The sequence below is a fragment of the Aulonocara sp. 'chitande type north' Nkhata Bay genome, linkage group LG4, assembly GCF_057382095.1.
Source record: "Aulonocara sp. 'chitande type north' Nkhata Bay isolate Kocher_YH1m ecotype deep benthic linkage group LG4, A_spYH_male_GT1.1, whole genome shotgun sequence".
NCBI classification, from domain to species: Eukaryota; Metazoa; Chordata; class Actinopteri; order Cichliformes; family Cichlidae; genus Aulonocara; species Aulonocara sp. 'chitande type north' Nkhata Bay.
In genome coordinates this window covers 24,542,517-24,683,772 of record NC_141347.1, presented here as the reverse complement: position 1 = coordinate 24,683,772, position 141,256 = coordinate 24,542,517, and the positions used below count along the sequence as shown (strand labels likewise).

Genomic DNA, 141,256 nt, shown 5'->3' with positions numbered 1-141,256 from the left:
ATATAATTTGTAGATGCTATCCAGGATAAGCTACCTTAGCACCCCACCCTAATGATTAATTTAGGGCACTGCGACCGTGGCAAAATGCTACATAGAGTCTTCCAAAATCCAGTGTGATCACCGTAGGTTTTACTGTTTGTTTGGCGAATGCTGATTGGATAACAGATTAGCTGAAACAGGAAATTAACCAACAGTGGTATTGGGACAGATGCAAAAAAAAAGAGAAGTACAGATAGTATTTAACGCTCGGTTTCACTTTGTAGTCTTTAACTTTGCCGTTCATGGCTAGCTGATGGAGCAACAACAACTGCTAACACACTACCTTTGTGTAACCATAATTTTTCCATAGTATGGTAAGTTATGGCTCTGAAAAACATGGCAGTGGCTAAAACGCTGACACTGAAGCTTCAAAATGTGAAGTCCAGAAACCAACGGGTGACATCACGTGCAGCAATATATGGGTAAAAGTTAGGGAAGACCGTGAGCATTCGTGCCAGTAAAACATGAAATGCGCACCTGAAAAATAGGTGGCAGAGAGAAGATGTGCAGCGTCTTTGTGAAAGACTAATAAAAAGTCTGAAACTACTGCAACTCACAACGAAAGACATGAACATCAAAGTCAAATGACTGACTGTTTGATCTCAAGTTTTTCCTCCCTTTTTAACTTCACTGTGGCCTGTTTACACTCTGGTCTTCATTATCCTCATATGCCCTTAAAAATCATTTAAAATCTATCTGGGTCTGACATATGGTGTGATGGGTAATCACAGCTTTTCAGATATAGAATAAAAGAGAACTGTACAGAGTACAAAGCATTTAGCAGCCATCTCCCACCAAACTGGATATCTTATCTAAGGTACGGTGTCACTTTTAATAGAGCAGTTAGGTAGCTTCTCTGTTCTGTTCTCCGCCTCCAGGGACGTTTATGGCTTGTTTTTTGACAAACGGTCAGGAGGGAGATAAAATGCTTACACACAGACTCCATCCTCAAATAAACTAAATCAATAACTATAAAAAGGCAGCTATTAAAGTGTTGGACAGCATCGCATTGGGAATAAAACTAAGATGTTGGCTGCTGTGCAAAGTCAGAAACGGCCACACATATCACCAATAAATGAATGTTGGGTGCTATTGTGGTCAGAATGTATCAAACATGCTGTTAGGCCAATAAAAAATAAATATACAGCACTGGCAGCTGCGAGACAACTCAATCATAGCTTTCTGAGATTTGGCCAGGTTGGCTTCCTCTCGTGAAACATTTCCCTGCATTCAGTATTACTGAAATTTTATCTGGATATCTGCCTGACTTCATAGCTAGACCGGCTTCATGTTTGTTTATCTGTGCCGTTGTGTGTTTTTAGGCTGTAGGTACTTGTCAGATGTGCGTGTATATGAAGCCTCAAAGAGACAAGGCCACTTGTGCCCATGGCGTGCGGTAGAGCTCGTGACTGTGCCTGTTTAACTCCACTAACAGAGCACCATTCCACAAAGCCCATCACGCAACCCACAGATGTCCCACAGAACAGACAGGACTGTGCCGCAACCAACAAGAAGCAGTAATAACCCCCCCCCCCCCCCCCCACCTCCAATCGGAGCACACATACACACACAAGCATGCACACAAGCAAACAAACACATACTCCGAAACACGGGGGTCTACTGGGCTTTAAGTTTGGTAAAAAACAAAACAAAAACAAAAGCAGATAAGTAAAAGCATTTCTTTATAAAAATGTTGTGGTATTTATCTATAAGTACAGTTTGGTGTTCATAATAATAAGTCACTTTAATACAATAAAGGTGACTGAAACTTGAGTAGTATATGACACACCCCCATTACATCACGTAATCTGCAGAACAGGTTTTCACAGGGACTACCTCGTCTGCAGAAAGCAATTAAAACTGTCAAATATCAAGGGTGTGAATATCAACAGAAATGGGTAAAAGGAAATTAAGGAATTATTTATTTATTCAATAATAAATAAATATAACTAAATAAATGTTGAAGAGATCACTAAACAGTAATGTTGAAATTTGAAATAAAGGAGAATATCTCAAAGTTAAGCTAAAAACTGTCCTGAAACACCCTTCATTTCTTTACGAACCCGGAAACCTTGGAAGAAGTTTGCTTCCAAGGATGCAGACTTTCTTGTAATTGTTTTTAAAGTGAATTTGACCAACAGTCCTTCAAACCTGAAGGTCTTTCAAAGTTTTTTGCTGGACACTGACTAATTTTCCCCCACCTAACTCAAGGGATGTGTTGAAGAATAAAGGTGCTAATATGATCTATATTTTTGCCTTTTTGACTGTACATAGGATCTATTTAAATCCATTATATTTTGCTTTTCTGTATACTTTGAATAACAATCAGTTGTAACAAACCTACGAACATAAAACTGTGCTACATATAATACATAAAAACTTTAGTGACTTGCTCAGGCTAATTTATAGATTTAGTGTTCTCCCACCTTATGTTCTTTGGATTAAACACACATGTACCCATTATAAAAGCCAGATATGTGAGCTGTGAAATAAAGTCAGGCCTTTTTTTACTACGTAAGAGTAAATCACTTTAGAGATAGAGTTTTCGCATGGGTGGTTTTGGACAGAACGTTTGTCAGTGGTGTATCTCTATAAAGTTTGCCTTTTTATTTGATCCTTATGGGACATTTAGAGCAACACCTCTAAAATGAACAAATCTAGAATCTATATAACTTGATACTCTGAGGAAAGAAATACATGAATATAAAAAATTTTTGTGTTTGTGAAATCACTAAGTCCACCGAGTCAGAGGTTGAAATCAAGCTATTTTTTGTTTTCATTGCATGCATGTATAGGCTACTTTTCCGAGTTGCCCGGGGCTGACATGCAACTTGGGCCGTGACTTCAAAGCCTCCAAAGAAAATATATAAATACAAAACCATTAGCTGGCTTGTTTTCTTTAGTTAACATTTCAAACACACTGCGGAGTGGATCATGTTTTCAGTCCCCCTCCCAGTAACTTGAATGTTGATGTTGTTTTTGTGATGGTCCTAGGGCAAACTGCGGTGCCACAGCTGGAAAGTCCTCAGCATCCTTGAAAAATGGCTGCACAAACACCCGAGCTTCCCTGCCAGCTGCCCTCTAGGATACAATTTGCATTTGGCCCTCGGCACAGTAGAGCCACAAACATAGGGTTCAGTATCAGCAGCAGGTCAAACGCACATGCACGCGAACCCATCACCGAGGTACCATCACGGAGGAGAGAGAAAAGTCGATGCTGCTGAAACACATCACATCGTTTGACACACAATTCCTAAACATGGGCATAGTAGAAGCTGTTTTTATTAGAGATACAAAGGAGATTATAAACTGAGCCACTTGACACAGTGAACTTCACATTTGAGGGTGAACCTCTGTGTAGACAGATTACCACTTCATTAAACAAACGAAGACCTCAAAGAGTAACAAGCCCCTTGGACACGCATACCACAGAGAGAGAGAGAGCGAGAGAGAGCGCAACCCGGATCCTGTAGCCACATGAGACAGCAACAGGCTGTCTGTCCCAGAAGTTATTACAATTCCAAACATTTATTGGAAGGAAATCAAAAAATGTGTGTCTTTTTTGTCTTCCCTTCTTATTTCTGCCCACAAAATTACAATTGAGCAATAAAAATGTTAGGTACATAAATGCTTGGGAATAGGGCTTTTGGTGTATTTTTAAACCAGCTTGGAGCTGAAATAACATCATAAAAAAGACACATGAATCAGTAAAAATAATGCTCAGAAGGAAAATAAAAACCTTCCTCCTTTTCAAGTAGCTATTATAAAGGCGCAGACAGCTGTCAGGAGAACAATTTGAAATGTGCGACCACAGTGCAAGTTTGACCGGAATAGGCCATAAAAACATAATGAAGCACTGGCTAGAGCAGCATGAAGGCATGCATGACAAAAGTGAAGAAAGATACAACGATTATGGTCTGGTCAGTGACTTTGAAGAGGGGGCAGTTTTGTTAGTGCGAGGCTTCGGACGTCTTGGGCATAATTTAGCTGTACTCTCAGTTTAAAGAAGAGAAAGGAAGGGAAAGTATATATGATGGCTCCTTCTTCAAGTCTTTGGAAATGTAAGAGCAATGAATGAATTTATTAATTCAATTCAATTCAACTTTATTTAGAGAGCGTCAAATCACAACAACAGTCGCCTCAAGGCGCTTTATATTGTAAGGTAGACCCTACAATAAAAGACACCAATCATATGACCCCCTATGAGCAAGCACTTGGGAAGCAGTGGGAAGGAAAAACTCCCTTTTAATAGGAAGAAACCTACGGCAGAACCAGGCTCAGGGAGGGGGGGTGACTGGTTAGGGTGAGAGAAGGAAGACGGGATAAAGACATGCTGTGGAAGAGAGCCAGAGATTAATAACAGGTATGATTCAATGCACAGAGGTCTATTAACACATAGTGAGTGAGAAAGGTGACTGAAGAAGAAATACTCAAAGCATCATGGGAATCCAACATCCAACAATCCAATTATAACTTGAAGTGCCCACCAAACACTATTTCATAAAGTCCTCATCAGGGAATAGCTTACTGTTTTCCATTTTGTGGAAAATCATAATACAGTTTCTGTGTTTAAGGATTACAGTTTCTATCACCATTAACTAAACACACAAAGACTTGAGAATGTGCCCCTCTTCGGGTGAACAGTAACAAGATGTATTGAGTGCATTGTGGGAAATTTGGACCTTCAGTATAAAGACAAAGGGGATCGTTTTGAATTTTTCTCCTTGGCTCTGGGCAACAGCTGCGATGTCTTTGACACAGCCCAGTTACTCATCTGTGTGAGTAACAAAATAGTTTGAAATTACGCAGGACATAGCAGTAATACACTCAGTGAAAGGGCCTGTGACAGAGAGTGATTTGTTCATGGAGGTAAGTGCATGCTTTGATAGACTGGGGCTGAAATGGAACAGACTGGAATTGTTGATTAAATAGTGATAAAAATGTTAGTGTTTCTACAATGTCTGTTTCACTGTTTTAGTTCAGTTTATTTTTGCAACCTTCCACAACAGCCAGTTTCTCATATGCCCCCCCTGGGAAAATGAATTGCCTAGCCCTGCTCTAAAACCATTTTCACCACACACAGTCATTGAATCAGGAGTAGGGTTGTCAAAAAAAGGATACTCAGATACAAATCGGTGCTAAGAATTCATGTTGGATTAGATAACCATCTTCAAAAGTGTTGTCTTCACTTTCTCCAGCTGAGATACAACTTCACACAGCACAGCTGCACACAGGCAGCGCCCCCCCCCCACCCCCCCCTCTTAGTAGCAGCTGAAGTAGCTGACTTTCACAACACTGAAAAGAAGTTGGTAATAAACGGATGGACAGATTATTTATATAGCGCTGAATATCAACAACTGTTGTCTCAACATGCTTTATATTGTACGGTAAAGACGCTATAATAATAGAGAGGAAAAACAACAATCAAGTGACCTGCTTTGAACAAGCACTTGGCAACAGTGGGAAGGAAAAACCCCCTTTTAACAGGAATAAACCTCCATCAGAACCAGGCTCAGCGAGGGGCAGATATCTGCTGCGAACAGTTGGGGCTGAGGGAAGGAAGACGGAACAAAGACGACAGTAAAACTCTGTTCATTTATCATTTATTAATTCTTTCATCAACGATGGCACGCCCATTACTGTTAGCCGTTTAACGATTAGCAAGTACCCGAATGCCACATTAGCTGTTAAATTAGTGGCTAGCAGCTGTCGGTAAAGGCCATTACACACTGAGTGTATTTCTGGGTTTCATCCAGGAGTTGGTGCTGTATTACAAATGCTTTTGTGCATGCATTTCAGCATGTTGTGTGGGGCAGTTTGAGTTCTCGTTAGCGGAGATGCGACCACATTTGAGAAGTCTGAGAAATAATTTCACAGAGCCGACTGACCCAGGGCAGCCTCTAGCTGTGTCTCTGAAGTAAAACAGTGTAAGTTTACTATTTCTATATGCTGTAAAGGTGTGCATTATGAGCTACGATGTATTTGTTACCAAATCCCCTGGTCTGATTGGTCAGATCTGTTCATTCGCATCCAAAACATCTGAAAAATTCTTACTTGGTTCCAAAAAAAGAAATGCTGCAAATTCATCCAATGAACTGGATGAATTAAGTATCTTCTGAGTTTTAAATTCTAGTCTGGAGCAGCTTAACAGTCCTTTTAGATTATGTCATTAGGCAACAGGAGGTTAGCCAGTTAAAATATCTGATGCTCATGCTAAATTAGAAAACAACTCTAACATGAATATTCTATGCCAAAAAACAGGGAAGGTTTAAAGTCGACACATTTTTCACATATACAAGACAACTAGTGTTCAAAGCATTGCAAGCATTCAGAACAGAGACACTGTTACGTGAATACGTCTGTATGCACATAGATTTATTCATTAACTCTTCCTTTAAAGTTCCTCTAAGGATAAAATATACTTTACAGTAAGTGTCAAACATATCTCTTGTAATCTTCTTCTTGTCATCTGGGATAAGTCAACAGATTTGTTCAAACACCTGTTAGACAGAACTGCATTTTCAAGTGTAATTCTCCTGCTCTGCTGTAGACAAACCTGACCAGACATTTGGACACTGAAAGGGGATTCCATTTGATCCAATAACAGACAAGAACCAGGCAGGCAGTGACACCATTGCAGAGGAAAAACAGACCCATTCTCACTTCAAAGAGCTGGGGAAGGGGTGCTTTTAAAAATCACACCGGCAATAAATTACAACAGAAGTTCATCGCTTGTCCACAACATGAAAGGAGTTTTCAAAGTTATGTCTCCTCGAGCAGTCCCCTCTCTCTGACCCGATTCTACCCCTAAACTAAGTTCATATCAGCAAAGAGCTGGTGGCGCTGATGCTGTTAGCGTGGAGATGTTACCATGGGAGCGGTCCAATTATTTACAATTATTTATTTCAAAGGCATAGGATAACATCATATACTTTTAAAGGCAGTGCTTATAAATCACTAATCTTATTTCTTTGTTTGAAGGGTGTTCACACCCTTTACCTTAGATTCAAATGGCTACTTGATTGACTACTTGCAACAGTGACATGAGAGTAAATTATAATCCCAGAGACAGCAGCTGAAACCCCTCCCTCCTCACATGACTAATTGAAGTAATTACAGAAAGGAGATGAAAGAGCTGCCCTGCCCTGCCAAATAAACAAGCGCATTACATGAACTCTTCATTTACTCTTGACAGGATAAATATAATAACGAACACAATACCAGAGAGGGGTGAAATTACACGCAACGTGCACAGAACCAATATGAGGATGAAAATAAATGAAATAAAAAGAAGGTGAAAGGAAGTCACCATCCAAATCATCATCTGACTGTCAGCAGAGGAAATAGTGAACAGATGAGAAAACGGCACACTCACTGTCATGTCATCTTCAGTGAGAGCAGTAGTAGCCACACGACTCATTTACGTGTTTCTCATGTGTCATGAAGGGATAGGGTGCAGAAGCATGTAGTGGAGGTGAGGTGACAAAGTCTGCACTTGGTGGTTGCGACTGAAATTAGCAGAATCATGAGCAGTTGCAGCTCCCTCCTGAGGTAGATGCTTGAAACAGCATAAGCTTCTGGGGACACCTCAAATTGCTGAGGCTCATATGTAGTGCTGAGATCATATGAAAGACTGGGAAATTAGCACAAACTTTGAAAAAAGGGGGAGGGCTTGCAGAAGTGTTTATTGAGGCATTATTTTGTGTATTTTAGGATATGGAGAATTCCCAGACTTTGTTCCACATGCCTGATTTGCATCTTCCCGACACAAATTATTTCTTGAAGCGGACAATAAAAGTCTGTTTCAGTGATTTTTAGTTTACTTTTATATATATATATATATATATATATATATATATATATATATATATATATATATATATATATATATACACATTGGGAAGATGGCCCCAACTGACCGAGTGCTCAGTGAATACCTCAAGCAGCAGAAACCCAAGAAAGAGGAGGGAGACGAGGAACCATCATGGAAGGACAGGCCCCTTCACCGGCAGATAGAGGAGGTGGCTGATATCCAGAAATCCTACCAGTGGCTGGACAAAGCTGGACTGAAAGACAGCACAGAGGCACTAATCATGGCAGCACAAGAACAAGCTCTGAGTACAAGATCCATAGAGGCTGGGGTCTATCACACCAGGCAAGACCCCAGGTGCAGGCTGTGTAAAGATGCCCCAGAGACAATCCAGCACATGGTGCAAGATGCTAGCAGGCAAGGCATACATGGAACGCCATAACCAAGTGGCCGGCATAGTGTACAGGAACATCTGTGCCGAGTATAACCTGGAAGTCCCGAGGTCAAAATGGGAGATGCCCCCAAGGGTGGTGGAGAATGACCGAGCTAAGATCCTGTGGGACTTCCATATACAGACGGACAAAATGGTGGTGGCTAACCAACCGGACATAGTGGTGGTAGATAAACAGAAGAAGACGGCCGTAGTGATCGATGTAGCGGTTCCGAATGACAGCAATATCAGGAAGAACAATATACATATATATATATATATACATATATATATATATACATATATATATATATATATATATATATATATATATATATATATATATATATATCACCATATTATGGTGGTATGATTCCACCTAAGCATTATTAGGTACTTTTACTCTACATCTTTATTTTCTTTTAAAACTATTCTGATTTCCTTTTCCTACATCTTGTACTGCTCGTCTTATTTTGCCCTCTGTGAGAATGTTATTCCAAGATGTGAACTGAATATGATTTGGGTGTGAAATGACATATATAGTAACAACTGCTGTCCATCTTTTTGTTCCTTTTTATCCCGACGCATTCCACAGCTTCTTTTGATTCCCCGCGTCTCATATGTGGCATTCATTCTGCGCTAAAAAAAATAAAATAGAGGTAAAGATGACAAAAGCATTCTGCAAATTACAAGGTTTTGTCTTTACTATTTTCAGCTTGAACATGACATTTAGTCCAACAGCATGCTAGTCTTTCAGCTTTTTTCTTCTCTTCTGAACAACAACAAAAAAAAAAGAGTAGAAAAAAATACCACAGCCGACTAGAAGCACTAAGTGAAAAAAAAAGAAAGGCTATAATCATAGCTGAAGATGAAGAGCGAGTTAGTCCCCATCAGGAGCTCTCATCTGCTCATCTTCTATTGTCCCTCACATGAGAGTGCGGTTAACTCTGGTCTTGTTTAGCAGAACATGTCAACAGTCATTCCAGTAATGACTATATATGCCTTTGTATGAGTGTTGGGCTTAAAATGGCATTCTCTGAGTTAAACCCCCTCAATCAGGTTGATTTAAACAATACGTGATTATAAGAGCTTTGCAACACTATTCTGAAACGCAGCTACGACGGTGGGTTTGGCTGTTGCGGCACAGAATGTGAGAACGAATATTATCCTTGCATTTTTTTTCTTTTTTTTGTGGTTGTAACTTTTAGTCTGCCATCTGGACACAGATGAAAATGGACTGTCATTCTGACTAAATACTCATCTCAAACATAAAAGGACATCCTAGAGAAAAGGGGGTGTCTGCAGGAGGGGGGAAAAAACTGCAGAATACCAAGAAATTCTTTGTGCTCTAACAATTACTGATGGTGAGTGATGGTGGTTAAATTCTTCATTTGTATTCTTTCATGCATCACATGCTCTGTCAAATATTTCTGTATATGTGGTTCCTGCTAGAAAAGTAGTTAATAGCAGGAGCCACCATCAGATAATAGGAGGATTTCCTGACATCAGGATCAAAAATGAATAGAAGAAGACAAAACTCATTAATTCAGTTGCAAGAAAACATTCCTGATGGCAGGTCTGAATATTGATACCTCTCGCGTGTCTATGCTACAAATAGAACCCATCGTTTTTCCATGTTTTGGTGGAGAATTTGGAAATTGGTGCAGCAATTTATTAAAATGTGCATACATAAATGAAAATACAGTATAAAAGGCAAAAACAGAGTTTATACAGTCCTATCGAGCTTGAAAGTCAATATTTGATATGATCATCTTTATTATTCAACATAGCCTAAACTCTCTTAAGCAAGCTTTCTTGAAATTTCTTTAAGTAGTCTTCAGGAATAGTTCTCTAGGCTTCTTGAAGGACATTCTAAAAGGATGATTGGATTGGATGATTCACAGGTGGGTCAACAAAAAACAACAACAAAACATTCCTGTGAAAATAGTCAGGTATGAAGATTGGACTGGAAATGTCCAAAAAAAAATTTTTTAATTAGAAGAAAGTCTGCATCCTTGGAAGCAAACTTCTGGCTTATAACTTATGCACATTATATTGCGTATTCTTAAATTATCACCTAAGATTTGTACCACAGGAAGGCTTGGGTGCTACATTTTAGTCCCAGCTCTTCACAAAGCTTCTCTGATTCAGATTCAAAGAGCTTCAAATATCGTTGTGGTACAGCTTTGATCAGGACGTCATCCCCATGTTTTCTTGGCCTCTGCCATATGGTGCCTTGTCTGTCTATCTTTGTGAGCATGTGCACACACACATGCTAAGATGCCAGAGCATCATTGTGTTTCCCTTCAGGCTCAGCCTCCTGTTCTCAAGTAGATATCAAAGGAGTGCATTTACAGTTATCTCTGCTTGGCTGCGCCACGGAAGTAATCACTGCAGGTCAGGGGTCAGTGCTCTGGCCCAAGACAGAAACGCAACTTACTGACGCTGACTTCAAAGGAAAGTGATCCTCTGACAGACTGTTGTTTTAGCCGGGGACTCAGGATATCATAATCACAAGGGTGGAAAAGGACAGTAAGGAGAGAGAGAGAGAGCAGAAGAGTGTGTGGAGGGATGAGTGAGGGGGGACTCGGGTCTCTGAAGAGAAGTCGAAGAGAGAAAGGCTCCTTTTGAATACTCAGACCTAACAACATCAAAGTGCAGGTTCAAGTTTGGCCTGCTTAACCTTTGTAAAGCAGAAATGGAGCACAACAAAAAAGCGGAATTTTATTCTGTCCTGTTGTTATTCCTCTGGTTGGCGAAACCCAAAACCATGTTAAACATAATGGAAAATATTTGAGGTCTTCTTTTATTAACCAAGAATGGCTTTGATGTTTGACGTCTTTATTTGTTTTACAAGAAGAAAGGGAAGGGGCAATATGGCATGCAAGCGATCTTCTTTTGGAGGAACACACGAAAAGGAGGAAGAATGAATAATATGGGAGCAAACCAAGCTAGTTCATTCTACATAATCAATTAAACATCATTATCGGCCCTTTCAAGAGCACTGACATCAAAGACCATTAGGAAATGATCAAAGTGACAGCATTTTGTTTGAGCACTAACCCCTTCCTGCTGATGCTGCTTTGCTACAGTATTGATGATATGACAAAAGTCTGGTTTGCTGAAAGTGTGTGTTTAACATCTTATACCAGTGCTGCAAAGAAGATAGGCTTATATATGGCGCTGAACTTCCTGCACATAATCAGCATTGTGTTATTTCTTCAAAAACGATCAGGTTACAGGGGGTGCATAACAAAGCTAGGTTGTTGAGCTAGGTTGTTTGTCGCTTGTGCGTCTGTGAGTTCCTCAGCTCACTGCTGAGTATAGCCCATTCCAAAGTAATGCATTGCTGCAATCACATTACATTTTCACATTACTCTACTGAATTTAGTAATTACATTATAATTACAATTAGGTTATTACTTTTGTTACAAAGGTTCTTCAATAATCTGCATGACAGGAAGACAGAATGAAAAATAAAACATGAAACATGCTGTTTTCTTCCAGAGAACTTCTTGCCGTACAATCAGCTGATTACAGTTTGTGTGCAAGAGAGGAGAAAAATAGAAAAGCAGTCTACAGCTTTTGAGGAGTGTGGATATGGACGTTACCGTGTCCACTGCTAACATGACATCAGCACTTTGCAAGCATCTGCACAGACAACACGTTAGCACAAAGCTAGTAAATGGTGATGGGATCATAGAAAACCGGTTCGCAATGGTTCAGTTTCTTGCAATTGTTAGTACGCTTGCCTATCGAGGTGGTTTTTTGCACTTGTGCTGCAGTCAACTGGTTTTCAACTTTGCGTTGTGTTGTTGGCTTTGTGATTTTGCTAAAATACTAAGATAAAGATGGTATGTGTCTCCTCATTAGGATAGGGATTGCAGCAAGGGCAGCTCTCTCACACTACAGCACCGTGCACCACATATAAACACACTTCTACACATACACACACACTCATGGACTTGCTTTCAGTAACGATAGCAATAATAATAAAAAAAAAATACAAAAACCAAAAGACCATGAGTACAAATTACGTATGCTCTTCATGCCCACTGCAACACAAGTCACTGCAGAACATGTCTTTTGCACACACATTGCACAAGTGGTTCCTTTCTCTCCTTCTCTACTGCAGGTACAGTATGTCTGAATGAACTCAACATAAAAGTGCCCTCTGTCTGAATGACAAAATGCCATCACTTTAACACACTAATGAATTTTTTTTATGTGCGTCATGTGTGGAAAAAGGCTTGGGAACAGGAATTATCATGATGAAAATTGTCTCTGACAGTTCTGACAACAAATGGTTATTTGCAGTCATTTTAGAAAAATTAACAGTCAAAGGAAAAGATAAACAACCATATAAAGCAACTCTTATGTCTACTTGTCTGCAAAGCTGGAAAATAAATTGGCTTACGGTTGTTGCCTTTTCACACGTAACTGTGTAAGTATGTCCAAAACAGCATTCCAGTTATCAAAGGCGCAAACCACAGACCATCTTAAGTGTACGTTTTAAGCAAATCAACACTTGAAAGGCATAGCAGTGGCATGAAAAGCAGCCAGAAAACAGGTAGCAGGGGCAGGAGGGAGTCTTTCCTATACAGAGGGAAGGGAGAGGGTGGAGGAGCATTGGAGTGACCTTAAGAAAAGTCAGCAATTCAGGCTGGTCAGCCAAAGAGGTCAGGGAAATAGTGTTGGAACTAGTCCACAAAACCCACATCGTCCTTGTCTTATCACTGCATTCTTGGTGGCTTCAGTCTTCCTACCAGTTTTCCTAACAATTTTCATGACCAGTGTAAACCACTGTCATTTAGACTGTCATAGGTCCTCCCCCTCTCCTGCAGATTGGAGGTGAAAGAAGAACCCAACAACAACATCATTTGGCTTTTTTGTTCAACCAATAAACTACTATTGATCTAAATCACCTTCTTTGGTCTTCATCAGAAGATCTTAAGAACAAACGTTGGATAATATCCTTTTAGAGGACTATGAGGAGAAAGTGGTTTGGGCTAGCTGCCTTTTAACTGTGCTTTTGGAGAAGCTCAAGCTACACCCTTTTTCCACTGGGATGTATGTCCAAAAAGGATCGATCACAATGATAGCATGAAGGTGTTTGTAGAAATATTGTTGCCTAAAAAAATATAATCTCTGAAGTATTCTACACAGCAGAACTGAGTGATGCTTTATGGGAGCTGATAATATGGCAGCAAGTCAGATCAGATCGTCCGCTGCGTAAACCTGTCCAAATAACTTTGGTTGGACATGACTTTTCGCGGCCCCTGTGTAAAAGATCTTACACACTGCATTACCGGACCACAGAGGAGACATTTGATCTTAAACCCAAGTGGAGCAGTGTTTTGTTTGAGCAATTCGCACACATACACATTCACTGACACGCATGCACATACTGCTGAATCATGCCAAAAAGGCTATTTGATCAGCGTCGAGCCGTGAGCGGTGACGTCCACTGTGACAGTATTCACACGCTCCCCTCTCTTCAGCACAAAAGGGCAGAACAACAATATTATGGTGTCCACCGAGCGCCCACCCCCCAGTAAAAACAGTTCTATGAGAGGAGGCTTGACCTACCTCTTCTCTCGTACATAAACACAAAGCCGAGTGTATTCTGACAGCTGCTGCCCGGGTGCCCTGTGGAGAACAGAAGGAGAGCTTTGAAGATCTTGACCTTCTGAAACAATAAAACGGCATCATCAAACACTCTCCTGAGACAGGCTGCTGACCCACGGATCCAAATGTCTGCTTGAGGTAATTCATATTAAACTGTAGGGATCACTTTGTGTTTGATTCTTGCAGGGACACAGACATTGTTTATTTGAAGTGGTCCAATGCCCCTGACTGACAACATGTGGAGTTTACCACTGCTATTTGAATTATAATGCTTTCAATACTTTTATACTATGCTGATACGCTCTCAGACATGAATGGGTTACAGTGTATCCATCTGGACAAGAAGTTAGCTGGTCCTAAGTTGGAATTTCTCATTTTTGAATAATTAAAAACAAATCAGAAACAATACAAAATGTAATTTCATTTAAATAAAGGTCAGCTAAATAGCATCAGAAAACTTTAAAAAAGTCATATTAATCTACCTTATCAGCTGGTTATCCTCATCCTGTTTACAGGGAGCACCAGTGACTCTTAGGACCACTTCCAAAGGGGTGAGCACCCCACTATGGGTTAAATACTTGGACTCTCTGACATTTGTTTTAGAATTTAAGCCTCTTGGATGAGAGGCAAAGGTCTTCTCAAACAAAAAGGAATCCAGTTGTCTTCCTAGAGTGCTCAATTCCATCTCCATCATAATGTGTTTGTATGTAATCCCTTTAGCAACAGAAAAGACATTTTGAAAGACTTTAACTCAAGCCAGATACTTCTGCACACCGACAGGTGTATCTGCAGAGTATCTGGAGGATCAACAACCAATTTTCTAGCCAGTTCCATCCATCTGATCAGTTCCACCAGCACTGACTGTGACGCCAATGCTACATAACTAGATAGCTAACAGCAACTATAAACAGATATATCAAGAATCTGTAAAAAAGGCTTTATACTGGTGGTTTTAATCTCTCTGTAGGTTGAGTTCATGTGACTAATCGTGAAAAACCATCAATTACAAAACCATGTGAGCAGGAGTTGGCTGCATACGGTCCTTGTTGAGAACAAAAGAGCGACTGTGTTTGCTGAAATGTGGTCTCAAAACCAACTATCATCTGATGACACTTTACCTTTGACTGGCTTTTTTAAATTCATCTACATTTTTATTAAATGACTGGGACACAAAAATTGGAAGTCTTGAGCTGGACAACTAAATAAAGCCTTAAAAAGTATATCATTGCAACCACGGGATAAGTGAGTAAGCTAGCCAGTGAGTTCCCAGACTGCACAAGTTATTATATTATTTGGTGTTTATGCAAGTTAACCTGCAGTTTTAATGTAGAATATTTTAGTACAATGTGTGGGCAAAGTCTTGGCCAGTTATAGCCTAAATGTTTGCAAAATATGGCAGCCAGCAGTGACGATCACTGGCAATACTGTAACTCTGCTGAGCTGCACAGTTGTAAACCAACTTGCTACACTTTAAAGTGCAAAATCAATCAAGTTGATCCATGGAAGTGTTATAATGGATGTATACAATATGAAAAGTAATGACTATAAACTTAAATGTCAAATAATCCCTTTTGCACTGGAAACTAATTGGACAAATGCAATTAATAATGTGTTAATTAGTAAGGTGCTGATGAGGGGTATTTGGTTACGTGTGAAACAGACCAATCAAACTGTTCCCCTTTGGTTCCAGTTTTATTTGAGCTTGTTTAATACATTGCATTCATATGAACTGTCAATCTTCTCATTTGACTATTAGCAATAAAATGATAAGAGCTATTTCCCATAATCTAACATGTCTTTTACAGTTCATTAAATGAAGCAGAATCTTTTACAGATTAATATTTTGGTAACAGATTACTAAAAAATATGTTTTTATGATGATACTTGTGGTATCTGTACTGGTAGACAAATCAGATACCATAAAGGGAAATGTGACTTATCTTCAAGGTCAAGAGAAGACTTTTATTTCTCCATGATGGCATCAGAGGAAGTAAAGCTATTTACCACCTCAAGAGACAAGTCAGGTGGTGTTTTTGTAGCACAGCATGAGTCACAAGCTGAAATCATTGAAACACATCAGAAAAAAGATCTGTTTGTGATGAAAAACATCAAGAAATGCATTACTGATCCCAGCTCAAATGTTCCACACACTAATGTTGTAGTTTAATTCTTAAGTCTTACCAAAAAACAAGCCTTTGATCTCCTAACCCTACATTAGCATAACTGGCAAAAGGTGTTGCAGGGCAAAGATGCCAGCTGAGTCCCCTTGCTCATCGTGCGAAGGTCGGAAGGCCTTCTGTCTTTGACCACATGCTAATCTTTACAGGGCACTCAAGGAAGTGGTGTTGACAGGCTAGATTTGAGGTCAAGAGGGGGCCAAGGGTCAAGCACTTCCTGCTGACATGAAAGCACATCCAAGCACACCTTGCTCTCGGTATCTGTCGTCTGCCCCCTCACCATCTGTACCGACATAATCTGGGGCTCATCGTCCAAAACAAAAGCCATGTGTTAATTACCTTTGAAGGTGTAATGACTTCGGGGCCACAGCCGATCTTCATCTGGTTTCAAAGTGAGAGCCGGAGAACAGGTTACGCTTCAGACGCGTTGCAGTTGTCCTTTGCCTACCTGCCCTGCCGTGCTTTCATTTGCTATGGTTTCCCATATCAAATCCAGAGGTGCATAACTGCTTCACTCTCACTTTGGTGCGCTCTTAAATAAGTAAATTAAGGAGAAATTTCTGAAACACAAGAAACAGGACTACACCTGTCCTCCAGATGTGACGGCATTCGCTTTGATGGAAGTGCTCCTTGTTTTCCCGATGTTCGCACGCCGCACTTGAGGATTATTACTGTTTTTTATGTACTTCCATTATTTTCCAGGTCTGAAGACCTACAGTGAAGAAAAAGGCAACACTTTTAGAGGAATCACTGAAAGTCTTCACATTTACCGGCTTCCCAAATGTTTTTTTTCAGAGAGAGTCCATCTCCTAATTCCAGGAATTTGAATTATGAAAAGATCAAAAATGGACAGAGGCAGTGAATGGTGCTGGTAGCAATCTTCTCATTAGTCATCACGAAAACAACATGAGTTTTTGTGATGACTGCGTGAGTAGAGCTTGAGTAACACTTTCTTCTTCCCACAAATGACCAACTTGAGAGGGAAGTGGGTGTTGTCTATTCCTGAACAGATACATCACCACGTTCTGAATAAAGGAAGGTGATGTTTTTCTACTATCCAACCCCAGGTGACCTTGAGACCAGAGATGAAATCATTTTCGGGATGACACGCATGTTGCTTTTACAGGAAGTGGTTCTTGACCTCATTCAAATCGTACAATGATACTTACACCTACCAGAGTTTGTAAGAGGATACATGCTCCTGCATCTGAATACATCAAAGGGTAATGGGGACTTGGCAGCCTCATTAGTTATGTGCTGTCTGTGCCACTTCAGCCGCTTGAAGATATGCAGCCATTTTCTCCATTTTCTCTCTGCTGAGAATAAACAAACTCTCTCTCTTTCTAATCCTTTGAAATGCTTTCCCCCCCCTTTCCTTTTGAAAATCCTAAACTCTAGTTTCCAGTCTCAGGATGGTCAGAGGAGCTCACACACCTTGATCTTCATGACATCTACAGGAGAGTTCCTGTGATGTGGGGAGTAGAGCCAGTCTGCTCCACAGACCTACAGGTGAACACAGACAGTGGTCCTGTGAAGCTGACGCTGGGCAGAGAGGCAATGCTGCTGGTTTGCCGGTGGAGAAAGAGGGTATAAATATCCACCTCGTGCAGCAGTTTCCTCAGTTTCCTCCAAAAGCAAACACTTCAGATTCTACCTTGTAATTTATCACTGCTCTCTCTCACTCTCTCTGCCACTGAGGGAAAATCTCGGTCAGGAAAACGTTGACTTGAATGATCGCATTGTTTTTGTTTTTCACGTTTCATTTTGTCTCTTTGCGCCGTCTGCGTGTATAAACTGCACTGGTTTTGCGAGAATCACAAAGTAGTAGTACTACTTTACATCTTTTTTTTTCTGCCAGGTTGGGAAAAATCTTAAGGGAAGTGCCTCACAGTACAAACAGCGTACTGTTAGCTTGGATTATAAATACTCGATGTATGCCACACGCAGTAATGTGTGCCTCAGATGTGTGTTTCTTTCATTCTAAAAGTAAGGGTGTAAAGGCGGGGATGATGATTTCAGATTCCCGGGAGAACATTCCCAGGCCTGGAAGAGTCCATGGAAAGTAATCAAGTAACAGAGTGATGTCATTCTGATGAAAGGCAGCTTGTCAGACAGTTGGCGACTAGGGGTGCTCTTTGGCATCGGCCGCAACCCGCTTTACACCGAAATATGACATCAAAGCAGGTACCAGTCCAGGCCAAGAGGCTGGCACTGATCATTGTCTTCTTTGATTACAGTAGCCTCATCTTCGTGGCGAGAGGATAAAAGAAAACGGCTGCTTGGTGTTAAAAGAGTGTCGGAAATAATGAGCCACGTATCATGTGCAAATGGTGTCCCAGTGGTTCAGTGGATTGTGTAGTCAGAAGATGGGCTGATTGTCTCAGACACGAAAATCTAGTCCAAAATTACCCTTAAGACTTTTTTTTAATCATTGCCCTCCAAACTGGCATTACCGGTTTTTCACAAATCAGATTTATGTTGCATGTCAACAGCTCTTTCTCTTTGATATGTTTAATTCTTCATAAAACCAAGATTAAACAAATAATTATGGGGATTCTCAAGTCTTCCTGCCCGGCTGCTTTAAAGTCTGCATCTTAAAAAAAAAACAGCTACAAATGCAGCTCTCACATAACTGAATAACGACCATGTTTTACAACAGGGTGTGGACTTCAAAAGAATTTCCCCATAGAGAATACCAGGTTAAGGGACGGAAAGTGAATAATGTGTTGTGGCTTTACTGTCATGACCTGTAATAAGGGCTTTTCCATGTCCTTTGGCACAACTGTGGCATAAATAAACATTTCCGAGACTAAAGGGACTGATTCTCCTTCTGTCTCGCTCGAGAGGAGAATAGGCGCAGGGGCAGGAGGGCTGCCGCCTCTCTGATGATAATAATAGCAGGTCTCGAATGGTAATTGGTCTGTGTTCCCTCCTCCGTCACTACCAGGTAGAGGGCATTGAAAAGGGTGATTCAGGCACGAGGCATGAGTGGAAAACTCCAGGAGGAAGGCCGCACGCTCGCGCACCGGTGCCTCCGACACAACCTGGTCCACCTCAGTCATCCTCCAGCACACATTCCTACACACATGCAGACGCCGAGACGTGAAACACGCATGTGCACCCGCCCTGACAAACGCAAACATCCATCTTGCTTAGTACGAATGACGTGACAGAAATGTATAGAGGCAACAGCAGCTACTTTGTGACTGTCACTCAGATGAAAGATGAATAACAAGCAGCTGACCTGTCAGTTGAACTATTTGATTACCCCTCAGTGCCAGAGAGACCCCAAACGCAAGCTGTCCTATCTTGAAAGAGTTCATTTTTATCAAACAGGGCATCATCTGCAACCAATAGACCGCCTCCTCTTACAAAATGAGAGCCTGCTCGACAGATGTCTCCTGCCTCTCTTACTCTCTTACTCCCCATTTACATTCACATCTTAGATGGCACCTCTTGACTTAAGTCGAGATCAAGGTTGTTTACCGATTGTCTGGGTAATATCAGGAACATGTGGTGAGGGTACATGAAAGGAACTCCACGGTGTGTTAACACCCAAAAAACCTCTGTACATGTTTGTTTTGGGTTTTAAACAATAGCTTCAACATGAAATTAAGGGGGCCTGCTTCCGGAGGTTTGCCTCAAGGTGACACAGAACAGAAGCCGAGGCTGAAAGCGTTTTCGCAGGGGCGCAACGTCAAAGCCCTCTAGCGTTACAGTCATATCAACTTATAAGTGAAGTTGTCGTGAAATCTATATATTTGCATTAAAAAACATCCAATATTAGTCTTCTTTTTAAGTGCATGTCTCCTCAATGACAAGCACCTAAAGGAAATTTCCATATCTGGTGTTATATTACTGGCAGGATGAAAAATTAAGAGTCATTACTACAATATATACAGATCTGCTGAAGGGTCTGTCAGCTTTTCAGCTAATTCGTAACACATGAACAAATTTCTAGTTCTCCTTCTGTCATCTTTTATTAGCAGATTTCTGCACATAAACACTTTGTGGCTTAATAGCACTAAGACATAAGATTTGCTGTTGTGACCTTGGTGGAATTTAGTACTTTGGTTCAGTCCCACAATGCCCAACCTGCCATCATGTGTTTTATACTGGTGCTGTGTAGGTTGTGTGTGGGAATTTAAAGAAACTCTTCTATGAAATATAAAAGTTTTATAGATGGCGATCTCTCCTTTGTTCTCCTGATGAGGACCTCCACCTGTTTCTGATGATGTGAGCCAGAGCATGTCCCTTTCAAAAGGCTGATCCCTCCTGATCTCTTTGATGTAACCTGACCTAACAGTTCCAACTAGCGGGATTTGATGATCGCGGATGGATCCTCGACAACAGCATGTGCGAATCAAAACTACCCGGCAAGGCGAGATGGACGACGGGAATGTGTGAGCAGAACTGGCAGGCTGTGTAGACAGACGGGGCTATGATGTGTATAAACACTAGGCAGGCAATGGTCACATGATCAATGCTGCCAGCCCAGACTTAAGCAGTAAAACCTGTGGATCTGTGAGGGCACATGCAACTGATCGGAGATGAAAGACAAGCTTTGACTTTCACAGGAGGCCTGGGGTTGGGGTGGGGGCTACGGGGGCACTTCTGAGGGACTGCCATCAGAACAGCTGGGTCATTTTCAAATGACCTAATTCTAGGATTAATCCATTCAAAATTTGTGTCTATGCTACGCAAAGAGAATGGGAGGCAAGGAAAAGGGGAGAGAGAGAATTACAAGTGAAAGCCAGAAGAGCTTAATACTTGGAGTTCAAACAAGGTACTTAGCAGAGAACAAGCCACCATGCACCAACAGTAGCAGGACTGCCTGGTGTTTCAAAGTTTGTCTCCGGCACTTGAGTTGTTTTGTTCAAATTAAATGAGAAAGCCTTTACGTTCGCTCTTTGAATCTACAGATTTCTACCCTCAAAGTGAGAGCATCTGCAGCTCTCACTTCTTCAGTCAGACGATGCTTCACCACCAGGGCATCTCCTCACGTTAGAGAGTGTGTCAGGGGCCGACGTCCATCTGCGAGTGATTTAAGGGTTACATTTTTGAGAATGACGTGTGATAAAACAGGGCAGTATGGGTCAAAGTGACTGGCCTCAGTCTGTGACAGAGCCACTTCTCCTGGACCCTACCACATGTTTTAATCTATACAAGCCTCTGTTTGAAGTTCCCAATTAATACCATCCATCCTGGTGGTGACTTCATATCCATCTTACCTGGCTCAAAACAGTTTGACATTCTTTCGGCACGCTGATTAACCATGGGGCTACAGTGAGCGGGAGGCTCTCTCTGAGAGGATGTCAAGCTGTTTTAGACTGATGGTGTTCTGTGTTTTACGTCTACCTGATCCATCTAACTTGTCCACTTTATTTTAACTTTATTTCAGCAGTTTAATTTAATTGTTCAGAGAGTACTTTCTTACAAGTTACACAAATGAAACTATCTATTGCAAAGTCTATAATGTGAAAAAAGAACTATTTGGCTACGTGGAGGCTAAAGTGTGACCACAATTTGACCAGCCAGTTTCCAAGCAGTTGCAGCCCTCTCTCAGCAATGCGTCGTAATAAGTCTTGGAGTTCTGTTTTCTATTTCAGAGCTCTTGCCTTCGTGGATTGTTATGAAAATTGTGATGAGTTGGTATGAGGAGATTGTATTAAAAACACAGGCTTATCCTAATCCTGCTCCCACAAAGCTGATACAGCGCTAATCAATAAGCTATCTAAGGCTAGAGTTCACATCAGAACTCTTGTGGGCATGACAAAAAGTGGTGTAGCGTCACAAAAATACTATCTGTGAAAATAAATATAAAAGTGTGTGTAAGTGTTGTTAAAAATATTCGGTTGACTTTAGAAATCCCTGTAATGTCCTGTCCAATGAGCTCAAGTCAAAACGACAAACGTCACCAAAACACCATCATGAAGTCTCACTTTGATGAACGATCCCTTTTGCCCTGTGGGCTACACTTTAACTTAAATGTGTCCTTAAAATGAGAGGTTGTTCAAGGGAAGCCTACCTCAACTGTAACGAGGCATTCCTGTGTTAAAAAGCTGGCTTCCCATCAGGATGCTCTGCTCGACTTAAAATATACAGTAGAGCAGGAAAGTTTGGAAGAGACTGAAGTGGGAGGGAGGAGGTGAAAAGAGGGGGAGAAAGAGTGATGGTTGCTTTGATCTTGTGGAGGCCCCATCTGGATAAAAAAGGAGGGGTTGGGGGGGGGGGGGGGGGGGGGGCGGGCGGGGGGTGTCTAAGTCCCTTTTTCTAAACCTAAAGCAAAACGTGAGCAACTCAACTCGTCAGAACTGGAACTGATTTTTTATTTTTTTTTTATTTTTAAGAGGTCTGCACTTTTCTTTCCCAGGTGGGGCGTGGAGTAGCGATAACAGACGGTGCTCTGTGAAAAATGATCAACTTTTACTTTTAAGTTACATTTAAAAGTGTTGAAAAATAATTTTAAAAAATTATAATAGGTAAAGTCTTAAAAATAACCTGGCTAAATATTGATGCAACTCTGCCAGTTTATGTTTTGTTTTTTTTCAAGCAAGTGTGTAACAAGATGCATATTCTCACTTCATAAATTTGTGGTGGAATGGGAAATGGGCATTTCAAGGCCAATAAAAGCCACCACATCAAATAAAACATTGCGGATCAAAAGAACCAACGCATGGACATTTTTTTTCCCTCTATAAATTAAAAGGGGGGGGGAGGGAGTTAGTCTGCCAGACTTGATCATGCCCTGAGTCCTGCCCCGCTCCTGTGATTGGCTGGACGGTCACACAAGGGGGGAAAGTTTGAATAAAAAACAAGCGCATGGCACCAGTGTTGTCGTTCAAGCTTGTGTGCTTGGTCCAGAAGGGCTTGAGTTGTACCAGACAGATGAGGAAAGAGTTGTAGGCGCACTCGTGAAAGAAAACCAAAATTAAGCCTGAAAGTATTTCCAGTTATTTCAGCGGGTGGCTACAAGTGGTCTCAGAGGACTTTTGATTTTACCTGACATTTAATTTGTCTCTTTTGGAAGCTGACAAGTGTTTTTTGTTTGTTTTTGTTTTAAATGAGAATTTGGAGAAAGGACGTCACAAAGATGACACTGATCAGAGTGGTTTCTTCAGTGCTGCTGCTGGTACTGATGCAGTCCGGAGCTCTTTGCGCACGGAGGTTTCGGGGTGGCCGCAACCCACAACCGCGACGCTCACCGCCTCCTCCCACTTACCGGGCAGACCGGGGTGATACCACCGAGAGCTTCCCTCTGGATTTCACCGCGGTGGAGGAGAACATGGATAACTTCATGACACAAGTGAAGAACCTTGCGCAGTCCCTTTACCCCTGTTCGGCGCAAAAGCTTGACTACGACATGAGGCTGAACTTTTTGGAGAACACATCAGTCACCTGCAACGACGGCAGTCCTGCGGGGTACGTAACAACTGACCATAAACATGTATGAGGTTACTGTCAAGTCAAAAAGAGGCCAGCTGGGCTAGTAGGAGCTGTTATTTTGCCTTAAGAGTGCTTCAGCAGGACTCATCCGTCCTGCTGGCCATTAAAATAACCCACATGTATCTGGCCTGAGGAGAAAGTGCATCTCCGTTGATTTTCTCAGTATTTGGAGTGCTGAATCGCGTATTTTATTTTCATTTTCGATCAAGAACCATATAAATGTTTTTTTTAACATATTAAAAGAATATATACAAATAAAAGGAGAATAAATGATTAAAACAATGTCCTGATGCCTCAGTCAGAGTAAAAGATAGACAGCTGCTTTGCGTCAGTGAAGCGTGAAATTTGCGGAGAGCCGCATGGCCTATGCTTCATTTCCTTTGCTTCAAATTAGAATGCAGGTTTTGCGCTGCAGAGTTTCGATTTTACTTTTTAGACCCCCGCCCATCTCTGTCCGTCTTTCTCTGATGAGTACTCGGATGGTTGACCTGTTCGGCTTTCAGGGTGGATGCTGTAAAATATCCATAAAAATATAGTAGATTTTTAACTACATTTTTTATAGAAGGTTAGATTAGATTTTTTTTCAGTTGTTTTTATTGTTAATAATATTGTGAAGCAAAAACATTCATTGTGAACCCCCCCCCCCCCCCCCCCCCAACTCTACTAAAGAGGAATAAATCGTGCTGCTAAAACAGCAAACGCCAAATATAGTCCCTCCTTCTCTAAAATAGAAAAGGCATACGGACTCTTTTTTCAGTGTAGTTACAAGAAGACAAATTGTAGGTTAAAGGTCAGCGACACAGATCGGTGTATAGCTGTAGACGGTTTAATGTGTCATGTCTGTCCGCGCATTATGCTGCATCACAGGAGAATGCTGAAACGTTATACACAACTACACGCGTACTCATTATTCACTGCTGTAAAGCATGTTGTGTAGTCGTGAATACTTTGGTTGTCGTTCTGATTTGTTGATATATGTGACTGAGCAGAGTGAGCTGTGCATTACACGGCGGCTCCTGGCTGTGTAAAGCGTGGGGATGAGCGCACGCAGGGAACAGTTACAGGCACAAGGCCTTTCATTCACTGTGGCTGTTATCAGCTGGGATGCTAATCCATCAATTGTTATAGCTACACGGATATTCATAAGTATGTAATGTAAAAGGGAAAAAAGTTACTAGAGCAAGTTACTAGGAAGTGAGTGGGTTTTTCATCTGTTGGAAACTTGTTTAAATAGGTGGATTGACACAACACCTCCCCCTTTGTTTGTTCAGCTTGTCAATTCTGGCTTCAGTATGTTTGATGGAAATAAGAGTGAGCTGCCTACATCGCTGAATAATAATAGTTAAAACATTAAGCGCAGCCAAAGTGTGATTCAGTGTCTGAGTTAGCAGCTCAGAGCTTCAGCCAAGTCTGTTTGCCTTAAAGTCACTGAAATGTGTTTGCCAATCTTCTGAGTTGAGTCACTGGTAAAATAAAGCAGATATTCAGTGAAATGGGGGGGGGGGGGGGGGGGGGGGGGGGAACGCTTCAACATCACAGAAGCACATTCAGAAGCCTCTTGTTTCTGCAGCGAAAGCTACTTTACACACCCAAAATATTTAATTTTCCTTGTGTTTCTGTGTTTTTGTTGAATAAAAGATGAGGATGATTTGGTTAGGACTGCACCCTAAACCATGGGTGCATTGCCCTCTTCTGGACTGACCACAGACAGCACATATCTCCAATATTCCAAGATAGGTTTCCTACAATCTTAGAGCAGCTATAGCTCAGAGTCACGTTGTCTAAGTGCATTCTAAGGGCGTTAAATTGGGCTTATGCGGGTTTGTTGGCACCTACTGCACCTGAGCAAAAGAGTTTTACTTCCTATCATGCCATTACTTTGAATGGCAGCCTTGGTTTTATCCACATTTTATGACATTGTGTTCAGAGTGAAGAGATGATGGTATGTTGCTTATTATGGAAAAATACCATCTACTGGAATCTACAGTGGAACCAGGATATGGTAGAGGATGATGTTTATCTCCTTTTCGATCACTGTATCAGTGTTTGAAGTGCAGCGTGTACACACAGCATCATTGCTTTCATCCGTGGCACCTTTTTGAGATTAGCATCAAGTTCGTGGCATCCTTGTTTGTATTACTGATGATGCGATGTGTGTATTTTACGCTTGGGTGCAAGCACTGATGTAGAAACAATGGCCACATTATCTTTCAGTGTCTATTTCTTTCTCCATAAGAAAGTCTCAAACCTGTGGGCCAAGACGTTCATGCAGGCAGCGTAAAGCAAAACTTGAGGAATTTAGAATCATATACACATATTGTTTAAACTCAACCATGCCTATTATCGTGTGCTCACTTCATTCTTTGGTTCTTGTAGGTACTACCTAAAAGAATCTCGAGGCAGCAGGCGGTGGTTGATATTTTTAGAAGGTTGGTATTTTGGACTAAACTGATTCACCTCAACACATTTCTCATTTCATGTCCAGTTATACCAAAAAAATCACATGTGACATGATTGTTCCTATTTTTTGTTATTGGTATATCTGCCTGCAGGTGGCTGGTACTGCTTCAACAAGGAAAACTGTGACAGCCGATATGAGACAATGAGAAGGTTAATGAGCTCCTCCAAGTGGCCCCAGACTAAAACAGGTGAGCCTTTCCATCAGCCCCCCTGTTGCTCCACCCGGGGCTCCTGACCACAAGGTGAAAAACATACCTGCTTTTGCCTCAGCAATTAAAAGGATGGGATGCATCTGTGCTCATTTACAGTGTTATTGAAACTGACACCCGGTCATAATGTTGCTGCGGTGTAGGGCTACCTGGCGCCCACCACTAAAGGAAGAGAGACGCCTCTCTCTCTTGTTGCACTGTAATAACTGTAATCCACGTGGTAATGATGATGAGTAAGAAGAGGATGTGTCTCAGGGAGCCAGAATGGCTAATGATACACGTCGGTCTGTCTCTGCAGGCACAGGGATCCTGTCTCCACTCCCTGAGGAAAACCCTCACTGGTGGAACGCCAACATGGTGTAAGTTGCCTTTTGTGCTCGTTGATGCCCAATTTTTAATCACAAGTGGCATTTTAAATGTTACGTTTGTTGTGTAGGTTTGTGCCCTACTGCTCCAGTGATGTTTGGAGCGGTGCTACAGCCAAAACAGATCAAAGTAAGAGACACCACTAAAGTCTCAAAATCTTGACATGTATTTGCCCTGAAAGAAGAGTTGTTTAGTTCGTTTGTCTCTCTGTTGTACACAGGTGGTTATGCCTTCATGGGCTCACTCATTATTCAGGAGGTTGTGAAGGACCTGCTGAAAAAAGGTCTGGAAAATGCCAAAGTCCTCCTCTTAGCAGGAAGCAGGTGTGTTCACATGTAAAAATATTGCCCAGGGTTTTATATTGAAAGCTTCTGCACGTCATTCTTACTGATGTATGTGTACTGATGAAAATATATATTGTTTTTGTATGAAGTGCGGGAGGTACTGGCGTTCTTCTGAATGTTGACCGTGTGGCAGAGATGCTGGAGGGACTGGGCCACACTGCGATACAAGTGCGAGGCCTTTCTGATTCTGGCTGGTTCCTGGACAATAAGCAGTACCACTGCACTGACTGTGTGGACACTGCCAGCTGTGCCCCCACTGAGACCATCAAGAGAGGCATCAAGTATGGGATTTCTCTCAGTTTAGTTTTATTTATTTCATACCAATATTTATCTCAAGATACAGATTCCTATGAAATTATAGATAGAAGTCCCAACAATAAGACAATAATAGCAAGCACTGCTAGATGTGGCTGGCTGCTATGGCTGGCTGGGGAGAACAAACAAAACATGCGACAAAGCACAATCTCTTGGAAAGAGATGATGACATCCATTAGTCACATATAAAGGCACTGGGAGTGAAAAAGCACATCATGCACGAGCCCAAGCAGTCTGAGCCTCAAGCAGCCGAACTAAGGAATATTTCAGTGTCACCTCATGCATTTATCTACCAGCATTATTAAAAAGAAAAGCATTAAGTCTAGTCGTTAAACTGAGATCACCAGGTTGCTACTATACCCATCATATCCTATCTGTGTCTGTTTCTATTAGGTACTGGGGAGGGATGGTACCAGAACGGTGCAAACAAGCCCATGAAGGAGAAGAGTGGAACTGCTTTTTTGGATACAGAGTCTTCCCGTCTATAAAAAGTGGGTTTATGATCTATGTGGATACAAGTAAATGTGCATTGTGATGTGATCTACGAATACTCACATTGTCTGGCTGATATTTTTCATTTTCCCTGAGCAGGCCCTGTCTTTGTGGTCCAGTGGCTGTTTGATGAGGCTCAGTTGACAGTAGACAACATTCAGCTGACAGGTCAGCCTGTGCAGGAGGGCCAGTGGCGCTACATCCAAAACCTGGGCACTGAGCTGAGGAACACACTCAAAGATGTCCCGTAAGGCCATGCATCTGGATTTCAGGTGGAAAATTTACAAAGAATTATTGCAAAGACTTTTACTGATTACTGTTTTTTTCTGTTGTTTTTTCTTTAGGGCTATGTTTGCTCCAGCATGTTTATCGCATGAAGTTATCACCAGAAAGTGGGTATTATTCATTTTCAAAAGGCCTCTTCCCCGCTGTACGATTTTCTACCTGTGTGCTGACAGCGCCCTCTTGTGTTGTGTTCTAGCTATTGGATTGATGTGCAGGTTAAAGGCACCTCCTTGCCCAGAGCGCTGCACTGCTGGGACCGCAGCCTCAACGACAACAGGAACAACAAGGCCCCGCCTAAAGGCTGTCCTGTGCATCTGATTGACAGCTGCCCGTGGCCACACTGCAACCCCACCTGCCCCACCATCCGAGATCAGTTCACAGGGCAGGAGATGAATGTCATTCAGTTCCTCATGCACATGGGCTTTGATGTGCAGAAGATGGCCCAGCAGCAGGGAATGGACCCCAGCAAGCTACTGGGCATGCTCAGCAGTGGCAGCTAAAAGGACACAAACACACAGGCATTATCTCAACGTTAAACTAAGCAGAGTTGGCTGGCTGGTCTCTCTGGCCAGTCTCCCAAGCCTGATACCTCCAACTACCCCTCCATCTTCACAACCCATTCTACCTATAATGAATTTCCTCTGACCTCCTGTTTACTTTACTCCAAACCTCAGTCAGTGCAGGGACTTTGACCTTGTCCCACAATCCCTTTTCTCCCATCTGGTGACAAGTACTGTGGCAACATACCACAATGACAAGGCACAAATCTTTGCGACTCACCATTTAAATTATATTTTGTTTTGTAAAAGAAAATATCATGAATGTAATCCAGTTTTAAGGATGCTCACTGATGTTTTGTTTTTATGTTTGTCCTTCCATATAGTTTAAATTTAGTCATTGCCACAGTGGCATAGGGATGCTGTTTTTGTTAAGTAGCCAATATAAGACTGTTATCAGTGCAATTGGGCCCTAGCATTTTTCTGTAATTGGAACTCTCATTGCAAAAATAACTGACATCAAGGCAGATATAGGAAAATATCATAAGTGCGCTAAGTGCTGAATCAGAAAGGAGACATTTTATATTTACCTCTAAAAAAAAATAAAAGCATAAACAATAGCCAGAGAAAGACAACTGACACTGATGCTCTAATAAACTCATAGCAAAAGACTGTCAGTTAGAATTACCCTGTTTGAACTAAACAGGCACAAACCATGTGTTATTACCGCTAATGAAAGTAATGCAATAAGACACAATGTTCCTATAGCTGTAACTCCCTTGATAGCATCTAAACCAAATTGGTATATTTTAAGATGTCAGAATGTCCCCTTTAGTTGTTTTACAATGCTAACTGTGGTGCTAAAGTGGATCTGGTTTAATGTCTATACATAGTTATACAAAAACCACAGTGCCATCACATCTAAGCTATACCTCTTACGCACAGGCCGCATCATCATGACAAGACAGTTCAAAAACTCATGTTAGGTCACCTCAGTAGATCAGCAATCCTCAAATCAATGCAATGAACATTTAAAGGGAGACGAATATTGTGTATTGTATTTTTTGAGTATATGTATAGGCTCTATCAAGTGTTCACTATTGTAACTCCCTTCTTATTATTATCTCATAGAGATCACTTTTTAATATAATGACAATGTTGTATGTAATGATGTCTTTATAAATGATGTTTTTAAAGGGCCTCTATTTCGCATCACACCAGAAAAGGAAAAGTATTACTAATTGTAATTTTATTCTGTAACATATTTTTTAACAGGAAAAAAAAACTCAAGCTACATTGGTAATTTACATATTTATTTTGTTATGTAAATCATATTTATAAGTGCTATTTTCACAGAGAAGTGATTCTTTGTAAATTGTAAATACATTGCTGTTTTTCTCTTTGTGTTGACTGCATGTCTTTGTATCAGACCAGAAGAAAAGACACATAACATAATATACTACAAGATAAATATTTTTTGCAGTCTTGTGATTATTACTTCTATAAGGTCTACTAAAATGGTATTATTAATGTGTAGAAGATGTGGCATTACTATACTAAACTATACTTAAAGTCAGTGACTGATCACCTTCAAGAAATGTGGTTATCACCTAAAATAAGAGAAATATTTCAGAGTGAGTGAAGTGATCTGGTGGATAAACAAGAAAATTTCATTATAAGTTCTGCAGACCAAAAGGTACTACAAGCTAACTGAATAAAAGGTGTGCAAATGATGCAAAACTAAGCTGCCTTGCATAATAAACTCTGCACCATGTGGCTCTTATCTTGCTGTGTATTTGAGCCTAGTGCAGTGTGTTTATGCTACCTGCACTGCACACATCACAATTTAGCTTTTGTTCACACATACACTCACAGTGTGATGGTATCTACCACGCAAGGGCCTAAACATCAGGAGTAGTCTGGAGCCTTACTTACAGTTCAGCAGTTCATGGGCAGGACAACCTGGGCATCAAACCACTAATTCACTTTTGCTCCTGAGCCACAGCTATCTTTACACATGCTTATCAGCATCTAAATGTTCTCTCCAAATTATTTAAGCATAAAAACCTTGCTCAGAATAACTCCACCTTGTCCTCCCATGGCACGTCCATCACAGACAAAAAACTTATTTTGAGAAAAATAAATTCACACCCTACTGGAAGTAATTAAAGCTAGCAAACTTAGAAAGGCGTACTGCTTTGATCTTTCAGAATGAAGACCAACAGAAAACTTTGTATAACTCACATCCTAAATGGAAGAAAAATTTGACAATTAAATAATACGTTAAATAATATATTCACAAACACAGTAACACATGTAGGTTTTAAAGTAGATAGGTAAAAATGATCATTATTGTACAGGAATTAATATACACTATTGCAAAATACCAGTATAATACTGTACTTTAGAAAGTTTATTGATAAAAAAGCATAATAATGATGCTTTTTGTTTTACTGTTTTACATTACTGCTAAAAATTTGGTAGTTTTACCGTATTAATTGCTGCCAGTAAAGAACTTTAATTTGAAATGTGTGCTGATAACCCAGAGATGGGTTTGGGTTTTTTTGTTTTGGGCTAAGAAGTATTACTGTTCCCTGTGATTGATTGGTAACCCTCTTGCCTTATGATAGCGCAAACAGGCCCGACCCCCTGTCACCCTGAATTAGATAAGCAGATAAAATGGATAGATAGTACTGTTCTCTATATTACCTGTATAACAGCTCATTCCCTAACAGTGCAAGTGCTGCAAACTGCAAAACAAAGAAGATAAAGCCTCTTTAAAATTCCACACCAAATGACATATTCATTTTTAAAATGCAGTGTTTAAGGCAATTTTGAGTAACTTCCTCCAGAGCTGAAAAAATGCTGCTTTGAACTTGAAACTGAAAATAACTTATAAGTAGTTTGCAGTTATGTATGCAGTAAGCAGTTATGAATATTTAAGTTTGCTTTTGTTTTTTGCAATATTCTAATTAAAGAAATGCATATACATGCATGTACATTTCTAAAATTGTTTTAATAGTGATTTTATGTAAGAATATCCTTGCAATGTTTCAATTTTAAAAAACGAGGATACTTAAATAAGAAGGTTAAAATATTTTAAGTAATTGCCACTTCATTTCTACCTCCCTTTCATATGCATAGGTCAAATCTGCCATCGCGTGTGTATAATCATCCCTCTGAACCTGTGTGTAATTTATGCCTCTAATGGGAGTCTTAGCCCTCCTCCCTGTCATTACACAGTGTGTAAATGCCAGTTTCTGACTGTGGGAGCTCTGACTCAGCCACTCTGGGTGCTCCCTAGAAATAAGACTCCCAAACTGCCTGCCACATGCAGCCTCCCACCCCTCTGTGGAATATAGACCCCCTATTTATAGCGCTGGCAAGGCCTGTAACTCTGGGCTCGGCACAAACTTTCATTTAAACAACCACCCCTAGCAATCCACCGAGTGCACACTGACAGAGACAGGAGGAGCAGGGTGTGCTTGCGTGAATAAGAAAGAGTGGGAGATCAAGTCTGAGAGGCAAGAGAAGACAGAAAGCAGCGAGACAAAGAGCAAGAGACATAGCCGACAGTTTGAGTGATTCTGGTGGACAGTTTAGGGAAGAAAAAGAGAAAAGAGAAGAATTTATAAGGACTGAGTCCATGAGGAGTTGAAGTTGACTGACAGGACAACAAATTTGTCCACCTGTTTGGCACTGAGGGATTTTGCTGGAAGATTGATCTTTGGATATCAATTTTCAAAGAGGGCTGATTGGAGAAGACGTTACTTCACTTTGATATTTTGCTAAACTGGAAGAAGTAGTGAGGAAAGAAGCCAGCAAGCAAGGCAAGCAAGAGAAAACCAAGATTTCACTGCAGCTTTTGAGTAAGACTCGATCATATTATTATTACATGAAACACATTTTGAAATCATTAGAAATCAACTGTTATTATTCTGCACAGAAATTAGACTCTTTTTACAAACTTGTGCAACCAAGAAGAAAGAAACCTATCAAAAAGATAGCTTATTATCAAAGTTGACTGAAAGTCTTTTCTCATTTTAAGCTATTGAACAAACTTCTACATAACAATGTACGCATGTAACCTAAGCTTAAACACACTGCTGTAATTACAAAGCAAGGTCAGGAAAGAAATTACAGACATTTGTAATTAAGGACCATCTATAACAGGAAACCAAAAAAAGGGTGAGGTCTGCGCGAAAAAGACAGAGGAGGCCGCAAGGACACCAACACGGGCAACGGGACATTAAGAATCTCACCAGCAACAACAGCTGCTTTAGAGGGACAACAGGCACCATGGATTCTCAAGGAGGACATTACCTCAACAAAGAAGCTGTGCTGTCCCCTTTAGGAATAGCCCGAATGTTCCAGCTACTGTTTGGCTGCACCATAATGGCCCTTGTGTCCCACAGTGCAGGCTACAGTGCCAATTATGGAATCTTCTGTATGTTTGTGTGGTGCTTCTGCTTTGCTGTCACACTGGTTGTTTTCACCTTGGACATTACCCGGCTCCACACTTGTATGCCGATTTCCTGGGATAACTTCACTGTGGCCTTTGCCATGCTGGCAACACTCATGTACATCACTGCCTCTGTGGTCTACCCCGTTTACTTCCTCCAGACAGAGGTTCCCGATGAGGAGTGGGAAGTCCAAATATACCGAATTGCTGTTACAGTCTGCTCTGCAGTCTGTTGCTTCCCCTACGCAACTGAGGTGTTCTTAACACGAGCCAAACCAGGGGCTGTGGTTGGATACATGGCCACTGTGTCTGGTCTGCTCAAGGTGGTCCAAGGTTTTGTGGCCTGCATCATTTTTGGGGCCCTGGCTAATGACAGTGAGTACAACCAATACATTGCCACCCAGTACTGTGTGGTGGTGTACAGCCTGTGCTTCTCTGTCACTGTGATAGTGGTCGTACTGACGGTTTCTGGTAGGACCTCTGCCCTGCGGTTCCCATTTGATCGGTTTGTGGTCATCTACACCTTCTTTGCTGTGATCCTCTATCTCAGTACTACGCTGATCTGGCCCATCTTCAGCTTCGACAGGAAGTATGGCAACACTACTCGTCCCGAGGACTGCCCACGAGGAGAATGTCCGTGGGATAGCAAGTTGGTTGTGGCCGTCTTTACTAACGTCAACTTAGTGTTGTATTTTGTAGATCTTGTTTACTCCCAGAGGATTCGCTTTATCTCTAGTTCTGCTGTCTGAAACCACCACAAACAACCAAGTTCAAGGACATATCCAGTTTGTTCTCCATATCCAGGTCTATGTGAAAGACTCAATGGCTTAAATCCACCATTTCACAGTGTTATGTAGCCAGAGTATAACACTTTTTTTTAATTAGCAGTATTATCTAGTTTTTATGTTACAGTATTCATCTAGTCCTGAACTTCTTCCTACCATAGAGAACATGCACCATGGAGACAATCTCAGCAACTCTGTCCACAGACGACTCTGGGAAATATATCCATCTCTCTAATACAGGCATCCATCTTATCTGGGACCTAAAGAAGTATCAGACCAGTGTTATGTCATTCAACCTTTCAGAGGCTTGGCAATTTATTTAATACTATTTATATAACAATAAACAGGGTGGAAATATATAGATATGTTTAGTATCTGTTAGGTCAACAGTTTGCACTGAACATAGAATATGGTTTTGGCTTTCTAGCCACTTCGCTGTATTTTTTTTCCAGTTTAGATTATATTCCCCACATATGTTGAAGTTTATAAGGTTTTTTTTAATTTACTGAATGTCAATTTTTTTGAAGGCAAATGTTTGGCAGCAGTATTAGATTTCTTATTTTGTTGATACATTACATGTTGACCACAAGCACGAGTGTTAACATTCTTTTTCCCATGTTTGTACTCTGTTCTGTGTTTAATAAAATGTCTATGTTTTCATTTGGCCTTCTTTCACTTCTTTGCATAAAGTAGGACTTAAACACACAGTGTTTTTCATGTTCTAGGGTAATTTGCTGCTACCAGTGAAACTATTTGGACAATTTCATGTTTTTTCTTTATACTTGGTAATTTAGCATAGACTGGGATTCGCCAATACGTAACTTTTTTTCTCTTTTTAAAAAATAAAGGTTTTCCAATGTGTTGATTGTTCATAAAATGCAGAAAGAAAGAAAAAAGATCAAGCAGCATATGCTAGTTTGTTTAGCCTACATGTAGTCTACAATTTTAGAGAAGCTGTTGAGTTAAATAAAAATGTTTATAAACATTAATGCCTAATAATGTAGGTTTTAAAGTATAATGTAGTTTAGAATGTTTAACTTTTTTTAAAAAAAGCATTATAATGTTGCTTTTTGTTTTACTTATTTACTTTACTGCTAAAAATCTGCTAGTTTAACCACGTTAATACAGAAAATACATGCTGATAACCCATATATACACACACACACACATATATATATATATATATATAAGGTAAAAGTGAACATTATTTTATTGTATGTTAATATACCATGTTGCAAAATAACTCAAATATGCTGTACCCTGTTATACTATATGCTTAAAATGAGGTAGTTTTACTGTTATTTCACCATGTTAATACAGAAAACACTTGCTAATGGCTGCCAGTAAGTCACTTTAATTCGACAAAAAGCTATGACCTGTCTGTATGGCACAACTTTAATCATTACAACCACAATAAGCACAGTAACTACCTGCTACTGTTGAATAGCTAACAAATATAAACAGGTTTACCGACAGGATAATGAAGAAACTTAAGAGAAAAAACGCCTAACTCGGAGTTACTTACATCAGTCTGTTAACTATGTTGCACTTTATCTGCTCAGAATATGTATGTTATGTCTGAGCGCCTCCATCTCGACATGTCTTTCCAAGCTTTTCGCCGGTAGATGCCAGTAAAGCGACTGCGTCTCCTAACCAGCTTTTCCTCTCAGCAGCACAGCCTGGTGCAATTTAAACCCCGCCTCAAAGTTTACGCTGCTGCCACTGCGATTGGTTGAAATTGTCACGCGTAAGCTAAGGGTGAAAGCTCACTGGCTCGCAAGCCTCGTCAATCAAATTCGTTTCTGGTCGCTGTTGCAGAAGCTACAGCGTTAATCACCTGGGACACGTTGACAGAGTTGTAATTTCAGGTATTTATGAAGAGCTGGTATTGGTCTGTCTGTCTGTCAGCTTAAAGATTCTTCCGTTTGTTCATAAATGTAATGAATGTTAGCGTTATGGCTGCTGCCATTATGTGTCCAGGATTCGCCTTGCCCTCCCTCAGTGAATAATACGGAAGTAAGATTATGTTTGCGATACGTGTCGGAGCTGTAAAAAGGGCACACGGCTCATCCTTTCTTGGTTCATCTGTCACTTGTAAGACAAAACGTTAAATTTAATGTTTTAAATTGTGTATACCTACAGGCAGAATGAGCGTGGGTTTCATAGGAGCGGGCCAGCTGGCCCACGCTCTGGTGAGAGGCTTCACGGCAGCAGGTGAATTTCGAAACATACCTTTAACCATATGTGCATTAATTTCATTTCATTTGTATTCTTGATGTATGTAGATTGCAATCAGGCACCGAAATGATTTCTGGTTATTTTTTCCCCTCTTCAAGGCGTGATTGCCACGCACAAAATCACAGCCAGTTCTCCAGACACAGATCTCCCCACAGTGCAGCAACTACGGGTGCATAGTCTGTTATATTAGTGACTCTGTGTAATTATGAATATGTATTTTACCTGTCTGAAGAACTACTAAAAGAAGTCAATTTGTACAGAAATTGGGTGTAAATTTCACTACCAGCAACAAGGAGACAGTGAGCAGGACTGATGTTCTCTTCCTGGCTGTGAAGCCCCACATCATTCCTTTTGTCCTCGATGAGATTGGACCAGATATCGAAGACCGTCACCTTATTGTGTCCTGTGCTGCAGGGGTCCGAATCAGTTCCATAGAGAAGGCAAGTCATAGCCCGTCGTGTTTACATGTTGTGTGTTTTATGGTGGGAAACTTACAAACTAAACACATTTAAGCCCCCCCTTCCTATTCAAGCTGCTTGTTACACTAGTTTTTATAAGTCAATTGGTGTAAATATAGTAATTATCTACTAGTATTTGTAGTGACATGGTATGGTGCATCGTAGGAGTTGGTGTGTACCCTGCTTGTATGAACACTAGATCACTTAATTATAGTACTACTTTTAAAACATTACGGTAATGCAAATCATAAGCCAGATGAATCCAGACACATAACTTAAAGTCTTATAAACGCTATTGATTCATATTTTTCAGTGCTCACATCGCCTATACATACATCTAATCTGTTTTTGCTTGCTGTATCCATCCATTATAAGAAACTTTAAACTGGTACTTTCATTCATCATCCCTTCAAATGAAGTCACTAAATTAGAGCATTGCTCCTTTTTGTAGAAGCTGCAGCAGTATCGCACTTCTCCAAAGGTCATACGTTGCATGACCAACACTCCAGTGGTAGTCCGTGAAGGGGCCACTGTCTATGCTACAGGAAGCTATGCAGATGTGGAGGATGGAAAGCTCCTGGAGCAGCTGATGGCCAGTGTCGGCTACTGCACCGAGGTGGAAGAGGACCTGATTGATGCAGTCACTGGCCTAAGCGGCAGCGGCCCTGCTTATGTGAGTCCGTTCTACCTATCAGTGTGTTTTGCAAATCTGCCATAGCTGCAGCATTTGTGAAAAACGTGCCCTCCGGCTTGTTGCCCTCTTTCCATCATAGTAACGTTGATGATTGTGACCTTGCAGGCTTTCACTGCTGTAGATGCGCTTGCTGATGGTGGTGTGAAAATGGGCCTGAACAGGAGATTGGCTGTACGCCTCGGAGCCCAAGCACTGCTGGTATGTCCGTTATAGATGCAGTATATACTTTTTTTTTTTTTTTTTTTTTTTTTTTTAGGTTTTGATCCTGGTTTGATGTTGCTGTGTTTCTGAATACCCCTAGTGCCTATGAGTTGAGTTTAAAAGAATACTGTTCAATTATGTGTGACCTGCAGCTTGTCCTGTCCCATTGTGCACATTGACACAGTCTGAATGTTCATTATCACGTGGCGTATTTTATGCAATCAATCAGTGGCGCTTCCTTTGTGTTTCTTCAAAGGGGGCTGCTCGGATGCTGTTAGACTCGGAGCAGCACCCTGGGCAGCTCAAGGACAATGTGTGTTCACCAGGGGGCGCCACGATCCACGCCCTACATGTTATGGAGAGTGGTGGCTTCCGCAGCCTGCTCATCAATGCTGTGGAGGCTTCTTGCGTTAGGACGAGGTAGGTTGGCGAGAGAGGTGTTCAACAAACAGAGAAACATTTTTGTCGTTCCTGTCATAAGACACAGAAGAAAAGCAATTCACTCAATTGCTCAAAGGGTGACAATTTTTTTTAAAAGTTTATTATTCAGACAGCAGATGGAGCTATGTATGTACAAATCATTTTAAATTGTGGCTTCTCTGGTTACATATCACCTAGTGTTGAAGTTATTACTACACTGATTTATTATGCTGTGATTAATATGTATTATCCATTCTAACTTGTATGTTTATCTTCTTTTGTTTCTGCTTTTTTTATATTTCAAAAAAGGGAACTTCAGTATTTGGCTGACCAGGAGAAGATTTCCCCTGCTGCCATAAAGAAGACAACTCTGGACCAAGTGCTGCAGCAACCGGGAGTCACTCCAGACGCTGTTGGAGTCAGATCTCGTGGGATCAGTATGTTCAACAGCAGCAGCAGCAGCAGCTCCAGGACCAAAAAGAAATAAAATAACCTGCCAGGTGGAGAAACTGCAAACTTGTCATATCACTGATGATCTGGCTATATGCTACAACCACTACTGCCGGGTAGTTGTTGACCTAAGTAAGTAAATCACCTAAAATATGAGGTGAGACTTAACAAGAGAAAGATTTCAAGCGATAATAGCTTCCTTTTGTAAGAAAATCTCCATTTCCGTTACCATGAAATGCTTTTTTTCTTTCTTTTATATCCCTGTTCCTGGTATTTTAGTTGACTCATGGAATAAAAATGCTCCTATCAGTTTCTTCTCTGGCTTTCTAAACCTTGTTTCTGATGATCGTGTTTCATGCCAAAGAGGTTCACTTCACAACTGTTTTTTTTTTTTCCTCGAGGTGATATCCCATTGCAGCTTGTATTGTACTTTGTACCAAAATCATGTTTTGCAATACTACAGATATTGATAAAATGCTATATTTTGTACTCCAAATGAGTGTATTTTCAAAATAGTTTATTAAATTTAGACATTTAACTAATTCTGTGGTTGTGATTTATTTGTGCCAGTGCTCACAGTGCCAGCAGTGCTGATTCTAAGTCACAACAGGAAGTATAAGAAACAATGTAACAAAGGATGCTGTATTCTTAGTTATCATTTTTTCCCCCTTGCGAGCAAAGAAAATCTTTCATGAATGGAGGCACGTGACCAAACACGATGACGTCTGGCTTCGGTACAAGAGAAAGGAATCAACAAGGAGAGCACGGGCAGGCGTTTGGAAGCGCCGTCGCTTCTGTCAGTGGAGCCGAAATTCAGCTGTGCCTCGGATGTTAGGTTTCAGACGAGCACTTTAACAGCTACAACTTCGGAGGGGCGTCGTTTTGAAGTCAGGTGGGCCCATAAAGCAAACAGAGCTGCTGCTGCTGCTGTTGTTATGCTGAGTGTGCATGCCTTCGCCTCGCCGCTGTCAAGCTGGCCGAGGCTAGCTTAGTGGGTTAGCATAGCTAGCCTCCTGGTAAAGTTAGCCTTTCTCACATCAGAAACATTTCAAACTAAAGTGCCCTGATTATCCAAGTGGTCAGCACACGTTTTGACACAGCTCGGGGGTTTATTTTGAAAGTTTACACATGAAATGCTCGGTTGTAACCGGGAACATTAGTGCTCCTACTACGGTGAGATGGCAGCTAATCTTTTACACACGCGCGCGCGAGCTGTGAATTAAACGTGTCAATCTGATTTTCATGTAGTAGAGAGCGGAGGGGGGGCTGCCAGCCAGCCATTTCGCGCTTGAGGGATAACTCCCCCTCCCTGAGCTGTGGATTCGCTCTCGTTGCTGTATTGCTACAAATAGTAGAAAGACTGAGCACACGGGGATTTCCTCGCTTGCTTGTTTTGTAGGCGGGGAGTTGTTTGCCACTTTTTTTTTTCACGAGCAGGCGCTGAGAGGCTGGAGACGAGAAGAGTCGTGGAATGTCAAAAACCGTGCGACCCTGTGTTAGGTCGCTTCTTTTTCCTTTCTTTTGCGTTTAAATAAATAGTTTGCGAGGGACGCGTTGGTGTCCGCTGTGCCGCTACGCTTTCTTTTGGTGGTTTGTCAACTCATGCGCTTCTTGCTGCTCAAACCTGCTGCTTCATCACCTCGTTGTGGAGGGAAAAAAGGAGCAAGCGCGAGCCGAGCCAGCGGTTTAGCGAGACCAGGTTGGTTGTGTTATTCTCTCGTAACATTTCTGTCATAGACGCGGTTGTGATTGTCAGATCTGAGAAATGTGTTGTTTTTATTCTGCGCGGATCTTTGTGTTTTTTCTTTTTAATAAATGCATTGATTTTTAATCTTCCAGGAAATGCTCTCAGACCAATCGTTTCGAACTGAATTGCTTCACCTGAAGTGACAATTCATTTAACCACTAGTTAAATTGTAACAATGGCAGAGCCAAATCAAACCAGCCGCCCTTGGCTTTAATGCCACAGCCAAGCAGTTAACAACACAGCATTGTTTTATTGTCAGAGCCTGCAAACAAGTAGCGGTATTTTATATCATGCTGAATCATCACAATGATGTATTTAGACGTTCTCAGAATCCACCCCGAAATATGGCACCACCGGACAAAGGTCTGCTCGCTTGATAAGGGTCGATGTTTATCACCAAGCCACCGTTATTAGGGAGATGGATCGAAATGGTGCTGAGCTTTCCTGCAAGTCAGTCAAGCCATGAGCATCAAGTGATGACCATCATGCATTTATCAATAGCCTCATCTACATTCAGCTGAGAATGTGCATTTTTATGGCAGCACTGTCATGATGTACATCAACAAACAGGCTGCGAGTATATTTAGACTAAGTGCTTAGGTGTCAACTGCGATGTCAGATCCATTTAAAAAAAATGCACGATAAGCAGATATTATGCGTGTGTTGCTATTATATAGCCCTGCAATGAGTGGATGCTTAAACTAGGTCAGGTGTAATTATATGATGTATAGGAAGTTAAAAAAAATACACCACCCAAATCAGGGTAGTGTTTGAAACATCTCTATAAATGTAAATGGTAAATGGTAAATGTGGCATTCTGTAAATGCCCTTTCGTCTTTGTTGCTGAGCAGTGATTAAATGCTATAGAGAACCAGCTTTTTTCTGTTATCATTTAATGCAGCGTAACACGTCATTTCTCTAATTTTGGGTTGGCAGATGCCTTTGTTACCCTATGTGTGACATGATGAAATTTGCTGCCTATTAGAGTGCAGATTTATGGAGGGCGCAGGTAATGAATTATCCATGGAGAGTGTGTGCAATTTGAAAAGTCACCTTGGAAACTGTTGAGCCCATATAGGCAGGGCTAAACAGATAGAAGTTGCCCATTCTTGCTCAGATACCCAACTTATTTCATCATCTCTGTTCATGCGAGCAGGGCATTGAAGTGTGTTTAGCGGACAGGCCAGCCCCACATCAGAAGCCCGGCTTTGCAATAAAGCGTAATGCTCATCTCTGCCTTTCTCTGCAGGTAACAAGAACAGATGATGGTCCATATAAGAGCCCGGTGGGGCTGGCAGTGGCGTGTGGATGGAGGCAGGGAGTGGTGTAGATCGGTGCTTAGATTTATCTTTTCTTTCACTGAGGTAGCAAAGATAAAGCAAGGCTGGATACCATAGAGGTGAACTGAGTGCACAACTTATACCCAGTGGTGTTGCTCAGAATGGGCAGGCAGTGGAGGGTGGAAGAGGATATGTGAGGTTGACGAAACATGAGGCAAGACTTTACACTGCATAGAGTACAGTCAGGCCACCAACACCTCTGTATAGCCAACACAGCTGTGCCTTGGGAGTAGTTACGCCTATTCAGGACAATTTATAGCCTCCAGAAAGGAACACAAATGTGGGATTTGTCCACAAAAGTGCTGTTTAAGCTGCACAGGGCAATGGGAATGCCCGGAAGGAAGGGAGAAAAAGATCAATATATTCTCCCCCCCCTTTTTGCAATAGGGAGGGAATGTTGGTGATGAAACCTCTTGCAAGTGTAGTGCGGATTATGATTGCTTAGCATTGCGATATGCCCGCTCCACTTCTCAAAGTAGTACTTTCATCCAGTCAGAGTGTGTTTGATGAATTTCTGTTTGGAACTTACACTTGGCATGTTCATTACTGCTCTCTGTTTGTTCATAATTTAGAATAGTCAATATTAGACAGAACATGGTGAGCATGCACACAGAGCTGTGCGCTGGCCGCTGGTTTTTCATGTAACCTACTTTTATCTTGGCTAATTCGTGTGTGGGACACATCAGCTGTAAACTGACATTAACAACAAGCGAATTTTAGTCATACCCTTGTAAGAAGCTAAGTCAAATTAAATTGGTGAGTCACTCTGCATCACTTTTATTGGATTTTCAAGAGTTTTAGGATATATATATATATATATATATATATATATATATATATGACCTTTTGTTTGAAGGTAAATGCTTTGTAGGCAGATAATTAAACTTTCATTAGTGCTCCCTACATTTGTATTTGAGGAACTTAACATTCTTTGCAAATGACTAATAGGTTCCTAAAAACATGTACCTCATTAAACTATGCTCTACATACAGCAGAATTTAAAATTAACAGTCTGACAGTCTTTACCTGTGTTAAGCTGACAAAATGTTACTAATCTTACTTACAAATTAAGGTCTTTATTTCTCCAATCACTCCGTGATTGTGAACACAGTTACAAATGAAAAGTGACAAAAAGAAAATCAATGCAAGCTGTCCTTGGGCAGCCTCTTTTGCGAAATACAGCAGTCATTTATATACTTCATGTCTTTTCAGATATTTATTCAGTTTTATTTAGCTCAAGCTCCTGTCCTACGCAGAGAAAACATATTTCACCATTTGTGGACAAATACGCTGGGTGCTTAGAGGATCAATTTAGCGACCTTTGCGGTATATAATAATCTTTTCAGCCATAAGATAATTTAGAAATCTTCTTCCTCCCCTTTCTCTATTGTTAAAATTGATCATTTCTTTAAGTATCACAAGCTTTAGCTTATGTGAGAATATGTGAGGAATGTCTAAGGAGGATTACAGTAAGGAACACTGCTAGCTGTATGCGTGTTTACACTTTTAAGTTTTCATGTCTCGAAATATGTTAATTTTTTTAATGGTGAAATTGTGTTTTGTTTTTGTTTTCTTTGTGGGACAATCATTAGCTGTGAGACGCCATCAAATATCCTGTAGACAGGGCTCATCAATCACTTACCAAAATTTGAAAAGAGCGGAGGCAGTCTTATTAATAGAAATTAGAATCTTTGATATTTCCAGGTAATAACTCTGCTCTCTCACTGCATTTGAATCAAAGCTCTCCACAGGAGAAAATGCATCCGTGTTTGTTTTCTTTCCTTCTTTTTTTTGATGATGCTGCTGAGATCTGTTTATTTTGATGTTTGTTTGTTTTTTGTTTTTTTTTTAATAGGAGAAGACTGTTTTAAATCATATCAGTGCATCAGTAGTAAGTAAAATAGCTCACATATTTGATATTCTTTTACTTGAAATGCATTGAAACGTATTGACCTGCTCTATCAATTCTGTGAGCAGCACAAAACTGTTGTGGTTGTGTTAGGTCAATGCAATATGCATTTAATATAAATTCAACCAGTGTAGTGAACCTCCTAGATATTTTGCCAGTGTGTGGGTTGCCTGCAACCCTTACTTCCTCTGCCAGTGTAAGGCTGAAGTATCAAGAGCTATTCTCTTCCTGTTTAATCAAGTCCTCCAGGCAGATACTGTGAAAGGCCAGTGAAGTCTCCACTTCTGTCCTACTGGTTATACCAACAGAGCGGCTTCAGTAGATAGCAGCTGCTGAACATGGAAATAGATTTTTTTTTTTTTTTTTAATGTATCAAAACATTGGTTAGTACAAACAAGTCCCTTTAAATAAACCTCCCATTATCAGTGACTTAAGAAAATATACAATCCCTTAAGGGCAGTGATTCATGTTTTCACTTTAAAAGACATGAACTGGATGCAAAAATCTGACATAAATGTGCCACATGCTATTCTTCATAGTATAGCCTACTAGCTTCTACATGCGACTTTTTTTCTCGCTCTTTTCTTTTTTTTTTCCAAGGAAACTAGGTTACATAAAATCAGTTTATTTGTATTCATCAAACTCTCCTTTCTTTGCCTAGAGTCTGCCTGGTTATCAGAAATGAGAAACGATAAGTGCCTGTGACTTTAATATCAGACAGGAAAAAATTTATTGGCAAATGTCTTTACTTTGTTGGCACAAATTTTACAAACATAGAAGGAAATTCCACATATTTGACTATGGAAATGCAGTATTACCTTGAAGCCATTGTGCTGTATTAACATGATTTTTTTCTTTTTTTCCACATAAAATTTGGTCCTACTAAGAATCTAATTGGAGGGAACATAACAGATTTTTCCCTTCTTTAGATATACAGCAGGTACCAATTCTTTCTTACGTCTTTTTTCTCTCACATCTTTAATAACAGTATGTGTGAAAACTAAACCTCCAAAGCAGAGTCACTTAATCCTTATCCAATAATTTAGTGACTTAATGATTTAGTCATTTATATCATTGCGGATTTATTTAATTTTTTGTGTGGTTTGATGTTTTTTGGTTATCAGTGCTTCCTTTTTTTAATAAAGGTCAAATTCAGGATGCTTCTGTTTATCTAATAAGACAGTATTTGCCAACCAGAGCAGTGTGAGGATGATGTACAGACATGGTCACGAATTAACATCCCCCCATGCACCAAATGTAGGTGGATTTTCTATTTTGGTGAGTAAATCTTAGTGGACAGTCCCCCACGGTGGCATTTTTCATTCTTTTTTTTTCTTTTTTCTTTTTTCTCCAAACCAAAATTAAAGCGATACTTAGGGTCTCTCCTGTGTTTTGGGATCACTCATATGCTTCTGTCTTCCTCCCTCTCTGTCAAAGTTTGACACTTACACACACACACCCACACACAGCTTTTTTCCCCCACCAGTATTCCACAAAGACCTGACCCTGACATTTTTGTATAACCCTAACTATCTAACCAATCGTCTCATCATAACTCAGACTAAGGCTGGGCTTTGCAGTCTTTTTTTGAACAGGAGCCTAAATTCTTAGATTCATGCAAAAGACGAAGCATTAGAAAGCGATTACATTGTTGAGGAGATTGATGTGAAAAGTTTAGAATTTTTTTTACTATTCATGCTTGACTTGATTAGCCCCTGATAAATATATTAAATGTTTGTCACTTGACGCTGCGTCTCAACAAAATATTTAGAAACGCGTATAGAATATATGAACGAAGGTCGATTTATTATTTTAGCAGATTAAAAGCACACTTGGTCAGTGAGTTAAAGTAAATTTCAGACACTGTTAACAGATTTTTGCAGGAGCAGTTTAACCCTACGCTCTAGGGGTCAGTTAATACGGGAAGCTGGCAATTTTGGTTAGTTGCTATTTCAGCATTGCCCAGAACGTCTCCTGGTCAAAAGCACTGGCTTAGTATTTCCCCTCTACTACAAGCATATCACATTTCCCTCTGAAAGCTGCTGAATGATTTCCCCTCTCCCTCTTTTTGTCACTCTTATTTCACGCTCTGAATACTTAGTAGTTAATAGCTTCCCTCCCCTCTTCCCGTCGTACCTTTCTCAGACGCACTCGCACACTGTTTTCTGCACACACAAGTTCATACCACTCTTCCAGTATCTCTTCCAGAGCTATCAGAGGAGTCTGATTTTTAATTTGCAGTTAAATGGCGCCCGACACATGCAGCTTGCTTGATAATTGACTTAGCTCAGCTGACGGGAGGAATGATTAGATCTGAATATCTAGGCGATCTTTTCAACTCTCTTAGAAGTGAGGGAGTAAGAGCAGAGGCTCTGATTAGGCATAAAGTCTTGAGATTGGCTGTACAGCGTGAAAATGTTGGCTCACTGCATTAAATATGTCAACCTGGAAAGAGTAAGTGGAAAATAATAAAGTCCAATCATAGAAAAGGACTTGACATTTCTTTTATTTTCAGGCACTTACCATGTGCTTTTCAGTTTCTTTGTCATTGCCATCATTCTGTTTCCTGGAAGGTCTGTGACAATGGACTGAGAGGCTATAGGTCTTATACATTATTGATCAGGGAAACTGAATAGCTGATTGTACTGACTTTACAGCAAGCACTCTCCTTTTGTTGTTTAGCTAATCATCAAAGATATCCAGAATTTGCAAAGACAATGAATTGAAAATGGTGCTAAACATTCTATCACCCTTCTGTCGGGCCTAATTTACATCTGGGCCACAGCTCTAGTTATTCAGTCTTGTACAAACTGTGCAAATTTTCTTTACAAGTCCACACTGGTTTTAGAAAGGAAAAGAAATTAAATTGGGCATACGATCAAAATGAGCCACATCGTGGTCTCTTGGAGTGAAAATTGTTGAAATGTATTGTTTGGTGTGAGATGAAATTCAGCTGTTAGTTTCACAGAGCTCTGTTGCCATTGTTGGATGCTGCTTGTGTTTTGTTTTTTTCCCCCCCTGAACACAGTCTTTCATCAGCATGCACCTCCACCGTCTACTTTTATTCACTTCATTAGCAAGCTGCCAGTGCCCAGTGCTCGGACGCTTCTTTTCAAGAATTGATCATGACAAGTTAAATTTGTATGTGCTTGTGTGGTTTTGGTGATCTGTCACTGTGCGATGCATGTGCATGTGATTAGTTGCGTGATGTGCCATCCACTGTCCTGTCTCAGCAAACCCTGTACCCTGTTAGTCCTTCCCCAGCCGTGTTTAGTATTCAGAGAGCAGGCGCTGTCGTAATCTGGATTCCGAGGCAGGTTGCTGGGGTTTTTTGTTTGCTCTTATGGCCCTGATAATCTTGTTACACTGCTGTCAAGTGGAGCTGGCCCTCCCTGCAGCCCTGAACCACCATGTGTGCCACCTCCGGTACCAGAAATACACCCCCACCCCCTCCCCATCCCCAACAGCCCACCGCCATTTTGAGACAGCCGTTGATGGAAGAGCCTTGGATGTATCCTTGAAGAATCACCTCCTGAGCATCTTTATTCAGCCTCCCCCCGTCTCCCACCCCCACCTTAGGCGGCGAACGACAGTAATAAATATTCATCTGGGGGATGCAGTGTGTCGAAGCTGTAGCCTCGACTCCCCCTCAACAAAGAGTCCCCTGGCTAATGGTGTCCATCCTTGGCATCTCCCCTGGAGAGATCCTGCAGAGGGGACGAGATCATTAAAGGATGCCACAGGCTGAGGGCCGGACCTATCATGTCACATCAGCATTTATCGCACTAGAGTTGTTGGGGGTTTTTTTTGTTTGTTTTTGTTTTTCTTGTAAACCCCCTTTCCCTTCTTCAGAGTCAACCTAAGCCGACCCTACCTCTGCAAGCTGCACTGCATTGCTTCAGATGAACAAAGACCGCATTTGAAGGTTGGATGGGTTGCTCTCGTTGTGTTAGTTCAACTTCACAACTTCCTAATTGGCACCTTGGTTTTGGTCCTTGCTGAGATCAGGATTTATTTTTTCTCTCAACCTGTTCTTCTCAAGCTCCTCTAAATTTGTCGACCCTGCATTTTACATAAGGCTTCTCTCTGTTTTTCTGTCTCTCTTTTTCTTTCTCTCTCTTTGTGTCTCTCTCTCGCTCTCTGTCTTTCTCTCTGTCTCTTTCTTTTTCTCTCTAACACATTCTCTTTCTCTCTGTGACCACACTCAGCGTTTTCTATTTCCTGTGGGTGTGATGTCTCTCCTCCACAAGCAATCAGCTCTGATTTGTCAGCGTTCTTCCAGGCGATTCATAAAAATTCAGCAAGCATCTACAAAAGACGTCTATGTCCCTGCACTTGCTCCCTACCTCCGATGCCCCCGCACTCTAAGCTGCAGCTTTCGCCTCCCGCTCCTTCGGCTAGAAACACAAAAGACGTGAAATCATTAATAGGAGCTAATATATTAGTGCAAGGAAGACATCAGTGTCTTTTGTTTTTAAATTGTGACTATGTCTTTGTCAAATGCAAGGGCATTCTCCAACAGATCAGTGCACCAAGTCTGAAATTTCCCTGTCATTCTTTATGGGAAATTATAGGTGTGTTTTCCTTTCTTTGCCTGTGTTTCTGTGTTTGTGTGAGCATGCCTCTTTGTCTCTGTGAGGTATGACAAGCCTGGTAGTGGAAGGGAGCAGCTGTGCATTGGACCTTGTCTGTGTTGTTCTGCCATGCCCTGTCATTGGTAGCCGTCTGTTGGCAGCAGCCTGTGCTGGAGGCTTGCAGCCTGGGTGAAGTCTTTCCACAGTGTCATATGGTGAGCTTTCAATGTGCCAAACCATGCCTACTATGTTACCCTACACAGATGTGTGACAGAATACGCCCCCTCAACTTGGACAGTGTGCCATCTTTCTGCATTTTCAAGATTCCAACTGGTTTTTGAACAATGTTGGGTCTAGGCTACTGAGGGGAAAATGATAGGCTTAATATGAAATTTGGAAGATGCAACCTTTTTTTTCCTAGTCTCATCCCAGTAGCTATTAGTGTAGTACTTTCCTGTCTATTTGTCCATTATCTGTGCATCATCAGGCAGACCATTATCCCATTATGTTTTGCATCTGTGGTCCAAATGCTTACTGGAAATGAGTCACCACAAAGGCCAGTGAAAGGTACGTGTTACTATCAGACAGCTATTCATAGCCAGCCCATCAGGGATGAAAGTATCACATTTGAAAAGTCCTGTGCAGAGCGTGAAAAGCTTTTTATATGGGCATCTGCAGCGCAGAGAAACATTTCTGTTTTTATAAGAAGCCAGAGTACTTTTTTTTTTTTTTTAAACTTTTTTTTTTTGAAGTGAAAGCATCAAGAATTCAAGTCACAGTCTGACCTCATGTTATGTCCCCAGCCTGTGTGATAGTGTCGTATTCAGGTCATTTTTAACAAGCGGCTGTCTCTCCCTGTTTGGCTCAGGTGACCGGTCCACCTGTAGCACCCTTTTGTTGCCATGGAAATATCCTGGCCATCTTAGTGCACTTTGGAGCTCCGACTCATCTGTTTTTCTTTTCTTCCCTCACTGAGCTTCTGTGCAGACGACATGAATTTCCCTGATGACTAGCTTAATGTGCACGCATGCTGCAAACTTCTGCACACGCTGACAGTAATTCTTTTTTACATTCTTTTGTTCAGATGCTTTCTTTCCTGTTTTGATGTGTTAAAAAAAAGTTCTAAGAGCTAGCATTTGTTTATGTGCTCAGTATAAACACACACTGCTGGGTTGTGTAAATCAGCTTACCGAGGCAATGTGCTGGCTGGGCTGGGCTGACTGTGGTGGGTGTCTGTGTTGCTGACACAGCATTTACTGTGTGTGGTGTAAAGCACTCAGGGCCACAGCTGTGTGTGTGTGTGTGTGTGTGTGTGTGTGTGTGTGTGTGTGTGTGTGTGTGTGTGTGTGTGTGTGTGTGTGTGAGAGAGAGAGAGAGAGAGAGAGAGAGGACATACTTATCCTGTGACAGAGCGCGCACGATGGAATTCACCTGACCTTCTGTCTGTCTTAATACCAGTAGGCTGGACTTCTCACCGACGCAGCTTCTCTTGGTGGTTCCCTCAGTGCAGACATGACAGAAGAAACTGCAGTGCAGCCCTGTTGTTCTGGAGGGCTCTGCAGTAGTTACAGTGGGTTGCTTTTTCATTGATTTATAGGATTATAGTTGGACACAGGCCAAATCTAGACAGGTGTGACTGTCTAGACTGGATAGCTTAAAATCTGCCCCATGTACTTTTGTGAATGTGTGGTGTTTGAGGATGGATGCGCTGTAGAAAGGCCCAGATCTGTTCTGTTTTGAAATGTGCCTATGGTACTTGTACTTGTGTTGTTTTGGGGTTTGCTTTCCAAGAAATAATTTTGGAATTGCTGCCAACCAATTAAATGTCATCTGGAAATGCATACCGCAAAGTTATTTGTTCTTGTCATAAGTGCACGAACAGTCCAGGTACCAGTTTTTCCAATTACTTAGAAGGAAGTCTGAAGTCCTTGACCCACTTTGTATTTTGTGTATTTAGTCATGTGGTTTCTATTTTTGTTTTTGCTGTTGTTGTTATCAGAAAATACTTCAATGTGTATTTTGCAGAAAAAAATTAAGTTTCTTTTCTAGTACTCTTGTTTCATATATTGTCTTTTCTTTTCACAGATCAACCGGTAGTACAGGTGGACGCTGCTCTCGTGGCATGACTACCACAAACAAGGGAAACAAGGCCTTAAAGGTAACCTGTGTGGCCAAATGTCTGTGTGTGTGTGTATATATAAGATTTAATTTTTTTAATAAAAGGATCAGCACTAACTAATTTCCACGCACAGGTGAAGCGGGAGCCGGGGGAAAATGGCACCAGCCTAACAGATGACGAGCTGGTGACCATGTCGGTGCGGGAGCTGAACCAGCATTTACGGGGGATGACAAAGGAAGAAATCCTGCAGCTGAAACAGCGGCGACGTACCCTGAAGAACCGGGGCTATGCCGCAAGCTGCCGAGTAAAGCGTGTCACCCAGAAGGAGGAGCTCGAAAAACAAAAGGCTCAGCTGCAGCAGGAAGTGGACAAGCTGGCTACAGAGAATGCCAGCATGAAGGTGGAGCTGGATGCTCTGCGTTCAAAGTACGAGGCCCTCCAGAGCTTTGCCAGGACTGTGGCCCGCAACCCTGTCACCTCAGCAAGGGGACCTATGGCTTCTGTCATAGGTCCCCTCATCCCCGGTAAAGTAGCTGCCACCAGCGTCATCACCATCGTCAAATCCAAAACGGAGGCTAGGTCGTAGTAGCAGAAAGGGCAGAAGAAAGATGTTTAAGGCTAAACTAGTCAGTGCATTGTAACATGGCACAGGAATGCCTGTGTGAGTTCTCAGTTTTAACCGTGGAGCTAACACTAAAAATATGCTTTCCAAATTCACTCTTACAGAACAACACACCAGTCTGGTTTTTTTTAACAGGCCTGTCACCAGGGTAATAAAAATCAAACTTTAGAATTTAGGACGATACAGTTGTCCCATAAACAAAGGAGAAATATTGCAATATTGAAACATTTAGAAAGTGGAAAATTGAAGAAGACTGCATCAAGTTTGCTTGTTTTGATTGAGATTTTTATGTCAGTTTTCCTAAAATCTGGCTCTTAAGTCTCTTCCGTCCTAAGAACTAGCATTGGTACAGTTTCACAGGTGGTCAAAACCAGTAAGAAAATAAATTGGATCCATTATTCCTCACAAGATCCACAGTACAGAGTGGGAGGAGGAAAAGCCAGCACATATCTCACTAAGAAGCCCTTTGCTTGTTATTATGCACTGACTTAAATTGGGATAACTGACAACTGGTCACAGACTCTTGGTCTTAATGCTACAGATGTCTTTGAAACAACCTGACAAACCCCAAACTCATAAATTAGTCCAATTTGTGATTCTGTTGGTCGTCTGTTGAGAATATAAGCATGCAATGATGCTCCCAAACATAGCATTCATTTCTGTTTATGGATCTGCGACAGGCTTCCGTGAACTTGTCATTTTCAAAATGACTGGTAGATGCAATAATAATATATATGTATGCACTGAAAATACAAAGAGGTCTTGCATATTTAGGTGGAAACGTTAAAAAAGATCAGCAGCACTTAATGATGTTGTTCCAGAGCTGAGTGCCATTCCAATATGACAAGATTCTTCTACAATATCTGAAAACCTGAATGTTATTACAGTAATATCCTCATGTTTTGTGGGGACGGTGAAATCCACAAACATTTTGAAACTTAATTTTTGCTCATAGAAGTAATATGTTGATTTTGTTTAAAAGATATATATTGCGTTTTTTTTGTAATTACTTGTTGACAGGGCCGTCAGATATTTCCAAAAGAAAATCTTTACACGAGCTTTACTGTTTGAATTGTTAAGGTGTAGAAAACTTTGTCTAAAGTTGACGTCTTGGTTTTTATTACTAGGTAGATTACCTTCCATTGTTTATAGAAATACAGAAAAAGAAAACGTAAAAAAAAAAATCCTGTGACATCTTTTTTGCAATTGTACCGAAAGTGGCTTACTATTAAAGTCTGATAGCTTTTTCTAGTGACTAGGCGCGTACTGTGGGGTAGCGCGTGATGTGATGTGTAAGTGACAAGTTGGCAGTGTCGTTCACTGTATAGATGTCAATGCTGTGCTATTTAAAACAAATCTGTAGAGCTAAACTAGATGGTGTAAACAAGGTCAATTGTCTTTGTGCGTATTGGCATCTGTGATATCCTCCGCTTCCTTGGTGTTAGTTACAAATCATATTGTCATTACGAGTTTACCACATTGAGCCACGAATGACAGAATTTGATGAAACGGCATTAGTGAACATGAAGTCAAAAGACTTTTTGAAGCATAAAGTAATAACTGAATAATGGTTGCATCTAGTGCTGGATGCCCTCTAAAAACATCCTCTGTAACCGGGAAGTAAAGGATTTTATTATTATTATTATTCCAGCAACATCATTGGTGTAAATTACATTGCAGGGATAGAGTGCCCTTAAAAGCTATCTTTTAGAATTTACCTGTGGGCGTGCGGTTATCCTGCAAATGTTGTTGACAAACCTTGCACCTTGTCACGCTAGTAAAAATAAGATGCTGCAAGGTTAACCTCAAAGAGGTATAGCATCACTCTTCTAAATCTACCCACTGGTCTTCAGATTGTCTGATTAAAAGCAGAAGGGTTTGGCTGAAGGTTTGTATGCACTAAGCTCCTGCTTGTTTTGCTCAGGACAAAACAGGTCACTTAAAATGAACAAACAATTCTAGATGAGAGGCAAGAAGGCGGGGATGGCAGCTCTGTTCTTTTTCTGTTTGTTTTTTTCCTCCTTTTTTTCTAATAAGCATGTCATAAAGGGCTTCAATCCACACTCAGAAAGAGGCACAGTGCGACTATGTAGAATTACAATCAACAGCTGCCAGCGAGAGCTCCTTCTGTGCCAAGTGTTGCATCACTCTGCTGGTCCTCTAAAAGGAATTTAACACTGAAGCAGGTCTACACCTCAAGGTGAAAGTAGTTGTTTAATGACATTAACAGAATGCACTTCATCCAGATCTCCCTCTCCTGCTGGTCAGAACGTCTTAAAGTGTCGGCTGAGGTGTTAATCTGCAGCCGCTCGCAGACGATACGCCTCAGTGAAACTGCCCGAGATCTGAGTGCTGGTAATACTGTCCGTATCCTAGCCTCACTTTGTCAACATGCTTAGCTATCTGCATTGACTGGTTAACTGTGGGATAAAATATATATTACCTGACTCTCGACATAGCCCAGTATCAATGTTGGCGTCCTTATTGCTGTGGCAGTCTTGTGGAGTGAATCTTTTTTCGTGTCAAGTGTCTTTAAGGTGTTCGAGTGGCACTGTTGACCAATCTCTCGATCTCCTCTGGGGATGATTCTCTTTCTCTCACATACAGCTGTATAGTATGTAGCTACAGTAGGTATTAATGACCATTGTGAAAAAGTGACCCTTAATATGCAACTCAGTGGAAAGGTGTGAAAGAGTAGATGTAAGAGTAATCAATATTGTCAGAGTTTAGGTCTGTTCTTTAATCATTCTTGATGTTTTGTAGATTTTTATTTATTTATGTTTTTTCGCATCCCTCTGTGGGAGAGCAACTGGCCCTTGGTTAAAGCCGCTAACAAAGCTGTCAATGTTTTTAAAGGAATCGTGACAGCTGCACTCAAGCCTTACTCAGTTACTCTGGTCTTCAATCACCTGAATACAAATCCATTAATTAAACTTGGATCTTAACTGAAACGAACTGCTATTATTTAGATATTTATGCACTAAATAATGTTGATGCTACGATGGATTCTGCCACAAGGGCCACTTGCAATATTTTTTTTTTTTTCCCTCCGTGTGTGTGTGTGCGTGTGTGTGCGCGTTTGTGTACGGTTGAAGTTCCTCTGCTGCTACACCAGTCGTTAATGCTCATTGTTTTGCTGTAGCATCATCCACAACGTTTCTGTTCTCATTATGTGTCGTGCGTGTGAATTTGAAATTGATCTTAACACTGTAATTTGTTCTGCAGATTTCCTTTTTAATTAGTTTTTGACTTTTTCTTGTTTTGTTTTTTTGTTTGTTTGTTTTTTGTATTTGTTTGAGCAACATGTTAGAGGATAAATAGCAGCACTTGTGTGGCAGTTGATTTTTAATAGCTCTCAAGACATTGGCTTTTTTCATGAAGTTATGCTTTGTAAATGGTTGACTGTGCAGGTTTTTTTCCCCTCTTCTCTATGGAGTGGGTCTGTGTTTCAAAGGTATACAAATCTGACTAAAGCGAGTAATACAAAGTTAATAATCTGTTTTGTTATTTTTCTGTATGGGTTGTAATAAAATATTGCAGTACTTTGTATGAAAACAGACAATAGTTAATTGTAACTATTTATAAATTAAATTATTGTACTTTTGCAATCTGTAGATAAGTACTATGTATTCATATATACAGTAACAACTGTGGATTTAAATGTGATTCTCTGAGGTGTCTAAGTTATTGATGTATATATTGTATGTTTGTTGATACAGCTTACTTTATTTTCTATAAGACCAATAAAATGTTTTGGAAAAGGGTTTTCAGCACTACTACTCTGTCATTTAAGGCGTTTAAAAAGTGTCGAAATTAGGTTTTGTCATATTCTGTGGCGTCATTGACCCAGTTTGATACTTTTAAAAATAAACTGGCGGGGAAGGCTTTTTGCCATCCAGGGTGGGTTTTAGAAGACAGCGATCATTTAGATGGCACAATTTCTTTTTCTGTGATCCAAAAAAAGCCGTTGGGCGACCCACTTTGGCTAACCTCGGTGGACATATTTTTGGCCCGACACGAGTAAAACATTAGAGTCATGAAGGATGTCTAGGTGTGCTTGTCCTAGATTAGGAGGAGTAGTGAGTTAGTCATCTCAGCTCCCTATGGAGCTTCTAAATCCCCCCCACCCCTACCCCTCGTCTCAGTGCACCTCATCAAACATCAGCCTCCTCAGCAGCGCTTCAACCCCCGCGCAGTCAAAATGCATCTCATGAGAGAACATTCAAAGACAAAGAGACAGATGGCTGAAGACAAACTACATCTTGCCACACCATCCTGCAGGGCATGTGTAAACCCCAGTGCCTGTATTGTTCTTTAGTTCTTTTAAATGGAGGAGGCTTCTACAGGTCTGCGTGACCTGTGCATTAAAACAGGCTCCTCTCCCCTCCTTGGATGCCTGCCCCAGACAAGCATACGGCCTCTGAAGAGTTGATTAATTTGGCAGGATGGGCTAAGGTGAGCTGGTGGGCAATCTAGGACAGCATTCTTCATCTTTACCCACTTCTGCAGCAGGTGCCTGCCCCAGTTCTTAGACCGCAACCTGCTGTACAATTAATGTTGCCAATGCCGTCAGTGAGGCCATTGATGTAACACATATGCACTGCCAATGCTGAGCAAGGGGCTCTTCTCTACAAAGACCACCATGACACAATACATGTATATGTCGTCCCCCCTCGTTCTAATCAGTGAAGATTGTTATGGTGGTGCATGTGAGTTAACTGCAAAAATCTCCACAACCATTAAGACTTATCAGAGTTGCAATCCCAGCTATAAGACAAATACTTAACACCCTTTCCTACCCTGATTGAAACATTCAAATCAGCTAAAGATGGAAGCCAGGGTATTGAATATAATGAGTAAAACTGTCTTTCAGGAGCATGCACCTGTTCAGAAATGTGTGGGCTTGGGTTTCCCTCTGCTGGCATATCAGTGTTAAAGCCTTTATATGATTTAACTGGGTTTCCCCCATAAGATGACAGCACTTCTAAACAGGAGGATTTCCCAGTGTTTACCAGGCATATAAAGTGAAGTCATTTAATTATGCAATGTTTTACAAAACAAATTTAACTGAGAAAATGGGAGTATGCTATAGACTTTGAGCACTTTGTCTTGTAGCCTCGTTACTACTGTGGTGCGGGGTAGGTGGTTAGTTTCTGTTATAACCCAACTATGTATATTAGGAGCACTTACAATCTAATGCATCGCTTCTGTAGTAAATCTTTAGCCATCCACCCAGGCATACATCTGTAGGTACTGTTGTGAAAATCTGCTGACAGTGCTGAGACCTTTATTGATATACTGCCCCTGCTAAATGAGCTTGGACAAGTCATTAGACACAGTACAACCCACAGCTAAAATCATCAAAGTGGAATGAACAGATGACACCATGACAAATATAACAGCTGTAAAGTGCAATATTTAGCGAGCTTGGATGCATAAGGATAATAAGGAAAAAGAATTAGTTGAAATTTGAGTAAACTACAGATTTATGAAATCAGATGGTCGTATTTTTTAATAAAATTGGCTGCTATAGCTTATTTAAAAATGTTTTTTTTTATTTTAATGGGGAAAAAATAAAATATTACAGTGTCTACAAAATCTTTTAATCCTTACCTTTATTATTATTATTGTTATTTATGCAGAGATAATTGTGAGCAAAACAAAGTGTACTGGAGATATAGAGCAAAGCTTATCATGACCTCTCCGCTCATCAAAGACGCAGAGGCTGCTATTTTATATTGGAATCCAGATCTCGTCACCTGACGGTGGAAAACGCCGCTATTATGTAACAATGTGTCGGACGCGGCACCATCGTACGATGAGACCTCTGTCAAGTGAGCCTCAATAAACGTGGAGCTGTGAGCCAGACTTTTCAAAATAAAACCAACGCGCAGCGATGTGACACACCGGGTTTTATTAATGGTGTTCCTTTCCTCTCTGGTTCATCCGCGTTTTTGATCAGCTTGACGCAAAGGTCGTCGTGCGTCTCTGCGTCGCCGGTAGAGGAGGCATTGGCGCAACGCACTACTGCTGCTGCCTCGCCGCTGCTGATACAGACACCGGCTGTCCTGCTGAAACGGGACACGCACGAACCGACACGGTCCGGTAACCGCCTCATTTGACGAGAGTCCGTCTCCCGCTCCGGGCTGCAAATTCAGCACAGTCAGCACATCCACAATGATCAAGAACGGGCATCACCACAACCATCACCAAGTGAACACAGCAGCCGGGAAAGACGCAGGCACGACCCCGGGCGCTACAGCTTGCAGTCCGGAGAAGAGAAGGCGAAGAATCCGGGTGTGGTGCGATGGCTGGTGAGTTCTTAAATGCGTGATGAAGATACCACGGCATTATGGTTATGCTCACTGTTTGCATCGAGCACGTTTCATTGGATGTGGCAGCATTATACCTGCTGCTGGACAGGCCTGCTGCAGGTTACAGGACGCTCACAGCGCTGCTGCTTCATTCTTCACTGGTATCAGCATGCACACAACTTCTTGAGTGGGGATGCTGCTTAAAGTGTATATCCTGCTATCGGTCAATCACGTCATCATGCCCAGTTTTAGTGCTCTTCTCAGTAAGGACATTATTAGAACATCAGCACAGATGTGATCTTTGCAGCTGCCTTTGCTCATAACCATTTAACCGTGACCAGAGTCTGTAGAGTAGTTCACTTTATGGTGGATTTTGAAGAGGTCATGTGAGAAGCCAAGAGGACAAACCAAAGTAGTTAATTGATTACTATTTTATCTACTTACAGTTTACTGCGACTTCCTATCATTACTAGGTGTATTTACTGGTCTCGTAGCAGCGACCAGTTGGTATTGATCTTACTTTCATTTTAAAGATTTTTTTTTCTATGGAGTAGAAAAAGGAATTGTGTGTGTAAAGTATTAAATGGCAAAAAGAGGCAAGTGAAGAGTTTCTCTGAGAAACCTGAAGAATTACGCTTATTACAATCACATGTGCCTTAGTTTGGGTAAGAGGCAATTAAAAGAGAAACATCCCAGGACACTTATCCTTATCTTGACTCGGAATAACTGTAACGCCTCCTTAATGACATCTGTAAAACGGGGTGTCTGCTTCTGTGTGAAGTAATGGAATAACAAAAAATCATATCTGATTTGTGATATCATTATTTGTGCATTCTTTGATGTAATACAGGTAATCGATTCATATGATCACAGATATGAATTGTAGCTCTTGTCTTGCAGAACAGCAAACATGTACATGACAGGACAAAGTTCGATTTTTGCTTGCTCTGCTTCTTTAGCTCTAATGTCACACTTTTAAATATGATATATACAGTATACAGTACACAAACAACAGTCAGACTGAGAAGTAAAACAGTAACTCTGGTTTTAAATAATTTAATTAAGCTGGTGGTGTTAAAATATCCAAGTAAATCACTTAGCCCTCCAGTAAGAGCAGCTGAGTTCTGATAGTCACAGTTAATTGTCGTAACCAGTCATGCAACGAGCACAGAGGTGTTCAGTGTGAATCTGAAGTATGAAAATGTTATTTTAGAAGCACTCATGGTTGTTGGTCAGCCTTTTAGTATTTCAGACATGTCACCTTGGCACTTTTCGGTGAGCTCACAGTGAAGCTAACTCCCCTTCAGAGCATGTGCTGGGAATATCTCTTTGCCATCGCCAGCTCAACAGAACATAAAAGTTGCATATTGATTGCTGAAGGTTTCTTTAGTAAAAGACACATTTGGCATTAATCCATACTCCTATATAACTATGGGTGTATTAGAGGGGTTATAGACTTATCCATGTCCATCCCAGAAACAATGGATGCAGATGGAATTTTGTTTGTGGTTCTCGTGGAATTTGAAAAACTCGACAACAGCCCAGCCTTTTCCATTCCATTGACCTCCGTGTGAAAAAAACGTGGCTGTTCGCACCAAGGTCCGTAGCTTAAGAATAAACAGGGAGCATTGAAGTCCGATTTCTTAGAAAATGTGATAAAATGTTTAAAAAGAGCTGCAAACATTAGCTGATGAAGTGAAAATATTTCACAAGAAATTTCTCATGTTAGCTGTTGTCACGAACTTTGATGGTGTCATGCTGCGGCGGCAAAATAGATGGTTTGAGTTTCTGTGTATGAAGGCAAAGATTATGGTGGCTTTCTCTTGTAGAAATCCTGCCATTTTTGTGTAGCTGTTTGATGGTATGTTGCAGAATATTTGGGATGCCGGAATATTAACCGGTGGGGTGAGCATGCACAGAGAGCCAATGCCAACAGAGCTCTTGTCATTAACCCCCTTAACCCCTCCAGCCCACACCTGCTCAGGCCGTCCACAGCTTGTGCGGCCGTGCCTCTCACTGAGCACATTGTTCCCCGAAGGCTAACTGTACAGTACATCGCCATGTTCCTACTGATATCCTGCTGTGTCAGCAACTTGTGAGGAAAAAGTCCAAGGAAAGTGCACATTCAGTTCAACTGCTGAGATATTTCTGACCCTGCACCATCTTCTTCTTCCTTTTGTTTCTCTGTTCTTATTTGTCACTGTGAAAGAAGGTGACCGGGGCTAAAGATCAATTGTCAAACAGGCATCATCAAGGAAGAGTGTAAAGTCTATTTCCACTATCTGCTGAGGTACAAGCAAGACTGTAAAGTGGTTATTCAAAGCCTTTGTAAAGTACTGGTGTGTTCATTCATCCCAGGATTATCTGAGACTGTTGGTCCTGAGAGATAACCACTGAATTTTTAATCAGTCAGCCTCATAAATTGTAATCAGACGTTTACATACACTCATCATGGGCATGGATGTCAATTTTGTTAATTTTGTGGATTTAATGATTTCTTTGAACTTTTCTTTTTCCAGCATGTAATGATTGTACACTATACATCTTTAATTATTTATATTTTGGGCGCCAGATGACATTTATTCCATACTTTCTATGCATGTATGCACACATGCAGGTCAAATATATACATAAAGCCCCACTAATATTTGGCTAAATGTCCCTCAGCAAGTCACACGTTAACCACATGCTTCTGGTAGCCATCAACAAGTTTCTTCTATAATTGTGGTTGGACATTTGAGTACTTTCCTTGACAGAATTTGTAGAGTTCATTTAAATTGATTGGTTTCTTGGCACAGATCTGCCTTTTAAGTCTAGTCCACAAATGTTCAATAGAGTTGAAGTCTGGGCATTGGTAAGGCCATTTCAGAAGCTCAGTGATAGCCTACTTTATTCTAAAACAAGTTTTGATGTGTTTAGAATCATTATCCCGCTGGAACACTAATTTGTCCAAGTTTCAACCATCTAGCTGCTGAGTTGAGATAAAGTTAAAGAATTTGGAGGGAGTTTTTTTCATTATTTTATTCAATTTGTGCAATGTACCAGTACCACTGGCTGCAAAACACCCCCTGAGCACGATGCTACCACCTCCATGCATGAAATTTGGTACGGTGGTACTCATCTTTACTCGTCCAAACTTACCCTGTCATTGTGGCCAAATAGTTCAATGTCTTGTCTGATAATTAACCGTTTCTCCAGAAGACATTTGGAGAAGTAGATTAGTCATCATCACTGCAGCTGCTCACATAGAAACATGCCTATATGAGCAGCTGCAAATTTAGTTGAATTTGAATTTTTTCAAAAGAAACTGCCTGTTCTAGTGAAACATGTTCACTAACGAGAAGTTAATAGGTCTTGACTTGTCAAGTTAAAAGACATTATAGAACCTTCAGTACCACTAATAAGTTATTTGACTGTATTTATACTTTTGACCCTGTGTTGACACAACTCTGAAGTCATCAAAAATCTATGCTGTATTTTTCTACCCTGGAAAAAAGAACTGTTCAAAGAAATTATTAACAGCTCAAAATTAACATTCGTGTCCATACGAGTGAGTGTATGTAACATATCTCCTCTCATACACTGTGGCATTAGAGTCCATTTAAACCAAAGGAAGATGATGATCTTTACAGATCCACTATTTTCTACACTTTTGTACAGAGATGTTTGTTATTCATACTGAGAAGCTTAGGTGCAGTTTGGGTGTCTCCTAACAGAGTACACTAATTAATATTTCATCATCCTCCAGTGATACGCTTGATGATCCACTCCTAAAAAATACAAGAGGAATATGGTCGCATGTTATAAGATAGTTTAGCACCTGTAAAAGCATTATTCCTGTCACTGTCCGGGTCTCAGTTTTCATCTCATATCATTCACCTCCAAATGCTCCCGTGTCACTTTCTCACGGCCAGTTCTGTTCCTTCAGCGCCTGCACACGTTGATCCTGTTTCCGCAGATTGGTAGCACATGACACAAACACAAAATTAATTCCTGATGAGTTTTTTTTAGTTTGTTTGGTTTTAGTGAGCAGTGATCACGTTCAAAATTCTGGTTACTTTTTAAAATTTCTTGTCAATGCTCAGTGCAGTGCACGCTATTCGTAGCCTACCTATGTAGACTGACATCACAGAACAACACGGGATCTGTTTCTGCCCTGGTGGAGCTGTTTTCTTATTGATTTTTTTAGGATGCTATTCATAGTGCTGTTCTGGGATTTCCTCATGAGAATGCAAATGTGTAATACAATAGTGTAAAAAGTTTATATAAAATACAATAATGTTATTTTCTTTTGTCCATCAAGATGATCCCACACTGCTTCAATAATGTTGCAATCTGGTAATGGGAATGTCAATCTATAACTGATAGTCTTTTATTGTGGAGTTTTTTGGGGGGGATTACCGTCATGCAGAAACATTTAAAAGTTGCCAAACTAATTATTGCTAACTATTGCTTAAGACCCCTTTGGCTCAGTAGAAGCTAAACATAAAAAAAATGAGGAGCGGCTCATTTAACGTACTTTAATCTTAATCCACCTCAGTTCATTTTCTGTGTTACCTGCAGTTTCCTTCATCAGAGTACATGCTTACTCCGTTGTTTATATCAGCGCCAACATATCGCATTCAGAGTAGATCAGAAAGAAAAACAGGATGTCAACTGTTGGCAGTAGTGATAGCAATGGAGGCCTAATGCCCATCTGTTCTCGATCACTATGCTAGATTACTGTGTTACAATCTTAGTGTCCAATATGTGTTAATCTAATTATGTACAGATGGCATCCTGCAAGGGGAGGAGAGAAGAGGAAGCGAAACCACACACCCACTGACATTTTGTTTGTAATTTTTGAGACTTTGATTAAATATGTTTGTGGTTGATACCAACTGATTTATATTAAAAGAACCTTGTAAATGTATAAATACATACTAGTATTTTTTCAAATGTTATAATCCATGAATTAAAACTCCTTTTATTAATGCGCTTAATTTCACTTTAATCCGGAGGGCATAAAGACGATCTGACATCCAAGTTTTCAAAAGAGCCAAAAAAAGATTCAAAAGATTGTCAACATTGTTGTTTTTCAAAATTAAAACATATCACCCAGCTTTTATCTGGTTCACCAAAAAGTTCTTGGCTTACTTGTTATGACGAGGAATAATAAAAGAAATATGGTATTTTGAAGAGGAGTTATGCAACGAACAGCTGCCAGATCTTCTTGCTCTAATTCAAGCTTGATGCTTTACTTCATCCCTCTAGACCAGGGGTGGGCAATTCCAGGCCTCGAGGGCCGGTGTCCTGCGGGTTTTAGATCTCACCTTGGGTCAACACACCTGAATCACATGATTAGTTCGTTACCAGGTCTCTGGAGAACTTCAGGACATGTTGATGAGCTAATTTAGCCATTTAAATCAGCTGTGTTGGTTCAAGGACACATCTAAAACCTGCAGGGACACCGGCCCTCGAGGCCTGGAGTTGCCCACCCCTGCTCTATACACTGTACCTACTACAAGGGAGCTTTTGTGAGTAATCATACTCTTCCTTCATGTATTTTTCCTTTACAGCTATGACATGGTACATTACGGCCATTCCAACCAGCTGCGGCAGGCCAAGGCCATGGGAGATTACCTCATTGTTGGAGTACACACAGACAGTAAGGCTCAAAATAATGTACACATATATGTGTCCCTTACACATGTACATGTGTAACAGAAATCCTCTGTCTGCATTTGTTATGCATAGTCTAGCTTATACTATGCATTCTGCTATTTCTCCTTACAATAGCACCTGCAGGGCTTGTATATCTTCCTCAGTCCTGTCATTACCAGTCAGGCACCAGCTGCATCCACTGCACTTAGAAAGAGTTGTTGTGACAGTAGCAGGGCGCCTTAGCTGTGCCCCACCCTCCTGTGGTGCACAGAGTGCACTGGGGCACTCTGACATTGTGATAACACAGAATGCCTTGACGGTCAGGGCCGGCACAGATAGCAGCAACCTTTCTTTCAACTTAAGAAGAAATGCATCTGTTACGAGTGTCTCAATCACTCTACTTATTTTTTGTTTGCAAGGTGAGATTTCAAAGCACAAGGGTCCCCCAGTCTTCACTCAGGAAGAAAGATATAAGATGGTGCGGGCCATAAAATGGGTGGACGAGGTCGTGGAAGGAGCTCCTTATGTCACCACCCTCGAGACCCTCGACAAGTACAACTGTGACTTCTGTGTGCACGGAGGTATGGAATATCATCACCCTACGTCCTTATTTAGACACGTAGCTGGAGTCGTAGGCAGCTGTATTTCTCTAAAGTTTAGAGAAGAACTCATGTATGCTGTTCTTTCAGACGATATAACATTAACTGTGGATGGAAAAGATACATATGAAGAGGTGAAGAAGTCAGGACGGTACAGGTGAGTTTTCCTTTCCAAATAAGCATAGCCAGGGTGGGATGTTTCTTTTTTTTAAAGTTACATACTGTGCCGTGATGTTACAGGGAGTGCAAGCGAACCCAGGGAGTTTCAACAACAGACTTAGTTGGCAGGATGCTGCTGATGACCAAAGCCCACCACAGCAACATTGTGAGTATCACCAGATTCTCTCTGTATGAGCTCAGATCAGAATACAAAGCTAAACTTCTCCTATCTGCTGTTTTAGGACACTTCAGACTATCAGGAGCACACAGATAACTTTGGAAAAGTAAGTAAATTTTCTACTTCATTTGATGGTTTCCTTATGAGCCAGTTCATATCAAAACTTCAGCTCAAAGTCAAGCCTTTCAGCTGGGTGTGTTTGACCAAAGATTGCTGGCTCTTTGACTTCCTCTTACTTAACTGTTTTGTTATTTAAGTAGCAAACTTTGGTGTTTGGACCAGATGTCAGAGATAATTAAATAAAGGTCTTTGATTTAGGACCCACTTTGTAATCAAGTGGAAGGCCTTTCCAGTCAATACTGAATGCCACTTCTGTTCTTTGGATGGGGAAAGTAACTCAGAGCCAGCATGCTGTGGCTCTAAACAGCTTCAAAGAAATAGAGGGTCTCTCCACATTTAAGAGTGGAAGAGTAATGCTGTGAATTTGGCGAGGAATGAATAAATGCATTCTGGATTTGTAGGCCTGCTATTGACCAAAGGTGACATTGACCACTTACACCACTGGGTGGCAGTGATGCAGCACAAGTTTAATTCTGGTCTCATATGTAGGGGCAATACTCAGTTTAGTTCAATTCAATTTTATTTATATAGCAGTTGCCTCAAGATACTTTATGCTGTAAGGTAAAGGACCCTAGTGTCTTATAGGAAAAAAAATTCCACAAATCTGACTTGTCCTGTCAGCAAGGTAATGGCGAGAATGAAGAAGCCCCTTTTAACAGAATGTGATCTGTTCTGAGGAAATGCTCAGGGCGTCACAGCAGGCTCAGCCTATAGCAACATCTACCTGTAAACGTTATTAAAAGAACAAGTTTTAAGCCTAATTGTAAAAGTAGACGCAGTGTCTGTCTGAAAATTTCAATTCTGGAGTTGTAATGGAACCACTGAAGAAAAGGTAGCATCAGAGAAATACTTTCTAGTCCCTGTTAATACTACCAGCTATACTGAAGTAAATCTGTTCTATTCCTACTTGTCACATTACACTTCTTTTTCTTCTTTCTTGATTGACCAGAAGGGCCATAGTCCCTGGACAGGGGTGTCTCAATTCCTTCAGACATCTCAGAAAATCATCCAGTTTGCCTCAGGCCAGGAGCCTCAACCTGGAGAAACTATAATCTATGTGGCAGGAGCCTTTGATCTCTTCCGTATCCTTTGTTAACCTCACAATAATTGCTAGAATTGATTATACACCAACCTTTTTTTCCCTTTAAATCATAAAACAGTTGCTACGCAATAGTATTTGGAATGCATTCCTGACTAGTCTCCTACCAGACATTGGCCATGTGGACTTTCTGGAAGCCGTGCATAAGCTTGCAGAAAAGCCTTACATTATAGTGGGGCTACACTTTGATCAGGTCAGTATTTCTATATCTTTGTGAGACATTTACTGCCTCCTTTTGAGATTTCTCAATGCTTGCGTTCATATCATTCAGGAGGTGAATCGCTACAAAGGGAAAAACTACCCCATCATGAATGTCCACGAGAGGACTCTCAGCGTCCTGGCTTGTCGAGTAAGTTCGAGTAATTCATTGATTATAAATCTATGAATTATATTCTTTTTTTCTTTTTTTTTTGTTTCTACAGTATGTGTCAGAAGTGGTGATCGGTGCACCGTTTGCTGTCACAAAAGATTTGCTGGATCATTTTAAGGTACGTGCACATGCTATAATTAACTTTTATCACTGCATAGGTAACAGGAAGAAATAATACAGTGAAACACGTGACTTAATTTCCACAGGTGGATCTCGTTTGCCACGGAAAGACAGAAATATATCCCGACAAAGATGGATCTGACCCTTATGCTGTAAGACTCCCACAAATATGCTGCGATTTTTTTATTTTTATGAAAACACATACATAAGTGTTTACTTACAGTTTTTCCTTAATACTCAGGAGCCCAGAAGAAAAGGGATCCTGCGCACTGTTGACAGCGGGAACAGCCTCACTACGGACGCCATCGTGCAAAGGATAATCAAAAACAGGTAAAACAATCAGATGTAGTAAATTTATCGTACATCTTGATGCAATCATGGTACCTTTTAACCTGGAGTTAGTTAACATTTACAGTTACATTAGTTCGATTAACGAGCAGTCGAACAGGTATACCTAATAAAGTGGCCAATGAGTGTATATTTGTTTGAAACTAGGCTTACTATATATTACTTACACTTTCCCTTGACTCAGGTTGCTGTTTGAGGCGAGGAACCAGAAGAAAGAGGCCAAAGAGATTGCAGTGATCGAAGCCATGAAGAGACTAGAGGAGGAAAAGACTAAAGAAAGAGCACAGGCTGTGCTGTAGGCACCTCCAGCTAACAGTGACATATTCAACTAATATAAACTCATGTACATTATAATCAACCCTTTTGTAAGTGCTATGACACCCTCCACACGTGATCCTGGCTAATATCAGTAGTCTTAACAGCAGCCCCTTCTTTGACGAGGGTGGCGTAACCTGCTGTGGGATCATCAGGTATTAATATAGTGTGTTACGAGGGTTTGTTAACATGTTCTGCATATGCAATTATATGTTTGTGTCAGTCAACAATCGCACATGCAAATGATAAGATATATTCAAAGTTTGGAGGAAGATGTCACTATATATTCAAATGTCTATTTTATGTCATTTTTAATTCTCAAAATACTTTTTTCCTATTTAAAAAAAGGCATTTTATCTTATTTCTTGGGCATATGCAGTGTGAGATCTTGCACTGTCTTGCGATGTGATTTGATTTGTCATTTCAGCGGGACAGATGCTGCTGTTTAGCCCAGCAGTGGGCTAGCCTCACAACTAATCGATTACACTGTGTGTGTCTGTGTGTATTATAAAGTGACCGCAGGCTCATGGAGGACGCTGAAAAACACTAGAGAATCAGGAGATAAATCTCATTGCTTCTCTTTTCTGTACATACCAGATTCTGTTTCAGACAACACTGACTACTCCGGAATTTAAAGAAACATTTTCAATTTAGTTTTTTGTTCCGTTTCTTTTTCGAAACTTAAAAAATGCACATAATTGAGATCTGAACTGAACACCTGGACTTTTGTCTGCAGTAGCTCTTTTTTTTTTAACCAACACGCTACACATTTATTCTAATATACTGTTTAAACCTTTAGCTTTCACAGTATAACTAGAAGACTATGGCAGATGCTCAGAGTTGTTGAGTTGATCGTGCAGTCTCAATTTAACGTCTGTCTCTATATCAAACAGGATTAAATTATATATTTTTTGTAGATGTATATTTTACTCGCCTCCTCTCCATTAATTACTGTATAGATGTTTTTGCATCGTTTCAGAAACATAATGATATGTCTGTATGTGTGTTTGGAATGTATTAAGTATAGGCTATAATCTTTATGTTACATATGCTGCAGAAACCGATTAGGCTGCAGTATATTATTGCTGATAATAAGAATTTATTCTGAAAAGCTGTTTGCTGTCTTTTTTGTCTTTCATGCACACGGTGTGATTTGTCTTCACCTCTAATTTGATTCCTTAGTTTAAGAGGCGGATGATGAAGCCGCACATTAGTCACATTATAAAAAGGGTAGAGTTATGTTTTGGACACAGAAGTGACCTTTGATTAGAGAGACAGAAGGAGATAATCTGATCTTAATTTTGCCACATCTGAGTCACACAGAGTTCGCTAAATGTCAAACCGTTAATTTGAGATTATTAATAGCAGCTGATTACCGCACAGCAATGTGCTGTAAGCTTTCAAAAAACATGTTGTGGAAGAAAGTTTGATAAAAACACATTTAAACTGGAGGCATGAAGCTGAAATAAGAACATGTTCTAATTTCGATCATTACTAATTACGATGTTTTAAAGCAGGAGTGGACAATTCATTTTTTCAAAGGTCCACATGAGAAACTGGGACTGCTGCGGAGGTTCACGACAATAAGTCAAATGTGCTTAATTTCATCTTTGTATAATCTTATAAGCCAAACACTGATTTCTCAAGTGGCCTCTTGGGGAAATGAACAGCTCACCTCAGCCTTAAAGGAATACAACGCATACAGGTCAGTACCTATAGCTTATTTAGTTGGGTGTAGCTCGTGACCCTCTAAGAAAAAGCTAGCATGAACGCGGCGCGCATTCTGAAAGACAGAGGCACGCACGTGGCCCTAATTAAAGCCAATTAGCCATTCCGTTTGTTTTTATCACCCCAACGAAAAATAACTTCGGTTTATCACCATCCCAGAGTGACCAGCAACAACGCAGAGATGTTTTCATGTCTAAATGTGCTGCCAGCCTCACTGCAGGTGAGCCATCGTTTCATTTAAACAACTCAGGATCTCTTAAAATTAGAATATACAGTCATTGGTTTGACCCATTTAGACATTTGGCGGCAGTGAAAGTACTTTCTTCTGCTCCTCTTCTGTTAGCTGAACTGCGATTACTTATCCTAAAGTGACCCCCCCCCCCCCCCCCACACACACACACACACACACACACACACACACACACAAAATGAGAGGGGAAAAACGAGTCATTCTTTAATTGCAGGGTATTTCCTCTCCTATTTTTGGATTTACAATAACCCATGCACTAAACACTAAAACCTATGTTTGTTGTATAAATGACACACGTCCTCAGACATGTAAACGTGGTTGTTGAAAAAGTTCTCAAAATTTTAATTTGTTTTTCATTTAAAAATACGAGCTAATTTTTGAGAACGCCCCCCCCCCCCCCCCTCCAAAAAAAATTGTTCTAACTTGATAACTAAAATGCATGTAAAATATAACGATTAAGGTATAGAAACTTTTGTTTTGAATATTTGAAATGTTTCTTAAAACTGTTAAAAACGTGTCACCAAACAAAGCCTGCCCATCTGTCTGTGACAACCCTGTTGACATAAATATAAAACAAACATTACAAAATTATCTTTATGAAACATAAAATATTATTAAACAATATTTCTGTGGTCCAAAGTATTTATCACATTTATTTAGAATAAATATATATAATCATATATATTCCACCTCTGTAATATTCTTTGCTAATATTCTTGATATTTATAATTGAGCAATTTGTATATATTAGTGCTATTTCTTAAATTTGTAAATTCTTTAACTTGTTACTTAATTAGTTTAGTCTGTTACTGTCTTGGAGCAACTGTAACCCACATAATTTCCTGAGGGATTGATAAAGTATTCTGAAATAAATATGTGATTAATTTATTATTATTATTATTATTGATTTTTTTTAGTTTATTATTCACTATATTAGTTTGCATAATGTGAAATAAAATAATACCCGTTTTCTTATTTCACAAAGGTTTGAATAGTGTATTTGAGGAAAGAAAATGAAAGAAATAAAAAGAAAAGTGACTGTTGAAAAGTTGGGCAGTATGTTTTCTTATCTAAAATTGAATAAATGAAAACATGAAGTATGAACGGTATGTAAGTGTTAAAGTGAAAGGTGTATCTTATACATTATAATTTGCATATTGTTTTCTCTCTCTCATTAGCTGTGGCTGGGAATGTGCCTTCACAAGGATGTTGCAGAGGAGCATAAAAAGGCAAAAGTCCAAAGCTCTAAAATAGAACGGGACCTTCACAAACATGCCAGCATGGAGAATAATGTGGTCAAAATCCTTATGCTCGGTATTTATTCATATATGTATCAGTTATATATTTTTAGTTACGTTTTGGCAAATTAAAATTAAATTAATCCTTCGATTTGTATGTGTCAGGTGCTCCAGAGACTGGAAAGAGTACAATTGTCAAACAGATAAAGATAATCCATAATCATGGATTCTCCAAACAAGAGTTTATAAGTTTCAAGGTAAAACGAGTTATCTGTCCTGCCTAAAGGCCAAAACAACTTTGTAGGTGGCAGATAAATGACAAAATGTCTTTGACATGTTTCACTCAGCCTGCAGTACTGGACAATCTTCTGACCTCTATGAAGACTGTTCTGCAAGGCATGGGGACACTGAGGATAAACCTTGCTAACAAGCAGAATAAGGTGAGATTAAGAGGTCTTTGTAGTCCATTTTAATTGCAACTCCTCTTCCCTGCACTAGATGACAGTCTCTATCCATACACAACACAGCATCAGTACAGAGGACTCATCATTATAACCCAATCTTTAACAAAGAATGAAATGATGCAAATTACTTAATGTATAGTATCAAAGCACATAAAACAGTCTGAGTTCATGATGCAATTAGATGAGCCTGTGAGCACAATCAAGATGGCAAGAATGGATTTTAAGGCCATGTATACATAGGTGTTCCAAGATATCGTCATATAAAATATCCTGCCACTGTTCACGTATAAATGCCAGATAAGCCTATTTAGTATTAAATCGAACAAGAACAAGGTAGAAGACTCTGGAGTCCAGGCGTTACAGATTGGAGGCGAAAGATCGTATTTACTCTAATGCCAAAATAAATCTAGTGTCTTCTTTTTTTTTCTTTTTTTTCTTTTTTTCCTTTTAACAATATTGTCCCTATCAGGATCATGCTCGCTCCATCCTGTCCTGCAGCCAGTGTTTAGGGGACGATCAGGAGCTCCTTCCTTTTATGGCTCATGCTTTCTGTGCACTTTGGTCCGACCAAGGAGTCCGAGCAGCTGCAGCCCGAGGATACGAGTTTGAGCTGAACGACTCTGCTCTCTAGTAAGTAGATTGACATTAAGTGACTTTATGTTGCACAACACGACCAATTATGATTGATGGTGGCAAATGTCATGGGAAATTGCCCAGTAAGAAGCATAGCGTCACATCTTGCCAATACAGAGCTACGGTAAAGAGAGCGCTGAGAATAACTTGTGCTCAGGAAATGATTTCTGTGACATTTGTGTAATAGGCTTAATTGGACCACATTTAAAAAACTGTTTGCAGAGATCCAGGGAGATGAAAATTAGAGTGGCGCAGATAAAACAAACAATTAATGTCTGAGTTTTCTTGTTTGAGAATCCAAAGATGTGTATGAAGTTGCAGTTTCACTATCTTGGCGTATGATTCAGTGGTGACATAACTTTTCTGGATTTGATAAACTGTGTGTGTTTTTAGATATTAGATTACAGCTAGTATGTTTTCAAAACAATTTATTTATTTATTTATTTATATTATTATTATTATTATTGAAGTGGTCAGAGCGTGTCTTTTCCCTATTGTTGTCCTCAGGTTGTGCAAATGTAGATGCTCAGTTAAAAACAAAAAGCGAGCTGTGGCAGCTACACTGCAGCCTGTAAAATGTCATGAATCCTACATGACTACTCAGCATAGATGATTTGTGTGTTGTGTCATCAGGTGAAGTGGGAATTGTTAATGTGAGTGTGGAATATGTTTTAATAAATGGCCTTATTGTTTTTCCCTGCGTCATACTGTAGAAGCGCACACCGCTGGGGAGCGCACACCGCTCCCCAGCGGTGTGCGCTCCCCAGCGGTGTGCGCTTCTACAGTATGACGCATGTGAGAGAGCTGCATCCATAAATATCCATGCCTTGTTTACAGAGACTCACCTCCATCTGCATTCTAGTTGGGCTTGTTCTCAAACTTCATCTGTGCTCCAAAGTTTTCTTTTTGTTACTTATGCTGACTTTGGATATGCGAGTATCTCAGCATGAAATTTAAAATAATCATGAACTGACTTTTCTTCACTTGTCTAAATCAGTTTGATAATAGTTGAAATAGTTGCTGTGTTGGAATAATAATTTAAATGGAACAGTAAATTGTTTGTACCTATAATTAATGATAGAAAACACAAGTTACCATATGCCATAATAACATGGCCTGTCTAAAAACACAAAGCAGCATTTTAAAAGGCTAAAAACACTAGCTGCCAATTCCTTAAACTGGGAAGTTTCTATTGATGTTTTACTGACATGTGACTACTAACCACATGACGTTAAGTTTCCCCCATTTTGGTCACATGACAAGCTGAAGAAGTGAAGAAGGGCCCAGTTACACAAGATATAGAGTGGTCCGCAACCATGGGTCATGGGGAAATGAAAAATGAGGCATGACTCCCATTAGCTGTGAGTGATTGCTGGAGACTTTATAGCAGTCACTAGGAAAATGATTGCTAAAGCTTGATCGCATATCCGCCCACCCACCAGCAGCCACCTGTTGCTGGGAAAAACAAACTATATTCCCCAGCTGATTGGAGAAAATATTTTTGTGATTGCTTTTGTTGCTAACACTTTGTTGTACTTTAAATGGAGGTAATGGACTTGTCTAGAAACACTGTCCAGCTACTCTGAGCTGTAGTGCAACACAAACAGGAAATGGAAACGGTTTGCCTTCAAAATAAAAGCTGCACCTTTACTACCACTTGGCAAGTAGTTGCTAAGTGTCTACAGACAAAAATGAAAAACTATAGGCAGCTGTGTCAGTCTAAGATTTTGGTGCAGCGGCTTTTTTGCAACCAGTTTTACCCAGTGATAGCAAGCAGCCTCTAGAACCATTGCCAAAGCAGTTGGGGAATATGCATTTTTCACCTGCAATTGGTGGTTGTATCATGTCCAGTCACACCTACATGTACAATGTAGGTGTGATCTCATACAAACTAAATTTTGGCAAAAAACAGTGACTTGTAGTCTGAAGTCATGTTCCTTCTCCTTTGTTCTTTTCCCTTCCTCCAGTTTCTTTGAGAACATGAGTCGAATCATCGCACCAAACTACGTTCCCACAGATGCAGATGTTCTGAGAGTCAGAGTGAGGACCTGTGGAATCATTGAGACACAGTTTCAAGTTGATAAAACTATGTTTCGGTAAGACACAAAGTCCAAATACGACAGTGCAAAGATTAAATAACTGTACCTGTAATACTTTTCCTTTTTTTTTTTTTTTTTTTTTTAATTAATATTTTATTTTTTGAAACAGTGCTTTAGAGTGGACCACTGATTGCCTGAAAAAATATGAGAAAAAAATCTGAATCACATTTAAGATTTACTGTTTGCCACTCAATCTCCCCTGTGCTCAGTGAATATTAAAACTATTTTACCTCACTATACTTTCAAGAGACGGTTGAACTCTTTGCATGTTTGCATAAACCTTTGTTATCACTGAATGAACTCTTTTATTCCCTTAACTCTCTTCCAACACAAACAAAATGAGGAAATCTGGATTAAAAATCGGCCATTATACTTAAGCCTGATGAATCAAATCCCTGCTCTCACACACTGCAATATGCTGCTGTGTACAAATATAGACCAAAACCGCACATGCAGCTGAAACAACACTCATGGACTATTTAAATAACACGGGCTGTTATTTAAATAGCAGCCCGTGTGCATTAGTCAATGCACTACAAATATTTTATGTTACATAGATTAGAGGTCTTTCATCTTTAGAAGATAACATTTTATGTAGTTATAAAAGGACTCTAGATATTGATGCATAACCACTAAAGACCAATCTGATGACTTATGTCAGGAATGTTGTAGTTGCACATAAAAAGGAATAAAATATACCAGTGGTGCTTTAAAGAAAGCTGTGATTTGTTGTTGTAGATTGTGCGCTTGTGCACAAATGCATTATTGGACAGCCGAGTAATGACTGAGTCAAGGAAATGGGCATCGAGAGCGCCATAAACTGCAACAAACGCATCCAGAATTAAAGTGGTGGAAATTACTGGGTCATAGTTTTTATGAAACTGCCTGAAGGCTGATAGTTTCAGAGATTTTTAACACAAAACCAATGTAACTTTAGCACACTGTGCTAAATAGTGATAGATTATCTACTTGTGACTGTTTCTCAAGTTATTTGTTGAAAAGTTAAGAAATGAATCAATATTTCCTGCATATCAGTTTGAGGTTATCGAGATGCACTCTGTCCAACCTCATGAGCAATTCTGAGTGAAGGCAGGTGGCTTCCTGGCAATGAATCAGTCTTGAAATATGGAGGACTTTACTCTATATTTCACTCAATATTCCAAAAGTATTAGCAGAAATATAGAGAAAGTTAGCTATGACTCATTGAAATCCCAACTTTCTTTCCCATAACTCTTGTTTTTCAGAATAACCAGGCATTCATGATGCCTCCTGCCTACTTTCCCTTCACTGTGATTCTATTCGGTCTGTGGGTCACAAACAGAATCATACCAAGACTTGAATATGAATATTTTATATACTGTAGCTGCTTCGAGGACCGCAGTGTCACCCTTCAGATTTTTTCCTGTTTTTCTTGATAAAATATGAATAATATGACGTTACTAAATTATAGTTTGTAAACTTTAAATTTGATATCTGAATGCACACAATGAAAACTGAAATATTGTTTAGATTCAATTCTCTGAACTTGTTTATCGCACAGTGCTTTTGTGTTTTCAACCAGTCTACGAGGTGACATTGGTTCTACTAGCTGCTTCTAGCTTTTTACTCAAAATGCAGTTGCAATGGACGCAGGAAAAAATCTCACCAAATTAAGGAAGCATACTGCTTTTTGTAGCAGGTGATATGATATCACTGTTGTTCAGTGGTTTCATTTAAATTTATTTCATTAAATTCATTTAAGTTTTCTTGTCTTGTGTTCTGTCTTTAAATTGATCTTAAATGCTTTTTTGTTTTATAATGAATATTTTGTTGCCCTGCAAATATGGCTAAAGCAGACTGAGTCAGTCCCATCTCTTTTGCTGAACTCAGTGTTTAAGTTGTCTATATCTAGTTCTGATCCTGTTCTTGTACTTAATGGGGAAAAGCCATAAAGAGCCCTCTTTCCATTATAAATGATGGCTTTTCTGTCCTCACTACATAAATACTGCTGTCAAATGCCACTGTTAAAACTTATTGTCACCCAGCTTGTTAACGCTTACTCTTGACCAATGGGGTAAATGCTTCATTGTCTCTGACATGAAGACGGCAATCATAGCACCCCAAAATGGGAACTCATTACCTGTGTCACCAAGACCCTTCACTTCACTTGGTGCAGAGTCTTGTTGAGATAAATTGCTCCAATAATTTAAACGGGTGAAATGTTATTTCTGAGTGTCGAGCACGCTGCCGTATGAATTGGGTGCTTATCCAGAGCTGCACAATGAGGCAAGTCAGCTGCTGGTTTGATTTGTAGTGAGACACTTCCTAACTTAAAAAAATGAAGTAAAACTACTTATACAGATTGTTGCCTCTGCTTCTCCTAATTAACTTATTTGCATAATGGCATTCCTTCTAAATAAATTGTATCATTTCTAAATATGAAATGTTCTCAGGCGACTTTATTTCAGAGCACCAAGGCCTTAGCAATTTAATTTTGAGCTATAAAATATGTAAAAGGTAGTGATTACTCTATTTCCCAACTTGTTTTTTTTTTTTTCTAAATAAAGCTTAAAGTTTTTTCTTGTTGACAGGCTGTATGATGTCAGAGGCCAGCAAAGTGCGAGGAGGAAGTGGCTAAGCTGCTTTGAAGGTATTCAAGCTGTGGTGTTTGTTGTGGCCCTCAACAGCTATGATATGGCACTACTGGAGGATCCTTCTGTGGTATGTTGTCACAAACTGTGATTAGAAATCTCTACAGCCAGTGGATTTTGCTCAGTTGGAGTTAAAATTGCCGCTTTCCTGATTAGAATCGGCTGCAAGAAAGTCTTGAACTTTTTTCATCAATCTGCATCCACACGGTTTTCCAGCAAACCACCATGGTAAGTTTTTGCAGTTTGAGTTTCTTTAACCCTTTATTGGATCATGTTCTTCCTACCATTAATTGATTAAAGGGTTCAAATGTTATATTTGAAAGTTGGATATTAGAGTTGTGCCGTGTCTTAAACTTTGTGGGAATGACTGAAGGACTGTTTTGTTCATTTCTAGTATACATATTAGGCATACAAAGTCTGAGATGCAGGATATTTCATTTAGTTAAAGAAGCTGCGAGGACTGTTTCAGAGACGCTGCGTTTAGTTTTCTTTCATACTGAGAATGTCAAATTGTTTTTATGAGCAAAAATCAGCCATCAGCACCTGAACTTAATACAATTGAAGGATTTAATTTTCTTTCAATTTGAATCATTTCTGCATGATTGTGTGTTAAAACTGAACAACCAATTATAGTGTTACACGAGAAATGTGAAGAAAATCTATTTAGATGGTTAGAATTATGACTTCATACTGACTGTAGCTGATTTGGATGGATCTGAACTTGCATGTCTTGGCATACCGGTTTTTGCATACCAGTGATTTTAATGCTGCTGAATGTTCAGATATTTTTCTTTCTTTAAAATGGACCTCGAGTGTACGAACAGTTGCTTTTGTAGATATTTGAGACTGAGAATCATGTTGTTGAAAATCCCAGTGAAGAGGTTTCAGCAGGAATAATTGTATTATTAACACTCCTTATTTCTCTCCTACAGATTCTGTTCATGAACAAAACGGACCTTTTCCGGGAAAAGATCCTAAAATCTGGAAGACACTTGAGACTTTACCATTCTAGCTATAAAGGTACATTATAGAAACCCTCCACCCACTTTTCTTTTCTAAATGTCTTTTTAAGACATATGAAGGAATTAAACCTTTATGAGATTTTTTTTTTTTGTGAACTACAATTCCAAGAGAATTAATTTGCAACACAACACACCCACACTCTCAACCGCTAATATTCAGCTGCTTGCTAATGCCAATATCTAACCATCCAATCACATGATAGCATTTTATTGCATTTAGTATGTGTACATGGTTAAGATTTCATGCTGAAGTTCAAATTGAGCATCAGAATCAAGAAGAAAGTTGATTTGAAGTGACAGAGTATTTCAGAAACTGCTGATCTTCTGAGATTTTCACACACAATTTTTAAGCTTCACACAAAATGATCTGAAAAGACAAATTATCCAGTAAGCATCGGTTCTCTGGGTAATGTCAGAGGAGATTGAGCAAACTGCTTCAAACTGCTAGGAAGGAAAAGAACTTCAAATAACTGTTATTTAGCAAAGACGTGCAGAGGAGCATCTCTGAATGCACAACATGCTTGCACATGGGGTCATTAAAATTGGACAATTGAAGGTTGGAAACGATGCCTGATCTGCGTCTCGATTTCTGCTGCAAAATTGAGATGGTAGGGTCAGCATTTGGCATTAAAAAACATGAAAGCCTTTTAATGTTCAGGCTGGTATAATGGTGTGGGGAATATTTTCTTGGCACACTTTGGCCCCTTGGTAATAATTATGTACTGTTTAAGTGCAACAGCCTACCTGGGTATTGTCACTAAATGTCCACGGTGTATCAATCCTCTGATGGCAGCTTCCAGTAGGATAATATGTCAAACTGGTTTCTTGAACATTACACTGAGTTTACTGTATTCAAAAGACCAGGGCCCGTATCCCTAAAGAATCTTTGTGCAAAAAGTGGCTCCTAGCGGCCAAATTCTAAGAAAATTCTCAGAGTCATGACGTTTTCTTAGAATTTCCCCTAAAAGTGACACGACAATCCCAGTTAATATAAAAGCTATTCCTCAAGATTCCTAGCGCTTAAAAGGGCTCCTAAGGCGAGATCTGCTAAGAGCAGGGAAGAGGACTTTTAGTGGCTTAGGAGTTCCCCTAAGCAGCTGCACAAAATGGCCAACAGAAGAGGCAGGAGAGATGTCCTGCAAACACTGGATGACAGGGAATTATTGAGACGCTACAGATTGGATCGTGCAGGAACCATGTTTGTGGTGGATCTCCTTAGAGATGCAATTACTTCACCAACTCGACGCCACAACGCTATTACACCGGAGACGAAAGTAATCACAACCCCGAGGTATTTGGCAACCGGGAAAATGCAACAATGCAGCAGTGATGACTTGGGTCTGCAATCACAGACATTGCTAAAAGCTGAGCCATGTTACCCTCGTTAAGACCACACTGGACTTGTAACGTTGTGATTTCTACTTCATTAAGGACAGCCTCTTGAGATAGGCCATCTTGTTTTCAACGGGGTCCATATGGGAGTGAAAGTACAAAATATGCCAGCTAGGATATTTATATGAGCAAATAAGACATGAATCATTATTTGAACAGGGTGTAATGAGTTTAAGTTTTCACATATTTTAGATTCTAATGGCTATAACCCCTACAGCTTACTATTCATTTTCCAGATATTTTCTTGAATGTGAAATATTATTTACAATTACAGTCAGCATAAGATTAGAGTATATAATATGTTTATTGATTTGAGGGTACATCCTTTGCTCATTATCACCAAAAGCTCATTTCCATCAAACTTGTAGGATCAACCAATCACGGCTTTTGAAATGATGACTCATACCTAGCAACGGGGTCAACCACACCTCCTCACTAAGATAGGATTTTCCATCCATTCCTTGCTCAGAGTTCACTGAAAATGTTCTGGAATCACTTCTAAGCTAAAACTCCTGGCAAGGAATTTTTAGGTTAAGTTAGGAGCTCTCTGAGAGGATTCTCAGAATCTTTAGGGATACGGGCCCAGGTCTCAATCCAATAGAACACCTTTGGGATGAGGTGGAACAGGAGACTAACATCCTGGATGTGTAGCTGACAAATTTGCAGCAACTATGTGATGCTGTCTTGGCCACATTTCAGGTCATTTAAAGGAAGCTCTTAGTCCGTTTGGGGATTATGAAGAAAAACAAAAAAATGCCTGGTTTGAAATGTACTGATTAACCTTTGCGCAGTTAATTCTTTTTCTCCTGCTATCATAGGTGCTGATGGTGATGTGGATGCTGCAGCCCACCATATCACTGCAATGTTCTCAGCATGTAACAGCAACCCTGACAGGCCTGTGTACCACCACTTCACCACTGCCATAGACGCCACAAGCGTACGGGTGGCATTTCATGTGGTCGTTGATCAGATTATGAGGGGGAACCTAGAAGCTGTTCAGCTTGTTTAAGTCTTCTGAGACTCTTTAAATTGTTTTAAGTCATTCATTGCTGTAATTTCTCTGTAAATTCTCATGTGTGCTTTTGTCTTTTAGAACTTCAAAATCTGATGAAGTAACACTATTTAATTGTTCTTTTTCCTTTCTGACTTTATAACATTTTAAATAAACATATGCTTTTTAAGCATGTCTGATCATTTTATAATTTGGCTCTTTTCTTCTTACCCTGTCTTTTACTGTTAAAAACCCAAAAATATACATGCAGCAACATTTCGTTGACAACAGAAGGTTAACTGCAACTTTGGAAATGTTTCATTTTAAATGTTGACATTTAGTACCACTAACTTGTCATTGCAGTGCTTGAGCTAAGGCATTTCAGCTTGCAATTTTGGGTGCAAGCAAAAAATCACACTGTAATACCTCAGCAGACTGAACAAGGATGAAATACTTTATTCAAGAAAACTCATAAACATTAATACATTTCTTTTCAAGCTTAAAAATTTAGAGCAGGTTTATTCTAGTCAAATGGTTCATAAGAGTAGCGTCTCTAGTGCAACACCTATTAAAATGTCCAGTTTTAAAATGTCAGTCCTGCAAGAAGTATGCTTGGTCATCTATCCCAGCTGTTGGCTTTGCTGCTTAGTCTGCTTCACAATCTGACGAGTCCAGAGAGAGGAAGACATCGGCTTTGCACCGAAATGAAGCCTTGATGTCCTGGATGCGTTCACAGCTCTGCAGGTTTGGTGTAATGTCTTTTATACAAACAGGCTGTTTGGAGAGAGGAAAAAGACAAATGGTACTGCATGAGAGAGCATCCGAAATCAATAACCTTATATATTCTGGAAACCTGAGTAAGTTGACATAAGATTTTTATTTTTAATTTTTAAGGAAGTACCATTGAGGTATTTTGCACGTAACATTTACACAAAATTTAAAGTGGAAAAAAGTTGTTGCTCTAAAAATAAACATTTGGAAAATTGTAGATTACAGACTGGCACAGTTAAGCTTTAAATTTTTATATTTTGCTATAAAATGAGATTTTTTTTTAAAAACTTAACTTTATTATTTGTGCTTAAAAAAAAAAAGTACAAATAAGAGTCTAACGGTGCTGAATGGACAGCTCCTTCCTTACTGAAGTGACGGTAACAGATTATCATAAAAACAATACTTTTCATTTTTTTCCACTAGATTTTATTTATGTTTGTCTGTAAGCGTGCTATCCTTAGTCGAAAAGAAAATTAGATTTTTAAAATTCTTTTTAAAAAGCGACCACTCACCATCGTCTTCAAGAAGGAACTGGACGCCGGGATCTCGGAGAACACGTTGTTTGTTGCGGACTCGTCAGTGTCTGCATGGTGTGGCTCCTCTCTCCTCACGTAAGCTGATCTCCGAATACCGGACAGCAAACCGGACGCCCTGCCTACGGAGTAGTAGGTTGGGCCGGCCACCTGCTTGTACCATGCCTCCGTTGGACTGCAAGCGACCAGCACTGAGATGACTACAATGGGGAGCGCGAGTTTAGGAGACCTCTTCATGACGAGCACTGACGCTTGAATGTTCGCACCTCTACTCTAGAGCAACAAGTCCTATTGGAAGTGACCGCTCACTGCTTGTATCCTCGTTTTCCGAGTCTACTTATAGCGACCCGTGATTATGCAGCTAGTTTTCGTCACGGAAAGCTGCGCGATCATTGATATACTATAGGCTAGATTGCGCTTTTAGATGGGGTGTGTTTGATGCGTGTATTTCCAGGGTGATGCAAATTCTCGGTTTATTTCTGTAGGTTTTAATCAAAGGGATTTAACAAAATATGGTAAATTACAGGAATTTTTTAAAAACATTGTCCCTCCACTTACACAGGCTGCAAAATAACTGGGCAGTTGACCATGTTAATGTCCAAATGTATGGCCTTTTATTTCAACATTAGTTAATTCCGTAGGTGTTTATATGTCAGTATGGAAATCCCTCTCATTGTGTTATTGCGATGGAAAGTAGTGATAGAAACTGCTGCTGTGCAGAACAAAATACAAAGCCTTTGGTCTGTTATAAATACAGAGTTAAATGTGCTGCCTGTTGTGTATCTTTGCGTATAAACAATTCATGGGGCCAGTCTGAGAACTCCTCACCAACTCTTCATGGCTAGTGTGATCTTAAAGACCTTTGGTTGCATTTTCTCAAATGGTCACATTTCAGTTTTTGCAAATATTTAATCGTTATACCAGATCCAGACTGACTACTGTTGTTTCTTAACTGAAGCCCCTGTGTAACAACTCACCTATGATAAAGGCTGAAGCTGAATTATATGTCATCATAGAAACTCAAAATAAACAACAGACTTATTAAAAAGACATCAGATAAAAAGAAAGATGATCAATTTGGATTTTCTTAGACATGAGGAATGCCTAAAATCTCCACTCAAGACAGGCCTGTTGAAATCTAAATACAGATGATTCACCTACAGTGAACAACAGGTGACAAATCAGTCTTTTCTGGAAAACATCTAGAAAAAGAAAAGTCTGCTCAGGTTTGAAACATCATTCTTTGAGTGGATGAAACCAAGATCATCTTAAGGAAAGGACGGGCTTATCATTCAAAACATATCACATCATCTGTTAAACATGGTGGATGTGACTTGATGACACAGTTTGAACTGATCGATCAGTATTCTGCTAATTATCATTACAATTTACATATATATATATATATATATATATATATATATATATATATATATATATATATATTATATAAGCTGTGCATTATGTGGGTAGAATTCATATACTTTATATGACCTTTAAATATATAACTATCCATGTATTTGACAATAAGGAAGATGATTATCATGAGAATGATAGGGCCGATCGTGGCTCAAGAGCTGGAAGTCATGTAATCGGAAGATTGCCGGTTCGAGCCCCGGCTTGGACAGTCTTGGTTGTTGTGTCCTTGGGCAAGACACTTCACCCGTTGCCTACTGGTGGTGGTCAGAGGGCCCGGTGGCGCCAGTATCCGGCTGTGGCTACAATGTAGCTTGCCATCACCAGTGTGTGAATGTGTTGGTGAATGGGTGGATGACTGGTTGTGTAAAGTCCTTAGGGACTAGAAAACTGCTATACAAATACAGGCCATTTACCATTTACCATGAGAATAGGATGCCAATTATAACATTTACAGGGTGTTCCCTGCCTCTTGCCTTATAGTAGCTGGGATAGGCGCCAGTTCCCCCGTGACCCTGAACTGGATAAGAAGAGAATAGATGGATGGATAATGATTAAATAATGGTTATTATTGTTGTTAATAAATCATTTGAACATATTTTTCATTCCATTTTCTCTCTGTTTTTCTCAAGCTGGTTATTAACAAAAGTGACATACGTATTAGTTCTTGTCAAGCGTTATGTGTTACATATACTCACCTTCCCCATTATCCCCCTGTGCTAATGTCTGAAACAACGTGTTTTTATTACTGCAATATTAAAGATAAAACATTAAAAATGTGTGTAATGATCATTTGAAAGAAGATAAATGCAAAAGTGGCTTTATGCTAGGCTACAGATGGTAAAGATCCACAACGCAGCTGCAAAACAACCCAAAAATATCTGAAGACAAATAGATTGCTCTTAAGTGGCTGAGTCAATAACCTGATCACAAGCATGTTATTCATTTACTGAAGACAGAACAGAAGGCAGAAAGACTCACAAAGGAGCAACAAGTGAATGCAACTGCAGCAAAGGCCTGGCAGAGCATCTGAAGAGAGGAAACACAGTAGACAGCCTGAGTAATTCTAGTAAAGCTCTTATGAAGTTCCTATGATCCTGAAATGCAGAAAAAGCTGGTTATCTAATCATGTCAGCCTCTCAGTTCACAGCTAATGCAACTGTAAGATTTTAGTCTTACACCACCCCTTCACCTCCACACTTTATTTTTCATAATCACTCAATCCAAAAAGGCAAATAAATGAAACACATAAACCAAAACAGTGTCTTATGGACAACGACACAATGTGCACATTGTTAAACAAAAAATCATTAAAAAACGCAGCTCCCGATTGCTACCTCTGCTCTAACTCTGCTTTCACCACAACAAAGCAGCATCAGACTGTCACGCACATGCACAGGGGATGGGGTTTCTCGGTACTGCTCTCAGTTAAACGGCAAGAGATATCGTGTTTCTTGAAACTGCGGCTTAGATGACCTGATTTTAAGTCTTTTTTTTTTCTTTACAGGAAGCAGTGTGTACAGTATCTAGAGTACAAAATCAGTAAAGAAGAAAAAAAAGAGGAGATGTTCATTTTGAGAACAAAAGATCAAATGCAAACTTGCAAATGTCTCTTCTTGTGAGCATTTTAACATCAGAAAGGAGTTTCAAGTATGTATGAAGAACACAGACACCTGACATGGATGTTAATGTTGCTGTTTCTGACAGGTAAATGCAGCACTTGTATCTTCTTTAATGTTTTACAAGAATGCTAAACGATTACAGCTATCGAGTGAATCTGTCTTTTTTAGGTGTTCTCTGCAATATGTGGAAAGTGAAGCATCAGCAGCGTCTTATTTGTGCAGTCAAAGGACCCTCACTGACAACCAAACAGTGAGGGTCCTGTGGGGTCACCTACAGCCTGCTACTTTAAAGGCTCGCTTAATTTCTAGCAGTTTACGAAGTCTTTTCACAAGATTCCAGTACATCGGAAACACATATCACAATTGTTCTTTGAAAATACACCAGGTGGAGTGTAGTGATGTAGGGAGATACTTTGTCAGATTTAACACCATGTCTAATAGACCTCATGAAGAAAATGCCCCAGTACTGAAGGTTGTTGGTAAGTTTTTGTTGCTGCTGTTGTTGTTCTTTAAATAAATAAAAGCTTTTAACAGTTAAGATTAAAGTGTCGCTTTGCTTTTTCAGATTTGACTATTTTTATGTCAAAACCTTCTGTAAAGGAAGCAATAAGGGAAGGCGACTCTGTAAATCTCACCTGCATGAATAGTTGTGATGGTGGTAAGATTTCATCTGCGTACACCTGGTTTAAGAATGGAGAGCCATTACACGAAGGAGCAGCTCTTTATTTAACAAACGTGTCCCCCACAAGCTCTGGAAACTACACTTGTTCTCTAAAAACACACTTAGGATCAACTTCAAGCGTCCTGGGTATAGATGTTGAATGTGAGTACAAGACACAAGATCAGTACTTTAAGGTAAAAAGGAATAATTAATGATGCTGAAATAGTAATGAGTAATGATCTCCTACATTCTGCCTTTTAGCATCTTAAATCTCTGAACTGTTTATAGCATTGAGTAACCTGATAATGGGAAATGTCTAAGAATTATTAGTGAGAAGTAGATCAGTGAATTACACTATTTATACTGTTATATAGTCATTGAGGTATTACATCACAGAAATGCACGGGGGCTTTTAATGACTGTCTAATTGGTATGATATTTCTGCTCAAGCTTCTGGGACTTATTTTAAAAATAACACATACGCAAACTAGCTTTAATGTGCACACTAAAATACATTAATTCTGATGCAAATATTCTCATGCAATATTTATTTAGTCTTAATTAAAACTTCAGTCTTTTCTTATTATAAGCTAAACTGCTATTGTTACCTACACATAACAGATCTAAGCTGGATGTGAACCCCGGTCTCTAGCGTGAGAGCCGTGGGCTTTATATGCTGCCATCAGTTCTAGTCACCTACTGCTGACTCATAGGGAGTTGAGTAATGTGCAATTACGTCCAAGGATAATTTCTGGATAATTACACAGTTTTTGTGACTTTGTCACTGCACACCAGCACAGTGGGTTTTAAATTAAACAGGCAAGATGTGATCAAAGTCCAGATATTCAGCTTTAAATTAAGGATCTGGAGGTTAGTGTACTCCTAGTGCTTGAAAAATTGGGAAGGTTGCTTCTTATGTGGTCCTTTGCATATTTCTAAATTTTCACAATGATAACTGACAATGATAACGCCCAAATAATAAAATTAATTTTCAGATGGCCCTAGGAACACCACAGTGCTTGTCCAACCACCTTTGGGGGCAGACCCTGGCAGCGACTTTACCCTGATTTGCAGCAGTCATGCAAACCCCCTCCGTGGAGAATTATACGTGGTTCAGAATAGCTGCAGGTGATTCTGTAAATGTTGGACATCAGCCAGTGTTCCACCCTAGGGACAGTGACCAGTATTTATGCAGTGTCACCAACAAACACGGAAGTCAAAACTCTTCTGTTGTCACTTTAAACATTAAAAGTAAGTAGGTTTGAGTGGCTGGTGCTATTGGATGCTTTCTGACTCGTATCAATAACCATTAAAAGTTTGCTTGGCTCTGGCATTACTGAATTAAAACAATGAATTTGTTTCACAGAAAACTGGCCAATGTTTTGGGGATACGTACTTGTCATTGTAACAGTTGCTGTAGTTCTGATTGTGACCACTTTTATTGCTGTTAGAAGGTGAGTGTTACCTAATTTTGAAATGTCACTAATTTTGTAACACATCGCCTAAATTCTGTTTATCTTTCAGACTTAACAAAAAGCAAATGAGGTCACCGGTGGAAAGTGGTGAGAAAGAATCGCAGGTGCTACTATTACTGCTGGACAATCATTAATTAATAACAGAAGTTCAAATTTAGAGTTCAGTAGAAAAAAATGAAGATTGTTGTTAATTGTGCGTTGCTTCTTTGTGACTTTATCTAGAACACAGGTCGTGTCAGCAGGCTCTCAATGTGTGATGATAACCAACCACAACATCAGGATCAGAGTGAAGGAGAAACCACTGAAATCGTCTACGCGGCTGTTTACTTCCACAACAAAAGAAAGCCAAACGCGTGAGATATTTCAACAATATAAGATAAAAATATATTATTTATTGTACTGGCGGAACATGCTGATAGAATGTATTACGTGCAGGGAGCAGCAGAAGAACACCCAAAGTGAAGATGTCATTTACAGCACAGTTTGCAGGTAAGACTCAGACAGTATACCACTACTACTACTAATAATAATGATAGTAATAATAACGATAATATGGGAAATTGTGTATCTGTCAGGAGCTATGGACACTTCATTCTGTTACATGCTGTCATTTCTGTATCATTACTTAGACCAGTTTGTGCAGCTTTGAACCACCCACAGAACCGACAGGAGGCAGCTGGCCCAATATATGCCTCGCCTAAAAGAAAGCAGCCTCCATATACTGAAGAGGGAGCCTGTTTGTTAAAGGGGTCAAAGTTCTAGTGACTTCACACTGGGTGAACTTGTGAGGAGAGGAACAGTGACCTGCCCACTCTCCCATACTGCCCATTCATGTCCCAAGATTTGATGTTGGGGTTCGAGATCTTCTGCTTGATTCCAGCTCCAGGTTGAATTCTTTGTCATTCTATATTATTTATTATTTTAGTATGTTGTGAGTACTGTATTTTATTTATGCATTCCCCCCATTTTTCACTATTGTTAATGCTCGGCATTCTCTTGTGTTAGCATTAACTTCGGTGTTTGTCTTGTTTGTTCTCTTTTCTGTTTTACTGGTTTTACTGCTTCCTATCTGTCCTCACCTGATTTCCTGTTGTGTAATCCCTAATCAGCCCTTGGTGTGTATGTATATTCCTTTGCTGTGTTGTGTCGGTCTTGTTCAGTTACGTTCCTGATGGTACGCTGTACTGTTCTAGTCTCCTTTGTGCCTTTTGGATTTTGCTATTTGGAGTTTGTATTGGATTTATTTCCTCCATTAAAGCTCACTTTCTGTTGAACATTATGTCTCCTGCGATTGGGTCTTCAATTACTCAAACAACACAATTTTAGATCTGAGGTAGCAGGTCACAGGGGAAATTTAGAAAGTAAGAGAAGGAGATAATCCAGTGGATAATAGTAATCAGAGGCAGTACTATACTGTCAATATTCCATTAGTATGTGATGTATAATGCAAAGAAAAAGAAAACAGACAAATGAAGTAGGAAAGAAAAGTAAAGAGCAGTGTGTGAATGCTTTTTTAAAAGAACTACAAATTGTTCTTGTCTATGATTCGACTTAAAGAGACAACAGTGACAAATTCTCAGAAGTTCTTAAACTTCAAGAACTCCGCCACTCACCTCAATTATAGAAGTTCTCTGCAGTTCAGATCGATTTGTCACTGTGGACATGATCAGTCAGTGAGTTCATCTATCAGTGGACTGACCTCCTTACCCAGGGTAGGAGGCAGGGTCAGAACCTAATGTGACCCATGTGGCCTATGGATTGTGGTAGGAAGTCAGAAAGACCTACACAGACACAGAGAGAACATAGAAACTCCACACAGAAAAGCCTCAGTGCGGATTTAAAACACGGATCTGTGCACCATGCCACTGCTTGCCTTCATGCATTATAAGATAATGTGAATAAAACACTGTAATGGCACATTACATGCATCAACATCAAACCTAGCAATAATGGCTGTGCACGTGAGTCGTTTCCCATTTTTCCCACAGAGGGGTTCATATTATAAATTTGCTGTGAAATCTGTTCATTGTTGTGTGATATGAGTGTTAGCTGTTAATCAGTGGTGGGCAGTAAAACGTCTGGTGACATGCATGAGATTCAAGAGAATGAATCGTTATGTTCCAGCAACATTTGGTTAGAAAAGAAGAGCAGAGAAAAAAAAAACAAACATACCACAGCGCCTCTGATGCTGCTACATGGTTTCATATGCTCTCTTCTAAACCTTAGATGTTGACTGCATCTGTGGTTTGCATGACCAGATGGCACCTACCATGTAGAAAGTAGCGCATAGCAGACAAAGAAGATAAAGGACAAAGTCACTTTTTCTCTGTCCGTTCGTGATAACTTTAAGTGATTCTAAACTTTATGCTTGTGTAACTTAAAAAAGCTCCAACATGTGCACTGAACACATCACCCTAAAATTGACACTAACACTGTTCTTTGGAGGTAAGTGCGACATTTATTTCTTATTTTAAAGGAATTTCGAAATGTTTAAGCAATAGAAAATTAAGATTAATGCTTCTGTTCCAGGTGTTCTCTGCAGTAAGTGGAAGGTAGACTATCAACAGCCTCATATGTGTGTAGTGAAAGGATCATCTGTTGTCATTCTTTGTTCATTTTCCTATCCTGACAAACACATAGTACAGGAAGTCATGTGGGGACACAAATATATTTTTGCAGGTCCGTTCATTTATCACAGTGGCTCAAATAATAGCTCTTCGCGATTTCAGTATGTTGGTAACAAACGGAATAACTGTTCACTGCAAATACACCAAGTGGAGCACAGTGATGAAGGAAAATATGCCTTTAGATTTATAACCAACTCCACAAATGGCCAATGGACTGGAAAAAGTGGGTCAACACTAAAAATCGTTGGTAAGATTTAATTTTGGTTTTCTTTTTAAAGAATTTCGACTCCCCTTTGCTGTTTAATCTGACAAGGTCGAAACATAAGTTATTCATTTCTCTCATAGATTTTAACATTTCCATGACGAAACTCAAAAGACACGAATCAATCCAGGAAGGCGACTCTGTGAATCTTACTTGCACAGACAGATGTGATGTTGGCAACTTCTCATCTGTCTTCATCTGGTTTAAGAATGGAGAACACCTGCAGGATGGACGAGTGCTGCAATTAAGAAATGTTTCCTTCACAAACTCTGGAAACTACACTTGTTCTCTAAAAACAGGCACAGGAACAACTTCAGGAGTCCTACATGTTGATGTTGAATGTGAGTATTGTATAGCGATGTTTTAAACCTTACATACTGCTTAGGCCAAATTTGACCCATTTTGACATTTGACCTGAGCAACAATACCAGAGATGTGATTCTTTCAGCTTGAAATTGGATGACTTTTGCAAAAATGACCCAAACTATTACAAAGTTGAAAGTTTTTCTACAGTTCAGCCATGATAGTGTTATGAGAACTGTTACTGTTCACATCACATTTGCCCAGGTTCCCAGAGATAGGTGCCTGCTGGCTTTTGAATTGTAATGGACTCGTTAAACAGTGAAATAGCAAAACAGCATAGGAGTGATCAAATAGGATGTGCATAATAAGATAATTCAGAGGGTCATAGATGTGCAGCAGATAAAATCTTTGAAATTTACAGAATAAAATGCTTTATAAATGTAAGGTTAAAGCATGAATTGTAGTTAAAAGCATTTTAAATCATTGACTAAATGTTGCAAAATCTAACAGATACACAGTCCTTACTCTCTAAAACTTAAATTAAGAATGAATGATTCATTTACTAATGCCAAGTGGCTGTTTGTGCATTCAAATACTCTGAAGACATATGAGCAGTATGTAAGAGTTAAGCATGGAAACATTGTTCTTTACTGCAACACATTAAATATTTCCTCACAATTTAGATACCAAAATAATGAATCTGATTTATGTAAGATGATTTCACTAATGACTTTATTTTAGATGGCCCCAGGAACACATCAGTTTCTGTCACACCATCAACAGAGACCCTGATCTGCCACAGCCATGCAAATCCAGCAGTGGAGAACTATACCTGGTTTAAAATATATAATGATCACATTTCAGCAGCAGGACACCAACGTGAACTACATTTGAAGAAGGATTTTCAGGATGATCACAACTATTTCTGCATGGCTACAAACAAATACGGGAGTCACAACTCCTCTACAGTGCTGTTAAGGGGCAAAGGTAAATAGATTTATGTTCCAAACACTGTGGCTTGTGCAGACGCAGCTTTGCAAAGAAGAGTCTGCCCTTGGAAACCCTTCCAAACAAACCGTACTTGTTCAGTCTTTTTTACTTTAACGTGCAACATCCATGTTTCCTCAGTGTACTGGTGGACAGGCACCAGAGATCAGATTGCTATCTGTACTTCTATTGCTGCACTCCTCATTGTGGTCACTGTTGTTGCCATCAGAAGGTAAAGTGTATTTATATTTGTTACAGCTCACACATGCAACAATAAAGTGATGGAAATCTCTTCTTTCAGACAGTGCACAAAAAGGACAGAGTCACAAGAAAATGAAAATGAGGTAAACATGCAGATGGCGCTACAATTAAGCTTACTGGTTGTGTTGTTTTTTTTCTTAATGCAGAGGTTAGCTCATTATGAGGTTGCCTAATAAGTTAGTTTATTGAAGAAACCCATTTATAGTTTACCCAAGTTATTCGCAAGTTATTTTGTGTTGTCTGACTGAGTACAATTCACCAAGCAGGAAACTTATATATGTGTTCTTTGATGTCTTATTAATTATTGTATCTAGAATACGGACTACTGCAACTATCCCGTGGTTGACATGAGCCAGTCACAAGAGGAAGAAGCCATGCACTCAACGATCGTTTTTAAAAGCAAAACAAAAGCATGCGTGTGAGCTATCCCTGCAGCTTCAACATATTATTCAACTTGTGCTGCATTTTTCACTGATCCACTATGTCATCAGCAGGGAGCAAAAGATGGACTCAACTAATGATGATGATTGTACCACTTTACTGTACAGGTAAAGTTCAACAAGAACAAATTTCATAAATCACAGTTCAGCTCCAGACAATAGTGTAGGGCACAAATTGGACAACATCAATCAACCAATCAATCAATCAAACAAACAAACAAAGTGAACAATGGCAAAAATGACTCTGCTGCCATCCTTCTGGTATGCTGTGTCTGAGTCAGTGGAAACCCCCACCCTGAACACAAGCTTTTGTACTGCTGTCTGTTTAGTGGTTTCTACTTATCGCGGTAATGGACCTGCCCAAAATGAAAGCGATGTACCAAAGTGCAGCTATTTGGCTGAAACACCAATTTTGGGTGTTTAAGTCAGATACTTGAACTCAACTTCAATTTTGTCCAGACTCGAGAAAGCTAAACAGCATTTCCTGTTTCGATCCTTATCCCTTGCCTTTCATTGATGAGCTGCTGGAAAGACTAGGAAAGGCCAGATACATCACAACCTTAGATTTGTGTAAATATTACTGGCAAGTGCATTTAGAATACACAGCCTTTCCGATTCCAGGAATAGGTTTATTTCATTGCAGTGTTTTACCCTTTGGTCTCCATGGGGCACCCTTAACTTTTTAAAGGTTAATGGATATAATCGTTAAGCCTACCTGATGTGGTGATTTACAGTGACTCGTGGGAGGAACACCTACAACATCTAAAGGTGGTGATGGCAAAGATCCAGTGAGCTGGTTTGATCTGAGTGACTTTAACCTAACATTTTGCTTGCACATTGGTCCACAAAGGAGTGTTCAGCACTCATTTTACATCATTTAAGACCCACTATAGGGGAGTTGTGGAAAAACTTAGAGCTAACAACTAACACCTAACAACTCGAGATACTTTTTTTTTTTTTTTAACCCTGATGAGCAGCCACAGTACAGTGTGAAATACTACTACACATAATTGGGTTATTCTGCCCTCTGTTGAAAATGTAAGAGCATAGCATGAGCTTGGGTTCAGATTTTTGACTAATATGACTCAAAGACATTCAAAATAAATCTCTCTTCAGTAGGTGAGTGGGTGTCCTGTGAGAGCTATGGAGAGGCACAGCTCATAACAGGACTAAAGGTCATTCCACAGGCAACACAGGACACTCAGTGTAACAATAAACATATGCAGTTTGAGCATGTTGGCCTTTACTGAGAATTTACTGTAACATGATGGTGTGGATCGGTTTCATTTTTCACTGCATATTCCTTTCTTATCAGCTTATAAATGTTGCAAACTAAACAGCTGTTTTTTATGACTTTAAATATTTGTTTTCAGTCATCACCCAGTGCCTGCAGGAGCCTGCATGTAGACTTCAAATGTCAGCGGAACAAACCTGCTGTGTTGAGGGCCACTTATTCTGATGCATGAAAGGATCTGCTGCTCCAGTGCTACTTTCATGAGTGTTTTGCTGTTAAACAAATGAATAAATCTGTCAAATGTGACAGATTGCAGAATTCCATTCAGTTTGGAATGTTTTTTATGAAGTTTCCTAAAAGATTTAAAGCCAGCCTTTTCCCCCCCCTCTCCTTTTCTTAACAGTCTCAAACCTTTACACATTATGGGCACATTTCCAGGAGTTTGTAACTGCAGCATGCTTATTTCCTCCTGCTGGTCACACAGAGCATGTCTATTGAGCAGTTTGTCCTTGCCTAAAGGCAATAGGAAAGTACAATGTAATGACAAACAAACACCATCACATGGCAACTGACCGCATGTGACCAACCCCATTTTAGCTGTTTTTCCTGTACAATTATTGTGTAATATAATCGGTTTTTGTACATTTCAGATGCTGAAATATAAACTGTAGCAAACAAATGAACTTTATTTTTTAATCACAATCTGTGAAAAAAAAAATATATATTTTTAATTAAGATGTTTAATATGTTGCATCCACAGGTTGTGCCATAAGATACTTTTTCATAAACTTCATTTATGCTAAGAAAAAAATAAGGTGAGTTTAAATCACTTTACAGCACATGCATCCATGCACTCAAGTACCCCTAGAAGAGGTCGTTTGTCTCTAGTTCAACTTGTGCTTTCATTACCTATGAATGAAAACCAGCTTAGTCAGAGGCAAAAGAAACCCCGATTTTATTAGTGATTATAGAAGTAAACTTAGCTCACGCCCATTTCTGACAAAACGAAACTTTAGTAGATACGGAAACGAGGGGACAGCAGGTCTTGGACGTGTCTTTGACGGCTGCGTAGTGGGACCAGCAGAGATGATTTGCAGGCTTTCTCCTTTTTGCAGCACAGAAGAGAAGGTAGGAAGGCGGCTCAGGTCGGCTGTTATTTATTTATTGTTATGAGCATTGGGTGACTGTCACAATGTCAGAATTTCCGTTGTGACACAGTAGGAATAAACTCATCCTAATAACAGAATTAGCTATCAGACTGCGCTGCCTTGGGCCAGGTCTGTCTGGCTCCAGCTGGGTTACGGGGTAATGAAGTTTGGTTGACGTTCGTTCTTTCTAATAGTATCTCCGTTTATTATTGAGAGTGAATCAGAGCTAACTGCCCAAGCTAATGTTAGCTGCGCAGCTCATTAGGCTGGCTGCTTCGGGGAAGCTAGTTAGCAGAGTCGCTACTTAATTTTAGCAATAGTGCTCTCTGTAGTGTGACTAAGAGCCTTCCCTGCTGCTGCTAAGCTTGTCGTGATTCTGCAGGTTTTATTTTGTCAGTGACTTCGTGGCCATTTAGTTCGCTTTCTCTCTGTTTTGTTGTTGTCAAACGCACTGGCACGCAAGAAGTGACGTAAAACGTGTGCGTTTCTTTCTTTTTCGACCTTGATGCTGATTGTTCATTTCCTTTCCTTGCTTATACTAAATTGATTATATTCCTGCAAACTTACTAATTATTGACATCAGTCTCACAAAAAGGCATTATTGGTTGGGCTCTAAAATCAAACTGGGTTGAACCAGTTATATTTCACAGTGTATTTATTTGTATTTGGGTCAGATGTCTTAAACCTTAATAGCCTTTCTCAGTGGATTGAAAACGCCCAAAGCAATTGTTGCATTAAAGTGTAACCAGAAGTCCAATGAAGACCATGCGTTTGACAAAGAGGGAGAGCGATTGCCAGATGAATTATGCAGAAATGAAAGCGAAGTATCCATCGCTGGATTGAATGGCTTGATCCCAGCAGATATAAGGATTACCCAATTTTGACTCTTTATTCATGACATTAAAAATCAATCGAAATCAAAGAATAATGGCATAATATTAACTTGGGTGGTTCACGAATTTATGTTATTTTGAGTTATTCAGTCATTCACGTAATATCGCCTTTACATTGCCAGCTAATAAGTAATGTGAAGTATTTATTGAAAGTATGAGGAAAAGGAAGGAGGAAAACCACCTTCTCCGCTTCTACTCTTTGTGAAATGTCCTATATCATTTTTGAACTATTTATGGCATATAAAGAGTTACTTATTTCCTCATTAGAACTACTTTTGGTCAGTGTTAACTGAATTTTTCTTTTAAGGACGTGCTATTAAAGTGTGCTGTGAGGGTTCCCAGTTTTTTTTCCTCTTTGGTTAATGTCAGTTTTTTATTGGATGCTTGTTCGCGGGCCATGAATGTGGGCGTTCAGTTGACTCACTGACTCTCTTGTAAAATGACTTCCAATTCAGTCTCTCACAGGCCAGCTTCTTGGGTATGACTGATCAAAGTTCAGAGGAGATAAAGACAATGCGACTGGTGTGTTGTTGTGTAGCTGAACACAGTTTCATTTGACATCGGCTGCCAAAATAGAAAGTGAAAGAAAATTTTGAGATGGTCTTGAAGTGAAAATAGTTTCTTTCTTTGCAGTGATCACTGAAGTCTGAAGATGAAGTGCTCACGCTGTGGCTATAACATTATAGAGAAAACAGCCAAATTCTGCAGTGACTGTGGCCTAAGGCTGTCTGTTAAACCTACAAATGCACAAGGTAAGTAGATGAGGTCAGAAATGTGGTTTCATTTTATATAGTTGTTTATAATATTTGAAGAAGTCCAAGTGACAACTTTGTTGTTCCTGTTAATTTGGCATAATGTACTGTATTATTTAAACGGCTCTGTATTTGATTAACAGTGTGGATGCTTTTTTCACGGCCTGTCAACAAATAAAATTATAGTTTGAACATGCAGCTCTGCAGACATAATGAAATTACACTTTTCTATAAATATAGATTAAAAACCTGTATACAAGGAATTTAATCATGTAAAATTATGTGATGATAAGGGCTGTTCATCTGCGCATAACTTATATTGCACATTTTTTCCTGACATGAGGATTTACATTAGTCATGTTGCACATGTCAAAGCAAAATTAGGTACGGCTTGCATAATGTGGGGGAAAAAAAAGAGATTGTAGATACATCTGTGTTATCAGTTCATACTAAGCCTTTAGTCAAGGAAAACTAAGACTAAAGGCCATTATTATATCCTAAAAATCAATCCAGCATCCAGTATTTGGAAAGTTTAGATTCCTTGCATGTATTCTTTCATTTCTCATTCCTGTTTCTTAATTTTTTTAACTCAAAAAAACCCCACACTTCTAAATTGTGACATAAGGCCTTCTTGGCTGAACTGGAGAAAATGATCCGTGCTCTTGTGTCATTACGTGTTACTGTAATGCCCTGTTTCCTGGCAGGGATAAACCTGTTTTGTCTCTGAGGTAAACAAAAATGCAGCTGCCAGACTAGTAATGGATTCTAACAAGTGAGCTCATATTATTCTTGCTCTTTACACTGGCTCTCAGTAGACTTTGATTCATTTTAAAGTTCTTGTACTGACCTACAGAGCACTTAACAGAAAGGCTCCAGACTATTAATCCCAGCTTCTTACCAAACATACTGCTGCTTGCAGTCTTCGATCACAGGCTCAGAATTTGCTAGTTGCTCTTCATACAAGATTGAAGACTAAAGGGGAGCAGAGGCTTTCAGGTGTCTTTCGTGTCCCACTACGACTGCATTTAGCTGACTCTGTGGACTCTTTTAGAAAACAGTTCAAAGATTTTTTTTTTGTTTAACCAGACTTTCCATTAAGATTGTACATATTTCAACTGTTTTCAAACTACGTGTTTATTTTATTCTGTGCTTACCTATCGTGACAGCGTGTTGGCCTACTTTTTAAGGGTCAGAAAATGCAAATTTGTGCCTTGTGACTTACTGAACAAGCTCAGGTGTTTTCTTTATAGTTAAAAGAAAATTTGCCTACGTGGGTCAAAGTGAAAACATACAAATGCCACCTTTTGTGGTTTAATATATGTCCCTATTAATTTATGGACAGAAATCAAAATGTCATTTTAACTATTTATTGAACATGCATGTTGACTCTGTCAGAGTTCATGCTTCTCTAAATCTTTGACTGGCAAAGTGATGTGCCAGAATGAAAAGCAGGACTATATACTTATCACAGTGGTTTTCACATGTCTTTAGAAATTAGCTCATTTTATTTTATTTTTTCTAACTTATAATTTATAATTTGTTATTTTTATTTAATTAAGTTATTTATGTATTTTTATTAACCCCTCATTGTTAACATAGATGCAGGCGATCAGCCAAAGTCTTTGGTAGCAGATGGGGAAGGTCCAATTGAGAAGCCAGATTCACAGAAAAACACCCCACCGGTGGACAACAAAGAATCCAGTAAATCCCCCAAACGGCCAAATGACGAGGTCATCAACAACAACCCAAAGAAAAAGGTGAGCGTGTCATAATCTTGCCAGGCCTGTTGGTTTAGTCTGTGGGAACAACATATTTTGTACAGTAGGTGTACAGTGAGTTTATGCCACAACCCAGTGTAAGGTTTATTCCAAATTCATTTTTTCTATAATAATTAATCCACCTGTATATAATGAAAATTATATATATTTTTTATCACTAAACTATAATAATTTCTGTGATTTGTTCATTTTCAAATTTACTGTTTTATTTGCATTTATTTATTTGCATTCCTAAACAGAAACATTAGTTTTACTGGTTGAATGTTTCGATTGGTTCATTTGTGGCTTCTCAGAGAAGTCCAGTGTGCTGGCTCGAATTTTGTTACAAAAATGCGAGTTCAGTTTTATTTACCTAATCAATAACAATCTTATTTTTAGTTTTAAACATGTTTTTGACACATTTGTTATTTTGTTTTTATTAAATTTGTTAAGCACTCTAGGTGAGTGTTTAAATTTAATTTTTTACATTGCAAGAATATTTTCACAAGTGTAAAGGCAGACTTCTGTGACCTGGAACTAGTTAATAGTATAGTTTAACCCTTTAATGTTTAGTCTGTCATATTTGAGTCAAGTTTTGGTGAAGTTTGGTTTTTGAGACTTCTACATCATCAGTCTGATCCCCCCCGAATTTATAAACTAAATACAAAAATTCCTAAATACATTTTAGGCAATAAATTGTACAAAGCATATATGCAAATTAATATATATTTCTTTTACATTTATATGCTTCCTTAAAAAAAGTAAATTTTTCAGTCTTTAAAATGTCAAGTGGGTTTGAGTATTTATGAATCTAAAATATGTTCTTGTTATCTAATATAGGAAATCATATTTGTGATATTTTCAAAACAGATCTGGGTTTTTTTTGTTTTGTTTGTTTTGTCTACATAGAAAAAAAAGAAAAGGAAGAACAAAAAGAAAAAAGATGGCACCTTGTCATCAGATCAAGATCTGTCACACATTTCTCCGGGAGATAAGCAGGGGAAGGAGACACAGGGAGAAAGAGACTCTTCTGACAGTGAAAGCTCAGACAATGAAATGGACACAACACCAGATTCACTCCAAGATAGGTTTTCCTCGTTAGAAAGCCAGCCTAGTTTCTTGCCAGCTAATGATGTTGTTGCCATTGCTGAAGATGCACAAACCAATCAGAGTGAAAAGTCTGATGCCCCAGTACAGGCAAAAACAGTGGAGCAATCTGAGGCGGCAACAAATAGCATGAACGAGATGGAGAGCAATGCACACACATCTCCTGACAATCAGCCACAGAAGACAGGACCAGCCGACACTCCAGCTCAACGTCCTGCCTCAGAGGACAACAAGAGTACAACCCCTCAGTCAGCTTCAAGTAAAGGGACCAAGGCCACTACGGCTAAAGATCCAAAGGAAAAAACCTTGAAGAACCAGAAAGAAGCAGACAATGCTAAAAAACCTAAACAGGACCAGAATGCTAATGTGGCTGCAAATGCAAAGCAGTCAAAGGAAAACACGCAGAAGGGAAAAAATCAGCAGGAACAGAATCAGAAGCAGCCTGTTGCAACTGGCCAACAAAAGGTTTTTGGACCTCATACTGAAAAGGTATTACTGGCTAAGTCAGAATATGTGAAAATAATTGTTATTGACCAACAATAACATTTATGAGGGAGACCTGAGTCCCATAACCTTGAGATGTATTTATCCAACATATTTAATGCTACAGGCTGACAGCGGCTCCAGTGTGGACCCAGTGGAGAACATGGAGTTTCAGCAGTCAGGGAGCGGGCAGGACTCGACTCCAGCTCAGCCTTCAAATGATAACAAAGGATCTAAAGACGGTGGTGATAACAGCAAAAGCTCAAAAGCTCAAACAGCTCCGCCCCCAAAAAGGTGATAAAATCCTCTCAGTAAACTGTATACTTTGCCTTTAACTCATCTTTGCAAATTTTTTTTATCCAACAAATTTACTTTTGCTTTTCAGATTGACAAGGAACACGAATATTGCAGCACATGACAGACTCACAATTTACTTCCATGCTGTTCTCTCGAAAGATTTCAAATTTGATCCTGGAGAAGATCGAATATTCATCAGGGCTGGGTCATGCATTGGAAAATGGGAAGACAATGCAGCTGAACTGTTTGTGACCAGGTACTTTAACAAGCTGGAAACACTAGGCTGTAGTATGAATAGGTTATTTGACATCAGTAATCTCTGAATTGGTGCCTATGCAAGTAGTAAGCCACAACATTAAAACCAACTGGTAAGGCACAGACTCCACACAACCTTGGAAGATAGTCTGTACAGATCAGTCCTCAGCAGTATTAAGAAGTGAGACGTCTATAGATTTGACTTGTTTTTCCCACAGATGCTTGATTAAATTTTGATCTGAAGAATTATGCCTTTAACTGTTTATTCCCCAGATCGTTGCTGAAAAGTGTGTGTAGTTTGTCTGGAAGCATTGAACTGTAACTGGGAGTGTACATTTTCTAAAAAAAGTTTAGTTAGATGCCAAGGTAATGGTCACCAGAAGCCAAGGATTCCCAGAAGACCCCTGTCCTTGTCCCATAGCATGCCCTCCTCTCCTTCTCATATAATTTATAAACACACACTGTGCCAACCATGTGATGCAAAACAAAATCTGATTAATCAGATTTCAGTGGACTACTGTTACTGCCGTGTCCATTTTTCTTGTTCAAGTGCCCACTGTAAGTGCTTTTGCCAAAGCAAGGGTGGGCATCATGGACTGTGACTGGTCCACTTAAGAAAAAACAATAAAAACATACATAACTAGTTCTTAAAAGATTGTTTTACAAACTCTGTAAACATGTAAAGGTACCAGGAACCTTCAGAAGCAATGCCCTAGTGAATCACAGTGAACCATGATGCTCTATGTTTTCATGCTTTGCTGTCATAGCAAACATGAAGGTTTTTTTTTTTAACAATTTTTATTTCTAGTAATTTTTTGCTGGAACTGGACCACATGCTTCAGCCTATGTATATCAAGAATGAGCCTTGGATACTCATTACCCTGTTGTTGGTTCACCACTTTCATTTCCTTGGCCGTTCTGTTAGGCAGTAGCCACTGCATACCAGCAGCACTCTACGCTGAATGTTTTGCTGTGAACCAATCATTTCTTGTTAGTCTGTTTTTTCCTCTGTTTTCAAAACATCAGCCTCAGGAATTGTTGACTTCCTGTCTAATACATGTCACCCAGTAATATGTATGTTTGGGAAGAAATAATATTCACGTCACCTATCAGTGGTTCTATTGTTGTGGCTCATAAGAGTATATTTACCATTTATACCATTATTTTATTTTGAAATTCTAAATGTGAAGCATCTATTATCCTAAACGCTTATTATATCCTTTATGACTGACTTGACAAAATGTACCACACATTTCTTTTTCATGTAGGGATCTTGGAGAGCATGGGTTTCTGGTCGAAGGCAGCCTGCCAGCTAGCAAAAAAGCTGTGTCTGCGTCAATACCATACAAATATGTTGTCTACAGGAATAAAAAAGAGACATATGAGTATGAATACATATACAAAATGGATTCTACACACACTACCAACAGATGTTTGTTTGTGAAACCCAACCTTATCAATGATGATGGTAAATATAACTTTCATGTAGCCAGCTTTGTTTTTATTGGCTAATGGCTTCACTGTATTTTGTTGTATTTGCCTTACAGTTAAATGTGTGTTTTTATCTTTTTTTTTGTTTTGTTTTTTCTTAAGGGGACTGGCATCAATATGATGACATCATTTGCGCCGAGCCTTCGAAAAGCATGCTCAAACGTATTAAGGAAGTATTATGGCCTGATCAAAGAAAGAACCTGATTCAAGGCAGAGAAATTGCAGGAAACATAATGTTGGAAACCATATTTGACCTCCTGAGGAGCTGGACTGAGACCAATTTACGAAGTTTTATGATCCAGCTCAATCAGTTCATGCAGGTTTATGGGGAACCTTTTGTGTATGAAGAAAAAGAAAAGAAGTGGTACTCCCTACAATATGGGGAAGATGATGTAAGTTCAAAATCTCTGTGTACAAGGTCTAAAAATACACATGTATGGTATGGTCACTGAAACTTACCCTTCTTTTGGCTGTTATACATTCTTAGGTGAAGAGGTTGCTTAAAGAATTTATGCTGGCAGATGTAATTCCTCAACTGCTGAAGGATGGAGATCGTAAGAGCCGTTACATTCAGGATCCCTTAAGAGCTGCGGCGGTCATGGTTTATGTATGGAGACAGTATCGAATCAGACTCGAGAATTCTGAGCTCAATCAGCTTTGTACTGCACTGTGTTTACCCAAACTAGAGAAGGATAACTTCCTTCAGTACTGGGCAGAATTTTCTCAAGATGTGTCTATTCTCAGGTACTTACCTAATCTTTTTTAATAATCTTGGTATCATACCTTCATAATCTGCTAATTTAAAAGTATTAACTTTACTGCCCCCATTTACTTTAATTTTCTGTTCATGTGTTCAAATAATCTTCTCATAGTTTGCCAGAAACATTGGTTCTTCTGATAAACACTATAAAAAGATTTGGGATGACTCGATGGATTATGGTACTGCCACTTCTCCACCTCCTTAAAGGCACTTCAAAGCCTTTTGAAGCACCAACATCTGGAAACTTGAAGTATGGCCCAGCTTGGGCAGGTTTGGGAGGCCTTGATTTAAACACCTCGGCATACATGAACAGTCAAGAAAAGAGGTGTGATTCCCTGTTCCTTTGCCGACATACTGTTGCACATCTTCCAGAAGATTTACATTTATCTGGAATTAATGGTTCTCTTACTGGGTAATCTTTGTTTGCTTATGTTTCAGGGCGCTAGTAAAACTGATGAAAAATTACAGCCACTTAATGGAGGTGGACGCGCTCTTAATTCGATCCTGCTTGTACCTGATGTCACTTGATGAACTGATAGAGTGTAGTACTGAACTTAAGGCTGAGCTTCTGGACGTACTTCATGTCTTCTTCAATAAGGCTCCTCAGGAAATCACCTTCAGCACCATGCAGGTAAGTGGAGTTAAAGAAACAGGGATGTAGGATAATCACTGTAGATTTTGGACCTCACAGCTTTTTCTTTCAGTGGAATGTGCCCAGGTGACAACTGTCCATGACAATTGAGCATTTTTTAGCACCCAGGTTAATAAAATGATTAGCATGGATGGTTTTCTGTTTTTAGGGAGTATCGGACACAATCTCACATATCCTGGGGCTTCTCGTTGAGGAAAAATACAGGTAATTTACAGTTTATAATTAAAAAGCATGGACATGATGTCTGTAGACACTTGCTGGAAGTGTAAAAAATGTCTGCCTCTTAAATGAATTTACATGTTTTTCTGTATTGAAAAGCTTGTAATTTAGTGTAGGCTTAAGAGGGGTGTCTGGTTTTGAAGTTATGACATTGACAATGTGAATGTTCCTCTGAATGCTGTTTATATCAGGTGTTGTGTGTTCTGTAACTAAGTGTGTCCATGTAGAGGGAAATCTATGGAAGTACTGGTGTTCTGATCTTCGTGTTTTTGTTTATCATAGTTACTTTACAGAGTCTTACAGGAGAGAGTGCCTGGCAACAGCAGTGAAACTGTTAGAGAAGATCTGCAGAGGAGTCAAACCAGCTTTAGTTACCCAGAACTATCCTGATATTCCTGTGGCATGCATGAATCTGGTTGCGTCAGTGACAAACTTTGTTCAATGTAACAAGCAACAGGTATTCAACGTGCACACATCTTATAAATCATGGTTTTAGTTTGGCAGACAGTAAACCTTCATAATCTAATGATTCACATTCAGGAGACCCAAGAAGGAGATGAAAAGCAACAGTATGTGAAAGGCATGGCAACCACACAGGCGATGACCATAATGAGAGGATGGATCAGTCGGTCCTTTAAACAGGCTTTGCTCACCAGGGGCGTGTTATACTTACGCCAAGTTAAGGCAACAGAGGAGATTGAAGTGAGCAGTTTCGTTTAATGTCTAAAAAGAACCCCCAAAATATAAAGAAACATACTCTAACCTCATCATTGTAGAGAATGCATAAAATATGGTTGTGTTTTACAGATGTGGAATAATGTAATCTGCATCCACTTCAAAGATGAAGAATGCACAAAAGAGTGGAGGCAAACACTCACCATGGATTTTGAGGGCAAATATAAACAGGTAGGTGAGATACATTTTGGAGATTGGGCAGTTAGGCATTTGTTTCTTTAAGATTCAACAGATTTAGGTGAAAATGTGCTTTTAGGAATCTGCCCTGGATCAAGTTGAATACTACTGCATCAACATAGAGAACCTAAGTGATTCCCATCCACATGTTGCAGCTAGTATTGAAAGGTGTGCTCTTGAGGCTGTTACATATTTGTGCCAGGTATGAAGTCTTCTAATATTCTTTTAAAACTTAGATGTATTGGTGATTTTCACTATTGACTATATTTAAACACAATATCAATCCCATGAGTTAAATATGAGATGACAAAAAACACAATTTCTTTATGTCACAATAAAAATTGATTCAAATCTGAATCAAGACAGAATTCAATTTTTGATTCTGTGTTATATGCAGACCAAGAATGAGGGCAAACTGTTTGGGAGGTTTAAGTTCAACTCAAAATTTGGGAAACTCATCTCTGCCATTATCCAAAAATCCTGGCCAAGGGATAGTCAAGGAAGATACCACCAAGATGAAGAAGTTGTCCTTCGGCACCTACTCTCCTGGACTGCTGCCAAAGACATTTTTCAGCTCCACGGTATTGTCTAAGAATAACACTGAAGCGTTAAACATTGCACAGACCAAACAGAAACTGATAAATGCCACTTTTGTAATAATAATAATAATAATAATAATTATAATCAGAATGATATTAAAAAACAGAAAGCACCCCACAGTAGGTAACCAGGCATCTGTTTACGAGTTGGTGCCAAAAGTTAAAATCGCTGCTGTGGTTTAAGATAGAATTATCAGGTGAATGTTTTGTCACTGCAGGAGCAGATGAAAAGCTGATTGAGGAGCTCTCTCACGATGCAAAGGACAGAATTGCAGTAGGGATATCCTCATTTACAGCCATGAAAAATCAACTAGTTGAGGGAAACATTAAGATCAGCCTGCTGAAGATCATTTTGGAAAGGCGAGATGCCTTCTTAGAACTGCTGAAGATCGGTAAGAATTGTACATTTTTCAGCAAAGATGTCTTGATTTGTATTTAGATTTTAATAGTGTACTCTGACCTAATAGTAATTATAAAATTGAGTTGTTTGTGTTTTTGACTTGATACTAACAGACTGCCTTGCTGAGAATGGGCAATACAAGGATCATGACAAAATGAAGAGGCTGTTGAAGTGCAGAGAAGATGAAGTAAAAGCTGTATATCATGAAAAGGAGCTTGTTGATGTTCTCTTAACTAAGAGCCATCAACTTGAGGAACACATGACAGGTATGTTGACTGAGTTTGTGCCATCAGTCTTAACTATCAGTCTTAATTATTAACATCCATATTAATTTCCATAATAGTTGATGTTGCTGAACTGGAAAGAAACCAACAAGTCAACATTAAGACAATGCCTTTGAACCATTTCATGGAGGTTCATCAATTTGACCAGATGCCCTCCGAAATAACTGGTATTGTCACCTTCTTCAATCTGGACGAAGAAATTAGAAACATGGCAGAAGATTTATACACATTCAGGGACAGTATTGTCTTCAAAATGTGTTGGGACAAACAAGCCAAGTTCCTGGCCACTGAAGAAATGGAAGACAATCCTGATGAGCATCAGGTAGCGGACATTAGCGCAACACTACAAATGATACATGATGACATTTACCTAGATTGCTACAACCATTATGAAGATATCTACACTCGCCTGAAGGATGGCACTATAAGGCTTGAAGAGGTTAACCAGTTTTTTAAAGCTTTCAAGGGCAAGTATGAAGATCTTGCAAAAGACTTAGACATCATGTGCAGAATGAATAAATCAAGGGACAAACAATGGATCAACAGCAGGGTTCAACAGATCGAGCAGTACCACGAACTTCATCTCGCTGTGACTTCAGCTCAAGTAATCATGAAAGTCAAAGAGACACTTGGTCTTCAAGGTGACTTCAGAGTTCTGGAGACGCTCACAGAAGTTGTAAGTAGCTTTGTGTATAAAAAATTATCAATCGAAAAAGCTATTTTGCGTTCCACACAAGCTTTGAGTTATTGTATTTAATGATGGATATACATAATAGATGGAACATAACAGCACAGTTCTTTGTTTTACTTCATTTTAAACAGTTTAGCACGTTTTAATTTAAGGCTCCCTGTGAAGAGTGTCTCTGATCATATTTCCATGGTTAGAATGTAACTAGTTTTCCTGTCTCCCCACCGCTCAGAACGATATAGACTTTCAGAAAGAGCCACTCAGCCGGATTGACAATGAGTTGATGCAGGCAAAGACTGTTCTAGTGGACATAACTGAGCCCCGCAGGCTGTGTCTGCAGGAACTGGAACTAAGGGGACACTTTGTGACGTGGGTGAAGGATGCCCTTGAAGGTAAGTGTAGTTATGCATTTTCTTGTTAATGTCTATCCATTGCACACTACTACAGCCATGCTGCAATATCCATTGGAGCATGGCTGAGGTCTACTGAGCTGAACATTTTTAAAATTTCCTTTGTAACTACTGACATCAGCAACTATGGGAGTGTCTACTGCAAGAAATAAATTGATGGACTGGACATATGCTTCTTTTTCATATGGCAATGACTCCATCTTACACTTTGTAATATGGTATAATGCTACGTACAGTTAGAAACCTTTCGAAATTAGACTGGTTCTCTAAAGTCACCAAGGAAAAAATTGGCTGCACAACACCAGGGTTACCAGGATTGTGTTGCAGGAAGCAGGTATGCAGGTTAGACAACCCTATATGCTCACATTTACATCCATACCAGTTTAAGATCACCAGCTAACCTACCATGCATGTTCATGACCTGTGGCAGGAGGCTGAAAGACCCAGAGAATAGTCACACAATCGCTGGGAGAACATGCAAACTCAACATAGAAAGGCCCCAGCCTACCAGCAGCTTCAAATTCAGAACAGTGCTGATATAAATCAATGTCACCAACCACTAACCACCACTCTATTTCTGCTTATTTAAATGTATTTTGCAGATATCAATGAGTTAAAAGTGTTTGTTGACCTGGCTTCTATTTCTGCGGGAGAGAATGATATGGACGTGGATCGTGTTGCGTGCTTCCATGATGCAGTTCTTGGCTACTCTTCATTACTTTATGAGCTAAAACCAGACTCTGGTTTTAAAGCCTTCAGAGAAGTGCTCAAGAAGCTCTGGAGGGCTTTGGAGAATGACAGCAACCTACCCAAAAAACTGGTGAGAAGATCCCTCCAAACACTTAAAGCAAAAATATGATCAGGATGGCCATGGAGGCTTTGATATGAATGTTAGTGTCTTACAGTGGGGTTATTGGGGTAAAGGCTAACCTTATGAAAGGGAAACTGAAACACAACACAATTATGAAGAGTATCTTTTCTTACAGCGGGACAGTGCACGTCATTTGGACTGGTTGAAGACTGTGAAGGACAGTCATGGTTCAGTGGAACTGTCATCCCTCTCTTTAGCATCAACCATCAATAACAAGGGTATCTACTTGATCAGTCCACAAAATGTAAAAAAGGTAAATAATGCAACAACAGTTGATTGCATCCCTAGATCAGTACAGCACACATGTTAGACTAAGATGTGAGACAAAGAGTCTCCAAATATATGCATGAGAATTTCTTTTTTCCCCCCCCTGATCTAGTTGAGTCTTGACACTGCCCTGAAGCTGCAGATTCCAGAGGAGCATGATGACGGTCAGCAGATGCGCTGCTATTCCCTTGAGGACTTGAGGGAGCTGCAGAATAAACTCATGCTCATGTCTGGGAAAGGGGATCAAGGGCAATGTGAAGTTGATTATTTTGCAGAGGTACGTTGCAATATTTTCCTTTTCAGTATCTGAGATTCCAATAATTCAGATAATATATTTTGTAAATATTATTTTAAATTGATAAAATTATCTACATCATCAATAATGCTCAATAATCCATAATGTCAAAAGCTAATATCTAGATGATATAGACCTATTAAAATTAGGTCCTACAATTTACAGTACATGTGAAGACATGTCCAAAAAATCCAGATAACTCTCTTCAGATTTATTTGATAAAAATGTGGTGATGTATAGGTCAATTTTGGGATATACTACCATTTCAAACCTTTAGTGCATTGCATTCAAAATTTATAAAAAGAAAGCGAAGAGCTATTTACTACATAAATGTGCAGCTATATGATCATAGACTCATGCTTGACAGAGAAACTGATTCCACAATGAAACTGGTGTAACTTTGTATGCTTTTTGAACTTACTTATTTACAGCTGACTCTGGGCTTGTTTCTGTTTTTCAGGTTTTTGCCAGCGTTCAAAGACTAGCTGAGGCATTCATTGCTCTTTACACTGCTGGGAATCCACTGTTCAGGCACTGGGAAGTGCAAATCAACTGTTGTTCCAAAAGTCAGGCACCCAGCATTATGATGGATTTCAACTTGGACAGTGTTATCAGTGTCATTGTGGAGGGCAGCATAGAAGAGAAGCTTCCTGAACTTTGCAAGAAAATGGAGAAATGTCTTGACTTCTGGATGGATTTTGTAGACAAACAGAGATCCCAGCATTACTATCTTAACTACTACACAGCTGAACAGATTGTCTACCTATGCAACAAGCTGACTTTGCAAAATGTTACCAATGTAGAAGACCAGGTTCTCATGATGCTCTCTTTCATCAAGCCAAACTCCACATACTCAGATTTGAGGGAAGTTTGGCATGAACTTCAGTATGAAATCCTCAAAAAACCAGAAGAGCAAAATGAGGACATTGAGTTTCAGACCTTTGTTGTGGTGCAAAGCAGTGAGGGGGAAGACCCAGACTTCACCAGCCAAATGGGTCCTCTGGCAAGTCTCGTAGAACAGGCAGAGGGTTTACCAAAATTTGATCACATATGGAATGCTTATATGAAAGACATGAGAAATTTTCTCCCCCACATTCTTGATATAAAAAATCTTGGAAGACTTTTGGATATCCTGGCCAACAAACACAACGAGAGTCAAGAAGAAGACATTTCTGACGATGACATAGGGAATTTCATAAATAGACATGTTCCCAGAGGTCTGGCTGTTGGAAACCCAAACCTCATTGTTTGCCCACATGATGAGGTGTTGTCATCTTGCATTTCCATTTACATGAGCAGTGAAAATGAGACACTTCCCACGTATGATGAAGTCCTCTTATGCAACTCCACGACACCATACGAACAGGTGGAGCTATTTCTCAGACGCTGTCTCAGCACAGGCTACAGGGGACAGAAGATATACTGTTTACTGTATGGAGATCTCCTCCCTTATGATGTGAGCTCTAAAGCTGAGAACTTTTTTCAGCGAATGAAAATGCAGAGTAGGAAGGATTATAGACTTGTTATCATTTGCAGCTCAGAAAGAGAACATACCTACCTTCCATCAGCCTTCAGCCAGTACAGATTGCACATGGTTCCACAGGAACCTTTGGCAAGAATCCAGAGTTACCTGCAAAAGCACTATGCCGTCCCAGCAGATGAGTGCAGTGCCGCAGCTGCGTTTAAGGACAGACTCTGCGTTGGTGTCATTTCAGCCACAAGGGCTGGTGTTGGTATGTATAGGTGCTATTTACTGTTACTAATGGTTAAAAAGTTATTTATCAAAATTCAAACGTGCCATATGATCTTTTGAAATTGCAGGAAAATCGCTTTACATCAGGAGGCTGTATGAAAAACTGAAGAGATCAACCAAAAAATCATCAGTGATGAAATGCATTCGCCTGATTGAGCCAAATGTTGATGAGAATGTCATCCTTCAATCACTGTTGGACGCCCCTAGAAGGAAAGAACTGACTGTGTTCCATTTTGACGTCACATCATCGGTAATCGGCAATCAATGGATTGTTTAACGTAATGTAACCTTTTCAATATGACATGTCTTTGCAGCGTACATAAAATGTGAAATGACTGTTTGTTTTGGAAAAGGTCCAGAAAGGCCTGCATGAGTTCCTCTTCAAACTGTTGATTTTGCGATACTTGCTGGACTCAGAGGGAAAGATGTGGAAGTGCAATAACAAGCAACTGTACCTTGTAGAAATTTTGGAGCCCACTGTGAAGTCGGGCAGAAATGTTTCACTTCAGGTTAGTTTTTATGAACACAAACATTCATGATTTGTTATCTGATTTCAAACTGTTCTTTACCTTGAGTTGTGTTTTTCTTTTCTTCTCGTATAGACTCAAAAAATCAAAAGCTCATTCATTGATATGTTCCCAAATATTTTCTGCCGGCCACCCAAAGAGGTACTAATGCTAGAGATGAGGAAGCAAGAAGATCCCACCATTGTGAGCAATGATGACCCACTGATGGATGATGAAGAATTCAGGAGCGAGGCTTTTCAGAGACCATACCAGTATCTCACACGGTTTCATAACCACATTAATCTAGATGTATTCGCTTATAACGGTGTTGAGGGGACACATGTTGAATGTCTTCAGATGCTTCTCATGTTTTGCGGCATAATGGATCCATCCTGGGCTGAACTAAGAAATTTTGCATGGTTTCTCAACCTTCAGCTGAAAGACTGTGAGACGTCTGTTTTTTGTGATGTCACTTTCACTGGGGACACACTAACTGGATTCAAAACCTTTGTGGTAGATTTCATGATTCTGATGGCAAAGGATTTTGCCTCTCCATCACTCAGCATTTCTGACCAGAGTCCTGGCAGGCTGGAAATCGATCTGGGTAGTGTCAGAGATGAAGACCTGGCTCCTTTTCTTATCAGGAAAAGATGGGAAACAGAACCACATCCATACATATTCTTTAATGATGACCATGTGTCCATGACCTTTATTGGTTTCCATCTTCAGCTCAATGAGCAGAACTTTGTTGATGCCATTGACCCAACCTCTAACAGGGTGATTAAAAGAAATGTCATGACAAGGGCATTGTATGAAGGTCTAAAGCTGCAAAGAGTCCCCTTCAACATTGACTTTGATCGCCTTCCAAGAGCAGAGAAAATAGAGCGAATCTGTAGTGTTCTTGGTATCCAGTGGCCTCTTGATCCAGATGAAACTTATGAGCTTACAACTGACAACATATTGAAGATGCTCGCAATCCACATGCGGTTCAGATGCGGCATCCCTGTCATTATCATGGGAGAAACAGGGTGTGGTAAAACAAGGCTCATCAAATTCCTTTGTGAACTCCGGAGGAGTGGAGTGGCCACTGAGAACATGAAACTTGTCAAGGTGCATGGAGGGACAACTTCAGAGATGATCTACACCAAAGTGAGAGAAGCAGAAGACATTGCTTCGATCAACAAACTCGACTATGGGTTCGACTCCGTTCTGTTTTTTGATGAGGCCAACACTACAGAGGCCATCAGCAGTATTAAGGAGGTCCTCTGTGATAAGACTGTAAAGGGGGAAAGTTTGACAGCCAACACTGGGTTACAGATTATTGCTGCATGCAATCCTTACCGAAAACACACAGATGAGATGATTCAAAGGTTGGAATCTGCAGGCCTTGGGTACCGAGTTCGAGCAGAAGAGACGGACGAAAAACTTGGATCTATTCCTCTCCGCCAGTTGGTGTATAGAGTTCAAGCACTGCCACCAAGCATGATTCCCCTGGTATGGGACTTCGGGCAGTTAAATGATCACACAGAGAAAATATACATCCAGCAGATTGTACAAAGAGTTGCTGAAAAAAAAGCCATTGATGAATGTCATATCAAGTGGATCACTGATGTACTTTCATCTTCACAGAAGTACATGCGTGCGAGAAATGATGAATGCAGCTTCGTCAGCCTGAGAGATGTTGAACGTTGCATGCAAGCTTTTGTTTGGTTCTATGACAACCATGAAATGTTTTTTGCGGAACTTAAAAAGTTTGAGAATGATAGAAATGTTGAGAAGGATGAAATGCGTCCAAAATGGCCCGAGAGCCGAGACCCTGTTCTCTGGTCTCTAGTCATGGCCATTGGAGTGTGTTACCATGCCTGTTTAGAAAATAAGGATAAATACAGGCAGAAAATCAGCAAAAGTCTTCCAGCATTATACAGTCCATCAAAGGTGATGCAGGAAATCTCACTCATGCAGGATTTACTTTTGAGTGGTGTGCCAATGGGGGATACAATTGCAAGAAATAGTGCCCTGAAAGAGAACGTCTTCATGATGGTTCTCTGCATTGAACTGAGAATCCCTCTCTTCCTCGTGGGCAAACCTGGAAGTTCAAAATCTCTGTCTAAAACTTTGGTGGCAGATGCAATGCAGGGTCAAGCTGCTCATTCTGACCTGTACAAAAAGCTCAAACAGATCCACTTGGTGTCCTTCCAGTGTAGCCCTCACTCAACACCAGAAGGCATCATTAATACATTTAAGCAATGCGGACGTTTTCAGGAAGGTAAAAACCTGGATGAGTATATCTCAGTTGTGGTTCTCGATGAGATCGGGCTTGCAGAGGACTCTCCAAAGATGCCGCTGAAAACTCTTCATCCATTGCTGGAGGAGGGATGCATTGATGATGAGCCACTACCACACAAAAAGGTTGGATTTATTGGAATCTCCAACTGGGCGCTGGACCCTGCAAAGATGAACCGAGGCATTTTTGTATCCCGTGGGGACCCTGACGAGAGGGAACTTATTGAAAGTGCTAAAGGAATCTGCTCCTCTGATGTAGTGGTTCTGGAGAAGGTCAGGGATTTCTTCCAACCTTTTGCAAGAGCCTACTTGAACATCTGCCGCAAACAAGGCAAAGGATTTTTTGGCTTACGTGACTACTACAGCTTGATAAAGATGATCTTTGCGGTCGCCAAGGCTTCTAAGCAAAAGCCCACACCAGAGGAAACCGTCAAAGCAGTGCTGAGAAATTTCAGTGGCAAGGATAATGTAGATCCAGTTACTGTCTTCACTATGAGACTGGGGATTGCACCAAACCTAGAGAACATCAGTACCATTGAGTTTGTGAGAGAAAACATTGAAGCAGTTGGACAGGAAGAAGAATGTCGATACCTCCTGGTGCTAACTAAAAACTATGCAGCCCTGCAGATCCTGCAGCAGTCCTTCTTTTCAGAAAGTGGTCAACCAGAAATTATCTTTGGTTCCAGCTTTCCAAAAGACCAAGAGTATACCCAGATCTGTCGCAACATCAACAGAGTAAAGATATGCATGGAAACAGGACAAACGGTTGTGCTCTTAAACTTGCAGAACCTCTATGAAAGTCTCTACGATGCCCTCAACCAATACTATGTTTGCTTGGGAGGGCAGAAATATGTGGACCTTGGACTGGGAACCCATCGTGTAAAATGCAGGGTTCACAAAGACTTCCGGCTAATCGTCATTGAGGAAAGAGAAGTGGTCTACAAACAGTTCCCAATACCTCTCATTAACAGGCTGGAGAAGCACTACCTGGACATCCAGACTGTTCTGAAAACCGAGCAGAAGAGGATGGTGGAGGAACTGGAGAAGTGGGTCCAGCTTTTTGTAACTCTCAGCAGCCAACATGCAGCGGCAGCTCAGACATACAAATACAAACCCCCAGACGTATTCATTGGGTACCACTCAGACACATGTGCTTCTGTAGTTCTCCAAGTAATAGAGAACCAGAAGGACAGTTTAGAAATCTCAGATTCTGAGAGGAGAATGCTCGACGAGGCTAAACTCATACTGCTGAAATGTGCTACACCAGACTCTGTGGTAAGGTTGGACAGTACAGCCCTTCCAAAAGTGGAAAGTGAATATCTGGCCAGGATGTACTTTGAAGAGCAGAGTAACAGCTGTTTGGCTGACTACATACTTGCTCACATAAGACAGGAGGCCCATTCTTGCTCCTTCTTCACAGAGGTAACTAAATTTGACAATTTTATATACACAAAAACACAAAAACATACGGTCTAATTGTAATTTTACACTTCAGGTGACAACATTCTCCAGACTTTTGACTGCTTTTGACCTCGAACCATTGGAGAGGATGTTGCACAGTGTTGAGCTTCTCTCACTCCAGCAGTTTGACACAGAGCACTCCTTCTTGAAGAAGATAAGGTTTGTTTATCGATCCATAATTTTACTCTTTTTTTTTTTTTTTTTTTTTTTACATTCACACAATAAAGTACAATAGAAGCTGTGAAACACATGTCCTAGTAAGAACAGTGATAGACTAGTTGTAATATCTAGTAATGTAAACATATTACTAACTAATGAGACATATCCCTTTGTTACTGAATTTAAAGATTATTGTGATTGTTTTAACCTATTGGCACATTTTGACATTTACATTTTTAGAATATGTTTAGAAGCAAATATTGCATGAGAATAACTGACTATGATCTTGAGATGTGTTACAGTGTACAAACCAAGTCCTTCTCGTCTTGTAGGAACTTCCTCACAGCTGAGAATAAAAGCAGCAGCAACAGGGTCCTCATCGTCCAGAGTGATTTTGATGAAGCCAGTCTCAGCGCCAACCTCATTGCATCTGCAAAGTAGGTCCAACACTTTTTTTTGTGGGCTTTTAGCTACCATGTGGTTTGGCCATATTAACTTTTGCCGTTCATTTCCAGGTATTCATCGATTAATGAGATCAATAAGATAACCCAGGAGAACACAAGTAGAAAGGTATTTGTGTACTTCATCACCAGACTGCCAAGAATGGAAGGAGGGACTTCTTACATTGGCTTTCATGGCGGTAAGGCTTATACAACATGGACTATATTTTTTATTATGTCGTGTAAAGAGTGGACAATAAGCTGAGACATGTTAATATTCACAGGCCCCTGGAGATCAGTTCATATTGATGACCTCAGACGCTCTAAAGACATTGTTTCCGACATCAAAACTTTGCAAAACATGACAATCAGTCAAATGTTTGAAACAAAGGCACCTCAGGCTGAAGGTTAGTTAATGATAAATCATTTATATAAAATTATGTTGTTGTCTCCATATATATTGTTCACTTTACAGCATTGTGTATTAAATTACAACATTTTTGTTAAAGCCATGGAGACTGATGACATGTACTCTGAGAGTGAACAGGAGGAAACTGTGCAGGAGGAAAATGTAAGTCTATAAATCCTGGCATGGTCATCACATTGTTTTCTTACATGAATGACATGTTTTTTTTATTGGGGATTAATCTTAACACTAGATTTTAACTAGTGTGTTCTTCTTCTGCAGACCTGGGAAAGTGTTGTGGACACTACAGCATTGCTGAGGAGCTGTGTGCAGAGTGCAGTAGCCATGCTGAGGGACCAGGTGGAAAGTGGCCTCCGCAGTACTCGGAGAGTAGAGATCCTTCTGGCACTTCTGAGTGACAATGACGAAATAACAGGTACTAACAAAACTTTTTTCAGTACTTGTTGTTGCTTTTTTTGTTATTTGCTTTTGTTAATGCTAATTATTCTATCTGAATTTGTCAGGTGAATTCCTACAAGTGGTGAAGCGGCATCTTCACTCATTGTTGGTGACTCACGACGGCAACACTTTCTCATCCATCAAGAGCAACTGGGTCTTCAAGGAGGCCTCAAACATCGATGCCTTGCAAGAAGGAGGCACCTTTAGGTGAGTGGTTCGGTCTTGTGTAATATGCAGTTTAATATACAGTATTATCCTATATTTATTTGAAAACCACTGTAAACTTTTTTTTTCTCCATTCATGACAGACACACCTTATGGAAGCGTGTTCAGGCTGTGGTCGTCCCCCTCTTGGCGCATCTAGTTTCGCTCATAGACCGTGACCAAAACATGGACCTCCTGCTTGATACCCGCTGTGGTGAATCTGTTAAGAAGCTGTGGTTAGATATCTTTGGCAATGAAAAGCTGCTGGAAATCTCACATCTAACACTAGACCACACGTAAGTGTTGTTAATAATGTAATTATTGTGCATGTAATAATGTGTAATAATTGTTTTGTTTAAAAAAGTACATTCTTGTACCTAAAGATGTCTGATGTTCACTTTGCTTTTTTTAAACTGCTTACAGTTCTGAGACGAGAACCATCCTTGTACAGCACTACATTGCCCAAGATAAGAACATGAGCTGCAGCATGCCATTCAGCTGGAGGATTAAGGACTACCTGGAAGAGCTCTGGGTTCATGCACTTCAACATGAAGGTAGTGGTTTGTTTAAGCCACTATATAATTTATATAGTGATGTTGTGTTTTTGGTTTGTTAGTTTGTTTTGTTTTTACATTAAATGCATATTTCTTCCAGGGCAAACTCAGGAAGAGTTTGTTAAGTTCTTTTGGAAGACACCGCTCGGCCGCTACATAGCGAAAGCAGACCCAGAGATGCAGGTTGAGTTTTTCCAGCGCTACCTTCAGGATTTCATCTCCATGACAATGAATGTCACTTCTCCGGAAGATCTTCAGGTTTTTTGTTTTGTTTTTATTTTGTTTTTCATTTGATGTTGGCGAGATTGTGTGTGACAGTATATACTAATGCATGTTATTTATTTTTCTAGCTCCTGTGTGGTGCTTTGAATTCTTGTGTTAACGAACTGCGGTTGCAGCTCAGTGACACTGAAGCGGTGACGTCTCTTCCGTGGGTCCATGCTGCATATCATGAATTCAAAAACCGGCTCCAGAACCTCTGCAGAGTGATGTGCATTGTACCTCAGTTGACCCAAAACCTCCTGATGAATCCTAATGCCAGAGACGGGTTTGAACTGGTAATCCTTATTTACATAGTGTTTTTATTTTCTGTTTCTTTGAAGGATTTTTAATTTCTCATCAACAATCTTCTATTTTTTTTTGTTTGTTTTGTTTTGGGTTTTGTAATTATTTCTTTTTGGTTTTGTTCTCCTGTCTCCAAGGTACTCGATGTGTATGCTGGGTTTGCGTGTGTGGAGTACCTGGAGCCCATAGACTTGAACACAGATGCCCGAAGACAAGCCTGGCTCAGGCAGGTGAAAAAAATCCAGGTTGCTATTGAGTTAATCTGCTCAGAGGACAGCGTGAGACGTTATGGAGAGAGAAGCAAGATAATCGCCAAGAGAGTCCAGTAAGTAAAGCTTAAGGAAAAAATGTCCAAATCATCACAAGTCTGAGGTTTTTAGTTTGTCTTTAGGTAACCACTTGAGCTGCATTGAAAGGTTATTTGTTTTATGTCTTTTAGAGCTGGATGGAATCGGATATTTTCTCTGTCTCTGTTTGTGGAGCACATGTTACTGGGAATAGAGGAGCTGGAGAAGAAACTGTCTCCTTTAGTTTTGGAGAACACTGGGCGGCTTGGCCAGGTGCGTCTGGGTTCTTTGTATTAAATTTTTTTTAACAGTACAGATAATTACCATAAAGCATTCTTCACGATAACCACAGTCTTTTCTTCACCCATAATAAACATGTATTGCCTCTGCTCTCCCTTCAAGATACTGGAAAAAAACTCAGACCTCAAAACTCAGGAGACGTTCGAGGCAGTAATTCGTTTGCTCAAAATCTGCAAAGATGGAGCCATCGAACGCATCTTCAGGTAAACATCGATTTTTATACATGTTGTGTGTTAACAGAATCTCTCATCCTGTACTTTAGCGCTTCTGGGCACATTTAGCATTGTATTTGGTTGCTTTAAGAAGGTTGTAGAAGGTACGAATGAACTGAAATCAAAGTTTTAATGGCCAAAAATTAGCATTTTCTTTCTTGCTGGAAGCTAAGGTACTATTTTTAACAATTTATTGTTATATTGACCTATTTTAACATCTAGGGGCTTAGAATATAGAAGGAAGCACTGCAGGAGGAGGGCTGTCTAATTTCAGTTTCATATCATAGCTTTAAATAGTAATATTTCACTACCGAACATCAGAATTTATAATTGTTTGTAAATGTTATAATTGTTTTTTGGGGTTTTTTTCCCCCAGGTTTGGTCTTACACTGTGCCCAGTGTGTATGGGAGACCCCCAGGACCCGCTCTGCCTGCCATGTGAACACATCTACTGTGTAGCCTGTATCAAAATGTGGTTGGTGCCTGGACAGATGTACTGTCCTCTCTGCATGCAGCCAGTTAACGATGACTTCCCCTTGGTTCCCTCAGATGATATAAGGTTGGTAACTATATGTGAATAAGGCCAACCTCCCACGTGTAATGAACAAAGATATCATTCAATTCTTCCCACACAATACAAAAAATTTTGATCTGCCTTTTGCTGCTGTTTAGTTATGTTGTGTTTAAGTACCTTGTTTTTGATTAGATGTGTTTTGTGATGTGCTTTAAGACATCTGTGTGACTTTTGTAAATCTTCTTTCATGTAGGATTCCCATCAAACAACACACCCAGTTCAGGAACAAGTGCAATGCTTTCTTCATAGACCTGGTGTCGACTGTGTGTTTCAAGGATAATTCTCCACCCTGCTCAGCTGTCATTCTTCATTTGCTGTCATTTCTCATGGTGGAGCCCGGCGCTGTCCCAATTCTGAGAGGTACTCTATTACTTTCTTTCCACCATGTATGTGAAACACATCCATGTGCGACTGTACAACTATATGTTTTGTTAGTTCTAAATAGATTTATGTATTTTTAGGCAATAAGCAGATTTTGACAAAGGCGCTTTCTCCGTTTGACGACTCTGTGGATAAAAATCCGGTGGTGCGGTCAGTAGTGCTCAAACTTCTTCTGAAGTACAGGTGAGGTCCCTTTTCTTTCCTCCCTTTTTTTTGGTTATTGCATGAGGTCTTATTATGTCTGTGCAGTGCAGTTTCTAATTTGTGTTTAACCTTGACTGTTTTTGAAGCTTTGATGATGTAAAAAAGTACCTGCAGCAGCATCTGACAGCAGTTGAGCGGAGCAACATCTTGGAGGAGATGGATAAAACTGAGCTCTACACCTTGTACATTAACTGCTTGGAGGTATGCGCTAACACACAAGCTGCATGTGGATTTGATTGTGGATTTTATTAAAATGCCTTTTTAAATGTTTATTTTTCTAGGATTCCATGTTTGAAAGGATGCAGTTCAGGTCCACTGCAGACCAGCAGGCATGTCTGCAGGATGAAAGTGCCTTCTTGACTGATTTCTTGCAGTCTCGTGATCAGCTTTCTGAAACGGCCACTGTAGAGTACCTGCAGCAGGTGGCCAGAGTGCGTATGGACCTGGATATGGCAGTGAGCATGTTTGTGGAAAAACTGAGAGCTCCAGGTGCGTATTTTTAATGAGTTACACACTCTTATTGTGTGTCATACTCCTACAATGTGTCAGGAATGTTCTCCTTTTTACAAACACATTACTTTGATTTTATTTGATACCAGGATCCCGAGAAGTTGGCCAGAATGGAAGCACAGCTTTCCTGACCAGCGTCATAGACTTGTGTAGGCGGAGTGGAAATGACTGGTATCGGGTCTATTTGATCCGTAAGATGTGCAGTCAGTTTGGAGTAGAGTTTGTCAAGAAGCTCCTCAAATCGGATCAAATGAGTTGGATCTTTCCTAAGGAAATTCAGCAAAAGGTTCGCTTAGCAACCGTTTGATTTTCAGCTTATAAAGACGATAAACTCAAAGTTTTATTCAAAAAATTCATTTTCATTTCACTCTACCCAGGATGAAGAAGTCACACCAATAGATCAGTATCTCGTGTGTGGGGAAGATTACAAGACCATCAGAAATGCTGTTGCAAAAGTAGTTATGGAAGCCAAACTGGATGGACTGGATGAGGCTTGCGAGGTAATGTTTCATCGTTTTCTTGGTGGAAATTCAGAATCAGGAATCTAAATTTGTGTGCATAATGGTGTGGGTCTTTTGCTTTGTCTTTATAGCGGTGCAAATGCCCACCACAGTGGAAAACAGTTTATCTTCTCTTGGCACTGTATCGAGAAGTCACCGCTCTCTACAGAGAAACCAATGCGAGCTTCCATCCTAAGCCTGAAGTAGGTTTTCTAATTTAGTTACACTAAATAAAATAACATCATCTTATCTTATTTTAGGTTATAGTTTTCAGTTTGTCTTCATTCAGTATTTAAGTATTTGTGTGTATATTTTTTACCAATAGCAAGTCGAGGCCCTGATGAGCTACATCCAGAAATCAAAATTCCTTCCCAGCCCGCAGGTGAAGGCCTTTGCCCTGTCTCTGGTAACCAACCAGATCGGGCCCTTGGCTCTTCGCTGCGGGGTCTCTGGTGCCCAGTGTGTGTCGGTGGACTTGGCTGTTCACTTAGCTGCTGTCTTGCTCTGTGGAAACCAAGGAATCTTGGCTCCACTGAAGCAGCTAGCTATGACACCTGCAAACATGCAGGTATGTATAATCGCTGTTGTAAGTGATCAAAACCTGGGTATGTTTTTAAAAAATAAATATATGGAATGCATCTGTTGGTACAGGCGGCTTTCTTGCCCACCATGCCGGAGGACATGTTAGCAGTGGCTCAACAAGCTATGGGTCACTTGCAGTGGTATCGTAAGTATTATTAAAAAGACAAAAAACCTCTAATGTGATGATATGAGGTGATGTGCTAAACACCTTTGTCGTATTGTTTTATACTTTTAACACAGACTGTCCAAATGGTCACCCCTGCACCATTGGTGAGGTATGTTAGCTTCAGTTGGATTCATAATCCATTTTTAAAAAGTCTATTTTTGCTGGTATCCCTTTCATATTTATTTGACACTCTTTCTATTCCTCTAGTGTGGCCAGCCCATGCAAAGAAGTCATTGTGTAGATTGTGGTGTAGAGATTGGAGGGACTAACCACGCACCTGTGCCAGGATTTCGTATTGTGCAAGTCCAGTAAGTGTCCTACAGAATTCAAGTGGAAAGAGGAAAGTAGCAAAATAAACATATTCATCAGTATTTATTTGTTTATTGTCTTCTGACAGGGGTGACCGCACTCAAACAGGCCACGTCCTCGGCAACCCCGGACGTAGAGACAATCCAGACATGCTGGACACCAAGAGCATTTCTCCCGTTCCCTTCACCATCATTCGCATGCTCACTCACATGGCCATGCTGCTTGGTTCCTGCAGCCAACCACAGGTAACACAAACAGAATGGAGTTTTTGAAAGTGCTGTTTTTCAGCAACCACAAATTATCCAAGTAATCTCCATCAAGGTAATGTTAAAAGCCTGTTTATAATCCACTGTTTGTAGTAAGAAAGGTGGAGAGTCATCTGCTTTTGTTTTCCTTCTAGTCTATTTCTGCCATTATCAAACCTCAAGTCCAAGATGCAGGAGAGTTTCTACTCGCTCATCTGAGAAAGGACATGAAACACCTCATCAGAAGTCTGGGTAAGGGGACAGATGACACAATCAGCACTGTTCACCTGGTCATCAACAGCCTCCTGGAGACACACCAGCAGCAAAGATGTAAGTAAAAGCTACACTAATACTGCAGCTCTCTACAAATATAAGATACCAGTGAAGTCCTGTGTCAATAATTACGGAAGTATTTTGATAACAAAGCTCAAAAAATCCGATTGGACTTTGAATAGCTGTCCAGTATAGTCCAGCATAGAAGAGAGAAAGTGTGCCCTCTAGAGGCCACAAATTTGAGCTTTTAAATCAATATCTATAGATTTGTAAAGACTGAGAATAGTCATAGTAAAAGATTTTTTAATAGTCTTGACTCTCCTTTCAGGGCCTGTTCAGTATGACAATCTTCTCTCAACCAAAGAAGCACGAAATGGCTGGGAAATTGAAATGAGCGCTGCCATTATCACACCACATCTGAAGGTACTCAAAGTTTTACTCCTTTTTTCCCCAGAACAGTACAACTTGCCTCATATGTTTATACAAGATCTATGCATAACATAACATGTCACCTGCTCTTCCACAGCACTTGGATAGACAGCTAAAGGAAGTGAACACATTTATCCGGGCTGACTCTCGTATCTCTGCCAGTCCAATCATGAAGCTAATTTTTGGAGATCCTCAGCTCTTCTTGGCTTCACTTCCTCCAAAATCTCTGATCCATGTTTCTGCCGTGTGGAGCTGCCGGGAGAAAGTGTCTCTGTTGAGCCTCACCCACATTGTGGAGCAAAATGATGGCAAAGACACCTTGCCGGTCCTCTGGAGATTCCTCCATAGGGTGAGAAAATGACAACATAAAATGCATTTGTAATGTTGAAGAAAGGAAAAAAAATCTGTCGGTGATCCTCCTACATTGTGTCATCGACTGCATTGGGTTTAATCTGTTTCAGAGCTTTTAATCCATATCCATCAGTATAGTTTCTGTACTTTTTGTAAGTGCGTTATTATTTTTTTTTGTTTCCATGGATCCTGTATTTCTTTTCTTTTCTTTTTTTTTTTCTTTTTTTTTTTTTGCCAAAAAAAGGCTATATTGAAAAAAACATATATAACATATACAAATAAGCAGCTCTTACAAGACAAAGTTCAACCACAGTTTCCCAAAGAGTATGTAACAGGAATTTATCTGAAAACACTACTACTATCATTATAATTATTATTATTAATATTACTGATTATTTATTTTTAGGAAGCAGAAATCCGACTGGTGAAGCACCTTCCTGAAATCCTGGCACTCCAGAGGGATCTAGTGAAGAAGTTTCTGAACATCGCTGAGCTAACGGAAGGCAGCATCGCTGAATTTCTCGGCAATCAGAAAGCAGGTATTGACTTAACTGTCTACATCAGTGCTTCTCAGCCTTTTCAACTACGTGACTCATGCACAAGAGATACAAAGTTCCATGCAACTCCTAATTACCTCTGTTCTCGGAAATGTCATGGTTAAATAGCTGGCAGAATGCAATTTAAGAACCTGCCTGCCAAGGAGTGAGTTGTTTTAACCTGGACGGAGACAATGATTGATTATTCATAAAGAGGAAAATCTCTTCCACACGTGAACGCCGCTGATGTTGATGTTCTAATTTTCTGTACCGTGTGAACTGCGGGTCTCCTGTGCGGCTGACATCTTTACACTAGGGATTAATTATTTGATTTCTTCTTGTATGCAGTTTCACTCAAAACCTGGTACGAAAAACACATCAGAATCTTCTTGGCAACCTGGAATCAGCTCAGAGTATCGCTGGCAACCAATGGTAAGCAACCAGCAGTGCTGTTACACCAGCGCTGACCTGTCCAACGTCTCGTTCTAACGTCATTTTAAAATGTTTTCAGGTGAGATTAAGATCCCGGCTGAGTTCTGCCAGAATGACCTGGACCTCAACAGTGACTTCAGGGTGCTGTTGCCACGGCGACACGGCCCAGGCCTGTGCTCTACAGCTCTCGTCAGCTACCTAATTGCGCTGCACAATGACATTATATACTGTGTGGACAAGCACACTGGAGAGGAGACCAGGTGGGGGCGCTCATGCCACATTTTTCTCACTTGCGTATGCTTTGGCTTTCAGAAGACTGTGTCTCAAGTTATTATACACTTCATACGGCATGTTTGCAAAAATTATAAGATATAGATGGATTAAAATAACATTATGATATCTCAATTATAGCTGGAAAGAGCTGAAGACTGAAAAGAGAGTCAGAGTAGTAGAATCCCAAAATATAGAGACACTGTCTCCTGGGTAAACTTTCTATTTATTCCTCTCTCAGCTACAAAGTAAGCCCTGCAGATCTGACTGACCTGCATGTGATTCGTTACGAGCTGGAGAGGGATGTGATGCCGCTGATTCTGTCCAACACCCAGTACAGCATCGAGCGGGGCCAGGAGACCCTTCACGAGTATGACTTGCCTAAGATCGAGCAGCAGATCATCTCACGCTTCCTGCTGGGCAAGCCTCTCATCACTCTCAATGTGAGCCAATGAGAATCAGGAGCAAAGCAGCTTTGCTGACAATTCAACGCACAGTTTGTTAAGGCACAGTTTCCCCCTCTTTGTTCTTCATCCACAGGGCCTTCCTACACTAGTGAATAGACACGATCGCAACTACGAGATTATCCTCAAGGTCATAAAAGAAAAAGTCAAACAAGTAAGTTGTGACAGGTAGTAACATGCTGGGACTTAGCATTTATTTATCAGAGATTACAAATTGTGTATACTGTACATGCTTCTGATGATAACAGCCATTATGATGTATGCCAACAGGAGCCTCTTCAGACTCTCACTCTCTTTGCTGTGGCTGGAGAGCTCCACTCCTACAGTGAGGTGTGTGACGCTTTGTCAATGCTGGAAGTGGCCCTTGGTTTCCTTGCAATGACTGGGGGAGAGCCTCATATGCAGCTGTCCTCCTACCTGGAGGAGGTGCTGCAGATGGGAAACCAGATGGCTCAGCACATCCTCAAGGTTGGCCTATCTGAGACTATTTTATACTGTTGCTTTTTCTTTCTGACGGCTATGTGGATACTGTTTATACAGAACAGAAATGTGCCAAGCGTGCTTAAAGAAACTTAATTTTGTTGCTAGTTAGGAGCATTGAGTTTAAGATCTGGCAAGATCTTAATTACTTTATGTTCTCTATGCCTCACATTCACATTGTTTTGCCCACAGGCCTTTGGCATGTGTTGCCTTAAACACTGTGTGGCACTGTGGCAGCTGCTGGCCTCACTTAAATCAGAAAACATGCTGCGCCTCAAGAGGGTAAGCATCACCGACACAGAGGTGTATTATTCTATGCATAGATGTGATCTAGTACAAAGGTGTCAATAGTTATTATTATCAATATTCCTATACATGTGTTTTTTTGTGTTCATCAGGATCCGTTTGTAGGAGTTTCAGAGAAGTACAAACAGGCCCTGGGTGAGGACGAGCACAGGCTGCTCATTGGTTTCTTCTCTAAAAACAGCGCTGACACTTTCCTCCTGGAGATGCACGAGTTCCTGGTGCTGTCCCTCAAAAAGCCAAATGCAACTGATACCTTCAGGCCTGACTGGGGGTAAAGATTCATGTTTATTCATTGTGTTGTCATATGCATTACTCTAGCAGTGGCAGATTTGATTCAAATTGCTTGTTTCATCTTTTAAAGCTTGAAAGACACGCTGGTGTCTTACATGGAGCGCAAAGACATGGACATTCCCGCCGATGTGGAAGAGCTCTTCCCAGAAGAGATCCTCCTGGCCCATTACGTCGAAGCATGGAAGTTTATCGTAGCCTTCAAGCAGGAGCGCGGACAGAGACAATGAGAACAAGATTTAAGCTTTATTCCTTTTTTTCATTCTGTATGCGATGTCATGAAAATCCCTCAGATTATGTTTACATCTTGAAATGACAGTATTCATTTGTCATGTAATTACACGTATACAGAGAAGACGTGCCTTTGACAGAGCACTAGCTTCATAGAATAAGACACATTTTACAGCTTGTCTATATGATAATGTGAGCTTTTTTTCCCTTAATGATCTCTTCTTGGATTGTATCACTTTCTATTTTCTTTGATGTTATCTCTGCAGCTGCAGTTTAAGTCTGCTTACTTGCACTTTACATTTAATGTGAATTTAAAAAAAGTAAGTTAATTTACTCAGGTGAAAAAAGGTGGATTAAATTGAGGAAGGTAAAATCAGACTTATCTAAATCACTTTTTCAGGAACAAGCTGACTTTTTTACTGAAGTCATCAGTCACATTTTGTCATTTAATTTTCTGGGTTTCTTTTGTAACCTTTGCTTCATATACAGAACATCTACTTGCCCTTCTTTCACTTTAAGCTTGTCATCGTGCTGTCCACTTTTTCCATTCATTTTCTTTGAGTTGTTATTACTAATTAGTACATTTACTGAGTTCAATTCACTTTTTCTATTGTTTCCATTCTCCTCTTAGTAATTTTTGTATGTGGGATCTGTAATATAAACAGCTTCCAGCAAACCTTTAATGATGCCTACATTTGATTTTTGTTTCTTTTGTTTACACAGAGGTTGTAGGCCAAAAACATACACGTGTCAAATACAACCTCCTTTTCAACACACTGTCTCAGTTCTTACTGACTCTAGCTTCCTAACTCGTTTTGTTATTTGTTACACAGTACTGTGCAGAAGTTTTGAGCCACCCTTCAACTCTTTCTGTTTTGCTTGGAAATGAGAAATGGCTACAATTTAATGAAATATGTGCAAAAATACATGGAAATACAGCATATAAGGGGAAAAAAATCAGATTTTGTACAAGCTTGAATGTCAATATTTGGTATGACCAGTTTTATTCTTCAGCACAGCCTGAACTCTCGTAGGTAAGCTTTCTTGTAATTTCTTTAATTAGTCTTCAGGAATAGTTTTTCAGGCTTTTTGAAGTATATTTAAAGCTCATTTTTGGATGTTGTTCGCCTTTTGTTCTCTATCACTGGAGAGGCCAATCCATGACTGATTGTGTTCCACTGTGTGCTTTTCAATGCTTTTACTGCAGTTTGGGATCTTTGTCATGCTGAAAAACAAAGCCAGCCAATCAGATGCTTTCTAAATGGTATTACATGTTGGCTCAAAATCTGATGGTTCTTTGACAAGATCCACCGTTTTTTATAGATAACTGTAGGCACTCACTGCTGCACCTCTCTCCAGACCTTCCATAAAACTTGTTGCCACTGAATTTCAGTCCAGTTCTTGTGTAATTTAGCAAACCTCAGCTTTTTCCCCATCTTAGGAATGGCTTCTTGACAAGCCACCTTTTCACTGTGGCTATTTGGGGATAAACACTGCTTCATCCCTTGAGTTATGGGCCCTTTTTATGCTTGAATAATTAACAAGTCAGCGATAAATGACTTAAAAAAATAAATAAACACAAAGTCCCTCTAAAAATGTTCAGATACAAGAACTGAGCTAAAAGTGAAGGGGGGCAACTGATCTCCAAAGAAAAACTTTTGTTGTCGCCTGGACAGATTTAAAAACGACGTTTTCGTCTCAAAACGCTCCGCGTCCACGCTAGTTTTCAGTCGTTTTCACAGAGTTGTGCGTCCACATTGAAACGGCCGAAAACGCTTACTCCTGCGCATGCGCAAAAAGCGAGTGAGAATTAAAGAATTTGAAGAAAAGCTATCTGGAGCATGTACAAACTGATAATAATCTTTTTTAGGGCTGTCGAAATTGAGAGCAATCAAAACAACTGCTGTATAATGCCCTCCGCTATCTTTGTTTAATTGGTCACATGACTAAAATGCATCATGGTTTTAGAAAGTCTGCGTTTTCGAGCGTCCACACTGCGACGGGGCAGCTCTGTTTTGAAATGTATGCGCTTTCGAGAGCGTTTTCAAAACGCTGCGTTTTCCCTTAGTGTGGACGGAGGCCAAAACAGAGAGAAAACAATGTGTGGAGCATACATAGTGTGGACGTAGTGTCCTCTGCTTGTAGGCAGTTCTGATTAACTATGCCAGTTTGTATTGTGGTTCCTTATACCTTGTAATTCCCATTATTACTGAGTGTAAATAATAGATTTTCAACAGTACTGCCAGTGAAGTTCACATGTTAATTACTCCCTATTTACACTTTACGTCACTGCTTAAACCCAACGTAGGGAGTACATGATGTAGTGTTCAGGAAATGTCTGCCTACCAAGGGTTTTATGACTTTTTGACCCTCTGTTGGTGGGGAGCTCAATGTGTTTCTGATCAGCCTGATGGAAATGATAAGGACAAGACAGCCGTAAGAATGCCGCTGACAAGCTCCTTGATTCAATTTCCCCTATGTCAAAGTAGTGTTTAGCATAACAATGACAAATGGAAGCATTTGCCTGTTAAAGTAAACCATGTCAGCGACCACCCTCTGGAAGTCGTCAGTCAGTAAATGATATCTGCCGTACTCGTTACCAGAGTTTTTACCACTTTAGCTCTAAAAGCATATTTTTTCCCACTTAGTTCCACAATGATGCATCTATTGAGCTACAAAATCTAATCAACAAATAGACTTAATAAAACAGATGAGGCTATAATCGCAGCCATGCATTTCATTTCATGTTGACAGCCAGAGCTTTTCAGCGCTATCTAGGCACATTCAGTGCTGCTCATTAGCAAACTCATAATGTGGAAGCAGTGTACACGGGGTCAATAAATGCACTCACAAATGGGTCACAGGCAGGATTTGTGCAAACGCACTGTAGAACAAGCTTCACTGAACAAGTTCAATCTGTTCCACTTCCACTTCTGTAGGCTTCAAGTCCACCATGCCAGTGATACAAAGGGAGGGACACAAAGCGGCCAAATTATTTCCCCTGTTCTCTGTTTGGGTTTTTTTTTTGTCCTTGTTTCTTGATGAGGAGGAATTAGGGGCAAAATTACTGCGCATAATGGTTCACATCTAATGACATTCATGGTTGATGGACATTTGGGATCGGGACATGAGCATTTTTATATGTGGAGGATATTGTGATCAACAAAGCTGCATAATTATGTGCAGAAATTACCTGTTTTGATTTGCAAATGCAGAATGTTGGAGAGCTCGAGAGCAGTTTTGTAGGGCAGCGCATTTACAGACCTTTTAGTGTTAATATAATACAGAAGTGTACGGCAAGCTTTCTAAGAAGAATGGCTTCGTCCGAGCCAAACATAAATTGCAGCATATCCTCTCCCTAAACTGCCAGGCCGATGGAGACCTTTTGTAAATCAGTGAGTAGTTATGCTGGATCATTAATGAGTTTGTTGCTTATGTCATAGTTGTCCAATTTTAAAGCAGAATACCGTTAAAAAATAGACTATAAGTGAGTATAGTTAGAACAATAAAATTGGCTATTTTGCACAAATAGATTCCCAAAATAAAAGCTGAAAAACGTAAAACTAGATCATCATTGTCAATTTATTCTGTGTTATTTGTTATGAATTAATCTCGGGCAGTCATCACACCTTTAGAGATGCCTTCTAAACTTCATCATCTAGTTTAAATATTGTGGAATATGCCTGCGTCTCAATCCGCGGAGGAGCCACTTAACCCTTTGCAAAACAGCCTCAGATATTCATCAAGTTTTCACCTTGGGGATCCAATATCATTCATAAGCTCTGACGCCAGGCAGGCGCTTGGAGCCAAGAGAGAGCTAAGATTTTAATGGCTGTGGTATGAAATCAGTACCCTGAAATACCCCTGAGACCTCAGACAGCACACCAACAGGCTACTGTATTTTCTATGGGGCATTATGCTTTACTGGCGGTCTGGGGAAATGTTTTCTTTAAATTTACCCTTCAGGGTGCTGCTGTTATTGCATTATTATCAAATTAGTGTATTTTAATTACTACGTCATACGAAATGTATGCGCCAGAAGGTCACAATGGGGTGAGTGCAGGGGCAGTGTCCAAATTCTCAGGTTGTACTGTGCAAAGGCAAGATGAAGAACAGAGAAAGCGGGAAAAAATACAACTCGCTGAGCACATCTGTGAATTATATTAGCTAATTGTGTGCACTTCTCTTTGCACTCAACACTTGGGTTGTCCTCCAAGCACACGGAAGAAATTAGGAGCGCGGCTGCCATGTTGTTCTATTAAATACGTGAAGAGAAAATACAATTACTAGTTAAGTGGGAACATACCACTTGGGATTATGTGAGGCACTGAATTTTTACCTTTTTAGAGTTTTATTTTTTGCATGCATGGACAACTTTCCCAGACACAGTGTGTCATGAGTTTAATATGGCTGTCAAATACAAAATTAAGGATTTTCCCTAAATTGAAAATGTGTGTGGGTTTTTCTTTGTTTTGTTGTATAATTAAATTCTGTGCAACAGTCTCCCTAAGCTGACAAATCTTAACTTTTACGTGCTTCACTGTTAAAGCTTGAATTTCAATACTTAGCTAGCCGCTACGGGCACACAGGGAAGGCTTTACATTCCATAACAATAATACATATTGAATCAGATTGTTGTGGTAAGAGGAGAAGAATTTTGGGAAGCTCAGAGATATATGCACCTTTTCCCAAATAATAAACAAATGCATGGTCATGAGTTGGGTATCGAGGTACATTTACAGTGTGAGCAGTTTTCATTAACTTTTGTTTTAGGAAAGATCCTGTGTACAGGCAAAGACGCTAGAATTACTCATCTGTGGGAGACAAATTGGAAATATGGGAATATGGAATCTTTTCTTTCTACTTTGACTTCTTGGAAGACATAGAGATCATCTTGCTATGTGCTCCATAAGAAGATGACATTATCCAGCATTGCAGCTGCTCCTTATGATTATTCTTCCTAAGAGTAATGTTTCCAGAAATACGAACTCACTCACCCGGGCTTAATTCCATATCACACAAGGAAGTAAAATATGCCCCTGGAGAGGTTGGCTAAGGGGATTCCAACCTTCCACCCAGCTATCCTCAAAACACAGCAGCTTGCAGTGGGTTCAGAACTGAATTTGAATTACAAGTTGAGACAGGATAGTAATTCGATTAATACTCATCGACATGATGATATTTTAAGGCATTTACTGGAAAAAGATGAATTAATCAAAGGAAATGGATCGCTCTTAATAAATGTACACAAAAGTTCATCTGTAGCTATTCTGATCTGTGACGCTGCCACACAGGCGGCCGCTGCTCATTCTGAATCTCTCCAGAAGATCTCCAGTCATTCCCGGCATACTCGAGCTCGTTTGAAGAATGATCACTTCACTTCTCCTTGACACGCTGAGTACCGGTAATAAAATAGATTATAGGCGGTGTTTAGAGCCACCTATACCTTTCTGGCCTTTGGCAATCTTTTCTGTGCAAATCTGAGTGAAGGATTTAGCAGAACTTTTAGATTCCCACCTAGGTTCTCTTTTTGGCTTTCCATTCAGATTGTGTATGCGATTGTCTCTGAAAGCTTTGACTGTGTTTGCTTCTCAGTAATGGATAACTATTCTTTAAAAAGAATAAAGTGTAAAATGTCACGGGGCTGTTATTATGTAAGATTTCCAGAAATTTAACAGTGTAGACTTTTCATTCTTGCAGGGGTCATAAATCAAACAAGCTTTTACACCAGAAAGTTCTCCCTTGAAAGAGAGAAAGCAGTTGCTGCTGCTGCTGCTGCTACATAACAGAGTGTTATATAACACAATTAAATATGATTCCCAGTCTCTCTTTCTCTTCTTTGTTCCCTTGCATTTTTCCCGTTCGCTGTCTTTCACACTCTTTCTTGTTTTTTTGTTTTTTTTTTAGGTTTCTTCCATCTTCTTTCATTCATTCTCTATTCCCTGATGTTGATGTGCTTTGTCATCTGACTGCCTTTGGCTGTGTATAGATAATGACTGTGCAAGAGGTTTTTGTTTAGCATGGGTACAACAGGATTAGAGTGATTAGTACTGGTGCCAGTGTTGTAACAAGCCCAGGAAGCATTTCACGGTGTAAAGAGGTGCTGACAGTTATTCTGTACAAGATTAGAGAAGTTGGATTATGGCTTGTTTTTCTACACCTGGCGATGAGAGACTAAAAGAAAAGAGTGAAGGTTACAAACCCCGAGGAAAAGAGCTGTCCTGAGTAAAGTAATCCCCAGCTCCCCAGCTGCCCCTGGCTTATTCATTCTTATGAGCTGTATTAGCTGTAGGCCGTAATAGGCCGTCTCAGATGTGGAAATGAATTTCTACCTTGACCTTTCACCTCGGTAGCCCCTGATACCTCTGGTGGCCCAAAGAGCAGGGTGGCTCCTCTGCCTCCATTAAGCTCTCCTGTGGTCACGGCCCAAGCCGGTGTTCAGTTTCACAGCACCTCTCTTCCTGGCCCCAGCACAAATACACAACACCCTCTCCGATTGCACTTGATAATATTTATCCTCAATTATAATTCCACAGATATGGATTCTCGAGTGGAGTACAGTGGCAGCAGACAAAGCAGAGTGACCTTGAGCCCCACAGCTAGGTTTTGCTAATGTGGGCTCCATGTACTCCAGACAATCCATGCTCTCTCTGGTAGTGGGGCAAAATAAGCAATGTAGCCAGAGGCGGAGCCAGACATTTGAAACACCCGGGGCTTAGCCCAAAGAGTAGTATGCATGTGGGATTTTTTTTTTTTTTTTTTTTGGGGGGGGGGGGGGTGTAGAAATGACTGAAAGATTAATAGGCTCTGTTCAAAAAAGAATGACTTCATATAGGGAAAAATATATATCACATGTGCAGGACACCTTAAACTAGTTTTTTAATTAAGCAGCAAGGCAGAACAAGGTCAGGGCTGCATCAAGACACGAGGACTAAACCCCAATTCAACCAGACCCAGAACTGATCCAGAATTAAAAACAGGACTACAACAGTTCAAAATCAGGACTACTGAGGACTTAACCAAGACAGAACCAGAATCAGAACTAGATGATAGCACTAAAAATCTTCATAGACCTGCACTACACTTATTTTTTTAATTCTACCAAAGTACACTATTTAGATTGAGAAAAGTTTATATAATTATTCAGCCTTGTTGTGCAAACAAGCCTGCAGAACTTAATAAATACAGAATTTGAAAAATAACAAACCTAAAAAGAAACACTAGGTACGAGATACATGAGGACCTATGATACGGTGATACTTTTGGTAAACAACCATTTGACTAACATGTGTGTCTCACCTGCTCTTGTTCATCTGTTCTGTCCTCGTTCTCCTCTCTCTCCCTCTTTGTGCTGACAATCATCAAATATACAGTTGAAACCAGATATTTACTCTTCAGATAAAAACACTTTTTTAATTGTAACATCAAATCAGACTAAATGTTTATTTTTTTTAGATTGATAAATATAAAAACATATTTGTTAACTTTAAGAGTAAAGAGAGAAACTGTCTGTATTTCTTAATAGCAAATGGCACCAAATTGTATTCAAACTGAGCCACACTTATGGAGCTCCACAGTTCTTTTCCTGGTGTTTTGGTTGATATCTCTTGATTTTCCCATGTCAAAGAAACAGGCTCTGTGTTTTGCCTTATATGCATCCACAGCTGTGCCAGCAATTTACTCACATGGACTCTACTAACCTATCAGAAGCTTCTTCAGCTCAGAATGGAATCGTCTGGAGTTTTCTTATTAATTAACAATAAATTTAGTGTACATGTACTCCTAAATTTGATGAAAGTGATAAAAATAGCTCTGTCTCTCTTTATTCTGAAATTTAACTAATTCAAAATATATTTCAATATTTATCTAAAACAAAAATTTACTCTAAATTGATGTTGTACAGTAAAAATGTTTTATGTTTTCTCCCTAAAGTGTATGTAAATATCTGGTTACAAATGTGAATATCCTGCTGTGTACTGAAATCCCTCTTGTTTTGCATAGAAATATACTGAACAACATACAAAGCATAATATATAAAATAACATTTACCTGAGTTTTTTCTTTGAAAGAACCCTCGAATGTCCATTCTTATGTTTCAGTACATAACTGAAACCGATTTAGTCGGGGAGGGTAAGAACTGAAAATATGAAATAAACACACGTAAGCTAAGACTCTAAAAAAAATAGCATTTGTTCGGCTTTTCATTTTGCCATTTGTTGATTCACTTGAAGAGCAAGTAACGTAATATTGGTCAAGTGATCAGTTTCATATCAATCTTTCGTGATGCACCGTCATATTTACATTATTTGTACAGTACGAATGATTTGCTTTGGTACCTGGTCAAACTTAAGCTCTCCTTAGTATGGCTGGCTCCGTCTCTCCAACAGCGCACTCACGGGCAGCAGCTGCCCCGCCCCCTCGCTCAGTCGCTTAGTGCCTGAGCTTGGATCATACCAATATCAGGGGGGGATTCACGCACAGTCGTAAATTCCCACAGTGTGCACTATGTGCTTCGAATATTGTGTGTACTTTTTGTTTTATACAGTTGTCAGCCAGGCATCTAACTATGAAAAAATTACACTCCAAAATACCCCGGGCTTCTGACAAAACAACCCGGGCTTAAGCCCCGTAAGCCACCCCCACGCTCCGCCCCTGAATGTAGCCATTAAGAGCTCCAGCGCAATGAAGAATCACTCAGCTGTATATTTGTCCTTGCGATGAGTGCATGCATTGCTCTAGTGAAACGTGAAACCACCTGGAACACACACTGGTGTCGCATGTGAGGAGTGGTCATAGTTTAAATAAATCAGTCGGGCTTCTTGTTAGCTACGGCCTTGTCTGTAGGAACCCCCAGAATAGGCGATGTGAAAGATGCATGCATCATAAGCGGATCAAACACATCCACCGAATGACATTTACATACTCAGAAAAAACATGTAGGCAAAAGGGTTGTTTATAGACATGAGTATGTCCATTATCTGCTTTCTCTCTGTGGTATCAACTAATGCTTGAAGAAGCTGTTGGGCCCCAGAAAACAGCACCGCTTTATCATCAATTTCCCCCCAAATAGTAAGAAAATAAATACAAATGGTGAACTGAAAGTTGCTAGAAAGCTACTTTCAGAGTCACTTGCTAGCACTAATGTTACATTGCTAACAAGAAAAACAACATATTGTGAAAAAAAAATTCTGCTGAATCCGCTTAATTTTCTTAGCTGATCACAAGCTCTTTACTACATAATGTCAGATGATTATACAGGATACTCATAAGTTGGTGTTTAATTTAAGTGAAAGGCTAATATCTGTACATGGAGAGCAATGTTTAGGTTGGCTAGCCAGGCAGTAAACACATCCCACAACTTCTGTATAGACCTCATTGCCTCGAGCTGCGGGAACCTGTTACGTCTGCAGATCATTCATCTCATTTCTGGTCAGCTAGCATCCAGCATAAGCTGGAGCCCTTATTGAGGATCGGCCTGTGATTTATTGGTTGTTTTGGCTATTAGAGATGGCAACAGAGTATTGAAGATTTTGTAGCAGGGGAAGTAAATGGAAATAATGAGGGGAAGGAACAACTGCCAGCCACTGCTTTTTTTAACTCGCTCACACATAGAGAAATCTGTGTGTAATGTTGTTGTTATTGGCAGAACCCATTTTAGGCAAGTCAGCACCACCCTGTGATGCCCAGGAACGACATGCATGTCATTTCCTGCCAGGAGCAGTCATTTCGTTCATTACTGCTGCTCACTGGCAGCCAGTTTGTGTTCAGTTTCTGATTTCCAAATTGAAACGTGTATATTTTTCTTTTGTCGACGGCAGTTATATTTCCAGGCGAATCAAGGCTGCGGTTCAAGACGTTTTGGGGTCTTAGAAAAGTTTAAGTTTATAATGAAATGTATAAAATGCTTGAATCAGACCGTTTATAAATATTCCACCGAAGTGCTCTTGGCTTTGAAAAATAGCCTGTTTACTCTACCTTTTTATGCCCTGTGGGATGGATTTCCAAACTGTATACATAGAGCTTGTACAGCCAGTCTTGAGTAATTACATGGTATCTTGAATTACACGATATTTAGCTGGTGATAACAGGAAGGTCACATGTAATTAAATGTTATTAATGAGCATACTGACTAAAATGAATGTAGCTTGAACTTTTAGTATCTAAAGCAAATCAGCTCCGACTTCTTTTCTGGATGTGATTCATTGGCCTGATGAGGCCACTGTCTGCTTGGATTACATCCAGCCATCTGATGCTCGCTTCTGGGTGTGTGACACACAGCAACAGTTTGGTTAATTTGATATTTCACTTTAAATAGTTTTATTTTCTTGAGAAAATAAACATTTTTAGAGCACTCAGTGGCAATTTATACATTTTAATGTCTCTGGCTTTCAGCTTTTTTATACCAGAGTCATTTATAAAACTTTTAATTGTCCAGAACACAACAAAGTAATAAAATGCAGATCAAACACGGAACCTGAGGGCAGGTTTGTAAGCTAAACAACACACGTACTGTATACGGAAAATGAAATGAACTGTCACAAAATGAGAGCCTTGACGTTTTTAGGAGTCGAGAGGTTCGTCCTCACAGCTGAGCATCAGTATTCTGCATCCATCCGACTGTTGGATTTGTTGATAACACAGCTGCTGTGGGCCGTGCGCCAACCGAGGACTAATGGCTGAATTAATGGCCACAAGCAGCTGGGCCCATCAAACAGACAGGATTACATAAGAGTATATGTGTTTGGACCGTGTATGACTATATGTGTTGCAGAGCAAACGGAAGGACTGTGCAACAGCAGAACAGCACCGAGGTGTCAGGATTCACTTAGAGAGGGGAGGAAGGCTCATGCTAGCCTATTGACCTTAGCATCTTTTTTGTGGAGACTCCTTCTTAGCTAAGTCTGGCAGCTGTTCTGCATGGGGATAACAAGAGTGGGCTCATAAAAACAGCAGATATCATACACTAACTTTGGACACATTCAGTCTCGTACAGTGGTGTTCCAGTTCAGACAAACCAAAAATGACTTTATCAGTTGGAAGTTTAAGTGTAAACAGTTAAATGTCTGTAGGCAGAGGATGAGCGCAGGAGGAGAAGCAGGTGATAACCTGGGATGCCCTCCAGCCCCCGCAGATATCACATAGCAGTTTCCTAACTGCAAGATAACCAAGGTCAGTCCAGACAAATTGTTCAAGTGTTTGTTGAAGCAAAATGAGTAACTTCAAATAAGCATTAAATGGGGACAAACATTTTAAAAACTATAGCTTGTATATAGAAGATGAATGCAATGTCATGCTTTGATTTTGAACTCTTTAAAGACCCAAACTTAATATATTTGGAGATCATACGGTTAAAATGTCTCCAAAGGAACGGCCATAACAAACATATTCGGAGAGCGGGGTAAGTTGTCACACGGGTAAGTTGTCACACTGTTCATAACTCCAACACTAGAGGCTCTATCTCAAAAATGAAATAGCCACTTTGTGTGACTTCTTCTTCTATAGTCAACCTCCTGTTCACATGTGGTCAAGACTGCTCTAATCTGAGGTGAGCACATCTTTTTTATTTTTTTGACCTAAAAGGAAAAATAAATCACTTTAAATTTTCTTCAGTACAACTTTGTTAGGTATAGATGTTACAGATTATTATTTTACACAAAATAGAGGAGACATTAACGTGTCTTTTGATACTTCAGCTGATGTGCTATGTTGAGCTAACCCTGACATTTAGCCAAAATTAGCATAAATGTCAGTTTGGGGCAAGTTGTCTCATTAACTTTGGGGCAAGTCGTCACATGTGACAACTTGCCCCAGTACAAATAAATGCTCCAAAAAATTGTGATATTGTAATTCATTTGTATTTGTAATAAGGTTTTTGAAGAAAGGAAGGAGAGGCAGGAATTAAGGAAGGAAGGAAGAAAGTAAGATGGTTCGAAATTATCAACGAAAGACAGAGCGTGGCAGAACACCACCTGACATTATGTTAAAGGCAGTCAGGCAGGTAAAGATGCAGAACAAATCAATCACAAGTACAGCAAAGGATTTTGACATAAATTACCGCACTGCAATTACTGACAGCGGACTACCAACTCCAGAGGACATCCAGCCATATCCAAAAGCTGGCCGCCGAAAACCATCCAGCAAAGGAAGAAAACGACGCAAATCAGCAATTCTAACCAACACGCCAGTGAAGCAGCAACTAGAAAAAGAAAAGAATAAGGCTGAATCTAGCAAAAAGCTGTTTCAAAAGAGAGGGACGCGAGGGGGGAAAACATCTGGACCTATGAAGAACAACGCAGCTAAAAGAAGAAAAATAATTCAAGAGTCATCATCAGATGATGAAGAGTGCTTCTGCCTTGTCTGTGTGGAGCCATTTTCAAACAGTCGTCCAAAAGAGACCTGGGTAAAATGCGTAAAATGCAACAAATGGGCCCATGATGCTTGCACCTCAGGCCAGGCAATTTATGTGTGCCAGAATTGTGACTATGAAGTTGAGTCTGATTAATCAGAAATAGGGCATCTGTTTTGTTCAGAGGATAAACATGTTAAGTAAAGCAAGTTATTTGCAGCATTCCATTCAGTTATGATGGATTTATGTGCAAGCCAGAGAACATTTGAGTTTAAAGTTCAAACTAAAGTTTTCTTTCTACTTAATGTTTTGATTAAAATGTGTATTGGATTGAAATAATTGTTTTTTTCCAAATTCTCTTGGCATAATTGTTCAAATTTCCAGTTTTGGTTTGAATTTAACAATTAAAATCAATAATCATAATTAAGTATTTGTGTTCATATTTTAAGATAATCTAGTGTGACAACTTACCTGCCGATGGGGCAAATTGTCACAAGTGCACATTCTCCTTTCAACAGTCTACAACTCCGTAATGAGATAAGATATGAAAATGTAATCAATACATCATATGTGCCCGAGACTTCCGTCTTTCATTTGGTGAAACATTTATTACGTTGTGATGTATGGTGCTCAGTAAAAGTTAGTCAGTGTGAAGAGTGTGACAACTTACCCCGCTCTCCCCTACAGTTCAGTATCTTCACTCAGCATGGTTACAACTCCCTTTGTCATAAATTAGCTTCAGAACCTAAAAAAATTAAAACCGATGCGTCGTAAAAGCACTCACTGTAAACATATTTGTTTCCACTTTAAAGTCACACCCTAACCTTCAGGTCAAAGAAAGCTGGCTTGCTTTTCCAGCGAATCTCAAGTAGTCATTTAGCCTTAACCAGGCGTTACCTGCTCTTCCTCCTGATCTATAGCTGCCCCTGTTTAGCCATTTTGTTAAAACAAGTGGGATTCACAGTCAAAAGCTGAACAGTTTCTCATTTTAAGAACATTTAGACACATCGGTAAAGTTTTTTTCAAATATTTCGGGTCAAACTGAGGGCTTAGTAGGTCTCTACGTCAGGCTTACTTTGTCAGACCTTGACACCAGAGCAAAGTCTGGCCAACCATATAAATCTCTGACATACATTATGCAGATGATGTCTAGAATAACATTAATAAATCTGGTAATGGGCAGGATGGAAGGGAAGGAGGAGGCTTGGGGGGGGTTAAAAGTGAAACAAAACTCAAATAAGTATTTCATTTCCTTTTGAACTTGTGGAGAAGCCTCAGCGTGGCCCTGCTTTACATCACTGTGTGATGACTTTACCACACAGCCTTGATCCCCCTTTAGAATCATCCATCTCTAAGTTTTTAGTGCAGATAAGCAGGCAATGAGGTATCAGAGTTCACGCCAGAGCGGTGTTTAGCATACTGGCTGCTTTGCTGAAGAGCAAGGCAGTACTGTATATTAATCTATAATAGCGAGAGAAGGGCAGAGATGGAGGCAGCGTCTTCATGTGTTCGTATGTCAGCCATAACATTCTTTGCTGATATTCTGTTGACCTATTTCAAATAAATATGTCATTTGTCTTCTTGGTTCAGAGGAGCTCTTAGAGATTTATGCTTCTTCGTACTTATACCCCCTTAATCTATGATAACAATTTATCTCTAGATTTCTCATCGCTGACATGACCCATTCGTCCCAGCAGATTACATAAACCAACTAATATGAAAACAAACAAGTGGTTCTTATATATCTGTTTGATGGAGTAGCGATCTGGCCAGAGTGCACCCTGGCTCTCAAATAGATGGATGGTTGTGGGATCCTGATGCGATCAAGAAAAAAATGATGTGGCTGTGTAATTAATATCTTCTTTCAAGGCTCATTTCTAGCCTTAAACAATTAGGACACATGTTCTAAATAGGAACAATATTTTCTAATATTATTTACACCTACAGTAAATGACTGAGCTGATGTAGTAGAGCCAAAGGTATGCCTCATTTAAATGTTCAAGCCCGCATATCGAGCAATAATAACACGCTGGCTCCTCTACAGTGTAACTTGCGCTCAAGCATCATGTACAGCACTGCTTTGTGCCCAGCATTGTAAACACAGTGTTATCCCAAACTGATGGCTCACAGTCTAATAAACAAGCTTCTAGTAACAATCAGAGCTTTTTGCCGAGTAATCACCGGAGATGTGGAAAGGTTGTTGATACTAATGGTGTACGGCAGGGCCCTCCAAGCCGCTGCTGATAGACTGTTTGCTTGAACAGCGCTCCTGCGATTGAGAGGCGATGATGGCCAAAAGGAAGTTGTCAGTCAGAGTTGGCCGTTGCTGCCGGTGCCAACAGGTGTGATTCCACGTCTTTTACTGCATCGTGGAAATGCACAACTTAAACAGCTGCATGGAGACGATGTGTGTTTGTGTTTATACCGATGCTTGGATAGGGGATTAATCGCAAAGGGAGGAAGCCTTGTATTCAATACTCCCTCGCTTTCAAAGCTGTGACCCTTGAGGGTTTCAGTGCACCCATAGATTGAACCAGGTCTGATAAATTTTACCCCTGAAGGTGAAAATATGCAATCAGAGATTTAGGAGAGGAAATGGTTTGTGTTTGCACATCACAATATGTTGAGAAAGTATTTGTACCCTACGTTTTGCATATTTTTTTATACTTAAATTTTATTATTTGTGTAAGATAAAACAAGAAAACACAAAATGCCATTTTTAAACCATGATTTAATTAAGTTAATAAAGTAACTGTCACACTGTCCTGCTACAAAACCCAAGTGCACTTGATATTCTTGAGCAGCAAAGCAGTTCTGTTTGTGAAATGCTTATTTATGCAGGCACAAAGTGGTTTGCTTGAGCTTCAGACTGATAGATCCTCCTTTATGAAAAGCAGCTGGTTATTTTCCCAGGGTCAGGTAGGGTTTTTTTTTTCAGTTAATACATTAAATAATTTTTTAAAAACTAAATTTAGTATTTACTGGGATTATCTTTGTCTAATACTCAAATTCTAACATCCAATTTTTTTGATGATTTAAACATGTAAGTGTGAAAAATATGCAAAAAACAAAAACCAAGCCAAAAACAAAACAAAGATATAAAAAAAATTAAAAAATACAACTCTGTATGTGAAAAATCTACCTCTAAAAGTCGATTTGTGTTGCTGCTGTTAGGCAAGCCAACTCCACTTCCTACACGCCTGCCATAACATCTTGGTTTACAGCAGACTGTTGTATTATGGCTGAAGCTTGTGGTTTTGGAGTGGGCAGCTTTAATATGTCCTGGCAAAACTCATAGACATTAACTTGAGCCTTACTAGGTAGCACATTGTGTCCACTGTTGTATCAAAGGAAAGCGGTATGCATGACCATGTTCAGTGACTAAAACTCTGAATTTAAAGGTCAACCAATAAGTAAACGTTATTTATACGATGTCTTACTGTAGTTCAGAATTAACAAAGACTAATATACACAAGAAATAAAGGTGTTACCTCAAAATTAAGCCTAGTTTGAGCAGCCATACAGGATTTTCCACATTGCACATTATTGTATCACTGGATCTAGTGTGGACAACACAGTAAAACTTACTTTCCTGTTATAGCAGTTCGGCCCTTTTTGGGATGGAAGTTTCCACTTTTTTTAAATTCACCCATTGGTCTCCGGTGTGATTTTGGATGCCTGTCTGATCCTGGAGACGTCAACCTTTATATAACCTTTATATTTAAAAAAAACCGACTATGAGATGATGGCATGCCTACTGACCCTGTATGTGACAACATGAGCTAATCTGTACTTTGGGAGCCTCCCTGCGCTCTGTCCTTTATGGTTTGGCAAGAACTAGTTGTAGGCAGTGTCACAGAATGACCTTGTGCCTTTTTAAAAAAAGTTCTGTAACCACTAGTGTAAGCCAAGCTCTACCGCTTTGTCGACAAATTTCGGTTTTCTCTTTATGGAGATTGCTCATTTGTTTTTTGCCAGGTTTGTTCAAATTGAAGCATTACACACATTCACAGCCAAGTTTAAGCAACAAAAGCTATATACTTTTATTTGCTAAAAATAAGTATGTTTGACAGAAGAAGACATTTGTCTTGTTTCATAACATATTGACTTGCCAAAAGCTTGATCACTAAATTGCATGGTGGATAGATTTACGCTCTAAGCTCCCTAAAGACAAGATCCAATCCTTTCCCCACAGCATTACCCGTTGTTTTCTGTCTATTGAACAAGACGCAGGTAGTCACACAGGAAAGCCCTATCTCATGTTTTGATCTTAATTTGCTATGGTCCTTGAAATTCCAGACTTTCAGAAAGTCTTCCATTCCTTTGCTCACACATCTGTTAAGATTTACCTTGTAAAAGTATTGGCTGCAAATTTAGCCATTGTTATTCCACTTTACTAAGGTTGACATAATGATCTTGACAAGCAAACAGCGCACAGCTAGAAAAAATATGTATTGTGAAAGTACCACTCTAGCACAACTTTTTTTCCCCATCTGGTAGTTGATATTATTTTGTATTGTTCTTGTTAGAGGAATATATGAAACGGAGAAAGGAAAACAGAAGAAGTCAAACACTCGTCTCTTTCTTAATTTCAAAGTTTCTTTGTAACACAAAAAGTGCTTTACTGATGGTACAAGAGGTAAAGGGGAAAAAAAGTTGCAGTACCGTTGCTGATCTAGTGGTGGCAATCTGGCTCCATTCAGATAGATGGACTCGAGTTACTTGACACGTTTTTTTTAAATGAGCTTCTGCCCCAGTATGTTCAGACCATGAAAATGATTGTTACAAAAAGTTACTGAGATGCACTGATGAGCTCTGCCTCTATTCTACAGACAGGGCAAATAATAATAAACGTGTGAATGCATTAATACGCACGTGTGAGCATATATTTTTATGTCAAGCTTGCTGGTTTTACTCGTGCATACTTAACTGAGCCACCGAAATGACATGGAGACAATTGCAAATATATGATTTATGATAATTTTTGGTACTGAATTCTTGCACATTGTGATGAGTAACAAGTCTAGTTTACTTTAAGTTTAATGGTTTTCCTAGGGAATGCTGGGAACATTTAATAATGAGCAAACATAGCTAAACATAGATAAACACACAATACCTCATTCCTGCTCAGGGAATACCATTATAATTACAATACAAACAAAAATTAAACATTTTTAATAAAATGTAACCAAAATAAATGTCAGTAACATGCAATTCAACATAAAGAAACTGTATACTGTAGCCTTAAAAAAAATACAGTAACTAAGTTTCTTATTTCCATTGCTAGATACTGAAATAAATGTTCATAATTTTGTTTTTCTCAGATCACTATCATCTGTCTCCTCACCTCTGGCCCCACAGCCACCCCCAACCACACACAACTTCAACTTCAACTTTAAGCCCTGACATAGTTTGTGGCTGACAGCAGTGTGAGAGTAAAGGTTATCTGCAGGTGCCCTCTCTCGAAGATGATGTCACTGATAGACTAAGAAATAGAGTGAAATCCCTTCAAAAATAAACACAAGCTGAATGCAAATATCTCTGCTATTTCACACATTTCATTTTTTCTCATGCTGGTTCTCCGCAGCTTCTCGGGTTATGTTCACTGTGCACGATGCCCACTGAATGTCTGTTCTCAGATAACCTATACCATCTCAGTTTGGGTGCAATCCCTAAACTCTCTATTTCAGGACATGTAATTCTGTCATAAATGTGCCAGAAAATTGGAAACACACAGACCGTCAGTGGATTTCTCCACATTATTAAGTCAACACAGACTGTTTGTGCAGCTGTATACAGCTGTCTGTAGTAAATAAAACTAGACTTCAAATGCATTACTGCCTAACAGTTTTGAATGTGAAACACCACCAGAAAATCCTACAGCCATTGCAGTCATGTGTTGAATTGACTGTGTGACTGGCAGGTATTTTATGAGTAACAAAGTAGCCTGATATCATTTAATATAATTCAATACAAGTTATTTGTCCTGTCAAAGGAACACATTAACACCAATTCGCAAATTTTTATTAATGACTTCCTTTGGATTACTCAACATCTTTGTGGACTTACTTAAATCTAGAGAGGGAACAAAAACAGCTACTGTAAACATATTATAAGATCTATTCACGTGCGTGAACACAATGTTCAGGACACTCAGCAGGGCGTCTTTTTATTGCTCATAATATGGACTAAAATCATTTGTTCAAGTAGTTGAAAACCTCCTTAGTTTCTAGCAGGCAGGAGGGGGCTGCGACTTGGCCAGTGTTAAAACAGCAATGTGGGCCCAAGGTGCCATTAGTGGCTGTGGAGCAGCTGGAAGTGATTCCAAAAACATGGTGAGGGGAGGCAGTTTAAAACCGCATGGTTTCAACTGGGTTTTAACACTGTTCTTGAGTTTACAACTAATGGCTTCGCCCAGCCTCAGTGTGAC

General features: G+C 39.9%; 10 protein-coding genes and 1 long non-coding RNA gene across 14 annotated transcripts; 9 read left to right on the top strand and 2 right to left on the bottom strand.

Moving 5' to 3' along the window:
- The first annotated feature begins 22,900 nt into the window (after positions 1-22,900).
- notum1a (notum, palmitoleoyl-protein carboxylesterase a) lies at positions 22,901-30,042 on the top strand. Its single transcript, XM_086289314.1, has 11 exons — positions 22,901-23,506; positions 25,907-25,959; positions 26,083-26,178; positions 26,498-26,558; positions 26,636-26,694; positions 26,786-26,888; positions 26,999-27,190; positions 27,618-27,715; positions 27,816-27,963; positions 28,061-28,108; positions 28,198-30,042. Exons 1-11 carry the CDS (start codon positions 23,148-23,150, stop codon positions 28,499-28,501), a joined length of 1,521 nt encoding a protein of 506 aa, XP_086145440.1. The 5' UTR covers positions 22,901-23,147; the 3' UTR covers positions 28,502-30,042.
- A 1,875-nt stretch (positions 30,043-31,917) lies between these two features.
- myadml2 (myeloid associated differentiation marker like 2) lies at positions 31,918-34,405 on the top strand. Its single transcript, XM_086289316.1, has one exon. The coding sequence runs from the start codon at positions 32,798-32,800 to the stop codon at positions 33,707-33,709; it is 912 nt and encodes a 303-aa protein (XP_086145442.1). The 5' UTR covers positions 31,918-32,797; the 3' UTR covers positions 33,710-34,405.
- A 1,117-nt stretch (positions 34,406-35,522) lies between these two features.
- pycr1a (pyrroline-5-carboxylate reductase 1a) lies at positions 35,523-38,748 on the top strand. 2 transcript variants are annotated; one of them, XM_086289312.1, is made up of 8 exons: positions 35,523-35,613; positions 35,888-35,959; positions 36,082-36,152; positions 36,244-36,423; positions 36,893-37,114; positions 37,241-37,333; positions 37,593-37,756; positions 38,066-38,748. In XM_086289312.1, exons 2-8 carry the CDS (start codon positions 35,893-35,895, stop codon positions 38,241-38,243), a joined length of 975 nt encoding a protein of 324 aa, XP_086145438.1. In that variant the 5' UTR covers positions 35,523-35,613; positions 35,888-35,892; the 3' UTR covers positions 38,244-38,748. The 2 variants fall into 2 exon arrangements, with proteins under 2 accessions (XP_086145438.1, XP_086145439.1); XM_086289313.1 differs by having other exon boundaries at positions 35,544-35,761.
- Positions 38,749-38,954: 206 nt separating this feature from the next.
- Positions 38,955-54,280, top strand: LOC147332644 (transcription factor MafG). Of its 3 annotated transcripts, none has more exons than XM_086289311.1 (3): positions 38,955-39,098; positions 49,862-49,934; positions 50,029-54,280. In XM_086289311.1, exons 2-3 carry the CDS (start codon positions 49,899-49,901, stop codon positions 50,479-50,481), a joined length of 489 nt encoding a protein of 162 aa, XP_086145437.1. In that variant the 5' UTR covers positions 38,955-39,098; positions 49,862-49,898; the 3' UTR covers positions 50,482-54,280. The 3 variants fall into 3 exon arrangements, with proteins under 3 accessions (XP_086145437.1, XP_086145435.1, XP_086145436.1); XM_086289309.1 differs by lacking the exon at positions 38,955-39,098 and adding an exon at positions 39,129-39,905; XM_086289310.1 differs by lacking the exon at positions 38,955-39,098 and adding an exon at positions 49,213-49,346.
- Positions 54,281-56,520: 2,240 nt separating this feature from the next.
- On the top strand, positions 56,521-66,885 carry LOC147332643 (ethanolamine-phosphate cytidylyltransferase-like). Its single transcript, XM_086289308.1, has 13 exons — positions 56,521-56,831; positions 62,390-62,478; positions 62,894-63,055; positions 63,164-63,230; positions 63,314-63,398; positions 63,475-63,516; positions 64,480-64,612; positions 64,740-64,822; positions 64,901-64,978; positions 65,052-65,117; positions 65,206-65,271; positions 65,361-65,449; positions 65,652-66,885. Exons 1-13 carry the CDS (start codon positions 56,695-56,697, stop codon positions 65,764-65,766), a joined length of 1,212 nt encoding a protein of 403 aa, XP_086145434.1. The 5' UTR covers positions 56,521-56,694; the 3' UTR covers positions 65,767-66,885.
- Positions 66,886-67,529: 644 nt separating this feature from the next.
- On the top strand, positions 67,530-78,419 carry LOC147332642 (guanine nucleotide-binding protein G(o) subunit alpha-like). Its single transcript, XM_086290630.1, has 10 exons — positions 67,530-67,730; positions 68,939-69,074; positions 69,164-69,255; positions 69,346-69,438; positions 69,932-70,092; positions 72,063-72,191; positions 74,765-74,894; positions 74,981-75,052; positions 75,757-75,844; positions 78,057-78,419. Exons 1-10 carry the CDS (start codon positions 67,692-67,694, stop codon positions 78,245-78,247), a joined length of 1,131 nt encoding a protein of 376 aa, XP_086146756.1. The 5' UTR covers positions 67,530-67,691; the 3' UTR covers positions 78,248-78,419.
- A 251-nt stretch (positions 78,420-78,670) lies between these two features.
- Positions 78,671-79,830, bottom strand: LOC147332641 (neuropeptide B-like). Its single transcript, XM_086290629.1, has 2 exons — positions 79,513-79,830; positions 78,671-79,003 (listed from the first exon to the last, which is right to left on the bottom strand). The coding sequence occupies exons 1-2, from the start codon at positions 79,768-79,770 to the stop codon at positions 78,875-78,877; spliced, it is 387 nt and encodes a 128-aa protein (XP_086146755.1). The 5' UTR covers positions 79,771-79,830; the 3' UTR covers positions 78,671-78,874.
- A 2,983-nt stretch (positions 79,831-82,813) lies between these two features.
- On the top strand, positions 82,814-85,930 carry LOC147332640 (uncharacterized). Its single transcript, XM_086290628.1, has 7 exons — positions 82,814-83,050; positions 83,137-84,483; positions 84,599-84,686; positions 84,757-84,811; positions 84,930-85,060; positions 85,143-85,196; positions 85,337-85,930. The coding sequence occupies exons 2-7, from the start codon at positions 84,312-84,314 to the stop codon at positions 85,467-85,469; spliced, it is 633 nt and encodes a 210-aa protein (XP_086146754.1). The 5' UTR covers positions 82,814-83,050; positions 83,137-84,311; the 3' UTR covers positions 85,470-85,930.
- Positions 85,931-87,100: 1,170 nt separating this feature from the next.
- LOC147332639 (B-cell receptor CD22-like) lies at positions 87,101-89,699 on the top strand. Its single transcript, XM_086290627.1, has 8 exons — positions 87,101-87,152; positions 87,237-87,581; positions 87,680-87,937; positions 88,641-88,886; positions 89,028-89,118; positions 89,188-89,230; positions 89,462-89,565; positions 89,639-89,699. Exons 1-8 carry the CDS (start codon positions 87,101-87,103, stop codon positions 89,697-89,699), a joined length of 1,200 nt encoding a protein of 399 aa, XP_086146753.1.
- A 2,063-nt stretch (positions 89,700-91,762) lies between these two features.
- On the top strand, positions 91,763-123,864 carry LOC147332638 (E3 ubiquitin-protein ligase rnf213-alpha-like). The gene is made up of 67 exons (XM_086289307.1): positions 91,763-91,949; positions 93,496-93,614; positions 95,214-95,371; positions 96,281-96,967; positions 97,089-97,255; positions 97,347-97,514; positions 98,782-98,981; positions 99,107-99,396; positions 99,492-99,748; positions 99,877-100,089; positions 100,203-100,395; positions 100,565-100,620; positions 100,918-101,092; positions 101,176-101,337; positions 101,443-101,541; positions 101,627-101,749; positions 101,945-102,128; positions 102,365-102,538; positions 102,660-102,812; positions 102,890-103,506; positions 103,751-103,910; positions 104,531-104,748; positions 104,915-105,052; positions 105,179-105,343; positions 105,822-107,094; positions 107,183-107,364; positions 107,468-107,623; positions 107,717-111,325; positions 111,399-111,523; positions 111,856-111,960; positions 112,039-112,163; positions 112,248-112,370; positions 112,473-112,534; positions 112,652-112,805; positions 112,894-113,035; positions 113,137-113,328; positions 113,456-113,586; positions 113,687-113,844; positions 113,937-114,143; positions 114,288-114,475; positions 114,590-114,710; positions 114,840-114,940; positions 115,326-115,508; positions 115,717-115,883; positions 115,985-116,087; positions 116,195-116,309; positions 116,390-116,597; positions 116,708-116,904; positions 116,996-117,118; positions 117,211-117,321; positions 117,444-117,686; positions 117,770-117,845; positions 117,941-117,975; positions 118,074-118,174; positions 118,264-118,420; positions 118,576-118,750; positions 119,022-119,116; positions 119,220-119,471; positions 119,880-120,012; positions 120,358-120,441; positions 120,521-120,701; positions 120,953-121,154; positions 121,252-121,329; positions 121,446-121,643; positions 121,848-121,937; positions 122,054-122,232; positions 122,323-123,864. Exons 2-67 carry the CDS (start codon positions 93,515-93,517, stop codon positions 122,477-122,479), a joined length of 15,654 nt encoding a protein of 5,217 aa, XP_086145433.1. The 5' UTR covers positions 91,763-91,949; positions 93,496-93,514; the 3' UTR covers positions 122,480-123,864.
- A 5,316-nt stretch (positions 123,865-129,180) lies between these two features.
- Positions 129,181-131,133, bottom strand: LOC147332637 (uncharacterized). Its single transcript, XR_015128938.1, has 3 exons — positions 130,817-131,133; positions 130,530-130,617; positions 129,181-129,831 (listed from the first exon to the last, which is right to left on the bottom strand). It is a non-coding gene; the product is annotated as an uncharacterized LOC147332637 (long non-coding RNA).
- Positions 131,134-141,256: the final 10,123 nt, after the last annotated feature.

Excerpts from the sequence above, each read along its gene's own strand:
- myadml2 (XM_086289316.1), top strand. The coding sequence starts at position 32,798 with ATGGATTCTCAAGGAGGACATTACCTCAACAAAGAAGCTGTGCTGTCC.
- LOC147332643 (XM_086289308.1), top strand. The coding sequence starts at position 56,695 with ATGATCAAGAACGGGCATCACCACAACCATCACCAAGTGAACACAGCA. Across the intron at positions 63,517-64,479 it reads ACACAGATAACTTTGGAAAA|AAGGGCCATAGTCCCTGGAC; the intron begins GTAAGTAAATTT and ends TTGATTGACCAG. Across the intron at positions 64,823-64,900 it reads TGGGGCTACACTTTGATCAG|GAGGTGAATCGCTACAAAGG; the intron begins GTCAGTATTTCT and ends CATATCATTCAG.
- LOC147332642 (XM_086290630.1), top strand. The coding sequence starts at position 67,692 with ATGTTTTCATGTCTAAATGTGCTGCCAGCCTCACTGCAG. Across the intron at positions 69,075-69,163 it reads GGTCAAAATCCTTATGCTCG|GTGCTCCAGAGACTGGAAAG; the intron begins GTATTTATTCAT and ends TGTATGTGTCAG. Across the intron at positions 75,053-75,756 it reads TTTTCCAGCAAACCACCATG|ATTCTGTTCATGAACAAAAC; the intron begins GTAAGTTTTTGC and ends TCTCTCCTACAG.
- LOC147332644 (XM_086289311.1), top strand. The coding sequence starts at position 49,899 with ATGACTACCACAAACAAGGGAAACAAGGCCTTAAAG. Across the intron at positions 49,935-50,028 it reads AGGGAAACAAGGCCTTAAAG|GTGAAGCGGGAGCCGGGGGA; the intron begins GTAACCTGTGTG and ends TTCCACGCACAG.
- pycr1a (XM_086289312.1), top strand. The coding sequence starts at position 35,893 with ATGAGCGTGGGTTTCATAGGAGCGGGCCAGCTGGCCCACGCTCTGGTG. Across the intron at positions 36,153-36,243 it reads CCACAGTGCAGCAACTACGG|AAATTGGGTGTAAATTTCAC; the intron begins GTGCATAGTCTG and ends CAATTTGTACAG. Across the intron at positions 37,115-37,240 it reads GCGGCAGCGGCCCTGCTTAT|GCTTTCACTGCTGTAGATGC; the intron begins GTGAGTCCGTTC and ends GTGACCTTGCAG.
- LOC147332639 (XM_086290627.1), top strand. The coding sequence starts at position 87,101 with ATGTGCACTGAACACATCACCCTAAAATTGACACTAACACTGTTCTTT. Across the intron at positions 87,582-87,679 it reads GTCAACACTAAAAATCGTTG|ATTTTAACATTTCCATGACG; the intron begins GTAAGATTTAAT and ends TTTCTCTCATAG. Across the intron at positions 87,938-88,640 it reads CCTACATGTTGATGTTGAAT|ATGGCCCCAGGAACACATCA; the intron begins GTGAGTATTGTA and ends ACTTTATTTTAG.
- LOC147332638 (XM_086289307.1), top strand. The coding sequence starts at position 93,515 with ATGAAGTGCTCACGCTGTGGCTATAACATTATAGAGAAAACAGCCAAA. Across the intron at positions 100,621-100,917 it reads CTCGTTGAGGAAAAATACAG|TTACTTTACAGAGTCTTACA; the intron begins GTAATTTACAGT and ends TGTTTATCATAG. Across the intron at positions 105,053-105,178 it reads GTCCACAAAATGTAAAAAAG|TTGAGTCTTGACACTGCCCT; the intron begins GTAAATAATGCA and ends CCCCTGATCTAG.
- LOC147332640 (XM_086290628.1), top strand. The coding sequence starts at position 84,312 with ATGCAAACCCCCTCCGTGGAGAATTATACGTGGTTCAGAATAGCTGCA. Across the intron at positions 84,812-84,929 it reads GTGGTGAGAAAGAATCGCAG|AACACAGGTCGTGTCAGCAG; the intron begins GTGCTACTATTA and ends GACTTTATCTAG. Across the intron at positions 85,061-85,142 it reads AACAAAAGAAAGCCAAACGC|GGAGCAGCAGAAGAACACCC; the intron begins GTGAGATATTTC and ends TATTACGTGCAG.
- notum1a (XM_086289314.1), top strand. The coding sequence starts at position 23,148 with ATGAGAATTTGGAGAAAGGACGTCACAAAGATGACACTGATCAGAGTG. Across the intron at positions 26,695-26,785 it reads TACAGCCAAAACAGATCAAA|GTGGTTATGCCTTCATGGGC; the intron begins GTAAGAGACACC and ends TGTTGTACACAG. Across the intron at positions 27,191-27,617 it reads ACCATCAAGAGAGGCATCAA|GTACTGGGGAGGGATGGTAC; the intron begins GTATGGGATTTC and ends TGTTTCTATTAG.
- LOC147332641 (XM_086290629.1), bottom strand. The coding sequence starts at position 79,770 with ATGAAGAGGTCTCCTAAACTCGCGCTCCCCATTGTAGTCATCTCAGTG. Across the intron at positions 79,004-79,512 it reads GTTCCTTCTTGAAGACGATG|CCTGTTTGTATAAAAGACAT; the intron begins GTGAGTGGTCGC and ends CTCTCCAAACAG.